This window comes from Theropithecus gelada, chromosome 14 (genome assembly GCF_003255815.1).
Source record: "Theropithecus gelada isolate Dixy chromosome 14, Tgel_1.0, whole genome shotgun sequence".
In the NCBI taxonomy this organism is placed as follows: domain Eukaryota; kingdom Metazoa; phylum Chordata; class Mammalia; order Primates; family Cercopithecidae; genus Theropithecus; species Theropithecus gelada.
Window position 1 is genome coordinate 11,008,750 of NC_037682.1, and position 142,076 is coordinate 11,150,825.

Genomic DNA, 142,076 nt, shown 5'->3' on the forward strand with positions numbered 1-142,076 from the left:
AAAGAATATTTGCAGTCAAATCACTTTTCTTATGTTGTAAGTCCTGTTGTAGCTGTGTTTTGGGTAGTGGTTCTCATCTACCTTGGAGTGCATAAGACTTACCTAGCAGGCTTGTTTAAAAAGTTCAGATTCCCAGCTTCGTACCCAGGGATTGCCTCAGGTGGTATGGGCTGTGGTCCTGGAGTCATCACTTTTATAAATAGTGGTTCAGAGCCCACAGAGAGAGACTGCTTCATCGAATGGGAAGTACCAAGGAGAAAGTACAATTCTGTATTGTCTGGAGGCAAGTGGACACTTTGTACCTGAGGTTTAGAATAGGTGGTCTCTTGCCAGTACAGTCCCAGGCGTTTTATGTGTTTAGAAGTAGTAAGGATGCCTTTAATTCAGAGGATTAAGCTCCTTAAAGCTGTTTTTCTCCATTGTCATAGTGCCTTCTCTGAAAAACGAATGTACAAGTATCCTATTTTCTAACAGATGTAACTAGGGTTTTTTTAAAAGCACTTTTTCATAGTTTTTCTTTTAAAAAGTAAAATTCAGCACTGTGACTTCAACCCCCAAATCTTTCACATACAGGTGAAACATTAAGCCACAAATAAAAATAATGAACAAGAAGGAAGACAAGATCCTAATTTCTGTCATTAGCGACCTAAGTACCCCATATCAGAAGCTTTGCAAAACAGATCTAGGGACAGAAGGGTTTTTTGAAAGACATTTTTCTTTGGAGAGGAATTTTGTGTGCCAGGACTAAAGTTTAAATATAGTGTTTTTATGAGCAAGGGAAGGTAGCATTGATTCCCAAAGCTTTCTAATTAGATACATGCTGTCATGGATGTAAGCCTTAAAGGAGTTAATACTAATCTTGTACATGCACAAATTTTCCTCAGGTTTCTTTTTTATTTAAAAAAATGATTTGTTAAAAGTACTTTCTGCTAGACCCTTGCCTTTGAGTGGCTTTGAAATTTAATATAGTTTTTAAAAAGTGCAATGAGATGAGATTATGCTATTAGTATATTGAAAGCATGTTTCTGTTTTACTCCAATTTGTAAGATCATTTAATGGAATAAAGATCACAACACCATGTTATCTGTGTTTTCTTTCTCTGTTTTTTTTTTTTTTTTTTTTTTTTTTTAATATGGGAGGTTATGTGAAATACAGTTTGGCTTGGCAAAGTGAGTAAGACTTCTGACGGGATAGTGGCAATGTGGTTTGAGTAAGCTTTCCCTGTCCTACAAAACGATACTGAACTAGTATCTTACTAGCGTAGTCCTGGAGAAGGCTCTGTTGGCGGGGTTGCTTAAAAGTGAGCACAAGGGCCGGGCGCGGTGGCTCAAGCCTGTAATCCCAGCACTTTGGGAGGCCGAGACGGGCGGATCACGAGGTCACAAGATCAAGACCATCCTGGCTAACACGGTGAAACCCCGTCTCTACTAAAAAACAAAAAACTAGCCGGGCGAGGTGGCGGGCGCCTGTAGTCCCAGCTACTCGGAAGGCTGAGGCAGGAGAATGGCGTGAACCCGGGAGGCGGAGCTTGCAGTGAGCTGAGATCCGGCCACTGCACTCCAGCCTGGGCGACAGAGCGAGACTCCCTCTCAAAAAAAAAAAAAAAAAAAAATGAGCACAAGGGCCAGGTGTGGTGGCTCACTCCTATAATCATAGCACTTTGGGAGGCTGAGGTGGGAGAAATGCTTGAGCCTAGGAAATTGAGACCAACTTGGGCAATATATGGAGACACTTTCCACCTCTGTCTCTACAAAATATATTAGCCAGGCATAGTGGCGCCCACCTGTAGTCCTAGCTTCTCTGGAGGCTGAGGCAGGATGATCACTTGAGCCTAAGAGTTTGAGACCAACTTGGGCAACATATGGAGACACCTCCCACCCCTGTCTCTGAAGGGGAAAAAAAAAAAAGCCAGGCATGATGGTGCGCACCTGTAGTCATAGCTACTCTGGAGGCTGAGGCAGGATAATCACATGAGCCCAGGAGTTCGAGGCTGAACGGCAGCCTGGGCAACAGCAAGACCCTGTCTCTCAAAAAATATGTGCAAATTTTATTTACAGTAACATGGACTTGTGAAGACCTCTGAATTTGTAGCACTTTCATTTAGTTGCCCCATCTGGAGCCAGCTGATTAAATAGTTTCTCTTTGGGGATGGGGCCAGGGAACGTAAATCTCTGCTGAAAGCTTTCTCTTTCACTGATGACCTTGGACACAGTGGGGAGATTGAATTGAATTTCTCAAATATGACAAATAGCTAGACATACCCCATTTAGCCCTACAGTAAAAAGATTTCTTCCCTAGTTGGAAACACTGGGTGGGATCAACAGCATTTCTCCATCCAACCACCCCGTCCATCCCTGGTTGTTACTGTATGTCAGGTGCTGCCCTTGAGTTCATCACAGTTTAGTAGGGAAGGGGCAAACTCAAGGCTGATGATGTGAAGAGTATGATGAAAACAAAGATTCAGGACTTGGGTGCCACCATCAGGGTAGACGCTCTCATCAGCATAAACTGGGGAGAAGGAAAGACCAGGGTGAGGAATGCAGTCCTGTATGGATGGGGAGCAGTTAAGCAAGCTGGCTTGTCTTTGGCGCATTGACATTCTTGCTTTTGATTATCGTATATCACTTTGCAAAAGACAAGTCCAACTCTAATTAGCTTAATCAAAGAAGAAAATATTTGTTAACTGGGAAAAAGTTTCTTGTAATTGGACATATGGGGTAAAACTGGTATCAGGCACTGGAGGAACTCAAATGTCAACAGGGCTCTTATTTCAGTGTTCAGTGACCTATTTTTTTTTATTATTATACTTTAAGTTCTAGGGTACATGTGCACAAAGTGCAGGTTTGTTACCTATGTATACATGTGCTATGTTGGTGTGCTGCACCCATTAACTCGTCATTTACATTAGGTATATCTCCTAATGCTATCCCCCCTCCCCACTCCCCACAATAGGCCCCGGTGTGTGATGTTCACCTTCCTGTGTCCAAGTGATCTCGTTCAATTCCCACCTATGAGTGAGAACATGCGGTGTTTGGTTTTCTGTTCTTGCGGTAGTTTGCTGAGAAGGATGGTTTCCAGCTGCATCCATGTCCCTACAAAAGACACGAACTCATCCTTTTTTATGGCTGCATAGTATTCCATGGTGTATATGTGCCACGTTTTCTTTTTCTTTTTCTTTTTTTTTTTGAGACAGAGTCTCGCTCTGTCGCCCAGGCTGGAGTGCAGTGGCGTGATTTCGGCTCACTGCAAGCTCCGCTTCCTGGGTTCACGCCATTCTCCTGCCTCAGCCTCCTGAGTAGCTGGGACTACAGGCACCCACCACTGCGCCCGGTTAATTTTTTTTTTGTATTTTTAGTAGAGACGGGGTTTCACCGTGGTCTCGATCTCCTGACCTTGTGATCCGCCCGTCTCGGCCTCCCAAAGTGCTGGGATTACAGGCGTGAGCCACCGCGCCCGGCAGTGCCACGTTTTCTTAATCCAGTCTGTCATCAGTGACCTATTTATCTGCTGTTGCAGATAGGTTTCCTCCATGCTCCAGGGGAGGACAGGCACCAATAGTTCCAGTCTTATATCATCCCACTTTAATGTTCCCTGAGGAAAGAGACTTTTTTTTTTTTTTTTTTTTTGAGCTACTTGTGAAAAAATAGGTGTGTATATCTGCATCCCAGAGAAGGCTTCTGATTTGTTTGGCTTGAGTCATGCTCCTTCCATGGTCAACACTGTAGCCTGGGGGCTGAGGCATCATAACCAGCCAGACCTAGGTTGTAGGTGCCTGTTGTCAGAGTGATGACCACGTACTATGACTGACAGCTCCACCAGAACCACACGGAGTCACCAAACGAGACTGCTGGGCAGACCAAAACAAATAATCCACTACAGATAACCAATTCCAGTTAACAATGGCCATTGAACAATGAGAGAAACAAAACCTGGACATTTCCCAGGTTAAAGGTTCTGGAATTTTTTTTTTTTTTTTTCCTGAGACGGAGTCTTGCTCTGTTGCCTAGGCTGGAGTGCGGTGGTGCAATCTCGGCTCATTGCAACCTCCGCCTCCTGGGTCAAGTGATTCTCCTGCCTCAGCCTCCCGAGTAGCTGGGATTGCAGGCGCCCGCTGCCACGCCCAGCTAGTTTATTTTACTTTTAGTAGAGACGGGGTTTCACCGTGTTGGCCAGTCTGGTCTCGAGCTCCTGACCTCATGTGATCCACCCGCTTCAGCCTCCCAACATGGTGAAACCCTGTCTCTACTAAAAATGCAAAAATTAGTCAGGTGTGGTAGCGCGGGCCTGTAATCCCAGCTACTTGGGAGACTGAGGCAGGAGAATCGCTTGAACCCAGGAGGCGGAGTTTGCAGTGAGCTGAGATCGTGCCACTGCACTCCAACACTTTAGCCTGGGAGACAGAGCAAGACTCTGTCTCAAAATAAATAAAAAAATACATACATACATACATACATACATAATAGATTCCCTCTTGTCACAAGAGGAATGGGGCTTCATAGCCGTGCTATGCAGAAAAGCCTGGAAGCTTTGGAGTTGGACGCTAGTTGGATCCTGGCATCACAGTCCACCTGTTCACCTGCTCTGTGCGGGGGATAAGGACCGCCTTGTTGGTGATAGCTTGGCATCATGGGGCAGTTTCTTAGTAAGTCCCGGGGCCTTTCTTAGAGAGCTCCTCTTTTGAGAATTGTGTGAGAAGTAAAAATACATAGCCGTTAGTACTGCTCCCCCTTCCCAGTATGATTTTTTGTTTTGCTTTGTTTTGCTTTTTTTCTGGCACAGTGACAGGAAAAGAAAAGATAAGGGAGGTGACATCTGGGAGCTTCTGGAAGCAGAGGGTGAGGAAAGGCAGAAGTCAGCCTGGCTGCCTCAAAACCGAACCTGTCCATCCTGGGTTTGGATGACCTTACAGTCAGTCCCTGGCTCAGCATGCTCCGTAATTTGTTTGATGAGTGATAAGGCACATAAAACTCTGGTATTTTTATTGCCTCTGACTCTCCTTGTCAGAAAGGTGGTGAAGATCATGTGATGCTGATGGGCACATACCTATTCTCATGTTAGTAACAGCCACCATGTGTTGTGTGAGGATTTACCACGTGCCAGACGTCGGGCTCAGCACTTTATTTTTATTTTATTTTATATATTTTTTGGGATGAAGTCTCCCTCTGTCGCCCAGGCTGGAGTGCAGTGGCACGATCTCGGCTCACTGCAAGCTCCACCTCCCGGGTTCACGCCATTCTCCTGCCTCAGCCTCCCAAGTAGCTGGGACTACAGGTGCCTGCCACCACGCCTGGCTAATTTTTTGTATTTTTAGTAGAGACGGGGTTTCACCATGTTAGCCAGGATGGTCTCAATCTCCTGACACCGTGATCCGAGGGCTCAGCACTTTATAAGCATCATTTCATTTGTTGCTCTCTCTTTGGGGAATGTATTTTTAAAAAAAATTTTTTTATTTTGAGACAGAGTCTCACTCTGTTGCCTAGGCTGGAGCAGTGGCATACCTCGGCTCACTGCAACCTCCATCTCCCAGGTTCAAGCGATTCTCCTGCCTCAGCCTCCCGAGTAGCTGGGACTACAGCTGTGTGCCACCACACCCGGCTAATTTCTTATTTTTAGTAGAGATGGGGTTTCACCATGTTGGCCAGGATGGTCTCAATCTCTTGACCTCATGATCCGCCCGCCTCAGCCTCCCAAAGTGCTGGGCTTACAGGCGTGAGCCACCGTGCCCAGCTGGGAAATGTATTCTTATACATTATACAATATCACCAAGGCCCCATTTTATAGACAAACAGGTTCAGAGAAGGAACCATGGCCTGGGCCCTACAACTATTATAATAAGTAAAAGGGTCAGGATTTGGTCCAGGCATCCTAACTGCAAGACTCAGTACTGGCACTGGAGTGGTAGGAATACAGAGATGAACAAGAGCTGGTTCTACTAGTGTGAAGTCGTAACCCAGTGCAGAGAAACAGCCTGTGTTGGTCATTCATTCTTCATTCATGCATTCATTCACGGAATGGCTATGGTGTGCTAGGTATTTTTTGTTTTTTGTTTTTTTGAGATGGAGTCTCGCTGTATGGCCCAGGCAGTGCAGTGGTGCAATCTCAGCTCACTGCAACCTCTGCCTCCCAAGTTCAAATGATTCTCCTGCCTCAGCTTCCTGAGTAGCGGGGATGAGATTACAGGCACCCAGCACCACGTGTGGCTAATTTTTGTTATTTTTAGTAGAGACATGGTTTCACTATGTTGGCCAGGCTGGTCTTGAACTCCTGAGCTCAAGTGATCTGCCTGCCTCGGCTTCCCAAAGTGCTGGGATTCCAGGTGTGAGCCACCATGCCCAGCCGATGTGCTAGGTTTTGTGCAAGGATTTGGGGATATGTGATGGCATTAAGACCCAATAGTTAAAAGCACTTTCTGCTAGATCCTTGCCTTTGAATGGCTTTAAATTTAATACAGTTTTGTGAGTCCCACCTCCATCCTCTTAGGGTCTCAGCTGGGCCTAAGGACTAAATTGACACAAGATAGATCAACAGGGCCAGGTGTGGTGGTTCACACCTGGAATCCCAGCACTTTGGGAGGCTAAGGTGGGATGATTACTTGACCCCAGAGTTGCAGACCAGGCTGGGTGACATAGTAAAACTCTGTTTCTTAAATTAAAAAAAATTAGCCAGGTGTGCAGTGGGCACCTGTCATCCCAGCTACTCAGGAGGAGGTCAAGGCCATAGTGGTGAGCTATGATCTCACCACTGACTTCCCCCTGGGTGACAGAGTGAGACACTGTTATTGCATTGCTATAAATAAATACCTGAGACTGGGTAGTTCAAAATGAAAAGAGGTTTAGTTGGTTGCAGTGGGTCACGCCTGTAATTCCAGCACTTTGGGAGGCCAAAGTGGGCAGATCACCTAACGTCCGGAGTTCGAGATCAGCCTGGCCAACATGGTGAAACCCTGTCTCTACTAAAGATAGAAAAATTAGCTGGGCGTGGTGGCACATGCCTGTAGTCCCAGCTACTTGGGAAGCTGAGGCAGGAGAATTGCTTGAACCCGGGAGGCAGATGTTGCAATTAGCTGAGATTGCGCTGCTGCACTCCAGCCTGGGTGACAGAGGGAAACTCCCTCTCAAAAAAGAAAAGGAAAAAAAAAAAAAAAGAGGTTTAATTGGCTCATGGTTCTGCAGGCTGTACAGGAAGCATGGGGGAGGCTTCAGGAAATTTCAATCATGGCAGAAGGAAAAGGGGGAATGAGCACCTCACATGGCTGGAGCAAGAGAAAGGGAGAAAGCGGAGAGATGCTACATGCTTTTAAACAACCAGATTTCCCGAGCATTCACTCACTATCAGAGAGCTGCACCAAGGGGGAAATTCACCGCTGTGATCCGGTCACCTCCTACTAGGCCCCACCTCCAACTTTGGGGATTACAATTCGATGACAGATTTGGATGGGGACACAGATCCAAACCATATCACCCTGTCTCAAAAAAATAAAAAAAGATTAACAGGAGAAAAACATACACATTTCTTTAATACTAGTTTTACTGGCACAGACAGGTGAGGCAGAAATTTAAAAATAATAATAATAATAGTAAGTACTGCATTCATTCACTCCAAGAAAAGTAAAAGCCAAAGCCCAGGTCGGGCGCGGTGGCTCAAGCCTGTAATCCCAGCACTTTGGGAGGCCGAGACGGGCGGATCACGAGGTCAGGAGATCGAGACCATCCTGGCTAACACGGTGAAACCCCGTCTCTACTTAAAAAAAGAATACAAAAAACTAGCCGGGCGAGGTGGCGGACGCCTGTAGTCCCAGCTACTCGGGAGGCTGAGGCAGGAGAATGGCGTGAACCTGGGGGGCGGAGCTTGCAGTGAGCCGAGATCAGGCTACTGCACTCCAGCCTGGGTGACAGAGCGAGACTCCATTTCAAAAAAAAAAAAAAAAAAAAAAAAAAAGCCAAAGCCCAGAATGTGGCAAGGCAATAGTTAAAAGGAAAAGAAGAGCAAATTTTCCTTTGCCTAGCAAGCTCAGTTCAAGGACAGTTATAAGATAATGCTGTTCGAGAAGTCAAAACCAAAGGAACAGGCTCCAGATGCCCACCTCCGGAGCAAAGGTGAAAGGGGAAAAAAACAGGACAAATGTCTGTATTTAGCCAGTTCTTGTTTTTTCTTTCAATGCAGCTACAAGGCCACCAGCGATGCAAGGCCACAAGTTATGCCAAGTCATCAGTTATGCTATAGATTTTGTGACCTGTCATTATATGATTAACTGCCTTTGTTTTGCTTCTGTAAGTTTGCTTATAAAAATCCTGCTTGGTCTTTGTTCAAGGCTCAGTTTTTTGGATGTGAATCCACTGAGCCGGTGCGCACCTTAAAATAAATATCCTCCTGTATTCACCCATACTGGTCTCTGCAGTCCTCTGCGTCCTGCAACACAGGAGCCCTCATAAGGAAATGAAGACCCAAAGAAGCAGCTGGTGTCAGTTACTTCTGTACCTAATTGGACAAAGAATAGTAAGTGCAATGAAGCAACTAAGAGCGAGGCAGGTAGCTCACTCCTGTAATCTCAGCACTTTGGGAGGCCAAGGAGGGAGGATCCCTTGAGCCCAGGAGTTTGAGACCTTGTCTCTATTTAAATAAATAAAAATTAAAATTAAAAAGAAGCAACTAAATTATGTGGGGGAGGCTTACCAGATAAGAGTTATTTTCCTGGAGAACATTATGTTCAGTGAAATAAGCCAGGCACAGAAAGACAAATACTTCGTGATCTCACTTATATATGGAATCTAAAAAAATGGAACCCACAAGTAGGGAGTAGAATGGTAGTTATGGCGGTTGGGGGGAATAGGGGGGTGTGGAGAAGATGTTGGCCAAAGGTTACAAAATTTCCATTAGGAGGAATAGAGGAATAAGTTCACCAGATCTATTGCACGACATGGTGATTATAGTAAATAACAATGTACTATGTTCTTCTTGAAAATTACGGAGAGGTTTGTGTTCTCACCACAAAAGAAGTATGTGAGGTACTGCATATGTTAATTAGCTCAATTTAGTTATTCCACAATGTATACATATTTCAAAACAACATGTTGTACATGACAAATACATGGCAATTTTTGTGAATTAAAAAGTAAAAAATGAGCTGAGTGGTGGCTCATGCCTGCAATCCCAGCCCTTTCAGAGGCTGAGGCAGGTGGGTCACTTGGGGCCAGGAGTTCGTGACCAGCCTGGTCAACATGGTGAAATACAAAAATAAAAAATACAAAAATTAGCTGGCCATGGTGGCATATGCCTGTAATCCCAGCTACACGGGAGGCTGAGGCAGGAGAATTGCTTGCTGGGGAGGCAGAGGTTGCAGTGAGCTGAGATCAAGCCACTGCACTCCAACCTGGGTGAGGGAGTAAGACTGTCTCAAAACAAACAAACAAACAAACAAAAATCAAAAAAAGTAAAAAATGAAAAAATTATTTCAACAAGGTCTACCGAATTCTTTCCGTCTCAACGTCTCCTCTTTGAGGATAAGGATATTGCTTTTTCTTCTAGTATAAGGAAGGTGTCCTTCAACATGGGAATTTCATCTGCTTTTAAGACACAGAAAAGGGGTCTTCTTGCACCTGCTGATTTTTAAATGCCTTTAATTCAAAACAGCCAATATGCCATGGTGGTATTTACTCTGTCACCCAGGCTGGAGTGCAGTGGCGCGATATCGGCTCACTGCAACCTCCGCCTCCGGGGCTCAAGTGATTCTCCTGCCTCAGCCTCCCGAGTAGCTGGGACTACAGAAGCACGCCTCCACGCCCGGCTACTTTTTTATATTTTTAGTAGAGACGGGGTTTCATCGTGTTAGCCAGCATGGTCTCCATCTCTTGACCTCGTGATCTGCCCGCCTCGGCCTCCCAAAGTGCTGAGATTACAGGCGTGAGCCTCCGCGCTGGGCCCATGGTGGTATATTTTTAACTACTTCAGTTTTTAAACTGTAAGCCCATTCTTGAGTGAAGGCGAAAGTAAACTGATCATGGCCCTGCAGTGTGATGCGTGTGCAGAGGTCGAGCGTGTGCCACTCCTGGATGCTGGGCGCGCAGGGTATAGGTGAGGCGGGAAGAGGCGGTGCCGGGGACGCGGGCGTCCTGCAGTCTCCCCGGGACTGGGGCCGGGCGCTCTGCGAGGCTCTCATTAGCCGGCGGCGCGGGGAGGGGCCGGGTGACCTCACGCTGGCCCGGCCACTGCGGCCATTAGACCTGGTCCAATTGCTGAGGCTGCAGCGCTGCCTCCGAGTCTGCAAGGTGGGTGGAGCGGGTCTTCCCCGAAGGGTGCTACAAGGCCGGGCGAGGTGCCTGGGATGCTTCTCCCCGTCCGCGAGAAAGAGATGAAATTGGATGGGGCGGGTGTAGACGAGCCTGCCGAGCCGCCCGTTGGCAGCTGCAGCCTCCTGGGCGCCCGCTGGGCCCGGGTGAGAAAGTTGTTAAAGGGAGCGAGGTGGTTGTTCCCGGGTTCCGAGGCGCGCCTCGAACGCCCTCCCCAACAGAGGCCGCCGTCCCCTGGGGTCAGGGGACGCAGTTTCCTGTTAATGACAATAAATCCCTGCTCCCCCCGCCTCAGACATCTACGCAGCGAAATCGAGCCTGGCCTTGAGGGTCCACACCGCGAGAGAAGATGCGCGCGCTCATTGTAAGTGCGGGGCGGGGCTGGGCGGGGGTGGGAGCCCCTGGTTAATGGGGACTCGTTGTCTCGGAGCCTGAATTACTGCTTCCGAGAGAGGAGCCTGGAGGATGTGGGGCCCACCCCTCTGTCAGCTGCGGGGCATCGGTGTCAGCTGCGGGTCGGCGCGCACCTGTCGGAGTTGTCTCGGTGCATCCTTCCGGGGGCCGGTGTGGGGGCGCCCTGCCTGAAACGCGCCCAGCGGACTGCGGGACCCTCAGGAGGGAGGTGGCCAGGGGGGCAGGTCTGTCCGCAGACGTCCGGCGCTGCCCTCCGGAGCCACACCCGGGCACCGGGACAGGCCTTGGGGGCTGTGTCAGCTGACTCATCCCATGACCAGCCCTGCCAGCGGACTCCCAGCGTAACTGTGCTGGGCGACTGCCCCCCTTCCCCTGGCCGGACCGCAGCAGAGGGATTCAGAGGACAGGATTTGGAGGTGGACCCACCTAGTGTTGAGCATCTGGCTGTGAGACTCCGATCAAGTTCAAATCCACTGTTTCCCAGAGTGAAGGTTTTGTTTTGTTTTGTTTTGTTTTGTTTTGTTTTGAGATGGAGTCTCACTTTGTCACCCAGGCTGGAGTGCAGTGGCGCGATCTCGGCTCACTGCGACCTCCGCCTCTCGGGTTCAAGCGGTTCTTCTGCCTCAGCCTCCCGAGTAGCTGGGAGTACATGCGCGTGCCACAACGCCTGGCTAATTTTTTTGTATTTTTAGTGGAGATGGGGTTTTACCGTGTTAGCCAGGATGGTCTCGACTTCCTGACCTCGTGATCCGCCCGCCTCGGTCTTGCAAAGTGCTGGGATTACAGGCGTGAGCCACCGAGCCTGCTGCAGAATGAAGATTATATGACTTAATACTCACGAAGTGCCCAGAACAATGCCTAGCACACATTTTGAGTGCTCAACCACAGTTCACTGTTGTTATTATCTCAGTCCATATGAAGAGTTTTGCCTGGTGTCAGGGTGTATCTGGCATGTTTGACACCTGGAGTGGTCACTTTTTAATATCCTTCTCTATCTGACAACATTATTTTTGGCAATGATCATGCAATGAATAGTAATAATGTCCAGAAAGAAACACAGTGAACATTTTCTTTTATTGAACCTCGTATATGTAATCATGACAGTATAAATCTCATATATGTAAGCATGAGAGTAAAAAACTGAAAAATGAAAAATAAAGTAAATGTGATAGTGCAAAAGCAGGAAAAAGTAATGGATTAGTAGGTTTGAATCACATTAATGTATTTTTGAAAAAAGGAAAAACTTATTCTTAGGTGTAGGCTGGTATCAGTGATGAATAATAATATTACAATTTCTGTTTTGGAAACTTCTGAAGAGTTGTTCATGACATTGCCAAAATCAATCTTCTTTGCATATTCATGGTCAGTATTCAGGGGAGCTATATCTACTAGTCCATCTTTGCTCACAGTTGATTGAATAACTTTTTTATTAATTTTAATTTCAAAAGCTGCTTTCATATAAAACTAGAGAGACAAAGGAAAAACCTTAACGATCAGGATTAGTTTGGCAGAGATTTATAAAAATCCCATTTCATGGCCGGGCGCGGTGGCTCAAGCCTGTAATCCCAGCACTTTGGGAGGCCGAGATGGGCGGATCACGAGGTCAGGAGATCGAGACCATCCTGGCTGACACGGTGAAACCCCGTCTCTACTAAAAAATACAAAAAAACTAGCCGGGCGAGGTGGCGGGCGCCTGTAGTCCCAGCTACTCGGGAGGCTGAGGCAGGAGAATGGCATGAACCCGGGAGGCGGAGCTTGCAGTGAGCCAAGATCATGCCACTGCACTCCAGCCTGGGCGGCAGAGGGAGACTCTGTCTCAAAAAAAAAAAAAAAAAAAATCCCATTTCATAATAAATTCCAGACATTGCAATACTGCCTAAGTCATTTTTCTTTAATCATTTCTAGCAGCCTAAATATCTCCTTTTTAGAGACATTTTCACTAAGACAGGCTGGGTGCAGTGGTTCATTACTGTAATTCCAGCACTTGGGGAGGCCAAGGTGGGAGGATCACTTGAGCTTAGGAGTTTGAAACTACCCTGGGTAATATAGCAAGACCCCGTCTCTAAAAACAAAAACAACAACAACAAAATCTTCACCAGACAGTTCCTCATACATTTTTTTTTTTTTTTTTTTTGAGATGGAGTTTCACTCTTGTCCAGGCTGGAGTGCAATGGCAAGATCTCGGCTCACTGCAACCTCCATCCCCTGGGTTCAAGCGATTCTCCTGCCTCAGCCTCCCAAGTAGCTAGGATTACAGGCATGCGCCACCACGCCTGGCTAATTTGTATTTTTAGTAGTGACAGAGTTTCTCCATGTTATTAGGCTGGTCTCGAACTCCCGACCTCAGGTGATCTGCCCGCTTCGGCATCCCAAAGTGCTGGGATTACAGGCGTGAGCCACCGCGTCCAGCGCATCATACATTTCAATTATATTTGGCAAAATTCCCCAAGTTTTTCTTCTGTAAAAATCAGAGAAAATAGCTGAGTGATAGTGAACCTTGACATTTATTTAATCCATTGCTTTAGAAATGATGAAAGTCACCCAGGCTTTCAAACATCATTCTTTTAGTTTCTTTTGGCACTGGGAGACAGGCTATTTTCTGTTTAAACACAGGAAAATGCAGGACCACAGAGATTGGCTACATAAACTGTATAAATGGAGTTCAAATTATTCTGAGCCTTTAGGAACTGATTGCTGAAACAGAAATTGTGGCTGAGTCTGTGTGTTTCAGGAACTGACTGTAACTGCATGTTCTCTGATTTAACTTGTAGAAGACAAAAGTTTTAGAAGGATAAGAAATAAAAATGTGCTAATTGGAGGCTCACATGTATATGATTAAATCTCAATGGTAACTGCAGCAATTAGAATTTAGGCAAATAAGACATTTTTGGGGGGAGTGGTATTTTATTACTGACATTGTTTAAAATGGCCAGCACATGGTAGTAATAAAAGGCAGACCGACTGTTTTTTTTTCAGACTGGAGTGCAGTGGTGGATCTCCGCTCACTGCAAGCTCCGCCTCCTGGGTTCACGCCATTCTTCTGCCTCAGCCTCCCAAGTAACTGGGACTACAGGCGCCCACCACCACGTCCGGCTAATTTTTTGTATTTTTAGTAGAGATGGGGTTTCACCATGTTAGCTGGGATGGTCTCGATCTCCTGACCTCGTGATCTGCCCCCCTCAGCCTCCCAAAGTGCTGGGATTACAGGCGTGAGCCACCACGCCCGGCCAGCAGACCGACTTTTGATAGGTTTTATTTTTGTTTTAAAATTCCCTTTGGGCCAGATGGGGTGGTTCATGCCTGTAATTGCAGCACTTTGAGAGGCCAAGGTGGGTAGATCACTTGAACCTGGGAGGTCGAGGCTGCAGTAAGCCATGATTGCAGCACTGCACTCCAGCCTGGGTGACAGAGCGCGACCCTGCAGAAAAAAACAAAACAAAACAAAAAACTCCAAACAAAACTATCCTCTACAGAAATCTTGCTCCTATTTGTCTACAGTGGGGAAGGACAGCTCCTGCCTCCCCACTGTGGGCCTTTACGGCTTTTATGTTAGTTGTTGTTGAAGCAGCTCCCAGGAGCCTCCTGGGGGATGGAAGAGGCTGTGTCCACAGTTTCCTGAGCCCTTTAGTTCAGCCTGTGATGCCTCCTGCTGTGATTATTTCTTTCCTCTCTGTGTTCCAAATTTGCTAGAATGAGTGGGCGGGAAGCCTTTCCCTTCCCTCCTCCACCTGCCCCATCCTTGAATCTGTGGCTTGTTGAGCAGCTGCTGCCAAGGAAATGAAACCCCAAAGTGAAAGTGAGGCTCCATAATATGAGGAAATTGATAGGCCTTCCCTGTTCTCTGAGTCAAGACTCCGTCATTGACTGCTCTGTAATCTAAGTTTGCTTGATGTTCTGATGGATCTCTGTGGAATTAGTTAAGGTGCAAAGGGGAGGGGAGAGAAGAAGAAAAGAGGACCCTTCTTAAATAGCAGTTGGGGCTTCAGGCCTTGCAGGGTTTCATCCTTATTCAGCCACAGGCTGAGAGGGGCTTGAGGAGGAAGCCGTGCATCCCTCTGCCATATACCTCTGCTGAGAACATTGTCAGTGTCAGGCTGGATAATGGTGAATTAGAGGGAATCCTGGCCCTTGGAATGCTGGCAGGCTGGCCAAGGAAACTGATCAGTTCTTCCCACAGGCTAGGCTTAACAATGAGTCATCCAATAATAGGGCTATGGCTTGGCTGTGGTGGCAGCAGCAACTCGCTTTGCTTAAGCATCAGGGGACGCATTGAGGAGTGGACATGTTGAGCCCATCTCGAGGGATGAGTAGGAATCTTCCAGGTGAACAGCAAAAGGGCATTTGAGGCCCAGAGTGCGGTGAGGCAGAGGCCAGTTTTGCCATGGGAGCACAGTTGTTGAATGTCAGTACCTTGGTGTGAATTACTTGGTGTGGTGGGAAGAACCTCACCTTGAAGCTCAGGCAGGTCTGCTGCGGAATCCTGGTGCTGCTTTTTGGGGAGCTCTGGGACCTTAGGGAAGTTAATTAATTCCCATCTCTGAGCTCAGTTCCCCGACTGGTAACATGGGGCTCTTATAAGGATTCCAGGTAACAGGTGAAAACCCCCAGCAGTGCTTGGTGGTAGTAGTGGGGGTGAGTAGAGGGGCAATTCTGGCTCAGCAGAAGGTGAGGTTTGCCCTGTAGGAGAATAGGCCTGGGCCTGGTGGTCAAAGCCTGGGAGGGTAGATGAGCTTTGCTTCCTTTTGCAGGATGTTTATGACCTTTGGGCAGCTGAGGCTGGGCCTGATGCCTGCCAGAGCTGCCACTCTCTTTCCCCCATTTGCTAAGAGGCCTGGGCACAGGGTGGCAATAAGGGAAAGTGTAATGTGTCAGGTCAGCTGCTGTTCATCCCTCCTCCTCCTTCTCGCTGTGCCCGAGGCTGGCAATCTGGGGAGCCAGGCCTCCTCCTTCTCCTGCCTGTCCTCAACCCAGCCTGTGGCATGGGGTCTCAACCCTCTCATAGGCATAAGTGCTTTTACAACTTTCACTTCCATTATTTCAATGATTCCTTACACAAACGCTGACAGATGGGTCTTAGCCCTGTTTACCAGAGAAACTCAGAGAGGTGAGGTGATCCCTGGAGATCACACAGCAATAGAGTACAGAGGGGCTCAGTTGAGGCCCCCGGGGGTGAGCTGGGCCCTGTTTCTGGGAATGCAGCCTCAGAAAATAGAGACCTAGCTCCTCATGGGTTTTTTCTTTTCCTAAAACCTTGCCACCAAAACTCCCAACTGGGAAATCTTTTCTCAGTACCCACCTTGGACTTTAGCCTTTCCTTTTATCACAAGCTTTTCCCCCAGGGCGTCAGAAGTGTCAGAAGTGAAGGGGGCGAGTTGAGGGGTTTCCACACTCACCACAGAATGTGGTTTTGCGAACATGGAGGATTGGTTTCATTCTGGGTTTCACAACCTCCACTGTGTCTCCAGCTGGTCCCAGAGCTGTCTGTGACCTTTCCAAATAAAAAATAATGACAGCATCCTGGGGAACGGTGGCAGTAAAAGCTGCCAGTTAGTGAATGGCTCCTATGTTATCAAGCCCTATTTACTGAGTGTCTTTTAGGTATTAACTCCATTGATCCTCAGGATAATCCCACAAATCAGGTGCTGTACCTATCCCCATTTTACAGCTGAGGAAACTGAGGCTAGGAGTAATTAGGTAACTTGGCCAAGACTATATAGTTAGTAAGTAGTAGAGCTCAGATTTGAACTCAGAGCCCCAAGTGTGTAATGCTGTTTCTGAAAATTAAATCCATCTTGATTTAAAAGCAGAGCACTCATGCTTTTTGTCCCACTTTCTGTATTTTTTGTAGTCCGGAAATATGTTATAAACAACCCCAAACCCTCAAACTCTGATGAGACAAATGACACGTAGGTGGATTGGCATGCTTCCTGCATAGCCTTGAGTGAAAGAAAAACATTCTTTTTGTTTTGTTTCAACCCTTGGGTTAAAAAGTATTCTGAAAGCATCCTCACTGTCCTCCCTGGTCCCGCACAGTGGCAGAGCCAGGGGTCTTGGACTGAGTCAGAGTTGCAGGGATACATCTGGAGGGACCTTGATTGGAGAGAGGTAAAGTCCGCTGTAGGGCAGGGCTGTCTTCTTTCTCTTTGCAGGGGCGAGGAAGAGGCTGGTTGCCACTTTCAGGCTGCCCTGGGCAGGTGACATCACCTCCCTTAAGCTACGGTTTCCCCATCTGTGAAATGAGGCATGACTGCCCATCTCAACCCAACTCTTCAGTCTTCCCCGCCTTTCCCCTTTAGACAACGCTTCTCCTGTGGTCTTGCTCCAGGCTACACAGTAGAATCACCTGGGAACTTTATTTTATTTATTTATTTATTTATTTATTTATTTATTTATTTATTTGAGATGGAGTCTTGCTCTGTCGCCCAGGCTGGAGTGCAGTGGCACGATCTCGGCTTACTGTGACCTCTGCCTCCCGGGTTCAAGCGATTCTCTTGCCTCAGCCTCCTGAATAGCTGGGACTACAGGCACATGCCACTACGCCTGACTAATTTTTTGTATTTTTAGTAGAGACGGGATTTCACCGTGTTAGCCAGGATGGCCTTGATCTCCTGACCTCTTGATACTCCCGCCTCAGCCTCCCAAAGTGCTGAGATTACAGGCATGAGCCACCGTGCCCAGCCCACCTGGGAACTTGAAAAAAATACCAGGCTTGGGCTTCACCCCAGGGACCCTGCTTCTGACCAAACCCCAAGAGCACCTTGAGATTCCCACTCACCACAGTGGAAGCCCCTGCCCTGCCTGCCTCTCCTCCCGTCTCCTTATCTCCTGCTTGCCTGTCTCCATACATCTCCTTAAAGGCCACTTCCTCCCCACCAGCTTCTATGATTGCAGTATGGTGTGTAGGATTTGGATGTCCTTAGATGGGGGTTTAAATTATGTCTCTACCACATACAAGTTTCCTTCATCTTTCAAGACCAAAACAAAAATTTCAAGTGCTCAGGTGCTCTCTTTGACATCACTTCCAGTTCATCTTCTCCCATTCTCTCTCTTTATTTTCTTTATTATTATTATTAAATTTTAGAGATGAGGGTCTCATATGTTTCCCAGGCTGGCCTTGAACTCCTGGCTCAAGTGATCCTTCAGCCTCAGCCTCCTGAGTAGCTGGGACTACAGGCACATGCCACTGTGTCCCCATTCTCTCAAACACATTTCAGCCAGGCATTTGCCTCCACCTCTCAGTAGGAGCTGCTCTCATAAGGATCACAGATGATCCTCATTCTAAACCACGATCCCGAGCTCCATCTGATGTGTGCGCTCTGTCCCTGCCTCTCGTTGGGATACCCGCTGCCCAGCGTGAGGGCCCGGTTCTCCCCCAGCCTACTCTGTCTCTAAACAGCCCCAACCCAGCCTCCCAGTTGCTCTGTACAGATACCTTGGGGTCATCTGACTCCTCTTTCCTTCACATCCCACCTCATTCCATCAGCACCATCGGTGGCCTGCAGCTTAAAAGGAGATCCAGCATCCGTTATTACTCATGCCCGGATCCCCCATCTCTGCAGTTTGCCTCCCAATAGGTTTCCGCTTCCTCCTTGCACCCTACATCTCATCTCTTCTCAACACAGCAGCCAGAGGGACCCTTTTAAAACCCAAGTTGGATCCTGAGTCTCCTGGGTTCTAAACTTGGCAGTGGCTCCTGCCAGTGACAGTCAGAGGCAAGGGCGTAGCGCTGTCAGGTGCTGCATTGCCTGCCGGCCTGGCTGCTCTTCTTCGACCGCTTCCCACCCTCTTCTACTCCAGCCTTGCTGGCCTCTTTGCTGTTGCTCAGACATGTGCCCTGCTGGGGCCTTTGCTCGGGCTTCTCCCGAGCCTTCTCCGGAGGTGTTAGCCACCTGCAGGGCTCATCCCCGGCCTTTCTGTTGGTTTGGAATCTTTTCTCATATTCTAGATTATTTATTTATTTACTAAATTATTTATTTATTTATTTATTTTATTTATTTGTTTTTTTTGGAGATGGAGTCTCGCTCTGTCGCCCAGGCTGGAGTGCAGTGGCCGGATCTCAGCTCACTGCAAGCTCCGCCTCCCGGGTTTACGCCATTCTCCTGCCTCAGCCTCCCGAGTAGCTGGGACTACAGGCGCCTGCCACCTCGCCCGGCTAGTTTTTTTGTATTTTTTTTTTAGTTGAGACGGGGTTTCACTGTGTTAGCCAGGATGGTCTCAATCTCCTGACCTTGTGATCCGCCCGTCTCGTCCTCCCAAAGTGCTGGGATTACAGGCTTGAGCCACCGCGCCCGGCAAATTATTTATTTTTTTAGTATTTTTTTTCCGTAGAGACGGGGTTTTGCCATGTTGGCCAGGCTAGTCTTGAACTCCTGACCTCAGGTTATCCACCCACCTCAGCCTCCCAAAGTGCTGGGATTACAGGCGTGAGCCACCACGCCAGCCTAAGGTATTTTAAAAAACTTTTTGTCTCCTGCTACTGAACAAAAGCTCCACACTCTGGTCACAGAGCCCAGGTGCCTAGATAGGTGCTGGGCGCACAGCTCAGCCAGTATATGGGTTTCTTGGCCCTCCAAAGCAGAGGTGGGCATCCTCCCAAGGTGAAGGGATTCTCCAGGGGTGTTGTTGACTGCTTACACCATGCCCTTGACGGGGGAGGAGGGGAACTGCCAAAAAGCTATGGTGACCCTATGTGTCAGCAACCCCCTCTCCTGTAATTCGTGCAGGCTCAGGTCTGAGAACCACAGCTGCGGATCAAGGCTGCAGGCGTGGAGTCAGGAATCCCGTGAACTAGAGCACAGAGTGCGGGTCGGCTGTGTTGTCATTGCCCTGACATCGCCTTGGACTCCCTCAGTGCCTTGGTTCTTAAATTAAAAAAAAAAAAAAGGGGGGGGGAGCTGGGCACGGTGGCTCATGCCTGTAATCCCAGCACTTTGGGAGACCGAGGCAGGCAGATCACAAGGTCAGGAGATCGAAACCATCCTGGCTAACATAGTGAAACCCCATCTCTACTAAAAATACAAAAATTAGCCGGGTATGGTACGGGCACTTGTAGTCCCAGCTACTCGGGAGGCTGAGGCAGGAGAATGGTGTGAACCCAGGAGGTGGAGCTTGCAGTGAGCCGAGATCGTGCCACTGCACTCCAGCCTGGGTGACAGAGCAACACTCTGTCTCAAAAAAAAGAGAAAAAGAAAAAAAAAAAGAGACACTGGACAGAGGGAATGAATAGATAAACATATTTGTGATGAAGCAAATACAGTCACATAATCGCACAATCTGTGTGGCAGGTATACAGAGGTTCATTAAAAAGCTTCCTTTAACTTTGTTTTGTTTTGTTTTGTTTTTTGAGACAGAGTCTCGCTCTTGTCCCCCAGGCTGGAGTGCAATGGCGCAATCTTGGCTCACCGCAACCTCTGCCTCCCGGGTTTAAGCGATTCTCCTGCCTCAGCCTCCCGAGTAGCTGGGATTACAGGCACCCGCCACCATGCCCAGCTAATTTTTTTTGTATTTTTAAGAGAGATGGGATTTCACCATGTTGGCCAGGCTGGTCTCGCACTCCTGACCTCGGATGATCCACCCGCCTTGGCTTCCCAAAGTGCTAGGATTACAAGGCGTGAGCCACTGTGCCTGGCCTCAATTTTGAACATTTGAAAATTTTTCACGATAAAATGTTGAGAAGCATGCTGTAAACTTAAAGATGCTCATCGCAGAAGACCTGGAATATACAGAAAAATAGAAGGAAGCAAAAATTATCACAAAAACCACGCTTAGCCCCCGCACCCAGCACCCAGAAGGAATGTCCATTAGGATATTGCTGTAGATCTTTCTAGTCTTTTTGCTTGTGTTGGTTTTGCTATTTCTACATGATAGTGATTGTACGGATTACCACTGATTTTGTCAAGTCTTAACTCAATTTCTGATTCTAAAATGAACACATGCTTATTTAAACATTTTGGAAAACTAGAAAATACTTTTTTTTTTTGAGACAGTCTCGCTCTGTCTCCCAGATAGGAGTGCAATGGCACCATCTGGGCTCACAGCAAGCTCCACCTCTTAGGTTCAAGTGATTCTCCAGCCTCAGCCTCCTGAGTAGCTGGGACCACAGGCATGTACCACCCTGCCTGGCTAATTTTTGTATTTTTTGTAGAGACAGGGTTTCACCATGTTGGCCAGGCTGGTCTCAAACCCCTGACTTCAAGTGATCCACCTTCCTTGGCCTCCCAAAGTGCTGGGATTACAGGTGTGAGCCACCGTGCCCGGCCTAGAAAATAATTAAAAAGAAAATTAATACCTTCAATTGAGAGGCAAGTTTCATGAGGTTTGGCAACAGACAATATCCACATTTCCCAACTTAAAAACTGCAAGTCCATCAACAATGAGTATAGTTTCCCCTTTAAATACTTTTTAACATTTTTATTGTCAAAGTAATTCATATTAATGAAAATTCAAATAATAAAATAACATGAAATATAAAAGTTCCTGAATCCCAACCACCCACTGTTGTGTATGTAATATACAACAGCCTTGTTATTTTCCTTAGCTCATATGTAGTATATAATACATTTTATACATACATGTATAAAAAAGTATACACATATATTTTATCGAGGCAGGCTAAGTGCAGTGGCATGATCTCAGCTCACTGCAACCTCCACCTCCCAGGATCAAGTAATTATCTTGCCTCAGCTTCTCAAGTAGCTGGGACTACGGGTATGTGCCACTATACCCAGCTAATTTTTGTATTTTCAGTAGAGACAGGGTTTTGCCATGTTTGCCAGGCTGGTCTCAAACTCCTAACCCCAAGTGATCCACCCACCTCAGCCTCCCAAAGTGATGGGATTACAGGCGTGAACCACTGCGCCTGGCCTAAAAATATATTTTAAGCAACAGTGGAATAATAATGTCTTTCAACTTGCTTTTCTCAATTAATATTTCCATGCCTGCTCATGTAAATTCACCTTGCTGTCTCTAATGTCTGCATGTGTATGTGTGGATGTAGGATAATTTACTTAACTAGTCCTTATTGATGGTTGTTAGGGTTGTTTTTTTCTTTTCTTTTTTTTCCTTCAACTTTCATTTTAAGTTCCAGCATACCTATGCAGGATGTACAAGTTTGTTACAAAAAAACTGTGCCGTGGTGGTTTGCTGCACAGATCAACCCCATTACCTGGGTATTAAGCCCGGCATCCACGTTGTTCTTTTCAATATGAATTTCAGAGACCAGAAATTGCTCCTCAGTTTGCTTGCTAAGGAAAATGGTTGCTATGCAGCTCTTGGTGACACTGCTTTTGTGCAGAGATAAAGGCTTTTTGTTCTGAAATCCCGTGGGTGCAGAGTCTCAGCTCTGCCAGTCGCTTCGTGAGCTGTATGGGAGAGCCTTGGTCATTGTGTGGGCTGGGGTTCCCCTGAACTTTGCCGTGGAGGAGGTAGTTCTCTTCCCAGGCACTCTGCTGGCCCTGAGCTTGATCCTGGAGCAGAGAACTACCTGACGACGCAGTGCAGTGGCATTCCTGGAATCACTGTAGGTTGTCTTACAATAGGGGTTGGCAAACTTTTCCTGTAAAGGGGCAGATAGTAAACATTGTATTACTTTATTTTATTTTATTTTATTTTATTTTATTTATTTTTTGAGATAGAGTCTTGTTCTGTCGCCCAGGCTGGAGTGCAATGACGCGATCTCAGCTCACTGCAACCTTCCGCCTCTGGGTTCAAGCGATTCTCCCTGCCTCAGCCTCCTGAGTAGTTGGGACTACAGGTACCCACCACCACTCGTGGCTAATTTTTATATTTTTCATAGGGTTTCACCAAGTTGGCCAGGCTGATCTCAAACTCCTGACCTCAAGTGATCTGCCTGCCTTGGCCTCCCAAAGTGCTGGGATTACAGGCATGAGCCACTGCTCCTGGCCATGATAGTAAACATTTTAGATCTTCGTATAATTTTCATGTGTCACTAAATACTATTCCTCCTTTGACTTTTCCCCCAAGCATTAAAAAAAAAATGTACAAACCATTCTTAGCTTGTAGGTGGGCCATATGAAAACAGGCAGAGGTCCAAATTTGGCCCATGAACTGCTGTTTTCATACTTCTAAATTTAGAACATGAGTTTTTAGATTCTTAGTTTTGATTCAGCTGAGATGGGTGATGTGTATAATGATAAGTACTTGCTTTTCTAGGTGGATCTTAGCGGTAGAGGTGAATTATTCATATCCTCAGTTCATAGCACCCTGTCCTTGCTGGTCCCTACAAGACCTCCCTCTCTTGTGTGGTTGTTTATTTATTTGTTCCCTTTAATCATCATTCTTTTTTTTTTTTTGAGACAGAGTCTCTGTCACCCAGGCTGGAGGGCAATGGCATGATCTCAGCTTACTGCAACCTCTGCCCCCTGGGTTCAAGTGATTCTCCTGCCTCAGCCTCCCACGTAGCTGGGATTACAGGTGTGCACCACCATGCCTGGCTAATTTTTGTATTTTTAGTAGAGATGGGGAGTTTCACCATATTGGCCAGGCTGGTCTCAAATTTCTGACTTCAAGTGATCTGCCTGCCTCGGCCTCCCAAAGGGCTGGGATTACAGGCATGAGCCACTGCGCCTGGTCACCTTTTGTTTGAGACAGAGTTTCACTCTGTTGGCCAGGCTGGAGTGCGATGGTGCGATCTCTGCTTGCTGTAACCCCCACCTGCTGGGTTCAAGAGGTTCTCCAGCCTCAGCCTCTCGAGTAGCTGGGATTACTGGTGCACGCACGCCACCACATCTGGCTAATTTTTGTATTTTTGGTGGAGGCAGGGCTTCATCATCTTGGCCAGGCTGATCTTGAACTCCTGACCTCAGGTGATCCACCTGCCTTGGCCTCCCAAAGTGCTGGGATTACAGGTGGAAGCCATTGTGCCTGGCTGTGTATCTTTAATTTATATAAGTGGCATTGTGTTACAGAGCTCATCCCCATTTTCCCACTCAGCCGTGTCTTTTAAAGATATCCAAGTTGCCAAGTGAACATTAACTAGTGTGTAGGGCTCCATAGGTGGGCCCACTGTCTTTTACTTCATTTTCAAAAAGAAGTTGTCTTGAGTGAAATTATGTGTTAAGCTTGAGCATAATTATGTGTTGAATGTGGGAATATGTCTCTCTTGCCCTTACAAAGAATAGGTAACTTGGCTGAATGTCAAAAAAAAAAAAAAAATTACAGCTTTTTTCCTTCCAAACTGTAAATACATATTTAAAAATTATTTAATTTTTTTGTTTTACTTTGGCCAGGCGCGTTGGTTCACGTCTGTAATCCCAGCACTTTGGGAGGCCGAGGCGGGCAGATCATGAGGTCAGGAGTTCGAGACCATCCTGGCTAACATGGTGAAACCCCCGTCTCTACTAAAAATACAGAAACAAAATTAGCCGGGCATGGTGGCGGGTGCCTGTAGTCCCAGCTACTCCGGGGGCTGAGGCAGAGGAATGGCATGAACCCGGGAGGCGGAGCTTGCAGTGAGCCAAGATCGCACCACTGCACTCCAGCCTGGGCAAAAGAGCCAGACTCTGTCTCAAAAAAAAAAAAAAGAAAAAAAAAATTTTTTTTTTTGTTTAATTTTTATTTATTTTTAAAATTTACTTTCTTAAAAAATTAAGTTATAATTTACCCTTTCAGTGTTTACTTCTGTGAGTCTTAATGAACACTTGTAATTGCAGAATGGTTGCCACAATCAGGATGTAGAAGAGTAGGCTGGGCGTGGTGGCTCATGCCTGTAATCCCAGAACTTTGGGAGGCTGAGGCGGGTGGATCACCTGAGGCTGGGAATTCAAGACCAGCCTGGCCAACATGGTAAAACCCCGTCTGTACTAAAAATACAAAAAATTAGCCAGGCGTGGTGGTGCATGCCTGTAGTCCCAGCTACTTGGAAGGCTGAGGCAGGAGAATCGCTTGAACCCGGGAGGCGGAGGTTGCAGTAAGGCGAGATTGCGCCACTGCACACCAGCCTGGGTGACAGAGCGAGACTGTCTCAAACAAAACAAAAAACAAACAAACAAACAAACAAAAACAAAGATGTAGAAGAGTATAGAAATTTTACCCCTGAAATTCCCTCATGCCTCTTGCTAGTCAGTCCCTCTCCTCAACCCCTGTGACAATCATGGATCACTTTTCTGTGCAATAGTTATGCCTGTTCTGGAATGACATGTAGATGGAATCATACAGCATGTGACTTTTTGGGTATGATTTTTTTGCTCTTCCTTTGTGGATAACGGAATACTTTTTTGCCTGAACCATTATAATATTTTAAATTATTTTTTGTCATTGTAATAACTTCTGTTTTAAAATATGCAGCATGAGGCCGGGTGATGGCACATGCCTGTAATCCCAGCACTTTGGGAGGCCGAGGTGGGAGGATCCCTTGAGCCCAGGAGTTTGAGACCAGCCTGGGCAACAAGGCAAAACCCTATCTCTACTAAAGATATGTAAAAATTAGCCAGGCATGGTGGTGTGCACCTGTGCTCCCAACTATTTGGGAGGCTGAGGCGGGAAGATGACCTGAGCCTGGGGAGGTTGAGGCTGCAGTGAGCCATGATCATGCCACTGCACCCCAGCCTGAGCAACAGAGTGAGATCCTATTTCAAAAAGGAAAAAAAAAAAAAAAAAGGCAGCATGTTCTATGTGAGGGCTCCTCTCATTAGTACTTACATGGAGCAGGTGAGCTCTTTGGTGCTGCACACCACCGGCTGCTCATTACTCAACATGGTCTTACTGATGTCTACACCATCTCCTTTTCCAACCTGCAGGCTCCCTCGGGGATGGGAACCCACCCAGTCTTCATGTCCTTTTCTGTTTGGGGAGATTCCTGTTTAAATTTCTTTTCGGGGATTATTGAATCCCCAAACTCTAACCAAACAATTAATACTCTTTTTTTTCCCCCTGGAAAACAATGGGATTCATAAATCGTGACCATTGTCCATTGTTCTGAAATAGGTTCTCAGTAAGAACTGGGTGCCTTCTATTTTGGAAAAGAAATTATATTTACTGCAACAAAAGAACATGATTTATCTGTAAAATTCTCTGCCACACATGCTACCCATTTGTAGTTTTAATGTTTCTGTGAAATAATAAGCAAACTGGCCCTTGACCCTCCTTCATAGGCATTGTAGAGTTGTGATTGGCTATTACCCACTGCTCAACATCTGTGCCCAGGGGAGGTCATCCAAGGATGAGTCCTCCCCATCCTTCATCCTTGATGGAATGGCTCTGGTAGGCCCACCGAGCTTGGTGGTAAGATATGGGCAGAGCCCTATGGATCTACCGCTGTGTGCAAGCAAGCCAGAGCCCCTACCCCATATGTTCACTGTGCTGAGGGCAGTTTAGCTCTGACGGTGGCTGAAGACTCCAGCAAAGGATGAGGGGCCAGAACCAGCCTCTGATGGGCTCTGTCTCTAGGTGTTCTAAAAGGTTGATTTCTTTGCTTATTAAAGGGTTTTATTTTTTATTTTTTATTTTGAGACGGAGTCTTGCTCTGTCACCCAGGCTGGAGTGCAGTGGCACTATCTCGGCTCACTGCAAGCTCTGCCTCCCGGGTTCACGCCATTCTCCTGTCTCAGCCTTCCGAGTAGCTGGGACTACAGTCACCCGCCCCACACCCGGCTAATTGTTTTTGTATTTTTAGTAGAGACGGGGTTTCACCATGTTAGCCAGGATGGTCTCGATCTCCTGACCTCGTGATCTGCCCTCCTCGGCTTCCCAAAGTGCTGGGATTACAGGCGTGAGCCACCGTGCCTGGCTCATTAGAAGAGTTTAAAGGTTGGCCTGTACCAGAGAAGGTCGTTACCCCGATTCTGGTGAGAATCGGAACTCCCCCTCCCCCAGCACTTAGTGCAGGGTCTGATGCTGGGACGTGGATAATGTTGAATGGATGCGATCTTGAACCTCTCTGAAGTTTTCTCAAACTCTGCTCCATGCTCCCCTAACAGGGTGAGAGCATTTACCGCACCCTCCCTACCTTCCCCTTCTCACATATGCACACTCACACTCACACGCAGTCTCACACTCACGCATCTATCCTCACACACATACTCGTTTAATGTGCACGCACACACCTTAGCATCAGGCTGAGCAGCCGGGGGACATTACTGCCGGAGACTGACACCAATTCTCCATTAGGCCCAGGCCAGGTGTTGGGGAGTGTCTGTGGGTTGCCCTCCAGATCCCTCAGCCTCTGGCATGGACCCCAGGTGGGCAGCTCTGGTCACATAACTGGTAGTGTTTCCCGAATGGTCAAACTGGGCTGGGAATCAGCCAGCTGGGCGTTCAGTCCTGGCCAAGTCACTCATGAGCCATGTGTCTTTGCACAAATTCTTTTGCATTTCTAGGCCTTGATTTTCCTCATCCATAAAATGGGGTTCATCATTGGATGGCTGTGTGGATTTATTGAGCCATCTTGTAAAACACGGAGTGGAGTGCTTGGCTTAGAGTAAGAGTTCAATAAATAATATTCCTAGAAATAATAAGGCAGAGACTCCAGCTCATGAAGAAACCTTTTAGGTTTGCACTTGGCAATTTGTATTGACAGAAGGGCAGGCCCATGGTGCCTGCAGGTCTGGGTCACAAGCTTGTGAAGTTGGACTGACATTGGACCTGGCAGAGCAGGGCTCAGGACATACGTTCTGCTGAGCTGATAGCTGGGGACTACTCAGCTGCACCTTCCTCACTGAGCCCTGCCCGGGTTCCATGATCTCATGCTGCCTCTAATAGCCCTGTTCTTGGTTTTGCAGCCGGAGCCTAAGCCTGGAGACCTGATTGAGATTTTTCGCCCTTTCTACAGACACTGGGCCATCTATGTTGGCGATGGATATGTGGTTCACCTGGCCCCTCCAAGTAAGAACACACAGGACCTCCACTGTGATGGGCCCCAGGGACTGGGAAGAGAGGGGATGGGGAACTGTGGGTAACAAGTGACCCCAGCATTCTTCTTGCTTCCCAACTGGCAGCTGTCTCTGAGTATTACAAGAAGTTTGATGTGGGGCAGTTTGGTGTGGGGCACTGGTTTTCAAGGTCTGCTCCTTGGAACCTCAGGGGGTTCTTTAGAGCAGGGGTCCCCAACCTCCAGGCCCCGGACTGGTACTGGTTAGGAACTGGGCTGCAGAGCAGGAGGTGAGTGGCGGGCAAGCGAGCGAAACTCATCTGTATTTACAGCTGCTCCCCATCGCTTGCATTACCGCCTGAGCTCCGCCTCCTGTCAGATCAGCAGCGGCATTAGATTCCCATAGGATCATGAACCCTACTATGAACTGCACATGCAAGGGATCTAGGTTGCACACTCCTTGTATTTATCTGTTTTCATACTGCTATAAAGAACTACCTGAGACTGGGTAATTTATAAAGAAAGGAGGTTTAATTGACTCACAATTCTGCATAGTTGGGGAGGCCCTGGGAAACTTACCATTATGGCAGAAAGTGAAGGGGAAGCAAGGCAGGTCTTACACGGTGTCGGGAGGCAGGGGAGTACCACACTTTTTTTTTTTTTTTAGATAGAGTTTCGCTCTTGTTGCCCAGGCTGGAGTGCAATGGCACAATCTCGGCTCACTGCAAACTCCACCTCCCGGGTTCAAGTGATTCTCCTGTCTCAGCCTCCCGAGTAGCTGGGATTACAGGCACCTGCCACCACACCCGACTAATTTTTCTATTTTTAGTAGAGATGGATTTTCATCATATTGGTCAGGCTGGTCTTGAACTCTGGACCTCAGGAGAGCCACCTGCCTCAGTCTCCCAAAGTGCTGGGATGACAGGCATGAGCCACCACATCCAGAGTGCCACACTTTTAAACCATCAGATCTTGTGAGAACTCACTCATCATCATGAGAACAACATGAGGGAAATCTCGCTCATGATTCAATCACCTCCCACATAGTCCCTCCCCTGACATGTGGGGATTACAGTTCAACATGAGATTTGGGTGAGGATACAGAGCCAAACCATATCACTCCTTATGAGAATCTAATGCCTGATGATCTGTCACTGTCACACATCACCCCAGAAGGGACTGTCTAGTTGCAGGAAAACAAGCTCAGGGCTCCTACTGATTCTGCATTATGGTGAGTTGTATGATTATTTCGTTATATATTACAATATAATAATAATAGAAATAAAGTGCACAATAAACATCATGTGCTTGAATCATCCCAAAACCATCCCTCCCCCCTGCCTAGTCCATGGAAAAATTGTCTTCCATGAAACCTGTCCCTGATGCTAAAACGTTTGGGGACCGCTGCTTTAGAGGGACCGAGGTGGCATCTGAGGGGGAAGCTCTGCTTTGATTTTTTTTATGCTGTGACTTTGTATGCAACACACTCAAAAAAAAATTTTTTTTTGACAGAGTCTTACTCTGTTGTCCAGGCTGGAGTGCAGTGGCGTGATCTCAGCTCACTGCAAGCTCTACCTCTCGGGTTCACACCATTCTCCTGCCTCAGCCTCCTGAGTAGCTGGGACTACAGGTGCCTGGCACCACACCGGACTAATTTTTTGTATTTTTAGTAGAGATGGGGTTTCACTGTGTTAGGCAGGATGGTCTCGATCTCCTGACCTTGTGATCTACCCACCTTGGCCTCCCAAAGTGCTGGGATTACAGGCGTCAGCCACCGCGCCTGGCCGCAACACACTCAACTCTTAAGCATAAAGCTCCTGGGAAGAGTGCAGGTGTTTGGGCAGAGAGACTGGTTATGAATCCAGTTTCCATTCTTCAGCCTTGGTTTCCTTTTTTGCAAACTGAGGATATGAATACTTAACTTGGAGAACTCTCGTGAGAATTCCTCACCCTTCTCTTAAGCCTTTAACTTAAACTGGGGTATAACATAAATATTGTAAAATGTACAAGTATAGTAAAGTATACAGTCAGTGAATTAAAAAAAAAATCCATCTATGTAACAATGTCCCAGATCAACAACTAGAACATTCCCACTGTGCCACTTACCCTGAAAGGTTCTCTCATGCTTCTACAATATCCCCTCTGCACCCCTCGCCCAGGCAACCATCATTCTAGCTTTTCCTGCCGTAGATGAGGTTTGCCTGTTCTAGAACTTCATGGAAGAGGTATCACACGGCCTACACTCTTTTGTGTCTGGCTTCTGTTAGCAAACATCATGCCCATGTGAGTCATCCATGCTGCTGTGAGTAGCAGGAGATCTTTTTCACTGCTGTGTATTTTCCGTTATATGAATATGCCACAATTTAGCATCCATTTTGCTGACATCAGACTCATTGCAGGTTTTGACTGCTATGAACAGAACTGTTATAGACCCTCTTTTTTTTTTTTTTTTTTCTGAGGCGGAGTCTTGCTCTGTGGCCCAGGCTGGAGTGCAGTGGCATGATCTTGGCTCACTGCAACCTCTGCCTCTTGGGTTTAAGCGAGTCTCCTGCCTCAGCCTCTGGAGTAGGTGGGATTACAGGCGTGCGCCACCATGCCCAGCTAAGTTTTGTATTTTTAGTAGAGATGGTATTTCACCATGTTGGCCAGGCTGATCTCAAACTCCTGACCTTAAGTGATCTGCCCGCCTTGGCCTCCCAAAGTGCTGGGATTACAGGTGTGAGCCACCACGCCTGGCCTTCTGGAATGTTTTATTTTTATCTTTTTTTTTTGAGACAGAGTCTCGCTCTGTTGCCTAGGCTGGAGTGCAGTGGTGCAATCTGGACTCACTGCAACCTACACCTCCCGGGTTCAAGCGATTCTCTTGCCTCAGCCTCCTGAGTAGCTGGGATTACGGGCACACACCTTCCCCCAAGGCCCACAGCCACGCGTCTGACCCTTCCACATGTTGCTTATCCTATGTGGATGGAGCCAAAGGCAGATACCCTGCTGGGGGCCAGCTCTGAGCCTCTGTGGCCCTTCCCAGAACCAATCCGTTTCCTCTTTGTGGATCTGCAGGTGAGGTTGCAGGAGCAGGTGCAGCCAGTGTCATGTCTGCCCTGACTGACAAGGCCATCGTGAAGAAGGAATTGCTGTATGATGTGGCCGGGAGTGACAAGTACCAGGTCAACAACAAACATGATGACAAGTACTCACCGCTGCCCTACAGCAAAATCATCCAGCGGGCGGAGGAGCTGGTGGGGCAGGAGGTGCTCTACAAGCTGACCAGCGAGAACTGTGAGCACTTTGTGAATGAGCTGCGCTATGGAGTCGCCCGCAGTGACCAGGTGCGTCCTCTGCCCATGTCGCCTTCCCCAGGAACAAGACCATTCCCTCAGCTGACGGAGGCTGGGCATGGCTATGGAAGCATGAACAAGACAAAGTAGCAGAGACAGAATTACTGCCCTTAAGGATGTCACAGTTGGAGTGGGGACAAGGGTGGGGAAAGAGGCAAGTTGGCAGATCAGTGTAGTCGGGGCCGGGGGTGGGTGGCCAAGGAAGGGAGTCACAGACATGATATTCATTCCTGTTGCCAAGCCCTCCCTAGCCACGTGTCCCTGAGATGGCCCTCCCAGCCCTAAAGGCAGGTTTTAGGACCCACTACCTTACAGATTGGGAAACTGAGCTTAAGTAACTTGTCTACAGCCATTCATTTCATCAAAAAAATCTTTGTTGAGTCTCCAGACCTGGTACCTGTCTTTTCCTATGCAGATAATTCGCAGAGTTGGGATTTGAAGCCCAGGTCTGTGTGGCATAGCCCAATCATGCTTATAAACAGCACTGTCTTCAGCTTGGCTGAACCCTAAGGGTGAATCTGGGAGACCCTAGGGGATGCAGTTTTGTTCATTTACTTGATTTTATTTTTGTCATTCCTCTCCTTTCAATCTCGTTTTCTCCTCCCATTTTCTTGCACTTCTTCCCCCTCCCTTGCAGCCACTTCCATCTTTTTTTTTTTTTTTTTTTTGCATAGGTGAAAAGAACATTGGGAAGGTTCTTACATGGCTGTTGATACAAAAGGACATATTTTTTTTCAGTGAATGATTAGGTTAAGATCCATCAGGCTGTTCACTTTTATTATTATTATTTTTGAGATCCAATTTCTTCTTCCCTGGTCAGTGTGGTGGTTAAGAGCATGGGCTCCTGGAGTCAGGCCAACGTGGGCTGGACCTGGTCTCTGCCTTTTGCCGGCTGTCTGACCTCAGGAGAGTTAGTCCAGCTCCCTACACTTTGGTAAAGTACGAATGATAATACTCATCTTGGAGGATTACCATGTGAATTAAATAAGAGCATGTTTATTCTTAGCACAGTGCTGACTCAAAAAATTCACTGAATACATTGTACTAGTAAAAATAGTCATAATTATCTTCTTTTTTTTTTTTTTTTTGCTTGTTTCATCCAGTGCCTGGTCCACTGGCCTCTGTGGTCCACAGCGACTTGAATGGGAAGACATTGACTAACACCACCTGTAGGAATCACTCTTACTCTTTTCACACTGCTGATAACCAGCTGCGCTTACTACACCAACCCTCAAGTTTGTTAGGCGGCTCCTACACCTGTCTACAGTGAGATATTAGTTACCTTTAAACGGGTATCCTCTTACCTTTTTTTCAATCAGCTGGGTTATTAATGTTCAACAACTAGTTATATATGAATGTTAAAGGTGATCAACTTAGAAATTGAGTAGGTGGTACATAGCTAACTAGGTAAAGAAAGGGCAGTATTGCCAATGTTTGTGAAGACTGCAGTCTGTCGGTCATGGTCTGGCTTCAACTTCCCCGAGGGTTGATAAGAGCTTTCTTCTGGGGAATCAGTGGGCAGGGCCATGAGAAGTTCGTTAGTGCCCGAATATTGGCAGGTTTCAAAAGGTGATGCAATGAAAGCAGGAGACCAGGGGATAGTGGCACTTACCACATCTATCTCTTGGGGATAACAGTCTTCAAAACATTTGTCTCTTGTTTTTCTTTTCTTAAAACAATTTTATTTTAGGCTGGTCACAGTGGCTCACGCCTGTAATCCCAGCACTTTGGGAGACTGAAGCAGGCAGACCACTTGAGGTCAGGAGTTTGAGACCAGCCTGGCCAACATGGTGAAACCCCGTCTCCACTAAAAATACAAAGGCTGGGCCTGTAATCCCAGCACTTTGGGAGGCCAAGGCGGGCGGATCATGAGGTCAGGAGATCGCGACCATCCTGGCTAACATGGTAAAACCCCGTCTCTACTAAAAATACAAAAACTTAGCCAGACATGGTGGTGGGTACCTGTGGTCCCAGCTACTCGGGAGGCTGAGGCAGGAGAATGGCGTGAACCCAAGAGGTGGAGCTTGTAGTGAGCCGAGATGGCACCACTGCACTCCTGTCTGGGCAATGGAGCGAGACTCCGTCTCAAAAAAAAAACAGAGACGAAGTCTCACTCTGTTGCCAAGGCTGGTCTTGAACTCCTGAGCTCAAATGATCCTAATGCCTCAGCCTCCCAAAGTACTAGGATTATAGACATAAGCCACTGTGCCCGGCCACATTTGTCTTTTGAGTCACACTTGATGAGGCATGACTGTCATCTTGGTATCTCTTTTTACTAGCATCCTAGAAATTCCTTTCGGTTCCCTGCTGTATTAATGCTTTTATCCTCTGTAGTTCACATCTTTCTCTTTTTTGGTTTATGCCCTTGTTTTGGTAGACTACTTCCCCTAATAGTTTACTGAGAAATGGTACATTTGAAAAAGATCCCTAGGCAGGCATGGTGGCATGTGCCTGTAATCCCAGCTACTCGAGAGGCTGAGGCACAAGAATTGCTTGAACCCAGGAGGCAGAGGTTGTTGCAATGAGCTGAGCTGAGATCACGCCACTGTACTCCAGCCTGGGTGACAGAGTGAGACTTGGTCTAAACAAAACAAAACAAAAAAACCAAGAAACAAAAAAACAAACAAACAAAACAAGATCTCGCATGCCTGAGAATATCTTCATTTTATCCTCACATTTGATTAAGGCTGGGTATAGAATTCTAGGTTAGAAACAGTATTTTTTTTTCAGAATTTTGAAGGCATTGGTTTATTGTCATCTAGTTTTTGCTACTGTGGTAGAGAAGTCTGAAGCTGTTCTGGTTTTTGATCCTTTGTGTGTGATCGATTATTTCTTTTCAGAACCCTATAGAATCTTCTCTTCATTCTCAGTGTTCTGAAATTTTATTACCTTGCACGGATCTATTTTCGGTATTGTGCCAGGTACTCAGTGACTCCTGTCAATTTGGAAACTCAGTTTCTTTAGTTCTGGGAAGTTTTCCATTTTGTGTTCTCTGGCACTCCTATTATTAGACTGTTGGACCCCCTAGACTACTCCGCTGATTTTCTTATCTTCTCTCTCTTGTTTCCCATTTATGTATCTTTTTATTTATTTATTAAGACAGAGTCTCGTTTTGCCGCCCAGGCTAGAGCACAGTGGTGCGATGTTGGCTCACTGTAGCCTCCACCTTCTGGGTTCACGTGGTTCTCCTGTCTCAGCCTCCAGAGTGGCTGGGACTACAGGCATGTGCCACCACACCTGGGTAATTTTTGTCTTTTTATTAGAGATGGGGTTTCCCCATATTGGCCAGGCTGGTCTGGAATTCCTGACCTCAAGTGATCTGCCTGTTTCCGCCTCCCAAAGTGCTGAGATTACAGGTGTGAGCCACTGTGCCTGGCCCATTTATGTATCTTTTAAATTTGAAAGTGAACATTTATTGACAAATTTAGGTATAATAGAAGTTTTTTTTGTTTTTGTTTTTGAAGTAGCAGTGACAATATTAGCATAAGAAAGGGAAACATGATAAAAAATTGAATTTCATCATTGGTGATCTTGCATTATGAGGTTTTTACTTACTCATGGTAAAACTCATGCTCCTATGCAGCAAGAAACTCCAAATACAGAGTACAAGACAACCCTGGGAATCAATAAGATGCTTTTTGAAATTCAGAGTGCTACATTAAGAATATTTGGTAGGTTTACAAAATATATCCTAATCATCTCATTTAGTTATTCTTTCAGCAGTTGTTAATAGAATAAACAATGGGTCTGACCAGGCGTAGTGGCTCACGCTTGTAATCCCAGCACTTCGGGAGGCCGAGGCGGGTAGATTACCTAAGGTCAGGAGTTCAAGACCACAGTGGCCAAGATGGTGAAACCTCATCTCTACTAAAAATACAAAAATTAGCTGGCCGTGATGGCGGGCACCTGTAATCCCAGCTACTACGGAGGCTAAGGCAGGAGAATCACTTGAACTCGGGAGGCAGAGGTTGCAGTGGACTGAGATTGCACCACTGCATAACAGAGCAAGATTCCATCTCAAAAGAAAAAAAAGAGGTCCACAAGTTTATATAAGTAGAGAATTTTTTGTCAACACAAAATTGTTACATAATTAGTAAACTACATTTTCATTAGGAACAAATGCTATTTTTAATTTTAATTTTTTTAGAGAAGGGTCTTCCTCTGTTACCCAGGCTGGAGTGCAGTGCCACAACCTCAGCTCACTACTGCCTCAACCTCCCAGGCTCAAGTGATCCTCCCACCTCAGCTTCCCAAGTAGCTAGGACTAGGCCAGGTGCAGTGACTCACGCCTGTAATTCCAGCACTTTGTGAGCCTGAGGTGGGCAGATCACTTGAGGCCAGGAGTTTGAGACCAGCCTGGCCAACATGGTGAAACCCTATCTCTACTAAAAATACAAAAATTAGCTGGGCGTGATTGCGGGCACCTGTAGTCCCAATTACTCAGGAGGTTGAGGCAGGAGAATTGCTTGAACTCTGGAGGTGGAGGTTGCGGTGAGCCAAGATTGCACCACTGCACTCTAGCCTGGGCAACAAAGCGAGACTCTGTCTCAAACACACACACACACACACACACATACACACACACACACACACCAAGTAGCTAGGACTACGGGTGCACATCACCATGCCCGGCTGATTTTTGTATTTTTTGTAGAGACAGAGTCTCACTTTGTTGTCTGGGCTGGTCTTAAACTCCTGAGCTCTAGCAACCCTCCTGCCTCAGCCTCCCAAAGTGCTAGAATTATAGGTGTGAGCCACTGTGCCTGGCCACAAATGCTATTTAGAGTAATTAAATAAAATTCCAAATCTTGAGATAGTAAAATAAGAAATGTTTTATATCATTATTCTTTTTGTTAACAATAATTTAACCCTTGCAAAATGAAACAATACAAATTGAACACATCACACTTTTCTTCCTGTGACTTTGGCCCTACCCATCTACCCATTCACTTGAAAGAGGCAAAACAATGATAACCAACAATGAAACACCATGAACAATTCTACGTGATCCCATCACAGAAAATGAACCCAGAATATTCTACAACACAAACAGAGGTGCCATCTCTACTGCTTCTAAAGATTTCCTCTTTCATTTCTTGGTCTAGAATGGGGGTTTCTCAGCCTCAGCACTAGTGACATTATGGGCCAGATAATTCTTCATTGTCGTGTCCTGTCCTGTGCACTGTAGGATGTTTAGCAGCATCCCTGGCCTCTACACACTAGATACCAGCAGCATCCCATAGCCAGATGTAAGAACCAAAAATGTCTGTAGATGTTGCCAAATTCCCCCCACAGGGAAAAACTGTCTCCAGTTGAGAACTAGTGACTTAGGTGAGTAATGATCACTGACACATGCTGCGAGTCAAATTAACATAGAACTTCTGGCCAGGCACAGTGGCTCACGCCTGTAATCCCAAGACTTTGAGAGGCCGAGGTGGGTGGATTATGAGGTCAAGAGATCGAGACCATCCTGGCCAACATGGTGAAACCCCGTTTCTACTAAAAATACAAAAATGAGCTGGGCGTGGTGGTGTGTACCCGTAGTACCAGCTACTCGGGAGGCTGAGGCAGGAGAATCACTTGAACCCAGGAGGTGGAGGTTGCAGCGAGCCGAGATCACGCCATTGCATTCCAGGTGGGCAACAAGAGCAAAACTCCATCCCCTCAAAAACAAAACAAAACAAAACAAAAAGAACTTTGATGCATGCCCCATCTTGCTAGAGATGATAGATTTAGTACAAACGGGAAACTGTCCACCAGTATTTTTCTTTGTAAGCATTGTCAGTGCAGTGACTTTCCTTTTCATTTAACTCGTGAGGATATATATATATATTTTTTGAGACGGAGTCTCACTCTGTCGCCCAGGCTGGAGTGCAGTGGCGCAATCTCCACTCACTGCAAGCTCTGCCGCCTCCCGGGTTCACGCCATTCTCCTGCCTCAGCCTCCCTAGAAGCTGGGACTACAGGTGCCTGCCACCACGCCCGGCTAATTTTTTTCTATTTTCAGTAGAGACGGGGTTTCACCGTGTTAGCCAGGATGGTCTCGATCTCCTGACCTCGTGATCCGCCCATCTCGGCCTCCCAAAGTGCTGGGATTACAGGCGTGAGCCACCGCGCCCGGCCAAGGATATTTTGTTTTAAAGAATCTGATCAGTCATTATGTTTATTTGTGCTGAGCTCTTTGAAGCAGACTAGATTTTCCTTCAAAAGAATATTTATGATCAATCAAATTTCCCGAGAAGAAAGGGAAACAATGAATTTAAACTAAAATGTAAGTTATGCTTTATATGCCTAAGAATATTCTAAAAAAAGATTCTCCTACTTTCCACCTACCTAAAAATATTTAGGTTTCAAAAAAGTTATATTTTAGTAGGATCTTGTAAAGAAGCTTTCATACTGAATAGTACTTAAAAAAAAAAAAGAGCAACCAGAAGCTATACTCACAATGAAGTCTAGTCTGAGTGAGAGAAAATATTAAGGTAAAAAGAAATTGAAGATGTGTCTGGTGGCCATATATACATATATATATATATTACATAAATCTGGATAAATTGTGGGGTATTATTTTGAAATTACTGTAAATGAAACTGAATTCCTATACAAATATTTTATTTCTTTTAAAATGATTTATTTATTATTTTTTGTATACTTGTTCACTGTTGGAAAATATACAACTATTTCGTAACCATTCTTATATCGTGACCTCTAACAGTCTAAATTCCATTGCTTTCAGAATAACACTACAGTCGCCACTTCTTCTTTAATCCACCCTATAACGTTGTTGAAAGTGAAAGCAGCACATTAGCACTTTCTTTTTTCTAGAAATGATTCAGATTTCCCTAAATCAGGGCTTAACTCAGAAGAGCTTTGTAGTATAAATGTATAAATGTCTATAGTCTGGTAGAATTTGTTTGCCCACTTAAAAAACAAAACAAAACAGTCTTCTTACTATTTCTAATGAGAGACAGCTTTTCTCTTTCACAATATCCTGATTTAAGACCTGTGACACACACCAGGTAGCCCATTTTCATGATCACAAGTCCTGTAATAGTAACACAGCAGTTGGACTTTCAGTCTGCAGCACGAAAATGATCAATGGCATCTGAAGGTAGCACTGACTCTTGGAGAGAGAGGTTTTCCCAGAAAGTTTGCGCTATTAGGACTAACTAGCTTCCAACAGTCTTGTGTTTAATCATACTCTTTGACTATGTACCAAGCATGACTACAAACAATGAGGTTATTGTTGTTTTCCTTGACAAAGTATCTTTTGTATGAACCAGTTGCATCAGCATTTGTTTTCACACCATGAGGTTCTATAAAGAACTAGGGACATATTATTCCTCCTCCGTTATCTGCAAACTATTTCTCCTACCCTGACACAGAGCTTAGCCAGGAAAATGCTGGATACAAGTGATTTTATGCAGGCTCCCTAGCAAGTTAACCCAACAGAACCATGGCTGCCACAAAACCATGCCTAATTATCTTTTAGAGGAACATTTAAAGACTTATCAGCAGTCAAACCTTAGGTTGGTAGCTCCATCCAAACTTTGGTCATCTGGTCATCATGAATTCTGTCTGTTAAAACTACTTTTTTTTTTTTTTTGAGATAGAGTCTCACTCTGTCGCCCAGGCTAGAGTGCAGTGGCGTAATCTCGGCTCACTGCAACCACTGTCTCCCAGGTTCAAGCGATTCTCCTGCCTCAGCCTCCTGAGTAGCTGGGATTACAGGTGCCTGCCACCACGCCCAGCTGATTTTTGTATGTTTAGTAGAGACGAGGTTTCACCATGTTGATCAGGCTGGTCTCGAACTCCTGACCTCATCATCCGCATGCCTCGGCCTCCCAAAGTGCTGGGATTAGAAGCATGGCTGTGCCTGGCCATCTGTTAAAACTTACATGTGACCAATGTTGAGAAGAGTTTGGAGATCTTCAGGGTTAAAAATATATATGTATCTTGATGCTACCGAGGCTTATCTGGGCCATAAATGTGTTTAATGTCAGGAAACACATAGCTGTCGTTAACCTCAGGAAACACAGCAGTGTAATTAACCCAAGGTGCCCAGAACTGATCTCTCAGCAGCCAGGACTCATGATGGCAAAACTCACAGCCGAGTGTTGTGGTATATTGTGATAGTTTCCTTTCTGTTTGGGGAGGGAGGTGGAGGGAGTTCTTTTTTCTTGATGATAATTACTACTTCCTTTCATTGCTGAGTTTTCTTTGTATCTATTGTCAATTCTTCCCACACGATCCAATTAGCTCTCGGTACAGTTCTCCACAAGGGAAATCACATCAAGTAATCTACCAGTTCTTGTTTATTTTGCTTGGACACATCTATCCCAGGGATGGCCCTTCTTCCCTCTGTGCTGATTGCTCCTTGGTCAATTGCATGGCTGTCATCCTGGACTCCCCTTTGCTGTCATCCTTGGGATTTCCTTTCCTTCTCTTGGATTGCATTCTCTGATTCTGTGATCTCTTAGTTTTCTGTTTCTTTGCTCTTTCTCTTATTTAGGTAGACCATATCCTCCGGAAGTTGCTTTAGGTTAGAAACACAGTACAATGGGAGAGGATGATGGTTATGGCAGTCCTCAACATGCTGGGCTCTGAAGTCACAATGCTTCAATCTGGATTGATAAGTGCATTATTTTCCTATTGCTGCTGTAACAAATTACTACCAAGTTAGTGGCTTAAGACTCCACAATTTATTAGCAACAGTTCTGTGGGCCAGAAGTCTAAAATGAGTTTCACTGGGCTAAAATCAAAGCATTGACATTCTTTTCTGGTGTCTGTAGGAGAGAATCAATTTTCTTGCCTTTTCCAACTTCTAGAGGTTACTGGCATTCCTTGGAGTATAGTCCCCATCTATCTGCAAAGCTAGAGCAATGGCTGGTTGAGTCTTATATTGTATCACTGTGACACTGACTCTTCGGTCTGTCTTCTACATTTTAAGGAACTTTGTAATTACATTGGGCTCACCTGAATAATCTAGGATAATTTCCTCTTTTCTTTTGTTTTTATTTTTTTGAGACAGAGTCTTACTCTGTTGCCCAGGCTGGAGTGCAGTGGCATGATCTCGGCTCACCGCAACCTCTGCCTCCTGGGTTCAAGCGATTCTCCTGCCTCAGCCTCCCGAGTAGCTGGGATTACACACACCCGCCACCATGCCTGGCTAATTTTTGTATTTTTAGTAGAGATGGGGTTTCACCATATTGGCCAGGCTGGTCTTGAACTCCTAACCTCGTGATCCACCTTCCTCGGCCTCCCAAAGTGCTGGGATTACAGGCATGAGCCACTGCGCCAGGCCGATAATTTCCCTATTTTAAGGTAAATTGATTAGCAGCCTTAATTCCATCTGTAACCTTAATTCTCACTTGCCATGTAGCATGATATATTTATAGATTCCTGAAATTAGGACATGGACACCTTTTGGGGCTTATCATTCTGCCTACCAGTTATTCTTTATACCTGGTACTAAGCTGTTATCCTGGGATCTCCCTTCACTGTCATTCTGGGGAGATTCCCATGCAGTCTCTCTAGCACTAGAAGGCCCATTTTCTCTATCTCACATCTTCTACTTTTTCCATTTACTCCCCTGTTTTGGGGGAACCATTTTCAGCAGCTTTCTGTAAAAGGATGCATGGGAGGTCAATTCTTTGAGACCGTGTATGTCTGAATTACTTGTCATTTTACCCTCTCACTCGATTTGATACTTTGTCTGGGTATAGAATTCCAGGTTGGGAATGGTTTTACTTCAGAGTTTTGGAGGCATTGCTCCATTGTCTTCTTGCTTCCAGAATTGCTTTTGAGAAGTCTGAAGCCATCCTGATTCCTGACCTTTTCTCCATTTCCTGTTTTTCTCCCTGCTCTAAATGCTGTAATATCTTTACACAATCTTCTAAAATTTCATAGTAATATGCCTTTGTGTAGGTCTACTTTTATCCATTAAGATGGGACTCAGAGCACTATTTCTTTTTTTTTTTTTCTTTTTTCTTTTGAGACTGAGTCTTGCTCTGTTGTCTGGGCTGGAGTGCAGCAGCACCATCTCAACTCACTGCAACCTCTGCCGTCTGGGTTCAAGTGATTCTCCTGCCTCAGTCTCCCGAGTACCTGGGATTACAGGGGCCCACCACCATGCCTGGCTAATTTCTTGTATTTTTTGTAGAGATGGGGTTTCACCATGTTGACCAGGCTGGTCTCGAACTCCTGAGCTCAAGCAATCCGCCTGCCTTGGCCTCCCAAAGTGATGGGATTACAGGCGTGAGCCACTGCACCCAGCCAGATTGTTTTGTTGTTGTTGTTTTTTACTTTGGTTTCTATTTCTTTATTTTTTTGCTATTCCTTTTGAGAGATTTCCTTAACTCAACCTTTCTATTGAGTTTGTTATTTCTGTCATATTTTTATTTTCTATGAACCATTTTTATTCTCTCAATATTCCATTATTTTTTATAGTACCATGTTCTTATTTATTGGATGCAATATGCTGTCTTATTCTCCAATGATAAGTTTTACACTCGATCTTAGCCAAAAGGCTGAGAAGCGATCTAATGATAGTTTTTTTGTTTGTTTGTTTGTTTGTTTTTTTGAGACGGAGTCTCGCTCTGTGGCCCAGGCTGGAGTGCAGTGGCCGGATCTCAGCTCACTGCAAGCTCCGCCTCCTGGGTTTACGCCATTCTCCTGCCTCAGCCTCCCGAGTAGCTGGGACTACAGGTGCCCGCCACCTCGCCCGGCTAGTTTTTTGTATTTTTTTTAGTAGAGACGGGGTTTCACCGTGTTAGCCAGGATGGTCTCGATCTCCTGACCTCGTGATCCGCCCGTCTCGGCCTCCCAAAGTGCTGGGATTACAGGCTTGAGCCACCGCGCCCGGCCTAATGATAGTTTTTAAAAGGATGGTTTCTTTTCTAGGTATGGTTTCCGTTTCTCCAGATTGCTATTTGTTTTTGTCTTCAATTTTAGAGGCCTTCTTCAGATGTTTGGTATGTTGGTTGTATGCTCATGATTAAAGGTGCGCTTGCCGGGCAGGGCGCGGTGGCTCACGCCTGTAATCCCAGCACTTTGGGAGGCCGAGGTGGGTGAATCACAAGGTCAGGAGTTCGAGAGCTGTTTGGCCAACATGGTAAAACCCCGTCTGTACTAAAAATACAAAAATTAGCCAGGTGTGGTGGCGGGCACCTGTAATCCCAGCTACTTGGGAGGCCGAGGCAGGAGAATCACTGGAAACTGGAAGGTGGAGATTGCTGTGAGCCGAGATTGTGCCACTGCACTCCAGCCTGGGAAACAAGAGCAAAACTCAGTCTCAAAAAAAAAAAAAAAAAAAAGTGCACTTACAACCATCATGTTCAGTTGAATTCAAAGAAAACCAATTCATATTACTTAGTGTAAACTAAAATAGTTAACAATTTATATCCTAAAAACAAGGTCTGTTGGTTAAATGTTGTGTGCCCTAGGTTTTAAAATTATAACATCTAAATACAATTTCTCCTCTTAAATTTGTTAAGCTAAATATGTATTGGTTCTTTTTATTTTAGAATCCTTAAAGCATCTTAAACAGTTCTTTTTTTCCAAGAGAAATTACAAATAACATTTCTGTCAAATGGTACTTGTGTAAAGCCACCTTTCTTATATTTATAGTTTTGGTTTTTCAGTTTTATACACAATAATACTCACTGTCTTACTATCAGAAAATTATTTTGACCAAGATTTATTATTCAACTTCATAGATTAGAAAGAGATGCTAATCCTTTCTCCTTATGTTTTCTTTGTTATTATTCTCTTACCCTCTATATATACTGGCCTCTAATGTATTACCCTCTATATATACTGGCCTCTAATGTATACTATAAAATCATTATGTTGTTGAGATAACTTCATTATGATTTATATAAACAGAGTATCTCACCTCTTTCTTGCTGTGTTGCCCAGGATGAAGTCCAATGGTGCAATCTTCGCTCACTGCAAATTCCACTTCCCGGGTTCAAGTGATTTTCCTGCCTCAGCCTCCTGAGTACCTGGGACTATAGGCACATGCCCACCAGGCCTGGCTAATTTTTGTATTTTTTGTAGAGACAGGGTTTTACCACGTTGGCTGGGTTTGTCTGGAACTCCTGGCCTCAAGTGATCCACCTGTCTCAGCCTCCCAAAGTGCTGGGATTACAGGCGTGAGCCACTGTACCCAGCTGAGCATCTCACCTCTTTCATACTGTTTGCTGAACAGTTTTCAGTTTGTCAAAAAAAAAAAAAAAAAAAAGTGGGGGTTTGCTACTGGATGGAGCTCTGAGTGAGTGGAGGTGGGCATGGGGCAGTGGCTTGCTGACTTTGAGTTTCACTGCAGGATGATCTGGGTGGGCTGTTTGGGAATTCCCAGTTATTTGCATTTGGGCCAGATTCCCCAGAAAAGTCTTCTGGACTCTTGTGTGGAGGGTAAAGTTCTGGGAACAGAGAGGGGTAGAAGGTCTGGGAGTCTCACATTTAGCATCTTTACAGTCTCAATCTCTTGTTTGTGGTATGATACCCACATTCTCACATGTGCTTCTAGGTTTCTAGGCCCCGAAGCCTTCTGTTGTACCCTCTGCAGAGAATAAACTTTCAGACTTCTGTTGGGGGTCAGGGAGGAGGTTCAGGGACCAGCTAAAGCTCTCTTTCATTCTTTCCCACTTCCAGAGGCACCTGGGTTTAATATGTGATCCTTTTGGAGTATTCTTTTGTATAATTAGGGTTTATCCTCAGTTTTTTCCACTGCTGCCTTAGGATTTAGTGTTTTCTGAATTCTTGTGGAATTATGCCTTAAACAAATGCCTTAGTTTACTTTTAGTTGAGTTTCAGGAGGCAGTAAAATTGGACATATATTCAATTTTTACCCGGGAATTTACTTTTACTTTTGAAACCCTTTTTTTCCTCCTACAAACAAGTCAGATATCCTAATAATTCTAAGTATAACATCACTACTATGTATAATTGAGTCATTTATTTAAGAACATGTGGAGAGTACCTCCATCCTCCATGCCTGGCAGGACCAAGCACTGAGGATACAGCGATGAACAAGACAGCCGAGTTCCTTGCTCTTATGGAGGTCATAGGCTACTGACTACTCAATAACAATTCCTCCCTGACTCCACCTTTGCTTCTAGAGCTCCCCATTGGCCAGCCAAGATCTTGACCATCCTTGCATCAGCTCCCTGTCCTTTCCACAGCCACGCTCTGAGGATTTATATGCTTTAAATACCCACATGGTGAATCCAGTTTTCCATCTTTGGTTCCATGTAAATTTCAGGCCAGCTGGCTCTAGTCACGAATTCTTTCCCCATCCAGCTCTCTCCTCCCCTCTTCCCTACCAATGTTTGTTGACTCCTTAGTTTGGCCAGGGAGGCCAAGGGGCATGTGAGGTACCCCGAGCTGAATGTTCCTGCTGAATATGCAGCCTGTACTCTGAATCCTGACGCAGAGTCTGACCCACCCTCCTCTTTGTTGCAGGTCAGAGATGTCGTCATCGCTGCAAGCGTTGCAGGAATGGGCTTGGCAGCCATGGGCCTTATTGGAGTCATGTTCTCAAGAAACAAGCGACAAAAGCAATAACTGAAAAAGACTGTCCTGTCAGCGATGACTTTATACATCAAGGGGATCTTGTTTTGCTAGGGTTTGGGGTTTGGTTTGTGGATTTCATTGTGATTTATAATAAGGCTTATTTTCACAGAATAAAATAAAGTACAACGAGGGAGGATTTCATTGGGGGCAATGCAGCAAGAACTGCCTGGTGTGAATTCTGTTCAGGGAACAACCGGGGTCTCTTCCTGGTCAGGGTTTTCTTTCACTTTCTTTTTGTGTGCTGTGTTCTTTGCATTGCAGCAAGCAGGGTCCAGCTCCAGTTATCTCAACTAGAGGGCGTTTCTGGTCGTCAGAATACATGTGAGGCGGAAGGGAGACAGACAGACGTAATACACAAGAATAGAAACCAGCAGACAGCTGGGACTCTTGGCCTGGAACTAGATCTGGGATGGCCTCTGAGAATCAGCAGCTGGAGTCTGTAGATGCTCAGCCGAGTTGGAAAAAAAAAGTCCTTGGCTATCAGGAAATTTAGTATAGGTGCTTGCCAATCTTACTAAAATTTCCATTATTTTCCTCTGCTCTACACGTCTTCCCTCCGCCTTGTTGCTTCCATCTCCTTGGCACTCCTGCTTCCTCACCGCGTCTGCTTGCCATGATCCCCACATTCCTGCCTGCTCTTCTCCTCCCACATCTGCTCAGATTCTTTCCCTGCGGTCTGTCTGCGGGTCCACGCTCCCAGCGCCACCCCCAGGAGATAATCTGATAGGCTCAGTTCGCCAGCTAACTCAACTTTCCCATTGGCTACCTTTGGGTCAGGTGATCTCCACTAGACGTACCACCTATGCCTGATGGTGGGTCACATGGTGCAAATGTTGCTTGACAGCTTAGTGGGTTAGGGATTTGGCTGGGCTCATGGCTGACATCCCTGCTGCTGAGCCCTTACGGGTCAGGCTGGGAGAGGGTGCTATGTTGTGTGGATGGTCATTTGAGGTCTTGCAGCTGTTGCTCGCTGGGCTTGGCAGGTGTTCAAAGTGACCATTTTTCTGAAGTGCTTTTTTTCGAGTATTCCTCAGACGTACTCCCCTGGGGCCGACGGTCCGTCCTTCCACAGGGTGGTATTTCCCTACTTGCTTGTGAATGTTTCCTTCATCTCCAGGTTGTCTGGGGACAGTTCTGTCTGTTGGAGGCCTGGGCAGGATTTACAAAGGGGCTCCATGCCAGCTCCTTCCACATCTGGTGTAGGGTAAACACCTGCCCATTTATGTCCTAGTGTTGGTAGAAGAATCATTTTCTTTCAGTACAGTCTCCTTTTTTTTTTTTTTTTTTGTCCCAGCTCTTTAGATGTAGCACTTAATGCCAGTTCTCAGGCTCCCCAAACTTAAGGGACACAGGTCAATAAGCAGTAGGTCTTTGGAAGCTCCCTGCCTCACATGGTATAAGGCGAGGAGGACACATAGAATGTAAACCTTCAAATTAAGTATGGGGGAAAAAGGAATGAGAAAAACAAACACAAAAAGGCGAAACAAAAACACCTGGTTCAATTAAAAACAACAACCAAACCAAACCAAACCAAAAAACCCAAAACCAAACCAAACCAAACCAAACCAAACCAAAAAACCCAAAACCAAACCAAACCAAACCAAAAAACCCAAAATCAAACCACACAATAAACGAGAAAAAAATTACATAAAACAGATGACATGTATAGAAATAAAAAAATAGAATGAGGAACTAATTCCAAATATATAGGTAATCCTAAGTGGACTAAATTTGCAAAGTAAAAGGCAAACATTACACTGGATTAAAAACAAATCTAGGGAATACAATTTACAGTTGATACGTTCAAAATATAAAAACACAGATAAAATATAAATAAAATCAGTACGGTGGTGTCTGCCTGTAATCCCAGCTAGTTGGGAGGCTGAGGCAGGAAGATCCCTTGAGTCTAGGAGTTAGAGAACAGCTTGTGCAACGTAGCGAGACTGCCTAAAACATATATATACATATATGTATACACACACACATACACACACACACACACACACACACACACAAAGACTGAAATGGAAATGATAGACATTTTGCGTGACAACTGGTCTGATGTGTTAAAAAGTTATCCAGGAGAAAAATCGGGGGTATGTGAAAGCTGCCCTAGATAGAAATGTTACATGCAAAACAAGTAAATGTGAAAACTATAAGAGCTATCTGGGATAATTGGAAAATTTTAAATAGAGACTGGATATTAAAGAATATTAAGGAATTATTTACTTTATTAAGTGTGATAATGGCATTAGGCTTATGCAAACACATGCCCTAATTTAAAAAAAAATGCAGATAAAGCAAATGTGGCAAAGTAATAAGTTTTTAATTGCGGCAGTGGGTACATGGTAGGTGGGTAGTTATTGGACTATACTAGATTTTCCGGTACTTTCTGTGTGCCAAAAAACTTACCAAACATCTTTAATAATATCTGAAATTGCCGGGCACTGTGGCTCACGCTTGTAGTCCCAGCACTTTGGGAGGCCGAGGCAGGCAGATCACCTGAGGTCGGGAGTTTGAGACCAGCCTGACCAACATGGAGAAATCCTATCTCTACTAAAAATGCAAAATTAGCCAGGCATGATGGCGCACACCTGTAATCCCAGCTACTCGGGAGGCTCAGGCAGGAGAATCGCTTGAACCCAGGAGGCGGAGGTTGCAGTGAGCTGAGATGGTGCCTCTGCACTCCAGCCTGGGCAACAAGAGCAAGATTCCATCTAAAAAAAAAAAAAAATCTGAAATTTGAACTTGAGATTTGAAATAGGACTTCTAAATCAACTTTAATAAATCATATAATTTAAAAATTAGAAGATAAAAATGGTATGCTACATAAATACAAAGAACTGGTGTACTAACTAAAAGCTGGTGTAGTTGTGTTGATATCAGAAAATATAGGCTTTAAAGCAAGTTATTAGTAGACAGAGGACAAAAAGGTTCTGATAAAAGTTTTAATTCACTAGAAATATGTAACTTGCTTGCATTTAATAAACCTCAAAATAATGAAATTTTTGACTGATTGCAAAGAGGAATTCATCATCTGTTGTTTAAAACAGAATACCCGAAAGTGGGTAATTAATAAGAAATGATTTGACTTCTTACAATTCTGGAGGCTGAGAAGTCCAAGGTTAAGGGGGTGCATCTGGTGAGGGCCTTCTTGTTGGTGGAGACTCTCTAGAGTCTGGAGGCAGCACAGGGCATCACATAGTGAGGAGGCTGAGTCTGCTAGCTCAGGTCTCTCTTCCTCTTTTTATAAAACCACCAGTTCTATTCCTGTGATAAACCACTAATTCGTTAACTCATTAATCCACGAATGGGTTAATCCATTCATGAGGGCAGAGCCTTTATGATCCCACCACCAATTAAAGGCTCTCCTCTTCTGTCCTCCCCTCCCCTCCCCTCCCCTCCCCTCTCTTCTCCCTCTCTCTCTCCCTTCCTTCCTCTCTCCCTTCCTTCCTTCCTCCCTCCCTCCCTCCCTCCTTCTTTCTTTCCTTCCTTCCTTCCTTTCTTTTTTTTCTTTCTCTTTTTTCTTTCTTTCTCTCTCTTTTTTCTTTCTTCCTTTTTCTTCTTTTCTTTGTCTTTCTCTCTCTTCCTTCCTTCCTTTTCTTCCCTCCCTCCCTTCTTCCCTTCCTCCCTCCCTTCCTTCCTTTTCTTCTTCTTCTTCTTTCTCTCTCTCTTTCTTTTCTTCCTTCCTCTCTTTTTCTTTCTCCCTTCTTTCCTTCCTTCCCCTCCCTCCCTCCCTCTCTTTCTTTCTTTCTCTCTTTCTTTCTTCTTTCTCTTTCTTCCTTTCTTTCTCTTCCTTTTTTCTTTCTTTCTTCCTTCCTTCTCCTTCTCCTCCTCCTCTTCTTCTTCCTTTCTCTTTCTCTCTCTTTCTTGTTCTTTCTTTTCTTCCTTTCTTTCCCTCTTTTATTCCTTCCTTCCTCTCTTTCCCTTTCTTTCTTTTCTCTTTCTTTCTCTTTCTTTTTTGCTTCCTTCCTTCTTTTCTTCCTTCCTCTCCCTCCCTCCATTCCTTCCTTCCCCTTCCTTCCTTCTTTCCTTCCTTCCTTCTTCCTTCCTTCCTTTCTTTTTCTTTCTCTCTCTCTCTTTCTTTCTTCCTTTTTCTTCCTTTCTTTCTCTTTCTTTCTCTTCCTTCCGTTTCTTTTCCTTCTTCTTTCTTTCTCTTTCTTTTCTTCCTTTGTTTCTCTCTTTTCTTCCTTCTTTCCTCTTTTTCTCTTTCTTTCTCTCTCCCTTCCTTCCTTCCTTCTTTCCTTCCTTCCCCTCCCTTCCTTCCTTTTTCTTTCTTTCTTTCTCTTTCCTTCTCTCTCTCTTTCTTTCTTCCTCTTTCTTTTTATTTCTTTCTTTCTCTCTTTCTTTTCCTTTCTTCCTTCTCCTTCCTTCCTTCCTTCTTTCCTTTTCTTCTTCCTCTTCTTCTTCCTTTCTTTCTCTCTTTCTTTCTTTTCTTCCTTTCTTTCTCTCTCTCTTTTCTTCCTTCCTTCCTTCCTCTCTTTCTTTCTTTGCTTTATTTCTTTTTCTTTCTTTCTTTCCTTTTCTTTCTTCTCTTTCTTTCTTTCTTTCTCTCTTTCTTTCTCCCTTCCTTCCTTCCTTCCTCCCTCCCTCCCTCTCTCTCTCTCTTTGTTTCCTTTTTTCCCCTCCCCTCCTCTCCCCTCCCCTCCCCTCTCCTCTCCTTTCCTTCCTTTCCTTTCTTCCTTTTTTTTTTGAGATAGAGTCTCACTCTGTCACCCAGGCTGGAGTATAGTGCTGGGATCTCAGCTTACTGCAACCTCCGCCTCCTGGGTCCAAGCAATTCTCCTGTCTCAGCCTCCTGAAAAGGTGGGATTACGGGCATATGCCACCACGCTCTGCTAATTTTTCTATTTTTAGTAGAGATGGGGTTTTATCATGTTGGCAAGGCTGATCTTGAACTCCTGACCTCAGGTGATCTGCCCACCTCGGCCTCACAAAGTGCTGGGATTACAGGCATAAGCCGCCACACCCTGCCAAAAGCCCCATCTTTCAATACTGCCACATTTGGGATTAAGTTTCAACATGAATTTTGGAGAGGACAAACAACGTCATAGTGGGAGATCTAAATACACCTTTCTAAGGAACTGATGAATGAAGGAAACAAAAGTCTAGAAAGACATAGAAAATTTACCAACAAACTTACTTAATGACCATATATAATATAATTGTGGAATACAGATTCTTTTCAACTGCACACAATGGAATATTTATGAGAGCTGAGCATAGCTTGGGTCTTAAAGTAAGACAACAAATTTTAGATTAGTAACATAGAAATAATCTTCTTTAACCGTAAAGCAATTAATTCAGGAATCAATAGCAAGAGATAACAAGAAAACTCTATACTTTCCGGAATGCTAGATACATTATGAGTCAAAAAAAGAAAACGAATGGGAGTTAGATAATATTTAGAGCTGAATGATAACAAAAATACTAGATATCAATATTTGGACCATGCAGCTAAAGGGGTGCTTAGAAAAACTTTGTAGCATAAATCCTTACCTTAAGAAAGAAAAAGGTGACTGGGCATGGTGGCTTATGCCTGTAATCCCAGCACTTTGCGAGGCTGAGGTAGGAGGATCGCTTGAGGCTAGGAGTTCAACCTAGCCTGGAGAAAAGAAAAGAAAAAGAGAAAGAAAGCAAAAGAAAGAAGAGAAAGAAAGAAAGGAGAGGTGCAAGTTAAGGAGTTAATTATCCAATTTAAGAAGACAGAAAAAGGGGAAGACAGTACAAAGATATGAGCAAAAATAAATGAAGAAAAACAAGCATATAAAAGAGAGAAGGCACAGCAAATGATTTAGGAGTGAAAAAGAGAACATAACTCTAGATGCTACAGAGATTAAACCAGCAAAAACAAATATTGATAAATAATTACAAAAATTGGAAAATTTTCATGGAATTGATACATTCCAAGAAAAGTGTCATCAAAATTGGACCAAGAATAAATTTAAAAATCTAAGCAGTACTTTACTCATTAAAGGATAAATAAGTAGTTAACACTTTTTCTACAAAGAAATGGTGTGCCTGGATGGTTGTATAGGTGAGTTTTACCAGGGATTATGGTAACAAATGAGTGAGACCTCTATGAAGAAAATATTGAAATATTGAAGGACATTAAAGAAGACCTTATAAATGGAGAGAGATGTATCATTCATGGATAGGAAGCCTCAATAGCATAAGTTTGTCAATTTCTTTCAAAATTCACCTATAGATTCAATGTGATTCCAAACCAAATCCCAACAAGGTCCTTCCTGGAATTGGAAGCCAGATTCTGAAACGTATTTGGAAAAGTAAAGAGGCAGGGTTAGCTATTTCGTTAACAACAAAGGAATATCAGGCAGGGAGACTTGTGTTATTATTAGGGGTTATTATAAATTATTATTGTGATCAAGATAGTGTATTTTTGGTGTAGAGATAGTTCAATTGGCCAATGGATTGAGCCAAATTTCCAAAACAGACCCACAAATAAATGAAACCGTAATTTACAACAGAGACTGTATTGCAGATCATGGGGGGAAAGGATGAACTATTCAGGGACTGGCAAACTTTTTTGGTAAGGGCTAGACAGTAAGTGTTTTAGGCTTTATGTGGTCTTCACAGTGTCTGTTGTAATTGGTCATCTCTGCTATGGTAGTGTAAGAGCAGCTATATAGAAAATACTGTATGTGAACAAATGATCATGGATATGTTCTAATAAAACTTTATGTGCTTTGAGATTTAAATTTCATATACTTTTCATGGGTCATGAGTTATTAGCTTTCTTTTAATTTTTCTCATCCATTTAAAATGCAGAAACCATTATTAGCTACTGGGCTGTACAAAAACGGGTGAAGGAGACCAGGCATGGTGGTTCACACCTGTAATCCCAGCACTTTGGGAAGCTGAGGCAGGAGGATCATTTGAGCTGGGCAACATAGCGAGACCCAGTGTCTATTATAAACAAAACAAAAACAGGTGAAGGGCTGCATTTGCCTGTGGGCTATAGTTTGTTGATCCCTAACTAGTAAATGGTATTCACATATAACCACGTGGACTTTGCACTGCACAGAAAAAGTCAGTTTGGGGAGAATTTCAGACTTATGTGTGAAAGACAAATGTCAATTTTTATTTTTATTTTTATTTTATTTTTGAGACAGAGTCTTGCTCTGTTGCCCAGGCTGGAGTGCAGTGGCACGATCTCGGCTCACTGCAACCTCTGCCCCTCGGGTTCAAGCGATTCTCATGTCTCAGCCTCCTGAGTAGCTGGGATTACAGGTGTGAACCACCATGCCCAGCTAATTTTTGTACTTTTAGTAGAGATGGGTTTCACCATGTTGGCCAGGCTGGTCTCGAACTCTTGACCTCAGGTAATCCACCCACCTCGGCCTCCCAAAGTTCTGGGATTATAGGTGTGAGCCACTGTGCCTGGCCAAAAGTCAATTTTTAGAAGCAAATACAGGAGAACATCTTTATGACCTTACTATAGTTCATAAGCACAAAAAATAAAGACAAAAAGTAAGGTACAAAGAGATAAATTTGATTACATTAGATAAGAACATCTGTGTATCAAAACACACCATTAAGCCAATGAAAAGGCAAGCCAACTCTGGGACAAGATATAATATTTGTAATCCAACTGACAAAGGATTAATATCTGGTATGCATAAAGAACTTGGCTGGGCTCGGTGGCTCATGACTGTAATCCCAGCACTTTGGGAGGCCGAGCAGGGAGGATCACCTGAGTTCAGGAGTTTGAGACCAGCCTGGCCAACATGGTGAAACCCCTGTCTCTACTAAAAATGCAAAAATTAGCCAAGCTTGGTGGCATGTACCTGTCATCCCAGCTACTTGGGAGGCTGAGGCAGGAGAATTGCTTGAACCTGGGAGGCGGAGGTTGCAGTGAACCAAGATTGTGCCACTGCACTCCAGCCTAGGTGACAGACAGAGATTCTGTCTCAAAGAAAAACACAAAACAAAACAAAATGAAACAAAAAACTCATACAAATCAATAAAAAAAACCCAACAGAAAAATGGACAAATATATGAATGGGCCCCTCACAGGAAGAGTAAATACAGATGTCCAATACACCTGTGACAAAGCGGAGCCCTTCAGAAGCGTTAAAATCCGGTAAGAGCCTATGTGATAGCTGCAGTGTTGACAAATATTCAAAAAGTTGTTGAGCAATCGCAACTCTTGTATACTGCTAGTGGGAAGCTTCATTTTGCCTTCTTTTTCTTTTCTTTCTTTCTTTTTTTTTTTTTTTATTATACTTTAAGTTCTAGGGTACATGTACACAAAGTGCAGGTTTGTTACATATGTATACATGTGCCATGTTGGTGTGCTGCACCCATTAACTCGTCATTTACATTAGGTATATCTCCTAATCCTATCCCTCCCCACTTCCCCCTCCCCACAATAGGCCCCGGTGTGTGATGTTCCCCTTCCTGTGTCCAAGTGATCTCATTGTTCAGTTCCCACCTATGAGTGAGAACATGGGGTATTTGGTTTTCTGTTCTTCAATAGTTCGCTGAGAATAATGGTTTCCAGCTTCATCCATGTCCCTACAAAGGACACGAACTCATCCTTTTTTATGGCTGCATAGTATTCCATGGTGTATATGTGCCACATTTTCTTAATCCAGTCTGTCACTGATGGACTTTTGGGTTGATTCCAAGTCTTTGCGATTGTGAATAGTGCTGCAGTAAACATACGTGTGCATGTGTCTTTATAGCAGCATGATTTATAATTCCTTTGGGTATATCCCCAGTTATGGGATGGCTGGATCAAATGGTATTTCTAGTTCTAGATCCTTGAGGAATCGCCACACTGTCTTCCACAATGGTTGAACTGGTTTACAGTCCCACCAACAGCGTAAAAGTGTTCCTATTTCTCCGCATCCTCTCCAGCACCTGTTGTTTCCTGACTTTTTAATGATTGCCATTCTAACTGGTGTGAGATGGCATTTCACTGTGGTTTCGATTTGCATTTCTCTGATGGCGAGTGATGATGAGTATTTTTTCATGTGTCTGTTGGCTGTATGCATGTCTTCTTTTGAGAAGTGTCTGTTTATATCCTTTGCCCACTTTTCGATGGGGTTGTTTGTTTTTTTTCTTTTTCTAATAAAGCTGAAGAAAGTCATACCCTACAATCTGTCAGCTCTGGCTTGTGACCCTCTAGTGAGTGTTAACTTTAATTTAGTGAGTCACAATTAAAATATAAAAAACATGAAGGGCCAGGGGAGCTGACTCATGCCTGTCATTCAAGTGCTTTGGGAGGCTGAGGCAGGAGGGTGGTTTGAGCCCAGGAGTTAGGAGTTCGAGGATATAATGAGCTATGATCAGGCCAGTGCACTCCAGCCTGGGTGACAGAGTGAGAATCCATCTTGAAAAAAGAAAAAAAAAAGAAAAAAAATTGAAAAGAACGAATGAAATAGAATGAAAGAGAACAGAATTTATCAGAGTGTATCTCATGTAGTAAGGATAAGCTTTTTTTTTGGTAAAACTTTTGTTCTATTTATATACATATAAACATCCAGAGTACATTGTAAGATGTATTTCTTACTGTTGGTCTTGGTCAAAAAAGTTCGAAGGCCTCTGCTTAGAGAAAAGCTGGCGCGTGTATGCCAGGAGGCTTGTGGAGAGTATTAACAGTAGCGTGTTCAGTAATGGTGACACACTGGGAACACCCCTGATATGGTTTGGCGGTGTCCCCACCCAAAATCTTATCTTGAATTGTAATCCCTACATGTCAAGAGTGGGACTAGGTGGAGGTAATGGGATCATGGGGGTGGTTTCCCCCATGCTGTTCTAATGATGGTATGTGAATCTCATGAGATCTGTTTTTTTTTTTTTTTGAGATGGATGGAGTCTTGCCCTGTCACCAGGCTAGAGTGCAGTGGCGCAATCTTGGCTCACTGCAACCTCCACCTCCCAGGTTCAAGCGATTCTCATGACTCAGCCTCCTGAGTAGCTGGGACTACAGGCATGCGCCACCAAACCCAGTCAATTTTTGTATTTTTAGTAGAGATGGGCTTTCACTATGTTGGTCAGGATGGTCTTGGTCTCTTGACCTCGTGATCTACCTGCCTCAGCCTCCCAAAGTGCTGAAATTACAGGCATGAGCCACCGCGCCTGGCCAATCTGGTGGTTTTATAAGAATCCGGCATTTCCCCTGTTTGCACTCACTCCATCCTGCTGCCCTGTGAAGAAGGTGCCTGCTTCTCCTTTGCCTTCTGCCATGATTGTAAGTTTCCTGAGGCCTCCCCCAGCAATGCAGAACTGTGGGTCGATTACACCTCTTTCCTTTATAAATTACCCAGTCTTGGGTATTCCTTCATAGCAGTGTGAGAATGGACTATATACAACCCCCAGTGATTGTTGACAGGAGTCAGGATAAGTAGACTGTAGCACATTCCCATTAGCCACGTGGGAATACCATGCAAATGAGTGAATAGCTATGGCCAATCAACATGGGTATGAAACTTAATACTGAACAAAAAAATTGTTTTGGCATGCTTGATGTTTGATTCTACTTTTACAAACTTTAAAAAATATAAACTAAATGTATATTGTTAAGGATTACATTTATATATTATTAAGGGATGTGTTTTTAAAAAAATTTAAAAATCAATAGGACAGTAGAGACAAAATTCAGGAGAGTGGCTACAACTGCATCAGGAGGAAGAGGAACACAGGGTTAACTTTTTTGGTAACAGCTTCATTGAGATATAATTTACATACTGTTGACGGTGACTGTGAGACCTCTGTTCTTGTCTTCTTGGTTAAAATAATTTTAACAAGAGACACAGCCATCGACGAACAACAGAAAGCAATTTATTGCAAAAGAGAAAGAACACTCTGAAAGCTAAGTGTAAAAAGAAACAGCTGAAAGTAATTTAGTGTAAAGGTAAAACTCTGAAAGGTACACTCTGAAAGGTACGCTCTGAAAGATAAGTCAGAGTGGGCTGATCGAGAGTGAGTCAGCAAAGACTGGCTCTGAGGGGACTCCCTTTGTGAGAATCTTACATGATTATTCACAGGGGGTGGGAAGAGGTGTGTTCCTAGTAAGCATGTTCTGGGTGGTCCTCTGGGTGCACGTGAGCAGTTGTTGTACATGCTTGTTCCTGCACCGCATGTCTCATTACCATCTTAAATCTCTACCCAGGGGTGTGTTTTTTACTATTATAATGAGCAAAGGGTCATTCTGAGGACAAGCAAAGTTCAAATGCACATGCTCTTTACAGGGGAAAGTCCCCACTGGAGGTAGTTCTGCTTGGATGAGCTTGATTACAACGTGAGTGCTGAGGTTTGTTGTGCTGTTGGTGCGGTTGCTGTGTCCCAGTGAACGCGGTTACAGGGCTCATTGTGCTGTTGACAGGGTGGTTGCCATGTCCCAAGTATGTGGTCGTCTCCTTGATTATCTGTCCTGCCTCAATACCATATAGTTTACTTACTAAATTGTATAATTCAATACCCTTTAGCATATTCACAGAGTTATGAAACTAATACCACAATCAACTTTAAAACCTTCTCATCACCTAAAAGGAAACACTGAACCTGAGTCTCCTGGCCCTTCCATCCCTAAATAATCGTTACAATCATGAATTTACTTTATGTCTCTGTGTGTTTTCCCATTCCTGACAGTTCATAGAAATGGAATCATATCCTATATGGCTTTTGTGACCAGCTTCCTTCACTTATCATGTTTCCAAGCTTCCTCCATATTTTAGCATGTATCAGTACTTCCTTTTTATGGCTGAATCATATTACATCATACGACTATACCACGTTTCGTTATCCATTCGTCAGTTGATGGACATTTGGGTGTGTCACCTTTTGGCAATTATGAATAATGCTGAGTATTAGTCAGGGTTATTAGTCAGGGTTCTTCAGAGAACCAGAACCAATAGGAGGTTATCTGTCCATCAAGATTTCTTACAAAAAATTAGCTCATGCAGCAGTCACAGAGGCTGAGAAGTCCCACCATTTGCTGTTTGCAGGCTAGGGACCCCGGAGACTCAGGAAAGCCAGTGGTATCATTCCGTCTGCATCAAAAGACCCGGGAACCCGGGGAGCCGATAGTGCAAACCCCAGTCTGAGGGCAGGAGAAGATGAGGTGAGCTGTCTCAACACAAGCAGTGAGGCAGACAAAAACGGGATGAATTCCTTATTCCTCTGCCTTTGTTCTATTCAAGCCCTCAACAGATCGATGCTCCCCACCCATGTAAGGGAGGGTCATCTGCTTTACCCATTCCACCAATTCAAATGCTGGTCTCATCTGGAAGCACCTCACAGACATGCCCAGAAATCACGCAGCATCTGGGCACCCCATGGCCCTGTCAGATTGACACATCAAATTACCCACCACTGTTATGAACTGTGTGGACATCTGTGGACAGGTTTTTGTGGGACAGGGCTTATTTAAGAAACTGGTTATTTCCTATTTCTTCAACTAGGTTTACTGATACCTGAGTGTTTTGTTATTATTTCTAGTGTTTTACACTTATGTTGCAAGTATTCTTCTATACGGATATAAGATTCAATAAAACCCTTTATTTATTTATTTATTTATTTATTCTGAGACATAGTCTCACTCTGTCACCCAGGCTGGAGGGCAGTGGCATGATCTCGGGTCACTGCAACCTCCGCCTTCCAGGTTCAAGCGATTCTCGTGCCTCAGCCTCCCAAGCAGCTGGGACTACAGGCACACGCCACCAGGCCCGGCTAATTTTTTTTTTTTTTTTTTTGAGACGGAGTCTCGCTCTGTCGCCCAGGCTGGAGTGCAGTGGCGCGATCTCAGCTCACTGCAAGCTCCGCCTCCCGGGTTCCCGCCATTCTCCTGCCTCAGCCTCCCGAGTAGCTGGGACTACAGGCGCCCACAACCGCGCCCGGCTAATTTTTTTGTATTTTTAGTAGAGACGGGGTTTCACCGTGGTCTCGATCTCCTGACCTTGTGATCCGCCCGCCTCGGCCTCCCAAAGTGCTGGGATTACAGGCGTGAGCCACCGCGCCCGGCCGGCCCGGCTAATTTTTGTATTTTTAGTAGAGACGGGGTTTCACCATGTTGGCCAGGCTGGTCTCCAACTTCTGATCTCAAGTGATTCACCCACCTTGGCCTCCCAAAGTGCTGGGATTACAGGCATCAGCCACTGCGCCCGGCCAAAACCCATTAAAATTATATGTAGCCCAAGATACTCCTGGCATATACACAGAAAGATAACATTGCCTCTAGAAAGGGGAGCTGGGTTGCTGGAGGCTGGAGGTGGGAAGAATGGAGGCTTATCTTTCCTTTTATAGCCTTTTATACAATTAAACAAATATAGAGAGTGTATATGTGAGCAAAAATGTAAGTATTCCAAGCTTCTGTAGGCCTAGAGCTCACCATCTGGCCGGGTGTGACCTGCCCTACCCCGTTCTCTGTCGGTACAACTTTGACACCTTTCCTGCTCATCATAAACCGTAGGGAGACAGCGAATTCTCAGTCCACCGGCCCTTGATTTGCAGACTCTCCTTTCCTATGGCTCCTGGACATAATTTCCTGACACTGTGAACAGCTTGGATTCGGTGAAAAGCCACAAGCGCAAGCATGAGTACAGTGATGTTGCTTCCCAACTCCACCCTGCACGGTCTGGTTGGTCACTGTGCCCACCCTCCTGAGATCCCTTCAGCGGACCGCATGTGGAAGTCCTCCTGCCCAGGGAAACAGGGGTGTGATGTGGTTGCAAGGGGAGGGCAGGCATAGGATGAACTGAGAGTGCCGGACTGGAGGTCCGCCCCAAAAAAGATGATGAGCAAGCCCCAGTGGGACCGGCCCACAGGGCTCTGGACAATGGGGCAGGAGATAGTTAGCCAAGCCAACCCCACTGTCTCCCTCTAGAAGGAATACTTTGAAGATTGTCCCACTGCAACCCAGAGGAGAATGGAGTGGAGGTGCTGAGAGAGGCCGTCTCCACGGGACAAGACCGCGTGGGCTGAGGGAGTAGCTGGTCATGCAGAGCTGCTGTGGCTCTCAAAGAATTTTCCAGTTCTGGCTCCAGTCCATCTGCATCCCCACAGTAAAGCTCTTTGTTTGTTTGTTTATAGCCTGAAGAAAGTAATTTAGTGGTCCTTGCCCCCATGCCCCACAGTGAGGATGCTCAGCTCCCCCCAGCCCCACCCACCCCTTCCTGTCCAGTTTGCTCAGGACCGGACAACTATCTGCAGAAGTCAGAAGAGATACTTATTTGGAGCTTGGGTAGCATAAGCATGCAGGTGCCTCAAAGAAGCAACCTCTACACACCCAGTAATGGGTTTTGTTTCCATTTGGTGCGGAATGAGTGTTTCTGAACTGTGGGTGAGAGGCAGAAAGGGGAGTGGTTTTCAAACTGCGGTCCTAGCAGCCTCACTCTGTTTCCAGGGTAGAGGAATGTGCCTCCAATGACATGATTTGTCTAGGGCCATGGGGTTTGAGGTTGGTGGAAATGTCCGCCTCTCCTAGCAACCATCATTCCCAATTTGGAGGCATGAGTCTCAGTCTCTCTGGGGCTCCTCTCTCCTTTTTGAAAATTTCCCCCATGGTCTCTGTCTCTACATCCTGCCTTGCCCCCACAACCACTGGCTCTTGCTTGTTCCACCTGAAACCTGGTGATTGTCAGCTGTGCCCCTGACCACACTGCCACTAAGTCCTTCTCAATCTAGATCCTGAGCTCTGATTCCTCTTCTCTCTGATTTTCATGCTCCCTTGCCTACTTGATATGTGCTCTGCCCCTGTTTGAAGACGGAAAATTTCACATGAACCTTGATCTATGTTCTAAAATAGTTGTATATGGGCTGGGTCACGGGGAAAACGAAACTCAGAGCTAATTTAAGGCTGGACACAGAGTCAGCAACACACAAGACATCATCTTGAAGGAAGGATGGCTTTGGTAAGTCCCCAGAAAGGGTTTTAAAGCTTTGATCTGAGGAACCACCACCCTGTTAGTGGTGACTATGTGTGTTCTCCTTGTTGGTCTACAGCTCTGGCATGGAGGGCACATGGGCACACGCTGAGGTCTGGGGGTCTGGCTGTCTCAGACACCGTGGGAAGGAACCATGGCACTGGGTTATGAGCCCAGAGGGTCCCCAGCCTCAGCTGCTGCATGGGGTCTGGTTCTACTGAGGCCAAAGTTTGGGTTTATGCTTTTCCAAGCCCTCCTCTGGCCACACTCCCAGTGGCTCCGCTAAGCCTCCTGAAGGCAGGAATGGTGGGTTCAGGGAGAGCAGCCCTTGGTTCACCACACGGGCCACCTCCTCCGTCACACCATCCTCAGTGGGTGGGATGAGCTGGGGAGGGAGGGTCCAGGGAAAGGCTCCATCTGTGTGGGTGGTGATGGGGGCTGTCAGAAAGGGCTCTGTCTCCCTTGCCTCCAGGCAGGGCCAGTTCCTCTACGTTCCCTCCTTCCCTCCAATCCCTTCTCAGTTTCCTTCTTCCTTCAGGCCCAATAGCAGCCACATTTTCTGAGTGCTCAGGGTCCAGATACCATGCTAAACACGTATTTAATCCACACCAGGTAGTTAATAAGCAATCCTATGAAGTAGGCATAATACTGCCAACTTCACAGATGGGGGGGAATGATATTCTGGTAAGTATTAGAGAGGGGGCTGCCCAAAAGGCAGAGAGGGAATTTGAACTTATGAGGGTCTGACTCTAAAGCTTCAACTTAAAAAAGAAAGAACGTATTTAATTTCAGGAGGAATATGTGAACACATTCACCTTATTTGAAAAACCAAAACTCTAGCCTGGGCAGCATAGTGAGATCCCATCTCTACAGAAAATATTAAAATTAGCCAGGGATAATGGTACATGCTTATAGTCCTAGCTACTTGGGAGGCTGAGGTGGGAGGATCGCTTGAGCTGGGAAGGTTGAGGCTTCCTGCAGTGAGCTGTGATAGTATCGCTGCATTCTAGCCTGGGTGACAAAGTGAGATCACGTGTCAAAAAAAGCCAAAAGCCAAAACCAAAAATGATTAGTATAAAAGCTATTGTCCCCTTTGACCATCTTTCCCATCTGTACAGCCTTTCCCCTCGGTACAGCCTGGTGTGTATTCTTTCAAATATTTTTCTATGTTTTTGCATACATATATGGCTACCTTACAAATATTGGTTTGTAGCTTTGGGGTTTGTTGTAGTTTTGAATTGCATTCCCTGAGGACATTTCAGTTAGGAAATGCTTGAATCTTTTCCTTTATTTACCAGCTATTGGAATAATATGGTGATTCTTTTCTGTCCTCCAAAGATGCCTACTGTTTTTAAAAAATGTCCTTATGAACACATGGGTTTTAACGTATTTGATGTGTTTCAGTCTGTGTACAGTTATTATTATTATTTTTTTTTTTGATGCTCAAATTGTCCCTTATTTGGTCAAGTTGACTCTTGACCCCTCTAGTCAAAGGCTTTACTTTTGTTTTTTAATTTCAAGATTTTTTGGGGGGAATATGTGGTATTTGGTTACAGAAATGAGTACTTTAGTGGTGATTTCTGAGATTTTGGTGTACCCATTATCTGACCAGTGTACTCTGTATCCAATGTGTAGTCTTTGTTTGTTTGTTTGTTTGTTTTGAGATGGAGTCTCACTCTGTCGCCCAGGCTGGAGTGCAGTGGCACGATCTCTGGGTTCAAGCAATTCTCGTGCCTCAGCCTCCCAAGTAGGTGGGACTACAGATGCCTGCCACTATACCCAGCTAATTTTAGTATTTTTAGTAGAGATGGGGTTTCACCATGTTGGCCAGGCTGGTCTCGAACTTCTGACCTCAGGCAATCCGCCCACTTTGGCCTCTCAAAGTGCTGGGATTACAGGCGTGAGCCACCACACCCAGCCCCAGTGTGTAGTCTTTTATTCCTCACCCACTCCCACCCTTTTCCCTGAGTCCCCAAAGTCTCTTGTATAATTATTATGCCTTTGCATCCTCATAGCTTAGCTCCCACTCATGAGTGAGAGCATACGATGTTTGGTTTTCCATTCCTGAGTTCCAATTCCATCCAAGTTGCTTCAAATGAAAGGCTTTACTTTTAACTATAGCTCCCCACCAGATTCTGAGTTGACTGGCACTCTCGCTGCCCTCAGCAGCAGTTCAATTCCTTTGTGGCCTGGCTCAACTGAGTTACGGGGAGGAGGGGTGCTGGCTGGCACCATAGCATACCGGAAACAGAACTCTCGTGGCAAGGGCTGTCTGCCATCTGCCATTCTGGGTGTGGCCAGGGCAACATTCCTCCCACCCATGCACCCTCCAGAGGGGCACTGCCCTACCACCAACTCCAACCACACCCTGCCATCCCTTGCTTTAATTTTAGCCTGAGCTCAGACTTCAGCTGCCCTGGGCTTGCCTAGGACATTCTGGGATGGTTAAAGGCATTAATGTTGGAAACTTTCAGCCCTACCCTTCATTCCTGCTCTTCTACTTACTAGGCAAGTTAACTAACCTTCCTGAGACTCCATGTGCTCATTGTCAAGTGGGGGTAATGATAGTTTTCACCTAAAGGAGCGGTGTGTAACGTGGGTCAAGTGTCCGCCTGCCTCTGACATGTTGGGCGTCGCAAGTCAGAGCTCTAGAACTCGTAGGAATCACTTGGGCTCAGGCTCATGGCAGGTGGCCCTTAAAGAGGCATTTTAGGCTTCCTTGGGAATCATGCAGTCACTTGCTGACAAAAACATACTCTGTGCATAAAATGCACTCACATTCAGCCTGGGCACATCACTCTATCACACTCCTGTGCTGCACATTCATGAAAATCTCCCTTAAAGATACTCTCTTCATCTCCTCCTTGTCCCCTGAAGAGCATCTTTTCAGTCCTGCAGCCCCAGTAAATGAAGGTGCTTCCTACACATGTGAGCAGTGCTCCTGCCCTCCTGTTTCCCGCAGGTGATGAGCAGAGGGAATCTGCAGGCTGGGCTGGGGCTTCTTGCAGGTCAGGCCCTAGAATGTTTCCTGCAGATGACTTGCCTCTGCCTGTTTCTGGTTTTTCTGTTGCAGGCTAGACGAAGACGAACACTGAGACCTGGAGACCTGATTGAGATTTCTCGCTTTGGCTATGAGCACTGGGCCATCTACGTGGGACATGGCTATGTGGTCCATCTGGCTCCCCCCAGTAAGGATGGGTTCTCTTTTTAAGCACAAGGGTTGAGATCAAGAATGTGAAGAGATGCACAATTATGTGCTTGTCCTCACTTCAGGGTCTAGCAGAGTAGGCACTCAATACGTAATGCTGAATGAATTGTGCTTTTCCTGCTAGATGTAACAACTGCTATTCTTCTTTTGCAGTAAGTTGGTGGAGAGACTATTGACCTTTATTCCATTATAGAGTGGGGTTCAGTCTGACCAACTCATTGTGCTTGGTGAGCATCCCTCCATGGGATCTCTTATGCATTTGTTGTTCTGGAGGTACAAGCCAGGGTAAGAAGCAGTTACTTCCTTCACATAGCTTACAACTGAGCGCATCGTACAATGGAAGGAGCGCGTAGGCCTCCCAGCTCAACAGAACCAGTTTGGAATTGTGACTCCTCTGCTTACAGACTGTGTGCCTTGAGCATGCGGCTTCACATCACTAAGTTCAGCTGCACCTTCTACAGAGCAGGGATGAGAATCCCTATGTCCCACCTCATGGAGGGATGAAATGAAGGAAGGTACAGGAAAGCACTGGTGCAGGGCCTGGCCAGGGGCTAAAGCAACCTCCCTTTCCATCTGAAGCATTGTGGCATCAAAGAAAATTCCAAAATACTGGAAACTACTCAAGTGCAAGACATCAGGGGATTGGTCAAGTAAAATAGATATACCTGCGTATAATGGAATGCTATGCAGCCATTAAAATAGTTGTACAGCAGGTGTATATATACACTTTATACACATCTATATATACACACATAGATGTATATATATCTACATATACAGATGCTCTGAGTTTCACTTTCCCTGTGACCCAGCCCAACTTTCTATGTGTATATGTACACATACAGATTTAACTCTTTTTTTTTTTTTGAGACGGAGTCTCGCTCTGTCACCAGGCTAGAGTGCAGTGGCGCAATCTCAGCTCACTGCAACCTCTGCCTCCCGGGTTCAAGTGATTCTCCTGCCTCAGCCTCTCGAGTAGCTGTGACTACAGGTGCCCGCCACAATGCCTAGCTAATTTTTTGTATTTTTAGTAGAGACGGGGTTTCACCATTTTGGCTAGGATAGTCTCAATCTCTTGACTTCGTGATCCACCCACCTCAACCTCCCAAAGTGTTGGGATTACAGGCGTGAACCACCACGCCCAGCCCAGACTTAATTCTTATAGAGATTGTCATGATGAGTCAGTGACTGCTGACAAATATTTAAGACTCTTGAGAGAATACAGTGCATAACACGTATTATCAATATGACTAATAGGAAGATATGTATACGTACACATACAGACTTGGACTGGGTCACCAGGGAAGTGAAACTCAGAACATCTATATATGTAGATATATATGCAACTCTTTTCAAGAGTTGTAGAAATATTGATACTTATATATGTATATATGCACATCTATATCTATATATAGATGTGTATATAAATGAAATCAAATCAAGCTAGAGAAGTTTAAAAGGCTTGTTGCACATACAAAAGAACAGTTCTTGAATCCAGAGACTTTGAGCTAAAATGACAAGAAGCTTGGCTCACAGCAATTATAGCTCGGTTTACAAAGTTATGTAAATGAAGAAGTACATTGTTTTCTGTTGTAATTGACTAGAGACTTACATCCTTTTAAGGTAGCAGTGCTGCATAAACTTACTTATTTGTATCTGAGTGGTGAAACTGTGAGGTCACATTGACATGTGACTTTAAACAATTTGGATATGCCCTGGTTACTAGGTCCAATTACAGGCTATAATAGGCTATAGGTCTACTTTTTCCTCCACGTTTTTGGGTGAGAAAAGCCTGATTGCTGCATTCACAGACAAACATGTAGAGGGCTTAGAATAGTTGGGTAGTCCTAGTGTGAAAGGATTCTGTAAAGCCTGTTTAAGTTCAGTAAAGGTTTTCTCATGTTTTATTTACCATGGAAGAAGTTCCTCAGCGCTATTTTTGGTTAGTTAATAGAGTGGAAATGGCTGGGCACAGTGGTTCACGCCTATAATCTCAGCACTTTGGGAGACCGAGGTGGGTGAATCACTTGAGGTCAGGAGTTCAGGACCAGCCTGGCCAACATGGCAAAACCCCATCGCTACTAAAAAAAAATTCAAAATTTAGCTGGGTGTGGTGGTACATGCCTGTAGTCCCAGCTACTTGGGAGGCTGAGTCATGAGAATCACTTGAACCCGGGAGGCAGAGGTTTCAGTAGCCAAGATTGCACCATTGCGCTCCAGTCTGGGTGACAGAACGAGACTCTTGTCTCAAACAAAACAAAACAAAACAAACCATCAGATCTCATGAGATTCACTTACTATCATTAGAACAGCATGAGGGAAACCGCCCCTATGATCCCATTACCTCTACCTGGTCCCGCCCTTGACATGTGGGGATTACAATTCAAGATGAGATTTTGGGTAGGGACACAGCCAAACTATATCAGGCATGTTCCCAGTGTGTCACTATTCTGAACAGTCTACTGTTAATACTCTCCACAAGCCTTCTGGCATACACAAAAAAAAAGAGTGGAGAGGCCAATAAAGAATAATTTGGGTTTCAGGACTTGCAATATCCTGCAAGCCTGAGGAATCCTCTGAGTTGTCTTTCAGTTACAGGTCAAGGAAAATTTGGATATTATTTATTCTTTCTGGGCACAGAAATATTCCTTTTTTAGATAAATTATGACCTAGATAATGAACCATCTCTTATGAAAGTTGAAGCTAATCTTGAGAGGTCTTATACCCCTTATAAGCTAGTTGTTATAAGAGATATGTTGAGTAAATTTCTGAGTCCTCTTTAGATGAGGAACACAGAAACAAATCTGCATTTCTGGGAAACATACTGCATTTCTGGGAAACATACTGCATTTCTGGGAAATTTCAGGGGTTTTAAATTTTTATGTAAAACTTGTGAAAAGTATAATGGAGCCTCAATAATACTATCCAAGTGTACTGTTGACTTCTCCAAGTAAAATTTAAAAAATATTGACTTTTTCTGTCTATTGGGCTGCTAAAGAAAGCAGAGCATAAGTCCACAATGTTGACATGAGGATAGCTTAAGTTTTATTTATGGTTACAGCTAGCATTTTGGGGAAATCAGAAGAATTTTAAGTTTTTCGTTACATGGTAATGAGTGGTCTAGGACTATTCAAACTATGGCCTCCATTTTAGTTTCTCTTTAAGTGTGTGCATGTGTTTAGTTTTTAAAAAATCAGACTTATTTAAGAATTATTTACAAATAGTAAAATTTATCCTTTTTAGTATGCAATTCTATGAGTTTTGACAAATGCATATGACTATGTAACCATCACCATAATCTAGTTATAAAATAATTCCCTAATTTTCTCTGTTCAGCTGAACCCATGGTTGGAGTGGCCCCAAAAGTGGTGTCAGGGGAGTTTCTTCAGGGGACTGACCCCAAAAATCCTGAGATGGGGCCAGTTTGGATTCCAAAGAAAGAAGCACTAAATGCCAGGCTGATCAGTCCAAAGCATTTATTAGGCGAACTTATATGCAGAGGCCTGAAGGGTCCTCTAATTGGACAGCAAGACAGATGTTCTTCCCAGGAATGTCCAGAACAAGGGGGTTGGGTTATGAGGTTCACATGAGGGTTTAAAGAATTTGGTTCAAAGCTGGGGCTAGTTTCTACGTGCTTAGCAACACATTTGCTCTTTCAGTGTTTCATGCAACAACCTAAACAACTTTATCCGTGCCAGGGAATGAATGTTAAAGGCTCCAGCTTGGGTTCAAGCCTGCAGAGGGCAACATGCAGCTAGTCGGGTCACAGAGTGTCAAGGCATTCTGTGTTAGTCAGGACAAAGAAAGAAAGTGGGGGAAAACTGGGTAACACTACACCTCATCCCGTGAAAATTCTCCCATGCCCCTTTGTTGTCAACCCCATATATACGCTCACATCTCCAGTTCCTGGCAAGCTATGATCTTTTCTCTGTCCCTGTGGTTTTGCTTTTTCCAGAATGTCATATAACTGAAACCATACAGAATGTAGCCTTTTGTGTCCAGTTACTTTAACTTAATGCATTTAAGATTGATGTATGTTGTAGCATGTGTTAGTACTTTGTTCCTTTTTATTGCTGAATAGTATTCCATTGTATGGATATACCACCATTTATTTATTCACTCACCAGCTGAAAGACATTTGGGTGATTTTCAGTTTTTGACAATAATCATTAGAACCACTATAAATGTTCCCATGCATGTTTTTTTTTGTAAGTGTGAACACAGATTTTTATTTCTTCTGGATATATACCTAGGAGTGGGATTGTAGGGTCATATGGTAAGTGAATATTTAGTTTAATAAGAAACTGGCAAACTATTGTCCAAAGTACCTCACCAGCAATACAGGAAAGGGTGCTATCTATTGGGGAGAAGGAAGAACCGCATCCCAGAACTGAGAGACTGAGGGGCAGGAATAGGAGAGTGAGAGGAAGAGGGGGAAGAGAGGGGCATGGGGGAGACTGACAGGTGGAAATAGGGGGTGAGATGTTGGAAGACTAGGGGCAGAGATAGGAAAACTATGGAGCAGAAAACAGAATCTTAGAAGCCAAGAAGGCAAGACATCGGGTTAGGGGATATAAAGGGATAGAGATGGAGGAGACAGTGTATTTTTCTCATGAAAATGAATAAATTATTGTTGACATATTTTTATACCTGTATTAATCTTGTTTCCTCCAGCTCCCCTTCTTTTTAGGATCTGCAGTCCATCCAGGCAAGACTGGGTCTGACTCGTCTGTTTCTCTCCTTGGCAGAGGGTCTTTCTGGCCCCCATTCCTGCTCCTGTAGCTGGAGTGAGCTGGGACCAAGACATTTGTTTAAATGTCATTTTGAAAAGAAAAGAAAAATCAGTAAAGGAAAGTGTGAATACACACCTAAGTTTAGAAGCTAGTCGTTAGATAAACTGGCTGTTCAGAAACTGACATTACAACAGGCTTTCTTTAAGCTGGGCTGCTTCTAGCAGGGTCCATTGTAGACCCCTGGGTCCATCGGGCCCTCCCTGAGGGTTCTGGGTGCTGTCACTTTGCCTCTGTTTCATTTCAGCTTCCCAGGAGGCTGGGGTTCCCTTTAGAGGCCAATTGGAGAATTTAAAGCTGGAGGGCATGGACATCCCCTGGCCTAGTTCCTCAATTAATTTGAAAATGATGACACCAGGGTCCCAAGATGAGAAGGGCTTTTTCTGAAGACACACAGTAAGAGAGCCAGGGCCAGAACCTGGGGGCCCTGGATTCCCGGGACAGGCTTCTGTCTTGTTCAGCTGTTTCCTTTCCTATTGTTTCAAAATGCCACCCTCACCTACTGGAGCTCCCACAGCACCGCCTCAGGGCAATGGAGTGACATTTTCTTTTCTCTGCCTTTTTGGAGATAAGATGTCACTCTGCTGCCCAGGCTGCAGCGTAATGGCACAATCACAGCTCACTGCAGCCTGTAATTTCTGCGCTAAAGCAATCCTCCAGCCTCGCCTCTGGAGTAGCTAGAATTACAGGTATGTGCTGCCATGACCAGCTAATTTTTGAATTTTTATTTTTAGAGACAGGAGTTTTAGTACATGGTGCAGGCTGGTCTCCAACTCCTGGCCTCAAGTGTTCCTCTGGCTTTGGCCTTCCAAAGTACTGAGATTAAAGGCACCCGGCCTGGAGTGACTTTTTCTAAGCCACAAGCTAGTGAGAGGCAGTTGGGACTATGGCCTGGGGCTCTTTTGCCTCCTCTGTTTGCCCTGTACCACTCTGCTTTGACTGTTGACTCTTTCAGGTATATCTAAACTCACATGGTCCTTTAGAGCTCAGGTTATTTACTTTAGAAATGAGGAAACCAGAGCCTAGGGACCCATGGTGACTTCTCCCAAGTCACCCAGGCTTGGGTCTTCCCTGTTTTCAAGTTTAAGGCCAGGCAGGATGGACAGGTCCTTCCACAGCTCCTCCTTCTCGATGGTGCTCGGGGCACCGAGCTGGCTCGGAGCACTGCTGGCTCCACTGAAGTTGGAGCCAGCCCTGAGCCCCCCAGGCCCTGCCCAGGACTGAACTCACTGTTTGCACAGGTGAAATTGCTGGAGCTGGTGCGGCCAGTGTCCTGTCTGCCCTGACCAACAAAGCCATAGTGAAGAAGGAACTGCTGTCTGCCGTGGCTGGGAGCGACAACTACAGGGTCAATAACAAACACGATGACAAATACAGGCCACTGCCTTGCAACAAAATTGTCAAGCGGGCAGAGGAGTTGGTGGGGCAGGAGTTGCCTTATTCGCTGACCAGTGACAACTGCGAGCACTTCGTGAACCATCTGCGCTATGGGGTCTCCCGCAGTGACCAGGTGCATCTTCAGACTGTGTCCCCTTCCCAGGAGCCAGGCCACTCCCTCAGCTGCCAGAGGCTGGGTCCCTGCTGGGGCCAGGGCGGGATAGAAATAGACATGAGCAAGACAAAATAGCAGATATGAAACCCCTGCCCTTGAGGGTGTCACATTTGGGGTGGGGACAAGGGTGGGGGGATATGCAAGTTGGCAATGTAGACCAGTGCAGTGGGTTGGGGGGGGTGGCCACAGAAGGGAGTCACAGCCTGAAACAGCCCTCCACAGCCCTAGAGGCAGGCTTTATGATTCCCACTTTACAGATGGGGAAACCGAGGCTCACCATGCTTAAGTAACTTGTCCAAATTCATTGAACTCCTAGTTATTGAGTCTCTAGTCCATGTCAGCCACGGTGAAGAGGGGGAGTTAAACCTACATGTGTTCTCTCCAAGGGCCCAGATCAAGGAAGGCTTTGTAGAAGAGGTAACAGCCGAGCCCAGCCTGATTTAATTATGTTGATTAATCTGAAAGAAAATGAGCTGGAGATTACCAGGGAAGGGGAGCAATAAGGGCTATAGGCAGAGGGAACAGCGTGAGCCAGGAAGGGGAAAAGCCCAGGTCATATTGGGCAATTTTTTTCTGTAAAGGGCCAGATAGTAAATATCTTAGATTTTGTGGGCCAGGTGGTGTCTGTCTTATTACCCTGGTGCCGTAGCTTTGCAGCACAAAAGCAGCCACAGACAACATATAAACGAACAGGCAAGGGTGTCTTCCAATAAGTGTATTATTTATTTTTTACAAAAATAGTTCACAGGTTGGATTTGATCCACGGGCCATAGTTGGCCAACTTTTGGATACAGGGTCTCACAAACTTTTTTTTTTTTTTAAATACAGGGTCTCACTCTGTCACCCAAGCTGCAGTACATCACGTGGAGTTCGATCATGGCTCACTGCAGCCTCGACCTCCCGGGCTCAAGCAATCCTCCCACCTCAGTCTCCTGAGTGGCTGGGACGACAGGAATGTGCCACCATGCCTGGCTAATTTTTGTATTTTTCTGTAGAGATGAGGTTTTGCCATGTCGTCCAGGCTGGTCTCGAACTCCTGGGCTCAAGCAATCTGCTTGACTCGGCCTCCCTTGGGATTACATGAGTGAGCCACCACACCCAGTCCAAGACAACTTAAAAAAGCACATATTCTTTCATACATTCTTAGATGACATCAAACACTTAAAAAAATCATAAATGTAAAACATTTGTAAAGGAAAGGATGGATTTTGGTATATTGCATATTACATATTTGTGTACGTATTTTCTTCACAATCTTGGAGTTGCACATTTAGCTCATTCAGTTAGGAAAAAACGTCTTCCGTGTAAACAGTCAAGCCAGGTGTTATTTTCAAACCAATCAGCCTAATCAGGCTTATTTTGACATTCAGAAAAAAACTGACAATTTTTCAATTCAAATAAATGTATTAATGCACAGTTCCATGACAACCATCTCACTTTAGAATTCTCATTCTAAAGCAGCAGACAGATGAGGCAGGAGCCTCGACGTGGTTGCACATTCCTTTCTGAAGCCCTCCCTGTTTAGGAGCAATGCATTCTTGAATCCTCCCTTACTGGTGTCTAGGAGTGTCTACACCTTAGCCTGTGCACCATAGATTCAGGGCGCGGAAGGATTTAGCTCTTAGGAGAAGGAGAGGTGATAAAAAGGGGAGATGGGCAAGGAAAATCCACACCTTCTGGAAACAAGTGCCCCAGGAGAGAGGCCAGGCTATTAACTGAGAGCGTGCCAGGCCATGCTGGGCACTGGGGCATGGTGGGACATGCTCTGGAACTCAGTGGGAACCCTGCTGACGGGGTCTCCCCTCGGTTGAGCTGAGGAGGGTGGACCTATCTTTGGATGGGAGGGATGTCGGAAAGGGATTGGGGATGGGCTGCCTTATCATGCATCTAAAAGCTCTTCTATAGGCCGTGCGGAAGCCACGAAATCAATCTGGAAGACCCCAGTTTTAGGAAGTGGTTGGCCCTCTGCTGTGCTTCTGAGGGGTCAGAACTCAAGCCGACGGGGAAGACTCAGAGGAGGCAGTTTTCTCTGATTTAGTTTGTCCCTTGTCCTTGAGCCTCTCTTGTTGAACTTCATCTGCTACAGGTCACCCATTAACTTACCTTTCTTTCTTCTTCTCCCTCCTTCCTTCTCATCTGACTCTGCGTGTCTGGAAGGACCCTCCTCTGTCTGTCTCTAGCTCTCGCTCTGTAAGAAAGTGGACTTGTGAGAACTGCAGGACTCTTGGCACACAACGCCATCCAGCCCCTGCTCTAATAGATGACCAAGCTCTAGCACTGCTTCTAGCAAAATAAGGCTGTGTCCGTAGGATGACCCCAGGCCCACGATAAATGCCTGCCTAAGAAAGCCGTCTGCTGCCAGGAGAATTTACCGTTTGTTCTAACCAACACCGGACAGAGACGCTGGCCCTTTCTTAGAGTGTTTATTTTTATTTTTTTTTTTTTTATTTTTTATTTTTTTGAGACGGAGTCTTACTCTGTCGCCCAGGCTGGAGTGTAGTGGCCGGATCTCAGCTCACTGCAAGCTCCGCCTCCCGGGTTCACGCCATTCTCCTGCCTCAGCCTCCCGAGTAGCTGGGACTACAGGCGCCCACCACCTCGCCCGGCTAGTTTTTTGTATTTTTTAGTAGAGACGGGGTTTCACTGTGTTAGCCAGGATGGTCTCGATCTCCTGACCTCGTGATCCGCCCGTCTCGGCCTCCCAAAGTGCTGGGATTACAGGCTTGAGCCACCGCGCCCGGCCTCTTAGAGTGTTTATTAAAAAGGACTTGTAATTATGAATCCTTCCTCTGTCCCTTTGAAACATAGATACAGTCATCTCTTGGTATCCATGGGTGGGGGAGGGATTGATTCCAGGATCCCCTGAGGACACCAAAATCCATGCATGCTCAAGTCCCTTGTATAAAATGGTGTGATATTTGCATATAACCTGTGCACATCTTCTCATGTACTTATTTTATTTTAGAGACAGCATCTCACTCTGTCACCCAGGCTGGAGTGCAGAGGTGCTCCACTGAAATGTGACCTCAGCTCATTGCAGCCTCGACCTTCCTGGGCTCAGGGGATCCTCCCACCTCAGCCTCCTGAGTAGATGGGACTGCAGGCACACGCCACCACACCCGGCTAATTTTTGTATTTCTTTTTCGTAGCAATGGGGTTTCACCACATTGCCCAGACTGGTCTCAAACTCCTGGGCTCAAGTGATCCACCTGCCTTGGCCTCTCAAACTGCTTAGGATTACAGGCATGAGCCACTCATAATTACTCATAATACTCAGTGCTAAATGCTATGTAAATAGTTATACTGTATTTTTAAAATGTGTATTATTTTTTATTGTTCTTTAAAAAAATTTCTTTCTAGATGTTTTCAATCCACAATTGATTGGATCCATGAATGTGGAATCCATGGATATGGAGGGCTGACTGTATATCTCTTACAACTCTGAAGCGTCTTTCTCAAGGACCTGAGAGCCAGTCCTTTGAAATATAATCATCAGGAAGGACAGAGCCTTTGCCCCATCTCTGTGGGAGGGTAGAATCCTAACTTTGATAATTGCCAGCTAGCAGACACAGCTGGCCTCATGGTGTATTCAGGGACTAATCCTTTGTAATATTTCATCTCCCTGACTCTACTGAGCCCTCGCTTACCCGTCTCCCTACTCCTCCATCTCCTTTTAAAATGTCAGTCACCTCTGCACAAACTGGAATGGAGCTCAGCTCTTTCCCTGCTGTCAGTAGAGACTGAATCAAATCTGTTTTTGCTGTTTTAAGTTATGTCTGGCTTTGTTTATCTTTGACACTTGGAAATGATTCTAAGTGTATTTGAATAAAATGGTTCTTTTTTCCCCTTTCTTTTCCCCAGTCACTCACATGTTTTAAATTCATTGATACTCCACAGAAATCTGCTGTTTGGTTGCTGGTTTAAATATTTACTTCCCTGTCTGTGAAGGGCTTAAGTGCCTCTGTTGGGAAGTCAGGCAGATCTAAGCCTTATCACTCACTTGTCAGCTGTGTGGCTTTGCGTGAGTTCTTTTTTTTTTTTTTTTTTTTTTTTTTTGAGATGTAGTCTCACTCTGTCACCAAGGCTGGAGTGCAGTGGCGTGATCTTGGCTCACTGTAACCTCTGCCTCCTGGGTTCAAGCAATTCTCCTGCCTCAGCCTCCCAGGTAGCTGGGATTATAGGCACCATGCCTGGCTAATTTTTGTTTTTTTTTTTAGAAGAGATGGGGGGGGGTCTCACCATGTTGACCAGGCTGGTCTCGAACTCTTGACCTCAGATGATCTGCTCACCTCAGCTTCCCAAAGTGCTGGGATTGCAGGCGTGAGCCACTGCGCCCGGCCTTTGCGTGAGTTCTTTACTCTGTCCATCCTCAGTCTCCTCTGGAAAGTGGGAATTAGAATCACTACCTCCTAGGGTTGTCAGGCAGATTAAAAAAATACTGGACCTGGAGAGTTCCCAGCACAGTGCTGATATCTAGAAAGCAGCCATTCTCACAGTCTTCACCCCTACCCCCCACCCTGTGTTGTTTCCCCCAGTCGCTCCAGTGCTGGTCTCTCAGAGACAGTGGTGCAGGCAGGGGCGGACCCACAGGATCGCAGCAGGCTGTCTTGGCTAGCTCCCAAAAGCTGTGCCAAGCACACCGACCCTCAGGGGTCAGCCTCACATCTCTTCGGTTTTTTCAGCGTATCCTCTTCCTTCTGCAGAACCATTTCCTGTCAGCACATAAGTGAGGCAATCTTATTTATTAAAGCACACCCTCCGTGCTCCTCACAGTCCAGCATTCATTCAGCAGATGAATTATGAGTGTCGACTCTGTGCCTGGCAGTGGGATCAGCACCTGGGACAATGAGACCAATCCAGGCGAGGTCCCTGCCCTCAAGCCTTGGGTAGTGAGAGTTCCCAGGGGTGATTTCCCAATTTTACATCTGCCTCAAGGGCCCCAGTCGGCCAGCCCTGACCTAGAACATCTGGGCACTGCCCCTCTGTCCTTGCCACAGCCACACTCTGGGGCTTTATTATGCTTTTTGCATAATAAATTATTATTATTTAAATTAAATTAAATAATTAAATATTATTATTTAAATTATTAAATCATTTAAAATTAAAATTATTTCAAAATTTTAAAATAAAAATTAAATTTAAAAATTATTTAAATTATTTAAATTATTATTTAAATTATTATTATTATTATTTTTTAAGACAGGGACTCACTCTGTCACCCAAGCTGGAATGCAGTGGTGTAATCTTGGTTCACTGCAACCTCCGTCTCCCGGGTTCAAGTGATCTTCCTGCCTCAGCCTCCTGAGTAACTGGGACTACAGGTGTGCACCACCACTCTCAGCTTTTTTATTTTTTTTTTGTATTTTTTGTAGAGATGGGGTCTCACCATGTTGCCTAGGCTGGTCTGGAACTCCTGGGCTCAAGCGATCGGCCCATCTCGGCCTCCCAAGAGGTTTGGATTGCAGGTGTGAGCCACGGCGCCCGGCCTGTTATGCTTTTAATACCCACAGGGTGTATCTGGTTTTCCTTCTTTGACTCTGTGTATATCACACCTATGGCTTTGTTCTTCCATTCATTCTGTGCCCACCAGACATCTCCACTCCTCTTTCCTGGGTGGCCTGACCTCTTGGCATCCCCTCTCCCAGCCAATATTTGTTCCCTCTGTGATTCAGATGAAGAGGACTGGGCCAGATGAGTCTTTCTGGAGCCGTAGTTTCCTGGTGTATGTATCGTGGTCCTGCCCTGATGCTGAGTGTGCTCTGCCTTCTCTTCCGCTGCAGGTCACTGATGCAGTCACGACAGCAAGTGTGGCAGCAGGCGTGCTGGCTGCTGCAGGCCTTGTGGGGTTGCTGCTGGCCAGAAGCAGGCGGGAAAGGCAATAAATCCAAGAAATTGTCCCAACAACAACAAATTCTTATGGAGGAATATTATTTAGCCAGCAGGAGTGGAGTTTGGCTTACTGATTTTACTGTTGTGTGTTCATGAATCTTTATTTTAATGGAGTTAAAAGCATAGGAAAATTTATTTGGAAATGCAGCTTAGTATGAATTCTATTAAAGACATAATTGGGCTCTGCTATGGACTGAATGCTTGTGTTCCTCTCACACCCCAAATTCATATGTTGAACTCTAACCCACCTGTGGGAGGGTATTGGAGGTGGGGTCACTGGGAGGTAATTAGGTTGTGAGGGTAGAGCCTCTAGGATGGAATTAGTGTTCTTATGTGAAAAGGAAGAGTCCAGACCGGGCACAGTGGCTCATGCCTGTAATCCCAGAACTTTGGGAGGCCAAGGCGGGAGGATCACCTGAGGTCAGGAGTTCAAGACCAGCCTGGGCAACATAGTGAAACCCCATCTCTACTAAAAATACAAAAATTAGCCAGGTGTGGAGGCAGGTGCCAGTAATCCCAGCTACTCGGGAGGCTACGGTATGAGAATTGCTTTAACCCGGGAGGCAGAGGTTGCAGTGAGCCAGGATCATGCCATTGTACTCCAGCCTGGGTGACAGAATGAGACTCTATCTCAGGAAAAAAAAAAAAAAAAAAGAAAAGGAAGAGACCAGAGCTCGCGCTCTCTCCACCACATGAGGACCTAGTGAGAAGGTAACTGCAAGCCAGGAAGATTCTCCAGGTGCTCTCAGCATAACTGTCACCCTGACAAGTGGCTGCCCTGAACACTTCCTCCCTCCCTCCACCGCCCCAGGGAAGCACAGGTCTCCCCCTGGAGGATGCTTCTGGGGTGCATCCGCCATCTTTGGTTGCACCAATTTCTTCACAGGAAGTGAGAGAATGGGGGGCTGAGCAGCTCCTGACCTTTCTGCCCACAGCTTCAAGCTTGCACTGAGTGATGCTGCTCCAAGGCCTGAGCCTGCGAAATCTGCAGTGGGCAGACAGGAGCTATCCTGGGACATCAAGCAAGGCAGTGGGTGAGACTGCCCATGCAAGTCTCATCAGAGAACATTCCAGTGGCCTAGCCCAAAGAACTGACTTTTGGGTCAAATTGACTTGAAGGGAATCCAGAACCTTCGCTTAGTGACTGTGTGACCTTGGGTCACTGGCTTAGACTCTGAGTCTAGTTTCGCTTTCTGTCCACACAGTATTAAAACTGCTCACCTCCCGGGAACTATGGAGAGCACGTAGCCTGAGGACGTGGCTAGTGATTTTGACTTCAGAGTGTGTAAACACAGAACAGCTGTTGTGGTCAATTTGGGCACGTTGGCCAAAACAGAGATGGCAGGAGAAGCTGTGTTTAATATCCCTTTCTTTGATGAGCTGGAGCCAGAGCCCTGGTCCTTGTCCTTCCACATTGCACTTTCATGACGGCTTCCTTCTTCTCCTATGTCTTGAGTGCCAAGGGTCAGGGCTCTTCAGGAGGGGCCAGGTCCAACCATGGGACTTCCTGATGGTTTGAGGAGATCATTGCAGGAACTAAGACCCTCCCTACTCATGTCTTAAATTAGTTTCTCTTACCCCAAAATGAGACTTTAAGCCACCCAGGAAAGAGAATAATAGGGCAGGCAGCACTGGGAGCTCCCCTGCTCCTCCTGCTCCTCCTATGTCCTGGTTGTCTCAGATCCCAACCACCTTCAGAGCACTTTCTGGTGGATGCACATAAGCAAAACATTTCATTGTCCATGAGGCAGGAGGGCAGCACTAGGGCCTCTCTGTGTCCTGCCAGCTGTCCCGTCACTCCTGGGTGGGGAGAGGGATGCTGTCTTCGAGAGTGACACAAACAACAAAGGACAAGCCAGTCCTACCACACACAGCCCAGGATTCCTGTTTCTCCAGCACCAATCAGTTTCTTAAAAATTTCTTGAGCTGAGAAACAGCTTGTGGAAGGAATACATGCATGCTCTCTTCAGCCACTTTTATTTATTTATTTATTGTTTGAGACAGGGTCTCTCTCTGTTGTCCAGGCTGGAGTGCCGTGGTGCGATCTTGGCTCACTGCAACCTCCGTCACTGGGTACAAGTAATTCTTGTATCTCAACCTCCTGAGTAGCTGGGACTACAGGCACCTGCCACCATGCCTGGCTAATTTTTGTGTTTTTAGTAGAGATGGGGTTTTGCCACGTTGGTCAGGGTGGTCTCGAACTCCTGACCTCAGGTGATCCACCTGCCTTGGCCTCCCAAAGTGCTGATATTACAAGTGTGAGCCACTGCACCTGGTCTTCAGCTACTTTTAATCTTAGCAAAAAGATTTGCTGAGACCAAGGACTGTCCAGAGGTGGTACAACCATTTAATGAACTTATGAAAAAATGAAGTATGCTTTTGTTACATATATATGTATAATATATATAAAATATGTATTATATATGAGTGTGTGTGTGTGTGTGTGTGTATATATATATATATATTCCACATTTAGTGAAATCTAGTTCATGGAAGTCAGTCCAGAGAGGTCTGGAACTGGTTCAGTGTATTTCTCAACTTCACAGCAACACAATCCTGGTGTGCATTAACCTTTGGTGGCCACAACATTTTTTTGAGAAGAGTGGTCATGTTTTTTATTTTTATTTTTTTGAGAAGAGTGGTCATGTTTTATATTTTTATTTTTTACTTGTACTTTTTTTGATCATAGCTCACTGCAGACTTGAACTCCTAGGCTCAAATGATCCTCCCGCCTCAGCCTCCTGAGTAGCTGGGACTATAGGCACACACTCTAAGTGTTAAAGAAAGAGGAAAGAAACACAAAAAGGGGCTCAACCGTCAAAGACAGGTTTATTTAGAGAATAAACCTGAGAGGAGCTTCCGGTTGATTTTGGTCATGAGTGTTCTAACGGACTAAGGATATTTAAGAGTTTAGGAAGTGGGAAGATCATTGTAGGTTTGGAATGTTTCTATGTGAGGGAAAGTTCACTGTAGGGTTAGAATGTCTCTGGTCAGAGGGGAGCCTATCTTGGGGTTGGCATGTTTCTGGTTGGAAAGGGTTTTATCTTAGGGTTGGAATGTTCCTGGTTATCCTGGGAGTTGGTTTCCCAGCATAGGGAAATGTCCTGATGTCCTGGAGATGATGTTCTGGGGCTGGATTTAGGCAGTTTTTTAATTAACGGGAACATAGAATGTTGATGTTTGTCCAAGACGGCGATGGTCCTGCTCTGTCATGCACCACCACACCTGGCTAATCTTTTTTTATTTTTAATTTTTATTTTTTTGTAGAGACAGGGTCTTACTATGTTGCCTAGGCTGGTCTTGAACTCCTGGGCTCAAGAGATCCTCCTTTGGTCTCCCAAAGTACTGGGATTACAGGTGTGTGCCCCTGTGCCCGGCCCTGTTTTCCTACATATTAGTTAATAAATTTGTTAATTAAATAAACCACTATCTTTTTTTCCTTTTTGAGAGATGGGGTTTCACTATGTTGCCCAAGCTGATCTCGAACTCCTGGGCTCAAGTAATCCTGCCACAGCCTCCCAAGTAGCTGGGATTACAGGTGCATACTACTGTGCTTGGCTTGTAATCCATGGTCTATCAAGTGGTTATAGAAAGTTAAGCATTGTACTTGATGCTGGGGTCCCAGTGGTACCAAACTTGGACTGTTCCAAAAATACTGGCAGGGAAAGGCACATTAGTAAAATAACCACATGGATCAGTGTTCACTGCAACTGTGAGAATCACATGAAGTGCAGACACGTGGACATCTGAGACTCCTAACGGGGATCTGACCTAGTCATGGAGGTCAAGCACACCTTGGAAGGGCCTGGATGTTCCCCTTGTCCAGCACACTGGAACAATTGATCCTGGACAGGCAATGAAATCTGGGGAGGTGAGCCTTAGATCACAAGAAGTGAGAAAGCCTTCTTCTCTTGCTGTGCCTTCTGGTTTTTAGACCTGGACTCTGGGTAGAGCAGCTGGGCCCTCTGATGTGGAGGTAGCCCTGGAGCAAGGCAGGCATGGATGCTTCTGCAATCCCCAAATGGAGCCTGGTATTTCAGCCAGAAATCTAAGCAGAGCCTCCTCTAATTGTAGCAATGATAAGTTATTCTCTTTGTTCTTCAACCTTCCAATAGCCCTGAGCTTCCAGGGGAGTCTCGTTAATCATTACAGCCTGGTCTCCACTGTGTTGGTGAATTAAGGGACCAACCAGCTCGCTCACGCATGAAAAAGTACAACCCAGGGGAGGGTGATGTCCTCAGTCCTGAAGGCAGAGTGGTGGTGGCTGCAGTGACCACCATGGAAGCGGCCACTGAGTAGGGTCACTGGTGGTAGAGGCTGGAGTGAGGAAGCACAGAAACATGGGGAGCTGGGCACTTCCGGAGCCACACCCAGGGCATGCTGGAAGTAGTGGAGGGAGATTTAGAGGTAGCTAATTTTCAGCATTCCACCCAGGACCAGCTTGAGCCATGGCAATTTGGGCCTGGAAAGAATATTACTCCATCTAGTAGTCACAGGTGAGTGAGAACTCAGACCTTTGAGCTAAAAACAAAAAACAAAAAACAAAAGCTTTCTAAAAAGAAGGCCAGTTGAGGAAGGGAACGGGGAAGATGCTGGTAGATGCGTAGGTGTTGTGAGTGGATTTAAGCACCACAGGAGACAATACCGGAAGGTAATTAAGTTTTTTTTTTTTTTTACCTCCCTGAGAGTAAAATTAACAACATGCAATTACGTCAATGTTATGTCTGTGTAGAATGATGAAGACAATTCACTGAACATCTGTTACGTACCAGACATGGGGCTGGGTGCCGTGTATGCTTTATCTTAGGTGATCCTCCTGACATCACCTGACATGGAAAAACTGAGTTTCAGAGAATCAACAGCCTTCTCCAAAGTCACCCAGCTGGAAATTGCTGGAACTATCCAGTGGGTGTTCACTCAATGTTACTTTCCTCCTTTGTGATTCAGAAGTCTATAAAAACATGGTAGAATTCCTTTCTGAAGGGGCAGATGGCTGTTTATTGATCCTTCAATCTTATTTCAATTAGATCATACTTTCACCAGCGAGAGAAGGAAACAGAGGAAAGGATCTAGAGAGAGCCTGAGACAGAGCATGAGGGTCAGGCTGCTGGAGGTGTGGGGGAGGCCTGGGACCCCCACATCTCCACTGGGACCCCCACATCTGCTTCTAATACAGGATTTTGTGGCTGCTTCAGGCTGTCAGTTTTGGTATCTCATAATCGCAAAAGAGCATCCAGCAACAGCCGCTCCAATCATCGCAAACGCACCGACATCAGCCGCGGCATTTTCCACCTGCAAAGCAAGCAGCTTTTGTTGAGCGTTCGCAGCAAGCCAGGCTGGCACTTTCTCCCTCCCAAGGGCCTGGAACTCCTCCCCGTCTCCCCTCTCTCCTGCCTCCCCTATGGCCTGGCATCTCCTCTCTTCTCTCCCAGCTGACTGGCTCAGAATCCTCTCCCAGAGAAGCCTTTGGCTGTATCCCCAGGGACTCCATTTTCTGGGCTGTGACCACTTCTTGGTGTTGGGTTTATCTGGGCTTGTCCTTAGAATGTGCCCGTGAGATCCTTTAGAGAGAGCTTCCAAGTGAGGACATTTGTTCGGATTTGCGGCGAGGAAGAAGGTTTGTGCCTCACTTCCTAGGGCCAGAGCTCCAGGGGCCAGACTGGGGACTGTTTTGCAGTCTGAGTCCTCCCTGAGCTACACCGTTGCACAGGGAGGGCTGTGGCAGAAGCTGAGGGGAGACTTAGGGAGGCCATGGCCATATGCGTGCCCTGGGGTCACTGTGTACTATTCCCAACTGCAGCCTGGAAACTTCCATCTCCAGCTCTACTTCAGCCTAAACTCCAACTCCATGCCTTATCTCCACCTGGGCCTCTAATGGGCACCTCAGACATCACATGCCATGCCAAACTCTCGATTTCCCTCCCCAAAGCCTCTCCTCCTGCCATCATCCCCATCTCATCAAGGACGCGCATCCATTCAGTCCCACAGGCCAGGGGCCCTGAGCTGCTGCACGGTAGGCATCACAGGCACAGACTCTAGAAAGGACAGCCGGGGTTTCAATCCTGGTTCTGCCACTTATTAGTTGTGTGTTTTGGGGCAACAAATGTGAAAGACTATGAAGAGGCAAGGGATGGAGGCTGCAGATCTTACACACAAATGTCCTTGCGCTCTTACACAGGTCCATGGACCCTGAGCGCCCCTTGCCTAAGTGCTATTTGGGGGGTTGTGGGACCTGTCACGGTCCTGGGTTGGCCCAGATTCTCCTGATGATCCCTAGAACTTCAGGAGTCATTTTCAGGATAGGGTTTAGAGAGGAAGGATCCTCAGAGGTCCTCCATCCACCCACTCTGCACATGGAGAGGCCTGGAGGGGAAGGGACCTGTCCAAAGACCCTCTGTGGATTAGAAGCAGATCTGGCATTGGAGCTCAGAGGTCCTGACTCTCAGTCAGTGGGTCTCCAAGAGGCTGCGTTTGCATCATTCACGGTGATCGCCTGGTTGCATAGCCCAGTGAGTCCAGCCCCAAGCAGACCTCCCCAGGGGAGATGGATTATCCAGAGAGGTCCTTACCTGTTGACAGTGGGACCTGCCATATCTCAGCTTGGTGACAAAGTGCTCACAGTTCCTGCTCACAATACTGTACTTCATCTTCTGACCAACCAACTCCTTGGCAGAACTGATGATCACCCCCACGGGCAGTGGTTCGAACCTACGGTCCAAGCTGTTGTTGACCCGATAGTTACAGCCTTCCAGCACATCTTTCAGGAGCTCCTGTTTCACCACTGCAATGCCGCCCACGACTGAGAAGGCACTGGAGGAGCTAGCCGCGGGGTACCCATCTGCAATCAGAGGCATTCTCACTGGCAGGGGAAGGTGAAGTAGGGAGAGAAGGGCTTGAAATCTCCACTAGGGAACTACTGCTGTTTATCCTTTCACAAATGTGACTGGAGGATTCACAGATTTGGCTTTTTTTTTTTTTTGGACGGAGTCTCGCTCTGTCGCCCAGGCTGGAGTGCAGTGGCGCGGTCTCAGCTCACTGCAAGCTCCGCCTCCCGGGTTCACGCCATTCTCCTGCCTCAGCCTCCCGAGTAGTGGGACTACAGGCGCCGGCCACCACGCCCAGCTAATAGATTTTGCTCTCTCTTTTTTAATCAAATAAGGTGTGAATGTTTGTTCAAGTCAGTGAATGTCATGATTGCCAGTGGCTGCTACCATATTCCATGCTATGCATGTGCATCACTTCTGTGGCCAATCCCCTGTTATCAGTCATTTAGGTATTGGAAAAATTTTCATCATTATAAGCAATGATGGTAAAGCATATTTATTACGTGTTCAGCTTTGTACACTCATGTTTTGGAAAAAGATCCACTTCGTTTAGTACCCACTGTTTCAGTTACCATGCTGTGCTGTTACACATACTTCCTAATTTAATTTCCTGTTTAACTTTCAAGGAAAATACTATCATCTCAATTTAAAAACCAGTATCGGGCTGAGAGAGATATCATGAGACTTTTCCGTGCTATGAGAAGTCCTAGAATCAGGATGTGAAACTGCTTCTCTTAAGCCCCAAAGGGCAGGTTCCTTCCACTGCACTGAGCTGGTGTTGAGGGAATCCTTTGTAAAGTGTCTTCTGTCCTAGAATCTCGCACAGTTCTAGGCACATAGAGAGGTAGACAGAAGAGCTGTCAACCAATGGAACCCCAATTGCATTATATAGTGACTCCAGGTGTTATTTTTATTAAAATGGATAGTACCTAATGCGCACAATAATTAGGTGTGTTACCTCTCTTGCCCCGTTTCTAATCTCAAGGCTGATGTTTGCACTTAGAACCCACTTAAGAAAATCCTGTTGGCTGGGCACAGTGGTTCATGCCTGTAATCCCAGCACTTTGGGAGGCCTACACAGGTGGACCACTTGAGCTCAGGAGTTCGAGACCAGCCTGGACAACATGGTGAGACCTGTTGTGTTTTCCCTACAAAAAACACAAAAATTAGCTGCGCATGGTGGTGCATGCCTGTCGTCTCAGCTATTCAGAAGGCTGATGTGGGAGGATCACCTGGCCTGAGCTCGGGGAGGTCAAGGCTGCAGTGAGCCATAATCACATCACTGCACACCAGCCTGGGAGACAGAGTAAGACCCTGTCTCAGAGGAAAAAAAAAGAAAGAAAGAAAGAAAGAAAGAAAGAAAAATTGTCTTAAAAAAGCCTGTTTACAGCTGAGTGTATTAGCTCATGCTTGTAATCCCAGCACTGTGGAAGGCCGAGGCGGCGGATCACGAGGTCAGGAGATCGAGACTATCTTGGCCAACGTGGTGAAACCCATCTCTACTAAAATACAAAAAATTAACTGGGTGTGGTGGCGTGTGCCTGTAGTCCCAGCTATTCGGGAGGCTGAGGCAGGGGAATCGCTTGAACCTGGGAGGTGGAGGTTGCAGTGAGCTGAGATTGTGCCACTGCACTCCATCCTGGTGACAGAGCAAGACTGTGCCTCAAAAAAAAAAAAAAAAAAAAAAGCCTCTTTACATCCTGCAGGTTAGGCACAAAAAGGACCATGTGTCTTCATTGCCATGCTTTGTCTTACAAGGTCCCTGAAGGTCATCTGGATTAAGTGGGCTTGATTTACTATTTTCCTCAATTCAGACATTTTTACAACCCTGCCTGGGAGATGATGGGTTGGAGAAAACTGATAAGATGCAAATGTCTTGCTCTGATAGTGATGGGAATGGTTTTTGTCCAGTGACAGTGTAAATGCTTAGTGAAAAGAGAACATCAAGAGTTATGTAGTGGCATTGCCTTAGAGAATATGAACTTGCCTGCACCTACCTAATTTGGCAGTCTCATTGTCTCATTTCTGCATTTTTGTTGTTATTGTTTTTTGAGACAATGTCTTGCTCTGTCACCTAGGCTGGAGTGCAGTGGCACCGTCTCAGGATCTCGGCTCACTGCAACCTCCATCTCCTGGGTTCAAGCAATTCTCCTGCCTCAGCCTCCTGAGTAGCTGGGATTACAGATGCCCGCCACCACCCCCAGCTAATTTTTGTATTTTTAGTAGAGATGGGATTTCACCATGTTGGCCAGGCTGGTCTTGAACTCCTGACCTCAAGTGATCCGCCCACCTTGGCCTCCCAAAGTGCTGGGATTATAGGAGTGAGCCACTGTGCCTGTCCTCTGCATTCGTTTTTTTCCTCTTTCGTTGACTATCCATACATATGTTTCCTTCATTCTGCTTTTAACTGGCTATGTCATCTTGCTGCTTCTGTTATTAATGAGTTAAATAAATCACTGGTATTGCTTACTGTGCATTTGTATGAGAATTTTAAAAAAATGTATAAACCTGTGAGAATTGCGCCCATTAAGGAGCAATTAAGTACGTAATATCAAGACACCTGGTTCTGTGAAAACATATGAGGCAAAGGATCTAGCACGGAGAAACATTGTTCCTTTTGAGAAACTTTCTTCTTTAAGACCTAAGAAACCTGGCTGGTTTAAGTCGTATGAGATTCTGCATGCTAAGTTAACTGACTTTGAGCTAGAGAGATCCCAATGCTGAAGCAGCCCAGCTTTGCTGCGGGAGGCAATTGTCTCTTCTATTCTGCCAGAACCTACGGAATGCACTGTGTCTGCTCCCTGGGACATATGTGTGTACAATCTCATCAGGCATCCTTGAAGAAGAATGTGTCTCCTAACCCAAGTTTCCCTTTTTTTTTTTTTTTTTTTTTTTGAGATGGAGTCTCGCTCTGTCGCCCAGGCTGGAGTGCAGTGGTGCGATCTCGGCTCACTGCAAGCTCCACCTCCCGGGCCGACGCCATTCTTCTGCCTCAGCCTCCTGAGTAGCTGGGACCACAGGCGCCTGCCTCCGCGCCCGGCTAATTTTTTGTATTTTTAGTAGAGACAGGGTTTCACCGTGTTAGCCAGGATGGTCTCGATCTCCTGACCTTGTGATCCACCCGCCTCAGCCTCCCAAAGTGCTGGGATTACAGGCATGAGCCACCGTGCCCGGCAAGTTTCCCTTTCTTAACTGTCTTTCAGTGGCTCTCATTATCTTGTTGTTATTATTATTTTAATTTTTTGAGATGGAGTTTTGCTCTTGTTGCCCAGGCTAGAGTGCAATGGCACAATCTCAGCTCACTGCAACCTCCGCCTCCCAGGATCAAGTGATTCTCCTGCCTCAGCCTTCTGAGTAGCTGGCATTAGAGGCATGTGCCACCACACCTGGCTAATTTTGTATTTTTAGTAGAGATGGGGTTTCTCCATGTTGGTCAGGCTGGTCTCGAACTCCTGACCTCAGGCGATCAACCCGCTTCAACCTCCCAAAGTGCTGGGATTACAGGCATGAGCCACCGCACCCGGCCCTCTCATCATCCTTTTAACAAATAGTTTGAAAATTATATATTCATCAGTCCTTACCTGGAGGAGCCAGATGGATCACGTAGCCATCTCCTATATACAGGGCCCAGTGCTCATAGCCAAGGCGGAAAATCTCAATCAGGTCTCCCGGTTTGGGCTCCTGCTGTGGCTGCAACAGAAAAGCCAGAGATGGAGTATACGGCCTTCTAGGCAAGAACAGAGACCCTGGCTTGGGGAGCTGCAGCTCATCCTGGAGACGCCTTGCTGATGTTCATCAGCTTCTAGCCCCCATGAGATCCCCAGCCCTGCTGTCACTTTTAGAGGCTCTCCTCAGTGGGGGCACCGGGGGCTGGAAGTCTGGAGAATTATCTTGTGGGATGGGAGAGAGAAGGACCGTCTGGGCGTGTGTGTGGCGCGTGTGTGCTGTGTGTGTGCATGCTGAGGATGCAGATGTATGTGCATGGGTGCATTGTACATGCGCCCCTCAGCAGCCTGACCCAAGAGCCTGCATGGACCAGCACCTTCACTGAGGCCAGGAGCAAGGCTGGGAAGGTGAGTCTTGAGCTCTCCACCCTCTGCAGACTGACCCTCAGTTCCTCATCACTCCTCCTTCCCTGTGCCTCTCCATGGCCCCAAGAGCCACCTCCTCCTCAGACCCTACCCCATCCAGCCTCAGGACACCTATCTCTTGGAGATGATGCTCTGGGAAACAGGAGCTCACAGCATCCTGCTGGGGCCTGAGTGGGGTCTTATGGGCCCCCTAGCTCCCAGCAGTGAGGGGGCTCTGCACTCACAGAACAGGCCTCTGTGGGAACTTGTCCTACAATAACTGCACCCTCTCCACAGCCCCAGGGGAAGGCATGATCATCCCATGACACAGGTGGGGAAACTGAGGATCAGAGAGGTGGAGAGGCTTGCCTGAGAACATTCAGCTGGAAGGAGGCCAAGCTGGGTCTTCCCTGCACACCCCTCATGCTCGTTCCTGTCTCGCCCACCTTCTTCCCCTTCCTCACCTCTTTCCCACTTCTCCATGTCCTGCCCCAGGGCATAGCAGCCTCATCATTGAAGGTTTTTTCCATTTTTGCCCTCTCTATGCCTGTCCTCAGTGGGTGACAGCCTCCATCTCCCTCATCCCAGGATGTCCCATCCTAGACCTGGGGTCTGCTCTCCTTTGCCCTCTTCCTCACGCCAATATCCAGTCACTAAAACCAATCAGTGTGGACTCCAGAAGCTTCTCCTGGTTGCTGTCCTTGTCAATATCCCATCCACAGACTTGGTTCAGGCAGCCCCATGTCTGCCTCTGTGACCCCCACAGCCCCCTGACCAGCCCCCGCCGCCTGTCCCTGCCACTCCGTATCCAACCCCTCAGAACCCATGACGGCCTTCCCAAGGGCACATCTGGCCATGACCTTCCTCTGACCTCAGGGCCCAGGACACACCCTGTGGGCAGCTCCCAGGCCCTTCCTGACTGGCCCTTCCTCACCCTCCTCTCCCTCCCTGGGCTCTGCACCCGTAGGCCCACTGAGTGACATTCCAGCCCTTCACTACAGCCCTGGCTCTAGCCTCTGCTACTCTGCACATCTGGGTCTCCCTGCCTCCGTCACTTCCCTGCAGCCACTCTTCCTCTTCCCCTCCCTCACCTGAGAGGCTGCCCTGATGGTCCCAGCCTGGCTCAGCTGACCTGCCACCCCACTCCCAGGCCCTGGGTCCCTGGGGGCCTCTGCTGCTCTCTGCAGTGGTCAGGTCGAGCTGCAACTCCCTGTGCCTCCCTGTGCCCCTCTGGGCTGTGAGCTCCAGGCAGGCAGGATCCTGTGTGCTCCTCCCTCTCTCCCTCCCTCCCTCCCTGCACCTCCAGGATCCAGTGAAGGGCCTGGCATAGAATGGGACAAAGGAAATAGACAAGGAAGAGGCGGGGGAAAGGAGCAGGGCCAGGACTCCTGCCCAGTTCCTCCTCTGTGCCTCAGGGCACCGCAGGACCCAGAGATGGTCTCCATGTGGGGAGAGAGAGGGGCTTTTAATGGTACTGCTGAATGTCTAAAACCACAGTCTCAGCTGGTGGCCGTGAAACATGAGCTTTGGCCTAAATAAGGAGATGGCTCCCTGTGAAAAGCCGGTTTGTGTTGTGGCGCAATAAAGGCCTTCCCCAGAATCACGTGGTGCTGGTGGGTTGGCGGCCTTCTAGAATTTGCAGGACTCTTTCCTGGAATGGTTTTGTTTCTAGTAATAGCCTGAGCCCTGCTGTTCCTTTCCAGTTACACACCACTGAGCTCAGCCTGCTCTCCTTAGAGCTTCTGCCAGTCGGTACATCTGGGTTGATAGGAGAAGAAATTTCAGTATTCAGAATGCTGCTGAGATTAGAATGCACCTTATAAGACCAGATGATGCCACAGAGGAACGAGGAGAGAGAAAGCATCGTTTGGGGTTGAGAAGGGACTAAGCCCCCGTCGCGGCAGAAGCAGATGATGTTGGGATTTGCTTGCTTCCCACAACCCAGAGTCCCCCACCTGCCCACACTCTGGCTTCTTCTCAGGCTGAGGTAGACTTGACATCTGGCACCCCACAACCCTCTAATACATGGGAGTCCTGGGCTCCCCGCACTGTGCCAGGCACACAGAGGAGGTGGATTCTGCCCAGAGGACTCCCTGTCCAGCCAGGCAGATGCACTTTTAAAAGACAAATACAGTTTTCCATGACAGCCTTCTAAAGATGAGCTCTGTAGCTGTGTGCCCAAGGCCAGGAGCCCGGACTGAGGCCTTTCCTGGGCGGAGCTGCCTAACTGCTGTAGAGTCAGTAATGCAAAGTCCCGAGAAACTTACCGAAGCCATCTCCAAGCCAAGTTGAGGTCTGGTCCTCCGCTGTTTGTGGATCAGCTTTTATGCTGAAAGACAGAATTTCACTTTTACTTTCCTTTTGACACTGTTTCAACCTCATTCAAATACTAAATACCGTTGAAGAGAGACAACTGTTGAAAAGGGAGCTATTTCTCTAGATGAAAGGACTAATCATTTCTTACACAAGTCATGGACTCATTGGTGCTTTAAAGCCACCTTGGGAGCAGCCAGAGTCGAAGGGGAGCCCTGAATTTCTGCCCCTCCTTGAGAAATAAAGGTCTCTTCTTTTTTTTTTTTTTTTCTTTTTGAGACAGAGTTTCGCTCTTGTAGCCCAGGCTGGAGTGCAATGGTGCGATCTCGGCTCATTGCAACCTCTGCCTCCTGGTTTCAAGTGATTCTCCTGCCTCAGCCTCCTGGGTAGCTGGGATTACAGGCACCCGCCACCATCCCCAGCTAATTTTTCCATTTTTAGTAGGGACGGGGTTTCGCCATGTTGGCCAGGATGGTCTCAATCTCTTGACCTTGTGATCTGGCCCCCATCGGTCTCCCAAAGTGCTGAGATTACAGGTGTGAGCCAAAATAAAGGTCTCTTCTAACAAGAATCCTGGGCAGCTCTTCCTACTCCAGGAAGGGGAGGCATTTGGAGGCAGGGAGATGTCAATCCCCAGTGCACCATATAGGACATTGTCTTGTAACGACACCCAGAAAATATTGGACCAGAAGTCTTGGGAGAAGTCTTGGGGAAAGGCCAGAGGGGGTGCTTCATGCCATGGGGATGCCCTGGAGGTGAGGGCTACCTTAGACCATGTGGAGCCCAGGAGCTCATAGCCCCATTAAAATGCATTTGGGTGCAAGAAGCAGAACTAAACTCAAAGGGGCTTCAACAGCCTGGACACCCATTGTCTCGGTAACAGAAAGGCAGGAAGAGGGTGACTCAGGTTGGATCTAGTGACTCACCAAGGTCACCAAGGACTCCGCAGGCTGTCTCCATTGCACTGGTCCTGGGTCTGCACTGTTGCCCTGCAGGGACTCCCATGGCTGTAGCAGCCTTGAGTGACCCATTTTCACCTGGCTATGCCCAAAAGATGGAGGGAAAGGTGATTCTCATCATTAGTCTTTTTTTCAGGGAGTAGTCCCCCAGATGACCCGTTCCCTTCTCCACTGGCCAGAACTGGGCCATATTTTCACGCCCAACCAGAGGACTAGATAGGTGGATCACTTGAACCCGGGAGTTCAAGACCAGCCTGGCCAACATGGCGAGACCCGTCTCTACTAAAAATATAGAAAAAAAAAATCAGTAGGGCATGGTGGCACGTGCCTGTACTCTCAGCTACTTGGGAGGCTGAGATGAGAGGATCGCCTGAGCCCGGGAAGTCGGGCTGCAGTGAGCTGAGATTGCTCTAATGCAGTCTAGCCTGGGCAACTGGAGTGCGACCCTGTCTCAAAGCAAAGCAGAACAGAAAAACCCCATTTCTGTCGTTTAGGTTAGCACGCCTCTGGATTTCCCTCAAAACACTGCTGAGCGAAGTTGCTGCTCTTGAGCAGAGCCTCCAGGGACCACTGTGGATATCATGAGGAGGCCTCAGAGCTTTCTTGGGCAGAGCTTCTGCAGGTGCCTTGCCATGGTCAGTTTCTTTGCTGTTTTATGGCCCTCTGCAGGAGTGTCCATGGTCATTTGTCAGCCACCTTTTGGTTTCAGTTTCTTGTCAGGTCTTGGGGGTGTCTGGCCACACAGATATTATCTTATTACCTCAGTCCATCATACCTGTGTTTATCATTTTGAGGGTTCAGCAGTTTCACTGTAGGCTGAGTCACTTGTCATAAGTGACTCCATTTTGAAATATTTAGGATCACAAAACTCTTTAAGGCGGGGGGGCCCAACAAGAGTCTGGATTCAACAATCCCAGAGTCTGGGCTTTTGCCTTGTGGCATAATAAAAAATTTTATTTTTAAATAAATTTATGCCTTGTAGCATAAGAAAAGTTTATTTATGACTTATGTGGCATAATAAAAATATGTATTTTTGGTCTTTTACTCCAGTTCCAGACACAGAGGTCCTAAGACCCTTGGAATTTCCTGAGTGATAGGATGTCTTGTGATTCAAAAGGAGTCTCTGTCAAATAAACCTGAGTTTATGCTAAAGAGGGGGCTCTTTGTTAAGGAGGGGGAGCTGGATAACTTCAGGATGGGGACTGATCACCATTATTTAATCAATAATGTCTACATCATGAAGCCTCCATAGAAACCCCTACATGATGGGGTTGGGAGAGCCTTGGGGCAGGTGAACACAGATGTGGTGGGAGACTGGCCTGGCTGGAGAGGTCATGGGGACAAAGATTCTCTGCGTGACCACATTTTAGTCAGGTTCCCAAACCTCTTCCTAGGCACATCTGTACTTCCTTGTAAAATCTAATTTTAGCAAAGGACCCTGTCAAGTCAGTTTAGCAGGAACTTCCCACCCTCGGTATCTGACCGGGTTCATCCTCACTGTTCTCCGGGTGATGTCTGCTCACCCTAGCCTGTCTTCAGCAAGAATCCTGTTAGTGTGGTTTAACCAGAATCCCTCTTGGCCCCGAGGTTTCCTCTTCATAATTTTCCATCCACTGACCTGTATGCTTCTCCTTGCCTATAAATTCCCACTTGCCCATGCTGTGTTCAAGTTTAAGCCTCATCTCTCTCTCTCCTGCTGCAAAATCCCAGTGCAGTGGGTATCAAGCTTGTATCATTAGATAATTTTTTCTTTAACAATGGAAGCCCTGCACAATCATTGCCCCCCCATATTAGTTTCTTATTAGTTTCTTCCATGTTGCCATTCCTGTGTTGTATCTTTTATAATAAACTGACAATCATAAGTAAAGCAGTTTTCTAAATTTTGGAAGTTGTTCTAGGGAATTATCAAATTTAAAGTTGCTTCAGGGGGTCTCCACCGTTTGTAGTCAGCCACGTAGAAATGTGAGTAGCCAAGGAACTCCATTTGTTGCTGAGCCTGGAGCCCGTACCTGTGGAGGCTGAGCCTAACTCTGGATAGTTAGCATCGGAATTGAGTTGGATTGTTGAACACGCAGTCAATGTTGGAGAATTGCAGGATTGATTGATGTGGACAAATGACATGTATTTGGTTGCTATCAGAAGAAACTATACATGCCTGCTTCTGTTACTTGAAAAAAACTGGGGATCATTCATCCGGTAACAAACAACTTTTCATGAGAACACAGGTATTGATCAATAGGAGTTTTATTACTTGGCACAAGTAAGGAGGACACTGGGAGGATTCTCCAAAGCATTCTTCCCTAGGAAAAGTGATAAGAGGTGTCGCAGGACGAGTCACAGACAAAACTCCTCAGACACCGAAATAAAGAAGGAAAGGGTTTATTCGGCCAGGAGCATCGGCAAGACTTCTGTCTCAAGAGCCGAGCTCCCCGAGTGAGCAATTCCTGTCCCTTTCAAGGGCTCACAACTCTAAGGGGGTGCATGTGAGAGGATCGTGATTGATTGAGCAAGCAGGGGGTATGTGACTGGGGGCTGCACGCACCGATAATTAGACCGGAACAAAACAAGATAGGGATTTTCACAGTGCATTTCTATACAATGTCTGTAATCTATAGATAACGGAACCGATTAGATCAGGGGTCGATCTTTAACTACCAGGCCCAGGGTGCAGTGCTGGGCTGTCTGCCTGTGGATTTCATTTCTGCCTTTTAGTTTTTATTTCTTCTTTCTTTGGAGGCAGAAATTGAGCATAAGACAATATGAGGGGTGGTCTCCTCCCTTAGAGGGTTTTATGGGTGATGGAGAAGGGAGAGGGTTCATCAGCACATACAGAGGAGGGGGTCGCATTGCATAGATGCAGTGAGTCATCATGCCAACACATAGGTTGCATGTTATGGTAATGAAGCTGTAGCTCCTCGGGGTGGAGACTTTAGCATGGTAATGAGGAAAGTTCACTCAGGTTCATCTGTAAGTTGCTGGGATCCGTTAGGAGCTGGTTTTAACCAACCACATGACTGCATTCCATGCAAAGTTTAGGAAGAAACAGGCTGCAGGACGGTAGGCTGTAAAAGGCTGATTGCTCCGTTGATTAAATTCCTATAATCCCTGGAAACCCTTCCTGTCTGCTTACACTTCCAGTTCATCACAGCTTGTGCTGAGGTTGAAACAGCTTGTGGTAGATAGTGTCAGGTTATAGCTTAGAGTCAGTTCCAGGCAGTTGGGGTCTGTGAATTTAGGATTCCAAAACAGCCAGTGGCCTTTCTTCAGCAGCGCCAAAGCTTAGATGCGGCAGGAGTGACGGCTGTATTCCGAGTGACAAGCAAGGCTTTCTGAAGCCTGTTCTGCTGTGTCAGACTTGGAGTCCAAACTGACCCATATCAGGTTGGATGATCTGCTCCTAAGGATCAGACATCTAATCCCACCAGAGCTCATTAGCCACCTAAAACCTTCTTTGAAAAATTCCGGAAGCATATCTCTATCTGGAGACTGCCTCTCTTTCTCTATTGCCTCTTTTTTTCCTAGAGGCTCCAATAGGTAACAATAATAGCAGAAATAATCAGTTAGGAAGACTGATTTGTTTTTAATACTCAAAGAATTTAAATTCCAACCAGCCCACTGACAGCAAAAATCTAGGAAGTTGTGCCTCACCATCAACACTGTCTTCTTGTAGCTTTCCCCGATTGGGATGATCCCTCTAGCATTTATGATTGTTATGCCCAGACCGTTTATTCCCCGAAGAAGACCACCAGAGTCCAGAGTCAAAGCTAAGCAGCAAGGATCTTTATTACAGGTTCGAACCTGGAACTCTCCCTCGCTCGTGAAACGAGACGGGCAGGAGAGCTCCCCCACTGAGCTCCGAACAATGTTATATAGTCTAAGAAAAGTGGGCATAGAGTTATTATACAAATCAGATATATGATTGGCTAGTGTTTGAACAAGGCGATTTGGCTAACTATGATTGGTTCCCGCCATTTCTGATATTTTGGTTCAAACTTTGAGGCGGGAGAGCAGGTTTATGGCAGCAAGAGTTTATCTTACTTAAACACGTCTTGTGACCTTGCCTCAGAACTTACAAAATCTCTGGTATGTGCAAAACAAAATCTCTGGTACGTGCAGAAAACCAGGTACTCACAGAACTTACGAAATCTCTGGTATGTGCAAAGATTAGAGAGCAGAACAAGGGTGTAGCGGGTGGGGGGCGGGTACACATCTATCTTTGTGTCCTTTCATGATATTACAAGAATATGATATTTTACATTAATTTATATTGTATATCTAGATGCAATAGCTGCTGTAACCAAGAAAATATTTCAAACAGCGCTCAATAAAAAATTTAGAGATTTATTTAGCTAAGGTTAAGGACACATCCAGGAAAAAAGGAACAGAAAACCATAGGAAACATCTGTGGTTCGTGCTTTTTCCAAAGTGCGTCTGGGGACATCATTATTTAAAGGGAAAAGTGTGGGCATTAGGGGAAAGAGAAAAGGGAGAAAACGGGAGGGTAGATAAACGAGGCAAGTGGTTGCATTCCTTTGAGTCTTTGATCAGCATTCACTGAATCCGCATTTTACATGTGAAAGGAGGGGGTAGAGGAATAGTTAATTATGCATTCATTTCGTGCTTAGTGAATCTGCATTTTTATATAAGCAGTCAAATATGCCTTTGTCTCAGGTGAACGGAGGGATGACTTATAGTTCTGTCCTTTGTCCCATACCTGTGATGACAAGCTGTCAATTTACAACATCGGAGTGTCATTCAGCAGAACCGTTTTAGGGTAAAGATCTTGGGGCTCACAAAGAATTCTCTTGTGAGCAAATTGTGAGGGAGTTATATAGCTTTTAATTTTTGTAGCGATCTATTTAGGAACAAAATGGGAGGCAGGTTTAGGTGACCCAGTTCCTAGCTTGAATTTTCCCTTTGGCTTAGTGAGTTTGCGTTCCGAGATTTTGTTTTCCTTCCCTGCAGCAAAATACAAAGCCATTTAGAAATATATTTTTTTGGCCGGGCGCGGTGGCTCACGCCTGTAATCCCAGCACTTTGGGAGGCCGAGGCGGGCGGATCACAAGGTCAGGAGATCGAGACCATCCTGGCTAACACGGTGAAACCCCGTCTCTACTAAAAATACAAAAAATTAGCCAGGCGCGGTGGCGGGCGCCTGTAGTCCAGCTACTCAGGAGGCTGAGGCAGGAGAATGGCGTGAACCTGGGAGGCGGAGCTTGCAGTGAGCCGAAATTGCGCCGCTGCACTCCAGCCTGGGGCACAGAGCGAGACTCCGTCTCAAAAAAAAAAAAAAAAAAAGAAAGAAATATATTTTTTCCGTTGCAAATTTATTTGAAGCCATGGCATCATTCAGTATTTAGATGTTGGGAAAGACTCTGGCTGGAATTTGAGACAAGAAAATTTTCCTCCTCCACTAACTTACTATAGTAGTGAGGTAGGAGGCTGGCAAGGCTTGCTTTCTGTTTGCAGCCCTGTTGATCCTGTTGATAGGAGCAGGATGTGGTCAGAACAGTATGCAGTGAAGAAGCCAGCCAAAACTAGCATATGGTGATAGAAGTGACCTCTATTTGCCCTCACTGCTCATTAGCATAAGACACTCCCACCAGTGCCATGACAGTTTACAAATGCCATTGCAACAAGCCATGGTAATGGCCTGGAAGTTACCTTAGATGGTTCTGGAAACTCTCCACTCTTTTCCACAAAGTTCTGAATAACCCGTCTCTTAATTAGCATGTAATTAAAAGTGGGTATAAATACAGCTGCCAACAGCCCATATGCTGCCAACTCAGCCCACTGCCTATAGGTAAGTCCTGCTCTGCAAGGAGCAGTACTGATTCAAAAAAGTTGCCTTCTCTCACCACATGCTCACCCTTGAATTCTTTTGTGGGCTAAACCCCAATTTGGGACCCAAACATGGGACACAGATTTGGCGTGGGACACGGATCCAAATCAGTCCAAATTGGGCCCACTGCTTGTCTTACAAGACCCATGAATACAGCTATTCTCATTTATTTTTGTATTGTCTATGGCTGCTTTTGTGCCACAGTGGCAGATTGTGTGGTGTCCTGGCAGGTGAGGCCTAACATATTTATTACTTGGGTCTCTGCTGACCCCCTGGGCTACAGGTTTATCAATTTTATTGATCTTCTCAAAGAACCAGCTTTAGATAGATTGATTTTTTTCTTTTTCTACTTTATTTATTAGTTCTTTTATCTTTATTACATTTTCTTTCTTTGCTTGTTTTGGTTTTCATATGCTTTTTCCCCCTTCTGAGTTTCTTGACCATGATTAGGGACCATGATTAGGGAACAAATAGTGTATTTGAAAAACAGAAACCAAAAAAGAGAAGCAAGTGGAAAATTTAAAACTTAAAAATATAAATCTTAAATGAAAAGTTTACTGGATAATATTAAAAGTAGATTAAACACTCCAGAGGAAAAGTTAAGTGATCTTAAAGAGAAGACAATACAAATCTAAAAACTGAAGCATAGACAGATTAAATGAAGAAAAAGGAGAGCACAGTCTCAGTGATTTGTGAGACAATGTCAAGTGGTCCAATGTATGTGTGACTGGATCTCCAGAAGGAGAGGAGAAAGAAACTGGTACAGAAAAAGCATAAAAAAGTAGTAAGGCTGGCATGGTGCTTACACCTGTAATCCCAGTATTTTCTGGAGGTTGTTATTAGATTTTTTTTTTTTTTTTTTGACATGGTGTCTTGCTCTGTCCCCAGGCTAGAGTACAGTAGTGTGATCTCGGCTCGCTGCAGTCTCTGCCTCCCAGGTTCAAGCTATTCTCCTGCCTCAGCCTCACGAGTAGCTGGGACTACAGGCGTGCGCCACCATGTTCAGCTAATTTTTGCATGTTTAGTAGAGACGGGGTTTCACCACGTTGGCCAGGATGGTCTTGATCTCTTGACCTCGTGATCTGCCCACCTTGGCCTCCCAAAGTGTTGGGATTACTGGAGTGAGCCACCGAGCCTGGCCCAGATAATATAGGGCTGTATTGAAGGTTGACACCTCCCTGCCTGTAATGCTTCTTCTTCTTGGGACAGAAAGAGTTGCCCAGGATTCTCACTGGGAGAGACCTTGCCTTTTCAAGCAGGGACAGAAATTCAGGGCTGCCTTCCTACCCTGGGCGTTTCCAAAGTGGCTTTCTGCGCTAATGATTCTGGCTATTGAGGAGAGTAATTATTATTCTGTCCTTTTACAGGAAATCATTACACTTTCTGCTTAGAGAGATGTTTCCTTTTTTGAACAGTGGTCATTCTGAGCAGTGTCAGCATTTCCTTCTGTTTTTGAAAGTAAAATTATCCACGTCTGTGGGAAAGCTGATCCACAAGCAGCAGACCACCAGGCTCCGCCTTGGCTTCCAGATGGCTTCAGTAAATCCCCCGGAACTTTGCATTACTGACTCTACAGCAGGCGGGTAGCTCCCTCTGTAACGGCTTCAGCCTGGATTCCTGGCCTTGGGCGCACAGCTGCAGAGCTTGTCTTTAGAAATGTTAACCCAAAATACCTGAGATAGGTCTCAGTCAATTTAGAAAGTTTATTTTGCCAAAGGTTAAGGATGCACCGGTGACACAGCCTCAGGAGGTCCTGACAACACGTGCCCACAGCTGGCTCTTATACATTTTAGGGAGACGTGAGACATCAATCAGTATATGTAAGATTGTTCCCAAACAGAACGAGGTCTGGCTGTTTGTTCTCGTGGTCCAGTAGTGAGATGCAGACAGGCTGGGAAAGAAGGGAATTTATCTCTGCAACCAGTTACAGGGAGAAGGTCAGAGTAACTCACCAGACCAACTCCAAGTTACAAGTTTTTTCCAAGTGCTTATATACATTCAGTGTACCTACGAGCCAAAAGCCAGTGTTTCACTCTATCTCATCTTTAACTACAATCCGGGGTCTAGACAGTTACTTTAATCTAAAATGGGTCCTAGTACAAGGTATGCAAGAACGTCTCCATTTTTTTTTTTTACTTTTATTTTTTGACATGGGTCACTTACTTTAATAACTATATATATATACACCATAGTATCACCATGGAATGTAAGTTCAGATTAGACAAGAGAATTTCACAAGTGTAACAGCATTCGGTAGTATATAAAAGTTTGGGTATACTGTGTGGCCAAACCAGCTTGCTCATAAGTTATTAATTGATTCCATTATAGGTAATTTGTTTAGTGTTTACAATTCTTATGGAAAAAATAAGCAATGCACACATTTAAAAAGTGTTCATTGGCCAGGCACGATGGCTCACACCTGTAATCCCAGAACTTTGGGAGGCTGAGGTGGGCAGATCACGAGGTCAGAAGATTGAGACCATCCTGGTTAACATGGTAAAACCCCATCTCTACTGAAAATACAAAAAAAAAAGAAATTAGCCAGGTGTAGTGGCACGCATCTGTAGTCCCAGCTACTCGGGAGGCGGAGGCAGGAGAATCGCTTGAACCCAGGAGGCGGAGGTTGCAGTGAGCTGAGATTGCGCCACTGCACTCCAGCCTGGTGACAGAGCGAAACTCTGTCTAAAAAAAAAAAAAAAAGTGTTCATTTACCTTTGCATGAGTGCCTAAAATACATATTTCTATTTCAAGATGACATTTAAAATTTATTCTAATATAACAGCAGCAAAAATATAATTCACAATTACAAAAGAATTAGAATCCACAAGTTATTCTCATGTTTACAATTGTGATTCTTTAATAAATACCACTACTATGCAGCTCTATTGTAAGCTTTCTAGATTTGGTTTAAACACACACATAGATACATCAGTTGTGGGAAGCTTTAGAATTTATATGTCATGCACTTTTTGGACAGAGTTCTAAAAGAGCCAGCCAGTCCACAAGACAGGCAGAAAAAAAGTTAAATTAACTGGGGCAAATAGAACTGTTATATAACATCCAAAACATGTGAGATCCTGCAGCAAACTGGGAGTACTTCAGGGTTGGCCTGCTATCTCCTTTAGAACTAAGTTCATCTTCACAATTGAAGAAGATGGACATTTCAACACAATCTAGTGCATTTAGGTGACATGTTTCTTTTTTTTTTTTTTTTTTTTTGAGACGGAGTCTCGCTGTGTCACCCAGGCTGGAGTGCAGTGGCGCGATCTCGGCTCACTGCAAGCTCCGCCTCCCGGGTTTACGCCATTCTCCTGCCTCAGCCTCCGAGTAGCTGGGACTACAGGCGCCCGCCACCACGCCCGGCTAGTTTTTTGTATTTTTAGTAGAGACGGGGTTTCACCATGTTAGCCAGGATGGTCTCGATCTCCTGACCTCGTGATCCACCCGCCTCGGCCTCCCAAAGTGCTGGGATTACAGGGTTGAGCCACCGCGCCCGGCCGACATGTTTCTTTTATGCTAACTTGATTTCCTTGAATGACCTAGTTAGTAAACTAGTCACTAGTAATTTGGTCACCAGGCAAATCAAGCCTGCAAGAAAGGAAGCCAATATTCAAAATGCTGTGTTACCATCTAAACCCACTCAAATAGTTTATTTTCCACAATAACACATAACTTCAATAATGAGACGTCTAACTAAAGCAAGCTCCTCCAGCGAGACCAAGACAGCATCTCTTCTTCTAAGGCTTAGGTTTTGTCTGGAATTCCCGGTACATGGAACAGCCCTTACCAACAGTCGTTGCTCCTGCAGCAAAGCCAGATGAAGGGACATTTGAGTATTTCCCCTGCTCTTCAATGTGTGTATAATCCATATGTAACAAGTGCTGCAAAACTTGCTATTTCAACGGGTACGAATAGTGCCTCTTTAGCTTTTCGAATAAGTTTGGATCCCTGATCTTCATCATATGAAGAAAGGGAAACCTCTGTGTCTGTTGACATAGCGACCGCTTGAGGAATCTCCCTAGAGCGAGAAAACCTCTCACGTGTCAACCAGCTTCTGATCCCTGCCTGAGGACTTTCATTATTTTAATTAAACTCTAAGATCTGAGAAAGCCCAGGTGGGATCTTGATAAACTTGTTTTGCTTTCTAGCTTTTGTATTAAGGCACTAGCTTCTCTGGTTCCTTAATATTTAACTTATACACTCATCAGAGTTATAGCAAGGTGTTGGTGAAGGCTGAGTGTGCTGGTTGTCAATGGAGACCCGGCCTGCCACAGTCCCCACTGTCAATTTGTACATGATTTCTATCATGTTAGTTACTTTTCCAAGCACTGATTTGTTAAGGGATTAGTACAAGAGTACAAACAATGACATGGTGACCTAAGACAAAGTGGACGATGTATTCTTTCTGGCTACTTCCTGCTGGAGAGGGTCTTCGTCGGGCACACTGGAGTGGAAGATATCTATTTGGCGTTGGTAATGTACCCGACTTAGGGGACTCAAAGGCAGTGCCTGTTGCAACATAATCTTATGAGATTGAGGAATGTTTTGGAACAACATATGACAACAATATAGGCCATAACATAGTGTTATGCCTATGCCCAGGAGGGTGGTTAGGACAACAAGAATTTCTGCCATCAGGAAGGTCCTCCACAAACCAAGAGGCTATCACTTCATTGAGGGACAGTGCAGGGTTAGAGATGGCCTCAGTCTGTTGGTGCATATCCTTCAAAGCTAAAGAAATGTTTCCCGAGTTATTGGGAACATACATACAATATTCAGTTTTAACTGTAGCTCAAGGAAGAACCTGACATTGCATCATTTAAAGTTTTTTTAATAGGCCATACTGATTTTTTTTTTTAAGTTATTCTGGTCATTTGCAATCCTGTCCATTGTTTAAGATTTTCTATAAAGAAACCCAAATTTTCCTTGTTTAGGGGAGGCTTACCAAAGCAGTCACATAGGGCTAGAGAGGAGTAATAGACCACAGATCCAGCAAGGGTCTTGCTGTAAGATATCTGCATAATCTTGTGTCCATGAAATAAAAAGTTTAGAAACGTATTGTAAAAAAATAGCTTGTCATCTTTTGAGTGGAAATCAGGCCTTCTAGGGGTTCTGTCTCCCATCTTGTGGCCTTGGTGGCCTTTGTCATGGATGTTTCATCTGGTAGGGACGCCTTCATCTGTGTGTGGTGGCTCCATGGCGTGATGCCCACCAGTTTCAGTGCCGAATTGGTGGTCAGGAGCACACCTTAGGCCCTTTTCCATTTCTCCTGTGGCTGCTGAGTTGAGCCTGTTTCCCTCCATTCTTTAGCAATATATGATCACTGGGCTGGAAGGAGTGGCATGGTTCTGCCAAGTTCACAATGCTCCTGTCGGAAGTTAAGAATTTGTCCTGTTTGGGTGCAGTGGCTCACGCCTGTAATGCCAGCACTTTGAGAGGCCGACGCAGGCGGATCATCTGAGGTTGGGAGTCCAAGACCAGCCTGACTAACATGGAGAAACCCTGTCTCTACTAAAAATACAAAATTATCTGGGTGTGGTGGTGCACGCCTGTAATCCCAGCTCCTCAGGAAGGCTGAGGCAGGAGAATCGCTTGAACCCAGGAGGTGGAGATTATGGTGAGCCGAGATCACGCCCCTGCTCTCTAGCCTGGGCAACAAGAGCGAAACTCTGTCTCAAAAAAAAAAAAAAAAAAAAAAGTGTTCCAAGTATTTACCATAGTGTTTAATAGTTGACTTTCTATTAAGGGGTGCCCTAGTAATCTGAGGTGAATTAGCAGCAAAGGGTCTCTGTATTAGTTAGGGTTCTCCAGAGGGACAGAAATAATAGGATATATGTGTAGAGGAAAGGGAGTGTATTAAGGAGAATTGACCACACAGTCACAAGGTGGAGCCCACGATAGTCCATCTGCAAACCGAGGAGCAAGGAAGGCGGTAGTGGCTCAGTCCAAGTCCCAAAGTCTCAAAAGTAGGGAAGCCGATAGTGTAGCCTTCAGTTTGTGGCTGAAGGCCTGAGAGCCCCTAGCAAACCACTTTGGTATAATTTCATACCACCGTATTTTTTTCTCTATTTTTTTAAATATACCACTGTATTTTTACATAAACAATAGGGCAGAGGAAGAAATCAACTATGCATTTGTCTCATGTGAGCCTCAGAGGGATGACTGAGTTCTGTCTGTCCTTTGTCCACAAGGAATTTCCTTGGTGGATAGCTCTTCTGTGCATCTGTGTATGTGCCTAGAACTTTGCCAGGTCATAGGACAGAAGACATTTAACGAAGGGTTCCCTCTGGGTCAGCTCAGTGCAATGGAAGGAGCCTGCCCTTTGAGGCTTGAGAGAAGCAGTTTCACATCTTGGTTCTAGGACTTTTCACAGCATAGAAAAGTCAGATATGGTCCCTCTGGGCCCAATATTGGTTCTTGAAAATGAAGATGATAATATTTTCCTTGAAGGGTAGGATAAAAAACAGCCTTGTAGTGCATCCAAGCACCATAGATAGTAATAAAAATTGATTCCCTTCTGAATTTCACAAGTATATTAAAATCAACAAGTATATTAAAATCAACAAGTATATTCAGGCGTATTTCTAACATCATTGTGTATAATGGCTAAATATTTTGAACAACCTAAATGCCTAATAGTAGTGGATTGGTTAGATAAATTATGTACACACTTATAATGCAACATGATGACATTGTCATAAGGTATAGCCATTGACAATCACATTTATGACATGTAAAATATTCATGACACATCTTGGTAAACACAAAAAGCAAAGTCTATGATTCTGTCAAACTTCTTGGTGAAAGGGTAACACCAAAAGCTCAGTAATTGGTACTTTTCAACCTTCTGTTTTCTTCTCCTGCCTCTGTGCCCTTACCTTACCTGCCTTTTGTCCACTGTGATTCCCAGGTAAGTATTTCAAGATTGGTTCCTCCAATACCTTCATGTTTCTGACTGGCGAGGCCGTGGTGACAAAGGAGCCCCTGGAGCATGTGGCATGGGGCTGCCTCTGCTGGATCCACAACCGTTTGGACCCCAAGTACAGACCTCGGCCTGTGGGTGAAATCATCAGTTCTGCAGAGGAGATGGTTGGTGACCAGAAGATGCATAAAGTTATTTTTAATAACAGTGAATGCTTTGTCACTGATCTGAAATATGGCCAACCCTTTTGCAAGTTGGTAAGGCCCCCTTTGGGGTGAACTCTTCCTTCTGGAGTTCTTGGGGTGAGATTATGTGTGAAATTTTTGAAAGATGACCAGTGGAGATTGCACTGTATTTCTCACATTGATATTATAGTATCCATACCATAACATTAATAGCGTTCTTTAAAAAAGATATTTTTGGGGGGAGGCCGAGGAGGGTAGATTACCTAAGGTCAGGAGTTCAAGACCAGCCTGGCCAACATGGTGAAACCCTGTCTCTACTAAAAATACAAAAATTAGCCGGGCGTGGTGGCGTGTGCTTGTAATCTCACCTACTCAGGAGGCTGAGGCAGGAGAATAGCTGGAACCCGGGAGGCAGAGGCTGCAGTGAGCCAAGATTGTGCCACTGTAGTCCAGTTTGGGTGACAGAGTGAGACTATTTCTCAAAAAAAATAAAAAAATAAAAAAAAATTTTTTTTAATACAAAAATTAGCCGGGCATGGTGGTGGCCACCTGTAATCTCATCTACTTGGGAGGCTGAGGCATGACAATTGCTTGAACCTGGGAGGCGGAGGTTGCAGTGGGCCGAGAGCATGCCACTGCATTCCAGCCTGGGTGACACAGTGAGACTTTGTCTCAAAAAGAAAAATTAAAAAAAAAAATTTCCATAAGTTATTAGGGAACAGGTGGTGTTTGGTTACAAGAGTAAGTTCTTTACTGGTGATTTGTGAGATTTTGGTGCACCCATCACCTGAGCAGTCTACACTGCACTCTATTTGTAGTCTTTTATCCCTCACCCACTTCCCACCCTTTCCCCCTGAGTCCCCAAAACCCATTGTTTCATTCTTATGATTTTGCATCCTCATAGCTTAGTTCCCACTTATGAGTAAGAACATATGATGATTGGTTTTCCATTCACTTAGAATAATAGTCTCCAATCTCATCTGCATTACTGTGAATGCCATTAATTCATTCCTTTCTATGGCTGAGTAGTATTCCATCATATGTATATGCCAGTTTCTTTATCCATTTGTTGATTGATGGGCATTTGGGTGGTTCCACGTTTTTGCAATTGCGAATTGTGATGCTATAAACATGCGCATGCAAGTATCTTTTTCATAAAATGACATTTTTTCCTCTGAGTAGATACCCAGTAGAGGGATTGTTGGATCAAATGTTAGTTCTACTTTTAGTTTTTTAAGCAATCTTCACTCTGTTTTCCATAGTGGTTGCACTAGTTTACATTCCCACCAACAGTGTACAAGTGTTCCCTGTTCACTGCATCCATGCCAACACCTACTGTTTTTTTTTTTTAATTATGGCCATTCTTGCAGGAGTAAGATGGTATTACATTGTGGTTTTGATTTGCAGTTCCCTGATCATTAGTGATATTGAGCATTTCTTTTCATAGGTTTATTGGCTGTTTATATATCTTCTTTTGGGAATTGTCTATTCATAGCCTTAACCTACTTTTTGGTGGGATTGATTTTTTCCTTGTTGATTTGAGTTTGTTGTAGATTCTGTATATTAATGTTTTGTCAGATATATAGATTGTGAAGATTTTCTCCACTCTGTGTGTTGTCTGTTTGCTTTTCTGACTGTTCCTTTTGTCATGCAAAAGCTCTTGAGTTTAATTAAGTCCCAGCTATTTATCTTTGTTTTTATTGCATTTGCTTTTGGGTTCTTGGTCATGAAATCCTTGCTTAAGCCAATGTCCAGAAGGGCTTTTCCAATGTTATCTTCTAGAATTTTTATAGTTTCAGGTCTTAGCTTTAAGTCCTTAATCCATGTTGAGTTGATTTTTGTATAAGGTGAGAGATGAGGATCCAGTTTCATTCTCCTACATGTGGCTAGCCAAGTATCCCAGCACCATTTGTTGAAAAGGGTGTGCTTTCCCCACTTTACATTTTTGTTTGCCTTGTCAAAGATCAGCTGGCTGAAAGTATTTGACTTTATTTCTGGATTCTCTATTCTGTTTCGTTGGTAGTCTATATGTTTATTTTTATACCAGTACCATGCTGTTTTGGTGACTATGGCCTTATAGTATAGTTTGAAACCAGGTAATATGATGCCCCCAGATTCGTTCTTTTTGCATAGTCTTGCTTTGGCTATGCAGGCTCTTTTTTGGTTCCATATAAATTTTAGGATTGTTTTTTCTAATTCTGTGAAGTATGATGATGGTATTTTGATGGGAATTGCATTGAATTTGTAGATTGCTTTTGGCAGTATGGTCATTTTGACAATATTGATTCTACCCATCCATGAGCACAGGATGTGTTTCCATTTGTTTGTGTCATCTGTGATTTCTTCCAGCAGTGTTTTGTAGTTATCCTTGTAGAGGTCTTTCACCTCCTTGGTTAAGTATATCCCTAGTACTTTATTTTATTTTTTTAATAACTATTGTAAAATGGATTGAGTTCTTGATTTGCTTCTCAGCTTGGTCACTGTTAGTGTGTAGAAGAGTTACTGATTTGTGTCCATTAGTTTTGGATCCAGAAACTTTGCTGAATGCTTTTATCAGCTCTAGGAGCTTTCTAGAGGAGTCTTTAGGATGTACTAGGTAAACAGTCATATCATCAGCAAACAGTGACAGTTTGACTTCCTCTTTACCGATTTGGATGCCCTTTATTTCTTTCTCTTGTCTGATTGCTGTGGCTAGGACTCTCAGCACTGTGTTGAAGAAGAGAGGTGCGAGTGGGCATCCTTGTCTTGCTCCAGTTCTCAGAGGGAATGCTGTCAACTTTTCAGCATTATGTTGGCTGTGGGTTTGTCGTAGATGACTTTTATGACATTGAGATATGTCCCTTGCATGCCGATTTTGCTGAGAGTTTTAATCATATAGGAATGCTGGATTTTGTCGACTGCTTTTTCTGCATCTATTAAAATGATAATATGATTTTTGCTTTTAATTCTGTTTACGTGGTATATCACATTTATTAACGTGTGTATATTAAACCATCCCCACATCCCTGGTGTCAAACCCACTTGATCACGGTAGATTCTCTTTATGATATGTTTTTGGATTCAGTTAGCTAGTATTTTGTTAAGGATTTTAACATCTATGTTCATGAGGGATATAGGTCTGTAGTTCTCTTTTCTAGTTACATCCTTTCCTGGTTTTGGTATTAGGGTGATACTGGCTTCATAGAATGATTTAGGGAGGGTTCCCTCTTTCTCTATCTTGTGGAATAGTGTCAATAGGATTGGTACCAATTCTTCTTTGAACGTCTGGTAGAATTCTGCTGTGAATCCATTGGTCCTGGACTTTTTTGTTGTTTGTAATTTTTAAATTTTTAAATTACCATTTCAGTCTCACTGTTGTTATTGGTCTATTTAGGGTATCCAGTTCTTCCTGATTTAAGGTAAGAAGGTTGTATCTTTCCAGGAATTTATCCATCTCCTCTAGGTTGTCTAGTTTATGTGCATAAAGGTGTTCATAGTAGCCCTGAATGATCTTTGTATTTCTGTGGTACCAGTTTTAATATCTCCCATTTCTTTTCTAATTGAGCTTATTTGGATTTTTTCTCTTCTTTTCTTGATTAATCTTCCTAATGGTCTATCAATTTTATTTATCTTTTGAAAGAACCAGCTTTTTATTTCATTTATATTTTGTATTTGTTTTGTTTCAATTTCATTTAGTTCTGCTCTGATCTTAGTTATTTCCTGTCTTCTGCTGGGTTTGGGTGTGGTTTGTTCTTGTTTCTCTAGTTTGTTGAGGTGTGACCTTAGATTGCCTGTTTGTGCTCTTTCAGACTTTTTGATGTCAGTGTTTAGGGTTATAAACTTTCCTCTTAATCATCACCTTTGCTGTATCCCAGAGGTTTTAAGAGGTTGTGTCACTACTGTTGTTCAGTTCAAAGAATTTTAAAATTTTCATTTTGATTTCATTGTTGACCCAGTGATCATTCAGGGTCAGGTTATTTAATTTCCATGTATTTGCATGGTTTTGAAGGTTCCTCTTGGAGTTGATTTCCAGTTTTATTCCACTGTGGTCTGAGAGAGTGCTTTATATAATTTCAATTTTCTTAAATTTATTGAGGCTTGTTTTGTGGCCTCTCGTATGGTCTATCTTGGAGAAAGTTTCATGCACTGTTGAATAGAATGTATATTCTGTGGTTGTTGGGTGGAATGTTCTCTTATATATCTGTTAAGTCCATTTGTTCCAGGGTATAGTTTAAATCCATTGTTTCTTGACTTTCTGTCTTGATGACCTGTCTAGTGCTGCAGGTGGAGTATTGAAGTCCCCCACTATTATTGTGTTGCTGTCTATCTCATTTCTTAGGTCTATTAGTAATTGTTTTACAAATTTGGGGGCTCCAGTGTTAGGTGCATACATGTTTAGGATTGTGATATTTTCCTGTTGGATAAGGCCTTTTATCATTATATAATGTCCCTCTTTGTCTTTTTTAACTGCTGTTGCTTTAAAGTTTGCTTTATCTGATATAAGAATAGCTACTTCTGTATCAGAGGAACCAGCCCCCAATATTTCAACATAGGTTATTTCTCTTTTCCCTAAGTGTCGGCTGGTCTGAGAAATAAAGAGAAAGAGTACAAAGAGAGAAACTTTACAGCTAGGCCTCTGGGGGTGACATCACATATTGGCAGGTTCCATGACGCCCCTTGAGCTGCAAAACCAGCGAGTTTTTATTAGGGATTTCAAAAGGGGATGGGGGTATGAACAGGGAGGAAGTCACAAAGATCACATGCTTGAAAGGGCAAGAAAAGATCACAAGGGCAGAGAGGCAGAGCAAGATCACAAAGCCAGGGCGAAATTAGAATTACTGATGAGGTTCCACATCCTGCTGGGCACGCATTGTCATTGATAAACATCTTAACAGGAAACAGGGTTCAAGAGCAGACAATGGGTCTGACTAGAATTCACCAGGCTGGAATTTCCTAATCCTAGCAAGCCTTAGGGCACTGTAGGAGACCAGGGCATATTTCATCCCTTATCTTCAACCCCATAAGACAGACACTCCCAGAGTGGCCATTTAGAGACCTCCCTGTGGGAATGCATTCCTTTCCCAGGGTTATTCCTTGCTGGGAAAAGAATTCAGCGATATTTCTCCTATTCGCCTTCCGCAAGAAGAGAAATATGACTCTGTTCTGCCCAGCCCAGCAGGCAGTCAAACCTTATGGTTATCTCCCTTGTTCTCTGAAAATCTCTGTTATCCTGTTCCTTTTTAGGATGCCCAGATTTCATATTGTTCAAACACACATGTTTTACAAACAATTTGTGTAGTTAACGGGGTCCTGAGGTGACATACATCCTCAGTTTATGAAGATGACGGGATTAAGAGATGAAAGTAAAGATGCATAGGAAATTATAAGAATAGTGATTGGGGAAGTGATAAATGTCCGTGAAATCTTCACAATTTATGTTCAGAGATTGCAGTAAAGACAGGTGCAAGAAATTATAAAAGTATTAACTTGGGGAACTAATAAATGTCCATGAAATCTTCAAAAATTATGTTCTTTTGCTGTGGCTTCAGCCAGTCCCTCCATTCGGGGTCCCTGACTTCCTGTAACACTTCTGGCCAGGTGCTGTGGCTCACATCTGTAATCCCAGAACTCTGGGAGGCCGAGGTGGGTGGATCATGAGGTCAAGAGATTGAGACCATCCTGGCCAACATGGTAAAACCCTGTCTCCACTAAAAATACAAAAATTAGCTGGGTGTGGTGTGACGTGCTTGTAGTCCCAGCTACTTGGGAGGCTGAGGCAGAAGAATCGCCTGAACCTGGGAGGCAGGGTTGCAGTGAGCCAAGATTGTGCCAATGCACTCCAGCCTGGTGACAGAGCAAGACTCCGTCTCAAAACAAAACAAAACAAAAAAACAAAAAAAAACAGCTACTCCTGCTCACTTTTGGTGTCCATTTGGATGAAATGGCTTTTTACCCCCTTTACCTTAAGTTTATGTGAGCCCTTATGTTTTAGGTGAGTCCCTTGAAGGCAGCAGGTTGGTGAATTCTTATCCACTCTGCAATTCTGTATCTTTTAAGTGGAGCATTTAGGCCATTTACATTCAGTGTTAGTATTGAGATGTGAGGTATCATTCCAGTTACCATGCTACTTGTCACCTGTATACCTTGGTTTTTTGTTTTTTCTTTTTCTTTTAAATTGTATTTTTTTTGTTTTATGCATCCTGTGAGATTTAGGCTTTAAAGAGGTTCCATTTCGATGTGTTTTCAGGATTTGTTTCAAGATTTAGAGCTCCTTTTAGCTATTCTTGTAGTGGTTGCTTGGTAGTGGTGAATTTTCTCAGCCTTTGTCTGAAAAAGACTGTATTTTCCCTTCCTATAAGAAGTTAGTTCTGCTGGATACAAAATTCTTGGCTGATAATTGTTTTGTTTGAGGAGGCTGAAGATAGAGCCCTAATTCCTTCTAGCTTGTACAGTTTCTGCTGAGAAATCTGCTTTTAATCTGATAGGTTTCCCTTATAGGTTACCTGGTGCTTTTGCCTCAGAGCTCTTAAGATTCTTTCCTTTGTCTTAACTTTAGATAGCCTGTTGACAATGTTCCTAGGTGATGATGTTTTTGTGATGAATTTCTCTTCTTTGAGCTTCTTGGATTTGGATGTCTAGGTCTCCAGCAAGGCTGGAAAAGTTTTCCTTGATTATTTCTCCAAATATGTTCTCCAAATTTTAGATTTCTCTTCTTCCTCAGGAATGCTGATTATTCTTAGGTTTGGTTGTTTAACATAATCCTAGACTTCTTGGAGGCTTTGTTCATATTTTCTTATTCTCTTTTCTTTGTCTTTGTTGGACTGGGTTAATTGAAAACCTTGTCTTCTAGCTCTGAATTTCCTTCTTCTGTTTGTTTGATTCTATTGCTGAGACTTTTCAGAGCAGTTTGCATTTCTATAAGTGTGTCCATTGTTTCCTGAAGTTTTGATTGTCTTTTACTTATGCTATCTATTTCACTGAATATTTCTCCCTTCACTTCTTGTATCTTTTTTTTTTTTTTTTTTTTCCTTAAATTGGGCTTCACCTTTCTCTGGTGCTTCCCTGATTAGCTTAACAACTAACCTTTTGAATTATTTTTCAGGAATAAATCAGGAATTTCTTCTTGGTTTGGATCCATTGTTGGTGAGCTAGTGTGATATTTTGGGGGTGCTAAAGAACCTTGTTTTGTCATATTACCAGTGTTGGTTTTCTGGTCCCTTCTCATTTGGGTAGGCTGTGTCAGAGGGAAGGTCTAGGGCTGAAGGCTGTTGTTCAGATTCTTTTGTCCCACAGGATGTTCCCTTGATGTACTACTCTCCCCCTTTTCCTAGGGATGTGGTTTCCTGCAAGCTGAACTGTAGTGATTGTTATCTCTCTTCTGGATCTAGCCACCTAGCAAGTCTACCAGGGTCTGGGCTAGTACTGGAGGTTGTCTGCACAGAGTCCTGTGATGTGAACAGTCTGTAGGTCTCTCAGCCCTGGATTACCAGCGCCCGTTCTGGTAGAGGCAGCAGGGTGAAATGTACTCCGTGAGGATTCTTAGCTTTGGTGGTTTAATGCACTATTTTTGTGCTGGTTGGCCTCCTGTCAGGAGGTTGCACTTTCCAGAGAGCATCAGCTGTGGTAGTGTGGAGAGGAACCGGTGGTGGGTGGGGCCCTAGAACTCCCAAGAGTATATGCCCTTTGTCTTCAGTTACCAGGGTGGGTAGGGAAGGTGGCTGGGGGTGTGAGCTTTGTTTTGGTTAGTTTTCACTTGAAGAGTGTGTTTATGGGTGAGTTGCATGCCATCTCTAGGAACTGGCTAGCTTTGGGAGGGGCTGACTCTCCAGGATCAGCAATGCCCCAGATATCAAAAGTATCAGAGTAGAAAATAAAATACATGGTAATACACACCATGGGGCAGCACAAATGTTTCAGGGCCCTGAGGCCCAGTCTAACAAGAAAGTTCAGCAGCCACCATTCTAGTTTTGCCCAGGTTGGGCCAGGTTCTCCAACATAGGTGATACCATGTGCTTATTCAAGTGTGCTGATCTTGCATGCAGGGATATATGCACATTATATGTATGTGTATAAATGCAATCATGTGGGTACACCTGAATATACACATAGGCTTTGGAACAGAAACACCAAGAAGAAACTCTGTTCCTACTGTTCCTCACAAGGGACCTCTGAGAGTGACAGCAAAGCTGGTGATCCCATCAGTCATCAGAGTCTCTCTCATTCCTGGGTAAATATCTGATGCTGCTGGGCAGTGAGCAGTCTGCAGCTGAGCTGGGGGCTCACCAAGCTAGGTCTCTGATGTTTCCTAGAAGTTTTCCCACACCCTCTCTGGTTTTTCTGTTGGAGTCATGCCAAAACCCACAACCTGGAGACTTGATTGAGATTTGTCACACTCTGTATGAGCACTGGGCCATCTATGTGGGAGATGGTTTTGTGGTCCATCTGATCAATTCAGGTAAGAACGAATGATCAGTTTAAACACTAGCTTTGAGTTGAGAAAAGTGAATGAAAGCACAATTCGTTACTGTGCTTATTAGCTCTGTCTCCTTTTGAATTTTAATACCCCAAATTTTCATTCATGAAGGAGTGGAATGTGGACTTCATCTTTTGACAAGCCTATTGTGACCCTTTCCTAAGTTTCCAGAAAGTTCTGTCTTGCCATTGAGTCACCTGCTTGCTACACAGTAGGGTAGAAATTGCCAGGCTTTTGGAGTTGTTTGAAAACTTTACTCCACAACTTTCAGCTCTTGGGTATGTTACTTAACCTTTCTGACACAAGATTGGTTCTATAAAATGGAGATAGGTGTTTTTACCTGGAGAAATTGTAAGAAAACTGAATGAGACCTACTTCTTTCTGGTAGATACTCAAAAAACTTTAAAACCTGCTGAGTCAGACACATACCCAAAGATACATAAGAGGTGTTTATAATAATGCCACTGTCTATAGTAGAGAACCAGTTTAAACAATCTAAATACTTAACAGTCAGAGAGTTGTCAAATAAATTGAAGTGCCTCCATGTAGTGGAATACCCTGGTCGCCATGAAGTAGTTTCACATTTGTTGCAATGGGAGCATAATCTCAACACACTATTAAGTATTTAGATTACAAATACTTATCAAATATTTGCACTCATGTTAAATCTAACAAGAACAAAAGAGAAGAGTAGGAAGAGATAGTCACACTCAAAGGTCAATAGTGGAACTTTTTGTTCTTCCTTCTCCCCATCCTTTTCCAACATTGCATCCTCAAGCACTGTAGTACCTTAGAGTGTCTGCCTGTATTTTAGCTGGGTCTTCAAAGGGTGTGGTGAAATATGAGCCTCTGGGGGATGAGGTCCAGAATAGCACATACCGAGTCAACAGCTACTTGGACAACAAGTACAGACCATGGCCTGTCCATGAGATCATTCACTTGGCAAGGGAGAGAATTGACAAAAAGTTTCACTACAACATTCTTTGTTCAAACTGTGAGCACTTTGCCACTCAGATATGATGAGCGCCACAGCAAGCAGGTAAGCCTCCTTCTGGAGTTGTGTTGGCAGAGGGATAGATGAAGCTGTTGGCAAACATCAGGGGAGCCCTCCTGACACCTCTTACATAGATACTCAACGACCAGATATTTAAATGGCATATCTAATTAATACAGGAGTTATTATTACAGGGGTTATTATTCATTGCTCCACAGCTGGGGACACTAGACCCAGGGATTCCTGGTAACTTGTCCATGGTGATCAAAGCAAAGAGGACACTTCAGAAATTGAACCCATTTACTTTTTTTTTTTGAGATGGAGTCTCGCTCTGTCGCCCAGGCTGGAGTGCAGTGGTGTGATCTCGGCTCACTGCAAGCTCCGCCTCCCGGGTTCACACCATTCTCCTGTCTCAGCCTCCCGAGTAGCTGGGACTACAAGTGCCCGCCACCACGCCCAACTAATTTTTTGTGCTTTCAGTAGAGATGGGGTTTCACTGCATCAGCCAAGATGGTCTCGATCTCTTGACCTCATGATCAGCCCACCTCCGCCTCCCAAAGTGCTGGGATTACAGGCATGAGCCACCGCGCCCGGCCGAACCCATCTACTTTGACTCCAGGATCGGTGCTGCGTCCACTGAATCCCATGTTTGCTTCGCTTTGAAGAGTATTTTGCAGTGGGGAAATTCTCAAGGCTCCTCAGTGCAGTCCAAGTGAGGGATCGTGACCCCATACACCAGGAATAGCTGGCTTAGGTTCTGGTTCCAGCACTGACCATCTAGGAGATGTTCCCAAAACCACCTTACTGAGACTTGGTTTCCTCATCCAGAAAATGGGGCAAATGCCTCACGTCTTTTCAGTTCAGAGAAGTCACATGATTTAGCTAAGGCTAAATGTGTTATTCTGGACTACATCCCCCAAAGGCTATTGCTTTGAGGCTGGTTCTTCCACACACTCCTGCCAGCCACAGATGTGCACCAGCATCCTCATTCCCAAATTTGGCAGCATCTCCTCATTCAGCCTTCTGTGCTCTGAGCTGTCTGGATCCCTCCCAAGTTCTGAGCTTCCTATGGCTTGAGAACACCTGAGCTCAAATCACAAATTAGCTTCTATCAGTGAGTGTCTTTGGACAGATTGTTTCCCTATGTGGGCCTCAGTTTCCATGGGTGCAGAATGAGGAGTTGTGTGGGGGACCTGTGTAGGCCTGGCTGGCCCTGACCATATGGGATCCTTTGTTTCTGAGCCCAGCTCTGAAGGCAGCTCATAAAAGGTCCCATGGGCTGTCAGGGTGTGGACTGATCTCAGATCTAGATCAGATTCCTTATCCTCTAGGGGACCTCCAGGGTCAGGGCTGCTGAAGGGACACAGTCAACTTCCTCCTGGGGGAAAGTTCTCTGGGGTGGACAGAAGAATTACTGTGTCTTTGTGTGACTTGAGAAAAATACAGTCTTGACTTTCTTTTGACGCTGAACAATGCCCTGTTCTACTTTGCAGGGTAAATGTGCGGTGTCTATCATTGTGGCTTGCATGGGAGTGACTTGTATGATTTGAGTCATTCTTGCCCAAAGTTATCACTGCTTGAAGAAGCCATTAAAAATTCCCTAGTTAGAGGCTGCTTCACAGACCAGCTGTTCCTCTGGGTGCCTCATTCTCTCTCTCACTGGCTTTTGGAAGGACCAATTGTAACAAGCCTGAACCTCCTGAAGAATCAAATGAAGGAACCTAGTGACCCCTTCATCAGATATTTCCACTACTTGATTATAGATTCATGAATCATTGGAAAGGAAGCAACTATGATTGAGCACTTGTTGAGTACTTCTGGCTGCACACCTTTGAAAGAGTCTCCTAAAATCTGAGCTTCCACTGCATTTATATTATAGGGGTAACAAGGACGGTTTCACCATGTTTTGTTGAGATTCAATGAGATGGTGTAAAATGGCTTGGTACAATCCCCGACGATAGCAGATGCTCAATAAATTTGCTCCTTGCATTTACTTCTGACTTGCTCAATTTTATTCTTGGGGTGGGCTAGGCACTAACATTCTTGGGTAACCTCAGCATCTTGTGCATGAGTCCAATAACCCTGAGAGGGCAACAACTTCCACCATCCCTCCAGTACCCTCTTTTGGTCAGCCTTCTTTGTTATAAAAGATGTTCATTGTAACAAAGAGTGTAGGCTTTATCCATCTGTGTCTACTACATGAAATAATAATCACTTCTGTGGGTCAAGCTGCCCTTGGATTTCAGGAAGTCCTCAATATGGCTCCTAGCTAGTTCCTGCATGCTTCAGGCATGACTTCAGAAATGGCATGGACCCTATGGTCTTTCACGCCAGCATCTTCATCCTGCAGGCTGCCATGCTGCTGCCACTGCCCCCAGTAACCTTCCCCAGAGAGTGGCCTCTCCAGGACAGTCATCCTCTCGTGAGGTCACTATGGCACCATTGTTCTGGCCTTGAGAGGAGAGGTGACACCTCTTACTTTACTCATTATCTCAAAGAGATGAAATGCTGGTTCCTTAATCCCCACAGCACAACAAATCCAAGCCTTTATCTAACAATAGAAATTTACTGGAAGCCCAGAGATACCAGAAAAGATGACCAAGTAAGGGAATAACTTAGTCCTACTACTATAATACTGAATGTGCCTATGCTCAGAATCCCAGGCCCAAGTCAGCTCATATATTTAGAGAGTCCTGCCTGGGCCTGCCTGCCTAGCTCCTGTTCTCCCTGCATGTACAAGGGCCCAGCTCGCCTTACATGATGGCAGTGTTCTCCACCATGGCTGCTTCACTAGGGTCCAGCCCAGTGTTGCTTGGGCACATGGAGAGGAGAAGGACCTTCCCTTTTTCAGGACGACTTATTCTCTAGCCTGGTTCCCAGGGCATGTGAATATCTATTTACTTCATTGGAAAGTCTGGATCCTTCCTGTGAAAATTCTGTCCACTCTCCATGACTAGGTCAGAGCTCTCAGCTCTGCAAGTCCCTTTTTGTGACACTCATCATATTTACAACTAAATTTTGATTATGTGTTTCTCTGATTCACCTCTATTTTCCCTACAAGAATTGTTATTCCCAGGCTGGGTGCAGTGGCTCATGCCTGTAATCCCTGTACTTTGGGAGGCTGAGGTGGGCAGATTACCTGAGGTCAAGAGTTTGAGACTAGCCTGGCCAACATGGTGAAACCCCATCTCTACTAAAAAAAAAAAAAAAAAAAAAAATTAGCTGAGCATGGTGGTGCACACCTGTAATCTGAGCTACTTGGGAGGTTGAGGCAGGAGAATTGCTTGAATCTGGGAGGTGGAGGTTGCAGTGAGCTGAGATTGCGCCACTGCACTCCATCCTGGGCAATAAGAGCAAAACTCTGTCTCAAAAAGAAAAAAAGAAGAAAAAAAGAAAAAAAAAAAAAAAAGACTTGTTATTCCCTGCAACCAGGCACCGTGACTTCCAGAATCTACTATAATGTCTTATATATAAAGGTATTCCAAAAACATCTAGAAAGGCTGAACAAATATATATATATATATGTAACTGAATTTAAAAGAAAAAAAAAAGAGAGAAATCCCAAGTGCCAGGAATGAAGAAGTAACTTAAAGTTGAAGTCGTAAACTTATGAGCTGATACCTGGGTATCAGGGACAGGTGGAGGTGTGCATACATTAGTCTAGATCTAGATTCTAAGTGTTTGGAACTAGGATTTTAATGCCTGTGTGGGAAAAAGGGAGCCAGGTGTAGTCCATGAGAGATATGAACTGAGAACTGAGATTTCTATATAAAGCTGAAGTCTGCTTAGAGTTCTGAGTGGAAAAATTTAAAAGCTTCCTATAAGAAATTTAAACCCAAGGCTTTTATTATTTATTTGTTTAGAACAAAAGCTTATTTTATTTTTGAGACAGAGTCTCACTCTGTCACCTAGGCTGGAGTGCAGTGGAGTGATCTCGGCTCACTGCACCCTCCGCTTCCTGGGTTCAAGTAATCCTCCCACCTTAGCCTTCTGAGTAGCTGGGACTACAGGTGTATTTTGTATTTTTAGTAGAGACAGGGTTTCACCATGTTGGCCAGGTTGGTCTCGAACTCCTGACCTCAAGTGATCCCCCCAACTTATCCTCCCAAAGTGCTGGGATTACAGGTGTTAGCCACCATGCCCAGCCAAATGTGCAACAGGCTCCAAGACAACACTCCATTCTAGCTACGGGTGGCAAAAGATGTTACAGCAGGGATACCTACTGATGTTTAAACAGAAATGGAATCAAGGGTCACCATCACCTCAGGAACAAGGAACATCTTACTTTTTGCCGGACTTCTTAATTCTACCTGTAGCCAGGGGACTCTTCCATGAGAACTTTGCTTTTAGCTCCTACAGTTTCTTCTGTTCCTCTTATTTCTTCTTGAAAGCCTTATCTCATTCATCTCCTTGCCTTGCTTCTTGGGCTGTTTCAGGGGCTTCTTGCCACTTTTGCAGCTGGACCAAAACCGGACATTTTTTATGTGCAGATAGGAAGTCTGTATTTTTGCTACCCACTGGAGGAATTCCTAAGTTCGACTAGTGAAGCCCCTCAAGATTTAGGGCATACTGGACTCTCATACAGAAATAATTATGAATGAAAATTACACTAAGACATTACAAACCACACAAGCTTACAAGCTGTCAGAAAGGGAGACAGTAGACACAATCAGTGGGATAATTGGTTGCTAAAGAATTTGAGAAAGCAGAACTTTCTAGTACATGCATTTGGTGGTATAGACACTCATTTCTCTTGAGTGCATGTCTAGCAGTAGAATTTCTGGGTCATGGATTGGGGGAGTGTATACTTAGCTCCAGTACCTAGAGCCAAGCCATCTTCCAAAGTGGTTAAATCAATTTATATTCCCACCTGGAAACTCTGTAAGTTCTAGTTGATTCACTTTCTTAAAAACAACTATCATGGCCATTCTTTTTCATTTAAATCCCTCTGGAGGAAGCCTAGATGTATAAATTTGTGGTTTTCATTTGTATTCACCTGATCAGTAATGATGTTGAATAACTTTTTCATATCACTTTATAAGAAATCATAAAATTCATTTCATACGACACTTGGACATTTGAATATCATTCTTTGTAAAATACCTGCTCAAGTCTTTGTACTTTAAAAAGTTGAGTTGGGTATTTCTTGACTTTTTTCCTTTAATATTTTTAAACTTATAAATCACAGAATTTGAAAGTCTTTGTTTGCTGCTCTATGGTTATAGATTGTAGCAGTGTTACAGAAATCTACATATATGCCAAAACTCACTGAGTTTTTATTGAATGCTGTAAAATGGAACAGTATTCAATAAAAAATTTGTTTTTGCAGTAGATTTCATCATTTTTACAGAAACTACAGTGGGGAAATGAACAAGTATGTAAATGTTAGTTCTTGCACCATAAGCATACTTAAATAGAACACCAGCAGGTTGTCTTAAAAAAGAGAAAGAGGCCGGCTGCAGTGGCTCACACCTGTAATTCCAGCACTTTGGGAGGCTGAGGTGGTTGGATCACAAGGTCAAGAGTTCGAGACCAGCCTAGCCAATATGGTGAAACCCCGCCTCCACTAAAAATACAAAAATTAGGTATGGTGGCGCGTGCTTGTAGTCCCAGCTACTTGGGAGGCTGAGGTAGAAGAATCACTTGAACCCAGGAGGCAGAGGTTGCAGTGAGCTGAGATCATGCCACTGCACTCCAGCCTGGGCGACAGAGCAAGACTGTCTTAAAAAAAAAAAAAAAAAGGAAAAAGAAATCCCTTCTTCCACCTGAGCATGAAAAAAAAAAATGACATAACCCTGTTAAGAAAACGCAGTGTGGATGTTTCCTTTCATGTGAGCCCAGTCTCATGGTCTTTTCTGTGTCTGTAAGATGGTTGTCTGTGTCCACAGGTGGGTATCTCAGTCTTTCTGTTGGAGCCATTAGGATGAGGCAAACACCAGACTCACTCAGTAAGCAGAACAACCAGTCCTTGGGGCTTGAAGGAGACAGCTGGGTCTCCAAGTTAAATTCTGGGCTAAAACTGAGCTTCCCTGTGATGTACATGGAACAAAGTAATGCGTAGGCTTTAAAAATTGTCATAGAAGAAAGCATCACTTAATGTGGGGACATCTCCACAAAACAGTGCCTGAGAGCAACCCCTGGTGACTGCTGTCGGCGTGGAAGGAAATGCCTTGGTCGGTCCGTCATTTCTGCATTCCTTTCTCACCATCTTCTCTCCTCAACATTTATAAGAATAGCTGTACACTAACATTTTGGGGAGGAAGAACGCAGAACACTTTTTAAACATTTGGTAACTAAAATAAGTTATGGGCTCTTCATTGTCAACTACTTGAGGGATATATTTAATTCTTAAAGTCCCTTTAAAGAAACAATTTTATAGTTATTTTAGGCTGCAAACATTTGCAGCAAGTTCTCAGTTTTGCCATTTCCTTTACTGTTATGCAATCAACAAACTTTGTATATGGATTTTGATGTAAAGTATGGATATTACTTTTATGTGTATTTAATCATGCAGTTTAATTTTACACACTTATTTTTAATGTTTCTTTTATTTTATTTATTTTATTTTTTTTTGAGACGGAGTCTCACTCTGTCGCCCAGGCTGGAGTGCAGTGGCCAGATCTCAGCTCACTGCAAGCTCCGCCTCCTGGGTTCACACCATTCTCCTGCCTCAGCCTCCCGAGTAACTGGGACTACAGGTGCCCGCCACCTCGCCTGGCTAGTTTTTTGTATTTTTTAGTAGAGACGGGGTTTCACCGTGTTAGCCAGGATGGTCTCAATCTCCTGACCTCGTGATCCACCCGTCTTGGCCTCCCAAAGTGCTGGGATTACAGGCTTGAGCCACCGCGCCCAGCCTAATGTTTCTTTTAAATAAAAGTGACTAATTTTATTGGGGGAAAAAAGCCATTTATTTTCCCAGTCACCCTGTTGAGGGAGAATAAAAGGAAAAATCAGTTAGGCAGACAGCTAAGGCTGGTCCTCAGAGAAGCAGCCTGCCTGAAAAATTACAGCTACAGGCAAAAATAGAGCAGCCTGGGGAGCTCAGACTGCAGCTGCACAGATAAGCAGGCTCCCAGCACAGAGGCCTTTTGTACTTTGTGTGATTAGTGGGCTCCCAGGAAAAAGTTTCCTCCGTTTTTCAGACATGTACAAGGGGATGCTGTAGGAGCTTTCGTGGGGAAGGGAGGGAGACTTACTTAAAACAGACTCACAGTTATACAAACAAGAGATGCTGCGCTTTGGGCTGGCCTAGAGACATACCCACAGCTGCATAGATAAGGGGAATTACAGAGACACCTAAACAGATAAGAGAAGTTACTCAAACAGTTACAGAAATGAGAGGAGTTTCTTATAAGAGCTTTTGCATTCAACTGTAAAATGACATCCCACTCAGGCTCCCCCCCCTCTTTGCTATGGAGAGCTTTCTTCTTTTGCTTATTAAAGTTTCACTCCAACCTCACCCTTTGGAGCCATGCTCCTTAATTTTCTTGGTCATGAGACAATGAACTTGGATAACACTTCAGACAATGAGACCATTGACTATTGACCTATTTGTGCTCCCAAATCCTTTATTTCCTTGTTTCTCCTTTCGTGGAGAAGGGTGTGACTTGCAGGGAATAAGCAATAATTGAGCAATATAGTCTCCTGGTTAAAAAACCCAAAGATCTTGTGACATTAAAACTACTTGAATTTCGCCTTCATAATCGGAGTCAATTACTCCTGGGACTACAGTGATGCCTTGCAAGTTAAGATGGCTTTTGCCTAAAATTAGTCCCATATATCCTGTTGGTAAAGGTCCCCAAATGCCACTGGGAATCTTGGTGGGTTGGTCTCCCCCAGGTAACGTTACCCATTCTCTGACAGGTAGATCTAATCCTGCACTTTCTGGTGTCCCTGGGGTGAGGGAATCAATGTGCCTCTGGGAACCCATCCCTGAAACGGGGTTGAGGGCTGGACTGGGAACACCCTCATTGTTTGTGGGGCCTGGGTCCAGGCTCCCTTCTCATTTCCCAGCATGGGGGTGCCATTCTGACGACATTTTGAGCAGCACTGATTAGCCCAGTTATTTCCTTTGTTACAGCAAGGACAAAGTCCTGGCATTTTTTTTCAGCTGGGTGGGGCACTGCATTGTAAGGTCCTTTCTGTCCTGAGATCTGGCGGCATTCCTTTTTCAAAATGTCCAGTTTTTCCACAATTACAACATTTTCCCATTTTAGGGTCTGACTTTTGGCTCCTTTTAGATTTGTCACCTGCTAAATTAGCCATTACTTGTGCTAACATTGCAGAGCAATGAAGCTCAGTTCCTACACCCTGACAAGCTCAGAGAAAACTTCCCAAGTTTTTTGCATACCTCACTGGTGCCAGTGCATGTTTACAATCTGCGTTTGCATTCTCAAAAGCTAGAGGTAAGGTTAGCATTTCTGCAGCTGTGGTGTGAGGAATCTGACGCTTCACTGCCTCTTATAATCTTGCAAGAATTTGCACATAGGGCTCCTGTGACCCTTGCATTATATGTAAAAAGGATTGTACTGGGATTTTCTCTTCAGGAATTGTGGCCCAGGCACATTTAGGGTCCTGTGCACACTGCTGATAAGCAGCGTCTGGGACTCGAACTACTGACTTCAGGTGATCTGCCTGCCTTGGCCTCCCAAAGTGCTGTGATTACAGGCATGAGCCACCACACCCAGCCTGGAGTCTCTTTTATAAGGGCACTAATCCCATTCATGAGGGCTCCACCTTCATGACCTAACCACTTCCCAAAGGCCCCACCTCCAAATACCATCTCCTTGGGTGCTAGGATTTCAACATATAAATTTTACCTGGGGGGGACACAAACATTCAGACCATGGCACATATATTACTGTATAATGTATACTATGCTATATATATTTTTATGTGGTACATATTATATACAGTTCTATATAATTCTTTTTTTTTTTTTTTTTTTTTTTTTTTTTTTGAGACGGAGTCTCACTCTGCCGCCCAGGTTGGAGTGCAATGGCCGGATCTCGGCTCACTGCAAGCTCCGCCTCCCGGGTTCAAGCCATTCTCCTGCCTCAGCCTCCCGAGTAGCTGGGACTACAGGCCCCCGCCACCACACCCGGCTAGTTTTTTGTATTTTTTAGTAGAGACAGGGTTTCACCGTGTTAGCCAGGATGGTTTCGATCTCCTGACCTCGTGATCCGCCCGTCTCGGCCTCCCAAAGTGCTGGGATTACAGGCTTGAGCCACCGCGCCTGGCCATAATTCTTAAATTATTTCTCATTTAATCTTGCTCTTTCCTCGGTGGTGGTCCTTCTTTTCTCTTGTCTGTACTTTTCAATTTGCAAGGTTCTTTGATTCCTCTCAAGCCTCCAGCTCCAATGCCCATCTTTATCTGGAAGCTCTAGTGTGCCTGTGCACACTAGATAATAGTTTATGGTTAAGAGCCACAAACTCTGCAGACAGAATCCCTGGGTTCTAATCCCATGACTTACTCACTGTGTGATCTTGGCCAATTACTTAGCCTTTCTGTGCCTCAGTTTCCTGTGTTATGAAATGAGGATATTCACAGCATCTACTTGTCTCAGAGACTGTGGCTATCCACCAAAATCCATTCTCCCTGTTTTTTATAGCAATAGAATAAAACTATTCTGTTATTTTGTGACTATTCTGTTTTATGTGGCCGGTCTCATGGATGTCCCACTGGAGAACATGTTCAGCCTCCCTTCCAGGTAGTGAGACTGAGAGTGAGTGCCTGCAGATAAAATGTGACTGTCCCGGGTGTGTGTCAGACCCAGGCCTGGGGCATATGAGATCAGGTGGGTCTGGTCCACAGCCACTGTTAGCCTTCTCAGTGGCTGAGACCAAGATAGGGTGGCAGCTGAGCTTCGGCCAAGAGGACAATGATGATGCCCTGGGGGTGGTGGAACAATGGCTAGGACAGACCCTGAATGTCTGGGGAGCAGAGCTGCCCCACTAACCTGGACCATTGTCTCTAGAATTGCTAGATGAGAATGCAACAAATAAATAATAAAGAACAAATGACCGCATCCTTTAAGCCATTGTATTTTGGAGTATCTTTGTTAGTCTACAAAACCTGCCTCTGTGAGTACACTTCAGGCCCTGAAGGCAGATGGAGCCAAATCCCAGGCTCCTGGTGGAGGAAGGTGCAGAGTCCGAGGACCCTTTGCACCCTTGTGCCTTCCCTCAGGCCCAGAGCTCCTGCAGACTCAGGCCCGTGAGCCCAGAAGTGAACCGGGCCTGATGTGGGGGTGTCAGGTGGACGGTTTAATGAGGGGAGGAGAGCTGGGCCCTGGGTGTGGGCTGACCTTCCTGTTTTCTGTCAGGGTTTCCCTGGAACCCTCCTCAGGAGTGGACACAGTAGAGCTGGACACTTCCACTGATCCGGAGCTCCCGCAGCTGCTCCAGGGCCTGCTGGTTCACGCTGGTGGCCCCCAGTCCCTGCCCATTGAGCGCCAGCTTCAGCCCTCCCTCCTGGCACAGGAGCAGCACCTGGGAAAGCAGGAATGAGGAGGTTGCAGCTTCCAGCCAGACTTTCCCTTGTCTGCCTGATGCTCTCCCCAGGGAGACCCTCCTCCTCTCAGAGGACACAAAGATTGGACCCAGGGGGCAGCCAGTACAGTGCTGGAAAAGAACAGGACGGGGGCCTGGCTTGTCACCAGTCCACTGTGGCCTTTGACAAGGATCTTCCCAGCCCTGGGCCTCAGTTTCACCACCTGTAACTGGGACTGCTTCCTTAGAGGAGTGGTTCTGCGTGTCGGCATCATTAGGGGAGCTTTTTACTAAAGCTGATGTTGGGTCCCCACCTGCACCAATTGAGTTTCTGGCCATGGGATCCCTGGCATCAGAGTGGAGCATTGAGGACCGCTGTACAGACATTCGCTGTGCTCTGCTGGCTCGGGCCTCCCACCCCATAACATCTGCCCTGTACACCCGCCCCAGAGTCTCCCAGGTCATTATGGGACTTCAACTCTGTGCTCCAGCCTGAAGGGATGTAACCACTTGGCTCTGACCCACCTCAAAGAATCTCTGGGGGTAAAAGAGGAAGGGGGCTGAGATCAGCTTCTTCTGCCCCCAGGGGGATATCCAGGCCAGAGTTCTGTCTGTGAAGGAAGCCCTGAGTGACACAGGAGCACGGGAAGCCTGGTCCCTCAGGCTCAGAGTGAAACTGCAGGAAGCAGGAGGAGGGAGAAGGGATCAGCGCCCGTTGCCCGCAGGCTGCCGCTCAGCCCGCAGGGGAAGGGTGGAGGTGGGGGAGTGGATGGAAGATTGAGCTGCTTCAGCCTCCAGAAACAAGCACTGAGGGCCTATGACAGCCTCACGGCTGGATGCTCAGAACAGTGGAAAGAACATGAGTTCTAGATGAACTTGAGATTGACTTCAGGGTTGCCATCTACTGACTACAGGAGGATGGGGGTGGGAGGGAAATGTGTGAAAATTGCCTAGCCAGAGCCTCAGTTTCTCCTTCTCAAAATGGGGGTGATTATGATGATGATAGCCGCAGCTAACATTTATTGAATGCTTAGTGCCAGGTATTGTCTTAAATATTGTCTTAAATGTTTTCCAAATAGCATAGTGGTTAGAGTCAGGCAGCCCAGGTTCAACCCTGGCTCTGCTACTTTCTAGTCCTGTGACCTTGGGCAAGACCCTTAATCTCTCTGCCTCAGCTTCCTCATCCGTAATGTGGAGATAACTGCACTGTACCTGCCTGTGGCATTGTCATAAGAATTAAACAAATTAATACATAAAAAAATGCTTATGGAGAACAGCACCTGGTATGTAATAAGCATTCAGATGATACCTGTTTAAAAATATTACTATATAGTACAATCTCTACCTCACAGAGCCACAAAAAGGAACAAAGGAGATAATGTATGTGAAAACTAGTGATTCCTAGCACACAGTAGGTGTTTTACAGAAGCTAGTTTGCCTTTCCTTAATCCTCACAAATTCTGTGCTGTGAGTTTGTCAGCCCGTTTAAGTGATGAGAACAAGAAGTTAAATGACTTCTGTTATGAGTAATAGTCGTACAGCCTCAGGTTAGGATGTGAACTAGGATTCATGACCCCAGATTTGGGGGTGGGGAGATCCGGTACCTGCCTCTCAAATAGGGCAACCAGATTATTATTATTTTTCTTTATTTTAGTTTTTTGAGATGGAGTCTTGCTCTGTCACCCAGGCTGGAGTGCAGCGGCACGATCTCGGCTCACTGCAACCTCCCCCTCTCGGGTTCAAGTGATTCTCCTGCCTCAGCCTCCCGAGTAGCGGGGATTATAGGTGTGCGCACCACCACGCCCAGCTAATTTTTGTATTTTTAATAGAGACGGGGTTTCATTATGTTGGCCAGGATGGTCTTGATCTCTTGACCTCGTGATCCACCCACCTCAGCCTCCCAAAGTGCTGGGATTACAGGTGTGAGCCACTGCGCCTGGCCCAGATTATTTTTATCTCTTGGGAACTTCCAAAGTCTCCTTCTTTGAAGCACTATGCCGGAGAAGGCTGCATCCCGACAAGATGCAGAGAGCAGGTAAGGTAGGGGAAAAGGCCGCCCTGGACAGACCTTTCAGGGACTACTGGTAGATCCTCACAGGAGGAGGTCCCGTAAGTTTCCAGCTTTGGGAAGGAGGTGGCCAGGGCTCAATTTTGGAAAGAAGCTTGGAAGGCAGGAACCCTGGAGAGTGGACTGCGTGGAGCCTCCAGCCCCACTATGGCTCCCCCTACCCTGTCCTGCCAGACAACGCTTTATCTTCCCCTGGCCTGCGAATTCCTGGTGAGGAGGCCTCAGTGTCTCCCTACTTCACCTCCATGCAGCTCAGCTCACCAGATCACCGGATAATCATGAATCACTAGATGCCCACGAGATCACTGAATAATCACAAATCACCAGATGCCCAGTGAAGCTCTGCTGAAGCTCTTTGAGGCTGCAGTCATACACTCTCACTCAGTGAGGAGGAGGGAAGGGATGAGGTGGAGAAAGAGGGATAGATTTTCACTGCAGATGAATCCTGTGCTCTCCATCTCTTACTCCCTCTGCCCCATTCAAGCCATCACAAAATAGCAGCAGCTGCATTCTTTGCAGCCTCGCTAAGTACCAGGTGCTGTGCTAAATCTTCATGTTGGTGGATCTCAGCTGAACTGGTATATAGGAATGTTTTGTCTGGTCCATAGTATTCTTCAACTGTAATACAATATTCAAAAATTGAGAGAGTTTGTAGAAAAGACGGCTTCTATTTTCGCTTTAAAAATAGTCAGAAGATCTGGCATGACTGGGTGTATGGAAATACTCCTTCCCCTTCACCACCTTCCCAACTGGGTTCCTCACTATTTGTGAGACTTGTCTGGCTTCTGAGGACACATGCATTCATGGCCCTTGGGAAAGGGCAGTTACTTGCTGACTATGTCACTAGTAACCTTGTGACTTTGAGCTACGATATGAACCGGGTCTCATGCCTCCAAGTTTTGTGGGAAGAAGTGTTGGTTCCATCACTGAGTACTTTTCATTTTCCCTAGCAGGCTGGAATTATCGTTCGCCTTTTTCTGGAAGGGAAGCTCAGACTCAGAGAGGTTTAGTGACTGGCCCACGACTGCCCCGTTTATAAGAGACAAAACCAGGAATACAACTCAGCCGTGCCTGTCTTTGGAGGCTCAGGCCGCTGAGTGCTGAGCTTCATGCCTGCCCGGGAATTCACAGGCATGATTGACAGTGTGCAGGGTAAGGGTTTAGTGAGGTCAGTGGCTTAAATATAAAAACAAAATTGAGTAAGAAGGCCAGGCACGGTGGCTCACACCTGTAATCCACATCATTTCACTCCAGCCTTGGGGACAAGAGCGAGACTTTGTCTCAAAAAAAAAAAAAAAAAAAAAAAAAAATTGAGCAAGGAGAACACAGGGTGCTTCCCTTCCTCCGCCCTCCCCTGCCTGTGCTGAGATGATTGCAATAGCACCCACATTTCCGGAGCACTTACCACGCGCCAGGTACTATTCTAAGCACCACCCCTAAAGGTGGCATTGTTATCAACCCCACTGTATTTATTTATTTATTTTTTTTTTTGAGAAGGAGTCTCGCTTTCTCACCCAGGCTGGAGTGCAGTGGTGTGATCTCGGCTCACTGCAACCTCTGCCTCCTGGGTTCAAGCGATTCTCTTGCCTCAGCCTCCCAAGTAGCTGGGATTACAGGCGTGCACCACCACGCCTGGCTAATTTTTGTATTTTTAGTAGAGATGGGGTTTCACCATGTTGGTCAGGCTGGTCTCAAACTCCTGGCCTCATGATCCGCCCACCTCGGCCTCCCAAAGTACTGGGATTATAGGCATGAGCCACCACGCCCGGTCTATCATCTCCTTGTTACAGACAGGGAAACAGAGGCACGGAGAGGAAAAGTATCTGCCCTAAGGTTGCACAGGTAGTAGGTGTCCTGAGCACATGCCAACCCCGGGATTTGGGCCCAGAGAAGTCATAAACTCTAATGCATTTCCTCGAGGCAGGCTGGCCAGTGGCTCTTGTCTAACTGGATTGCAGCCACAGGTCTGGGTTTGAACGCACCATGTAGGAGAAGTTTGGTAGTGTCCACTTAGTCACTGTGTCCCTCCAAGTCCTGGCTTCCAAATACCAGTCCTCTTCTCTGGGGCAGTCTGGCTGTATCTTTTGAAGCACACATTGTGTTACCATGGGAAGCTACATGTTTGCTCTGGGCCTCAGCCTGCATCTACAAAGGGCCTCTCCTGGGGCCCCTTTCCTAGGACCTGGGACAAGAGGCTAGGCCTGACTACATGTACCAGCAGGAATGATGCTCCCCGCACTGGGGCTGTTGGTCCCAGTCCCAGCCTGACCTTCATAAGCTCTGCCAAATTGGGCCACTTCTCCTTTCTGCTCCTCTGTTACCTCATCTGTAAAATGGGGATTAAATGGTGGGGCTAGGAGATTAAAAGAGATGATGTTTTATAGAGCACATGACTGTCACAGAGAGGCTGCTCCCTCCCCTCCACTTACATGCTGGATACTTACTGCTTCGGCTCTTGCAAGACCAGTGCCCGCACTATGATGACCTGCCCGGGCCAGAGACCCTGGGGAAGAGCATGTGAGCAGGGCACCTCCTGAAGGAACGAGGGAGGTATTGAGAAGTTGACTCCCAGGGGGTGTTGGGGAGAACCACCCACCCCTGGGGGCCAGGGGAGCACCCGGGCAGGCATGTTCTGCCCAGACCTGCAGCCAGGAGGCGCTGCTTATTTGTTTAGCACCTGGCCTCCTGTACTCTGTTCCTGCCGAACACTTTCCCTGGCCCCTCCAGGCAGAGCTTGGCCTCTCTGTGTCCCGACCACCATGTCCTTCTCCCTTCACTGCATCCTGAACTGTAATGACCATCTAGTGGTCTGTCCCCCACCAGCTTGTGAGCAACTGGATGGCTGGGACCAGCTTGTTCCTCTATCCTAGAGCCTGGCACTGGGCCTGGCACAGCGAAGTATCAAGTAACGATGTTCAGAATAAGTGGAGAAAAGGTAAAATGAAGCTGGAGCTTCAGCCTGAAGCTGCCCAGCCCTCCCACAGCCCGCAGCTTGCTATAAAGGAAGGGGAAATCCTGGGGCTGAGGGCGTAAACTTCCTGGCCTACCCACAGCTTGCAGTTTTCTGTAAAGGAAGGGGAAATCCTGGGGCTGGGGATTTCCCACCAGGAGGAGCTCATTAGCTGCTTACCCAGACTGCGCCCCCAGCCCTGATGGAGCAGGAGGGAGGTTCACTCACCAGCCTGGGGCTCATCAGCAGGAAAGGCTGTCAGGGAAAGAAAGAGAGGACACAAGGCCATGCGGTGTTTGCTCAGGAAAAGGGAACCTCTTGTTATTCTGACAAATTGGGAATCTTTGGGGTTTGTCTCTCTCACAGTAGCAGGTGAGTTATTGGAGCCCCAGTGGGATCCTCTGGACTTCAGAGGTTCACCAACTCTGGAATAATAGGGAAGAATGGGGTAGAGGATCTGTCATCCACACCCTGTGTGGCCTTGAGCAGTACACGGGCCTCATCTCCTCTTCTGTCCTGCTAGGCCAACCCCAGCCACCTCGCAGGGGTGGTTTGAGAAATGAGCGTTTCAACTAAGGCCTCTCCTGCTAGGAATATAGGGTCTTGCCCCCTCTGCATGCAGCGCATCCCCATTCATCTTCCCAAGCTGGGCCTGGAGAGGGGCTGGGAGAGGCAAATCCAGGCCCTCCAGAGACTGAAGCAGAGCCAGCTGTGTCCATGGCAACCATAGCAGTGAGGGAAGGGGCAGCTGGGTCTTGTGTAATGGGAGCAGCCGTACAGAAGGGCGGATCAGCTGGTGTGGCTGCTCAGACCTTGCTCACAAGAGACTCACGTGTCCAGCTGGGTACTCTCTGCTGCCCTCCACGAATGGCTGTTCAGAAAGAGAGAAAAGAATCAGCAGCATTTAGGACCACTGCAGTCCCCTACCTATGCCTGGGAGATGGGCAGAGCCCTGGCTTTGGCCTTTAGAGCTCCTCATGTTCCCATTCAGCTGGTCAGTGGTGGCTTCTTGCTGGCATTTTGAACATCCCAATTCCTAGGCCCCACCTTGTACTTACCAAATCAGAATCTCTGGTGACAAGCCCCAGAAATCTGGGCTTTCATAAGCCCATCAGGTGGGAATGATAAAGCCAGCTGCCGCCTGTTTCAGCCCCAGTGTGCCAAATCATTCCTGGCCATTGCTTCTCAGTGTTAACCAGACCCACACTGGGTGCAGGCTCCTGCCTGTGGCTCCTGGGCCCTCTTTCTGCCATCACCTTCTCTTCCCCCTCAGCCCGCTCACACCTGAAACCTCAGTGGACTCCCTCCCCCTTGGCTATTACTGGTGCACAGGGCCTCCTCCCTCTCTCAGTCTAGGGTGGAGGAAGGGGTCCCAGGCCTGTCCAGGAGTCAGGGGAAATTAGACACTGCCACTGCCCAGGCCTTGGTCCCAAGGAAACTTACATTGATGTTCAGGAATCCAACAGCCTCTACCAGAATGTCACCAAATATGCCCAGCGTGTCCACATGAGACAGTGGGAGCCGGTAGCGGAAGTGGAGAAAGTGCTGTCCATTCACACTCACCTGGAGAGACAGACAGAGGCTGGCTCATCAGCAGCTAATGTTCATTGAGTTCATAACAACGTCCCAGGCATTGCCAAGCACTTTTCCCTCAATTTTCCTCACTTAACTTCATACCAACTCTATGAGGTAGGTACATTTTACAGAGCCTTGGGTGGCTTAAGTAATCTTCCAAAGGTTGCAGAGGTGGTCTGGAGATAAAGGCACCTTCAACGCTCCCTCTACCCCGATAGAGGCCCCTCATTGCGCTTTCTCAGCAGCCCAAAGAATCATCTTCACTCCATTTACGTGAGGAAACTGAGGCCCAAGAGGCTCCCCTCCCACCAGCTGCCTTGTTTCCTGGAGAAATCTGAAGATCCCATCATGTTTCTGGCAGGAGCTCACATTAGAGGTCAAAACCTTGAGGTCGAGTTCTCTCTCCCTCTTCCCTGCCACTGTGGCTGTAAGATGGGGATAATGAAGGTACCTACCTAATGGGGTTATTGTGAGGATTCAATGAGCAGATACCTTTAAAGGGCTTAGAACAGTTCCTGGTATACAGCAGGTGCTCTCTAAGTGCTTGTCATGACTATGACAGCAGTGCCCTCTTTGGAGCCAGGCACTGTAGAGCTTTCTTGCTGCCATGTAGGCCCAGGGCAGCCTGGAACTGAGCATGGCAGCTTCTTGGTCCTCTTGGTACTTGACCACTACCAATGACACTCAACACCGCATCGTGGGGAGTCTGGGAAGGGAAGGAAGGGTGCAAGGACACAAATTCTAGACCACCCAATGCCCATCCCTTCCTTCACCTTCACTTCCTCATTCCCAAAGAGAAAGAGGATGAGGAAGCTGGAGCCTTTCTGCAGGGCCAGGTGGGGCCACCGGGCCTCCCTTTGCCAGCGTCCACCATGCAGAGTGTTGCAGATGACGTGGGGCTTGGTGGTATGGAAACGAGGGTTGAAGTGGAAGGCGATATCTGGCCGGGGACACAGGCTGCAGCCACACTGGAAGTCCACCTGAAACCTACTGGGAGGTGAGCCCCTCGAAGTGCAGTTCTGATCAGAGACCCACAGAGATCCCGGAGGCAGCGAGGAGCCCTCCAGCTCGATGCCTCTAGGACTGAGCTCCAGCACCCCCTGGGTCACCTCCCCCACCTTACCTGTGTGCATCTAGAGGGACCACTCCTTGCAGCATCACCCTCTTGCCTGCATGCAGGCCTCCAAAAATTGTCGTGACATAAGGAACCACCTGAACAAGAAGAGAAACCCATCCATGCAGGGTTGGAGAAAGGGCTTAGGAACCTCTATGTCAGGGGAGTGGGAGGAAAGGAGCAGAATAAAACTCAACTTTTCCTCCCCAAACAGAAAATTCCTTAGAGGTAAAAATCAGTATTCACTGAAATATTTTCTTCCACCTAATCCCCTTTCCTGGACCTTCATACAGCAAAGCCACATTACACCAGAGAAGTCAAATTCAGCTCCCTTGCCAAATTCAGCACCAGCCAGCTGCCTTTCTCCAGCTCCTAGGGCACAACAGGCTGCAGTGACCCCAGGGACGCTTGCCATCCACTAGATGCCACCCTGGTCCCCAGAAGCCTGGTACTGGGACTTTCTGAGGACTGTTTAGTGGCTGGAGACTAGGAACTGGGAAGCAAGAAGAATGGACAAGTTAGGAACTGACAGCTAACTCTGAAATGGACCCCTGGAGAGACGCTTAACAATGGCCTTCCCAGGCTCACCTTTCCCCAAGTAGAAGTTTCCTGGGCTGGGCTCTGTGGCTTATGCCTGTAATCTCAGCACTCTAGGAGGCTGAGGCAGGCAGATCAACTTGAGATCAGGAGTTCGAGACCAGCCTGGCCAACATGGTGAAACCATCTCTACTAAAAATGCAAAAATTAGCTGGGAGTGGTGGCGGACCCCTGTAATCCCAGCTACTCAGGAGGCTGAGGCAGGAGAATTTCTTGAGCCTGGGAGGCAGAGGTTGCAGTGAGCTGAGATCATGCATGCCACTGTACTCCAGGCTGGGCGAAAAAGCAAGACTCAGTCTCAAAAAAAAAAAAAAAAAAAAAAAAAAAGAAGAAGAAGTTACCCGGCCTTCCTAAAATACATTACACACTTTTACAACCTCCTGCCTTTTCTGGGCTGTTCCTCCTGTCTCTTTTCACCCTGACTCTTTTTCTAAGCATCATTCACTTGGGTTCCTGGATTATTCCTTTCTTCCCCGGAGCTCCCGGGGCATTTTGCTCATGTGGCTGGCTTGGCCCTTGGCTTAGAGGGTCTGGTTGGCTGTTTCCCCTAGGAGTTTATAAGCCCTTCAAAACTGAAGCCTTATCTTTCCCTCCTGTAGGCTCAGTGCCTCGCCTGGCGCCGTGAGGGCTCTGCATCGATGTGTTCGGAATGAGTGTGAGCAGGACGGCAGGTACACACCAGTGGTATCACAAGATAGGCCTTCCTATGTTGCTCTCTAACTCCCAGCAACCTTTAGGAACCCAAACCACCTAGAAAAACCTGAAACCCACCAGGACGGCCCTCCAGGTGGGAGCTCGCAGCCTCTAAAGCGAGGAGCTGCCGTAACCTGGGCAGCTGCTTCTGCCCATTCCTCAGGCACCTGAGAAGCATGAGGGGGAGGCTTGGGATGCCAGCCTGGCAAGCTCAGCTGGTTCAGCAGTTGATCACTTCCCATTCCCAGGCTTCCTCCAGGCTTGTAATTAACTGAGAGGATGCAGCTCTCATGGGAGGGGAGGGCCAAGTAAGGGAAAGTGATAATTAATGCTCATTAGTAGAGAGTGTCTGCTGGGAATTCAGCCTCCTGTAAATCATTGCCTGGCTTCAGAAAACCTCCTGGGCACTGACTGAGCAAGAGAAGGAAGAGAGAAACCCCCCGCAACCCCCATCCCTGAGTGGAAATTCCCACCCGACCGTTCCTTCCAAGCTGGGGATGAGACTCTCCTTACTAAGTAATCAGCATCTCCCCAACAATCCTACCCACACCCTCATCCTCCTAGCATCCTTTACAGTAGGGGCAGAGCACTGCGGCTCCAGGCTTCACCACTTTCAAAATGCAGCGACCCTGGAAGCCTAGCAGTCATTTACACCCAAGTGGAAATTAGCAGTCAGCCACTTCGCTTAGCTCAGGAGGGCCTTCCAGAACCCAGGGCAGGTGCTTGGGAGAAGCAGAGCCAAAGACTGAGGTCCTCTCCACCCCACCACCCAGGAGTCTGGGCCCAGTTGGAAGGGAAGAGCCCAGAGACCGAGGAGGTTCCACATTAGAGTGACAACTCACCGGGTGGAAGACAGGCGGTTGCAGAATGAAGCTGTCGGGAATTGGGTCCAGTTTTTCTCCAGGTGACATGAGGGTGGGGCAACTCCAGCTGTAGATCCTTGTTCCAGGAGCCCTGCCCCCACTGGGCTGACTCACCTGTCCCAGGTCCTAAATGCCTGGAGCAGCTCTCCCAGCTATTAGTCTCACCTGTGCCCTGCAGGGTCTTAATGCTGTCCGGAGCAGCCCTGGGAGGGCAGCGGGTGACCTCCAGGCTCCACACCAGCCCCACTCCCAGCGGTATAAGGTAGAGCTCTGACGGGGGCGGGGGCGGGGGCTGTGGGCAGAACTCCGTGTCCGGGGGAGGAAGACTGGCATTAACCAACTAACCACCCACTCCGGGTCTGCAGCACGCGGCCAGAGGGAAGCCAGACGCTGGCTCCTGTGGGGTCAGTGAGGGTTTGTGGTTTCCAGCTCGAGACCTCATTGGGTCAGAGGAAGGGGAGGTGGTATGTGTGTTTAGGTTCCAGAAACAGCCCCACCCCCAGCTCCCTGGACAGCCTTGGGTGACTTCCCATTCCTTCCTCCCTTCACCACAAAGGGTTTTATCTCTTTCCCTCAATTTCTTTCTTTTCTTTTTCTTTTTTGAGATGGAGTCTTGCTCTGTTGCCAGGCTGCAGTGCAGTGGCGCAATCTCGGCTCACTGCAACCTCTGCCTCCTGGGTTCAAGCGATTCTCCTACCTCATCCTCCCTGTGACTACAGGTGTGCACCACCACGCCCAGCTAATTTTTGTATTTTTAGTAAAGACTGAGTTTCACCATGTTGGCCAGGATGGTCACAATCTCCCGACCTCGTGGTCTGCCTGCCTTGGCCTCCCAAAGTGCTGGGATTACAGGTGTGAGCCACCGCGCCCGGCCCTCTTCCCCCCATTTTCTTGTCCCTTCCCCCACTCTTCTTCCTTTTCCAAGTTTTACAGCCCCCTGAGGCTCCATGTCAGCGTCAGCCTGAAATGCTGGGGCCCAGCTGGGCTCACAAGAAAGTAGAATGAGGGAAGGGGAAAAAAACAGAATCCCTTAAGCTCGGAAAGGGCAGCACAAGAAGCACAGAACTGCACAGGAAGGAGACTTGAGACTTGAATAATTCTTCAGCCTCTCGTCTAATGTGCTGTGTGCCCTTGGAAAAGTCACTTCCCATCTCTGGGCCATCCTTTGTTCATCCGTACATGGAGAAAGCGACCATAGCAGCATGTCCCACAGGGAGGCCTGTGTCTGGGGGTGGGCCCAAATATCTGCATTTTACTAGAGTCCTTCCAGTTCTGGTTCAAATCCCAATAAGGCTTTCCCTTTAAAAAGAAGCACAACCTCTCAACTTTATCCTGAGTGAGGAGGTCCGGGATCTGACCCATAGCGTCAGACTTGGCAGCAGGGAATTCCTGCACTGGGCCCAGGCTGGGCAAAGGCTCAAGCACATGGGGTGCTGAGGGCAGAGGATGGGGGGAGAGTGCATGAAGGGTCCTGGGATAAGGTGTCTTAGCCAGTGCTACCTAAGCTGTGGCCACCAGCATCAGCCTCACCTGGAGACTTGTTAAAAATGCAAGTTTCGGGTCCCCACCCCAGGCCAACTGAGGAGCACTCTCTGGAAGCTGGGCCCAGGAATCTGCATTTTACCAGGCCCTCCAGGTGATTCTGATGCACTTTAAAGTTTGAGAAGCATTGACTCAGGACGGAACTGGAAGGGCTTCGGGTGCGGAGCTGAGTTTGTTCAGATGTTGCTGAGTAGGTGGAGCTGGGTTACTTAAGGGGCTTATTTGGGGAAATTCAGTCAGATGTGCTCAGGAAGGGTGCTCTGCATACACAGTGAGAGGAAGCCGGGGCTGGAGGGGCCAGTTTGTGGAAGAAAAGAGTCAAATTCCGAAATAGTTGAAGAGATTTATTCTGAGGCAAATATGAGAGACCAATGGCCTGTAACACAGCCCCAGGAGATCCTGCAAACGTGTGCTGAGGGTTATTGGGCTACATCTTGGTTTTATACATTTTAGGGAGACATGAGACATCGATCAATACATGTAATATGTACATTGGTTTGGTCCAGAAAGATGGGACAGCTCGAAGAGGTGGGCTTCCAGGTCATAGGCGGATTCAAAGACTTCCTGATTGGTTATTGGTTGAAAGAGTTAAGTAAGTACCTACAGACCTGGACTCAATAGAAGAGAGTGTCTGGGTTAAGTTAAGGGGTATGGAGGTTTTGTCATGCAGATGAAGCCTTCAGGAAGCAGGCTTTAGAGTTCTGATCAGACCTAAAAGGGTGCCTGGATCAGGGAAAAGACTTGGAAAGGGACGGGGATTCTCTGCAGAGTAGATTTTCCCCACAAGAGCAAGGTTTGCAGGGCCATTTCAAAATATGTCAAATAAATATATTAATATTTTGGGGTAAAATACTTTAATTTCTTTCAGGGCCCACTGTCACGTGATGCTATACTAGAGCCAGGTTAGAACTTGGTGTCTTATTGCTGCAATGAGTCTGTTTGGTCAGTCTTCAGATCTTTGTTTTAATATTAATGCTGGTTGGTTGTGCCTGAATTCCAAAGGAAGGAGACGGCATAATAAGGCATATCCAACCCCCACTTCCCATCACAGTCTGAACTGTTTTTCAGATTAACTTTGGAATGCCTTTGGCTGAGAGGAGGGGTCCATTCGGTTGGTTGTGGGGCCTAGAATTTTACTTTTGGTTTACAAGTTGAATTGGTCTGGACATGGGACACTGCACTGGAATCAGATCTGGGTCCTAGTCCCAGCCCCTAGAACCAGTGCAGATCTTGCAGCTTGAGGCCAATGGTGCACGGTCCCCAACCAGCCCCACTTCCTTCCTGGATGAAATGAGGAAGGAGGATACGTTCGTTTGCTTGGGCTGCTGTGGATGAAAAAAGTCAAACTCTGTAAAATATTTAAAGAGGTTTATTCAGAGCCAAATATGAGTGACCAAGGCCCAAGGCACAGTCCCAAGAGGTCCTGAGAATATGTGCCTAAGGTGATTGGGCTGCAGCCAGGTTTTATGCATTGGTTCAGTTTCCAAAGGTGGCGCAATTCAAAGATGCAGTCAGGGTGGGGGTTACAGGTCATAGGGGGACTCCAAGACTTTCTGATTGGCTATTGGTGAAAAGAGTTAAGTTATTATCTAAAGGTCTGGAATCAATAGAAAGGAGTGTCTGGGTCAAGATAAGCGGTGGTGGAGATCAGGGTTCTCATTATGTAGATTAAGCCTTAGAGACAATAGATGGCAAATGTTTTCTATTCAGACCCCAAAAAGGTGCTAGACTCAATTAATTTCTTCAGGCTTGGGAGGGCCTGGAACGGGGAAAGGTCTAGTTATGTTAGCAGAGATTTTTTATAAATGTAATTTCCCCCTACAAGAATGGCTCTGCAGGCCATTTTAAAATATGGCAAAGAAACATATTTGGCGGTAAAATATTTGATTTCTTTCTTATCTGTCATGTGATGTTATGCCAGAGTCAGTATGGAAAGTGAGCCACATTATATAAGGTTAAACAAAACCACTCTGTTGAGATTTTATGGTTTGTAGGTTGTGACTCCCCAGGCCCCTTAAATAGGAATTTAGCAAGAGAAAAAAAACGTCAGAGTTTAGTCCTCACTGCCATAACAAAACCCACAGACCAGGTGGCTTGAACAACAGAAACTTATTTTCTTACTGTTCTGGAGGCCAGGAGTCCAAGATCAATGTGTCAGAGGACTTGGTTTCTTCTGAGGCCTCTCTGTTTGGCTTGCAGATAGCCACCTTCCCCAGGTCTCTGCGTTTGTCTTAATCTTCTCGTCTTATGAGGACACCAGACATACTGGATTAGGGCCAAACCACATAACCTCCTTTTACCTTAATCACCTCTTTAAATGCCTTGCCTACAGATACAGTCACGTTCTAAGGGTCTGGGGCTTCAACACAGGGTTTTTGGAAGGACCCAACTCAGCCCCTAAGAGAGGAGTAGCTGTAACTGTTATCTTCCTGAAACCCCAAGGCTATTGCCACAGTCGAAGGTGAGGCTGATAAGGCCTGTTCTGGGGAGGGAGCAGCAGGAAGAGGATGGCGCATTTCCTTTCTCTTTTTACGTAACTGCTTTTTGATAGCTGGGAGTGACTTTACTGGGCTTGTCAAGAGCTTGTGCTTGCTCCAGAATAAGAAAGGGCCTCAGTGTCTGTGAGTGTCTGGGGGTGAGGCAGGGCAAATCTCTCTTCCAGAGCCAGAATGGGGGAGAACTTGTGAGAGAAATCCAGGAAACTGCTGGTGACCTCAGGGGGCCAATGGCCTAGGGTGACCCTGACACTGGCAGGGGAGCATCTATTCCCACCTGTTGACAAAAAGAGTCGAACTCTAAAATATTTGAAGAAATTTATTCTGAGCCAAATATGAGTGACCATGGCCCATGACAGCCCTCAGGAGGTCCTGAGAACATGTGTGCAAGGTGACTGGGGTGCAGCTTGGTTTTATACATTTTAGAGAGGTATGAGACACCAATCAAATACATTGAAGAAATACATAGGTTTGGGGCTGGGCTCACGCCTGTAATCCCAGCAGTTTGGGAGGCTGAGGTGGGTGGATCACTTGAGGTCAGGAGTTTGAGACCAGACTGGCCAATATGGTGAAACCCCCATCTCTATTAAAAACACAAAAAAATTAGCTGGGCATAGTAGTGCACACCTGTGGTCCCAGCTACTCAGAAGGCTGAGGCACAAGAATCACTTGAACCCAGGAGGCAGAAGTTGCAGTAAGCTGAGATCACACCACTGCACTTCAGCCTAGGTGACAGAGCAAGACTCCATCCATCTCAAAAAACAACAACAACAACAAAAACAATACATAGGTTGTTTGGTCCAGAAAGGTTCGACAACTCAAAGTAGGAAGGAGGGGGGCAGGGGGCTTCCAGGCTATAGGTGAATTTAAACATTTTCTGGTTAACAATTGGTTGAGTTTGTCTAAAGACCTGGAATTCATAGAAAGGGAAAGTTCAGATTAAGATAAAGATTGTGGAGACCAAAGTTCTTTTGAAGTCTGATGGTGGCTGCCCTTAGAGACAATAGATGACTAATATTTCCTATTCAGATCTTAGTTAATCTCTTCAGGAGACTGGGAGAGTCTGGAAGAAAAAGACCTAGCTATGTTAATAGAGATTCTTTACAGATGCAAATTTTCCCCCACAAAGAACAACTTTGCAGGACCATTTCAAAATATGGCAAAGAAACATGTTTTGGGGTAAAATATTTTGATTTTCCTCCTTGTCTTCTAATGTTATGCCAGAGCTAGGTTGGAAAGTAAGTCACAATATATAGGGTTAAATAAAACCCATCTGATGAGAATTTATGATTTATAGGGCATGACTCCCCACACCCCTTAGATAGGAATTTGGGCAAGATTTAAAAAATCAGAGTTTAGTCCTCACACCTTTCTCCCCAAACCTGGTATCCCCTATGCCCCGCTCAGCTCCCTACTCCCTCTATTTTTCCCTTACGGCACCTACCATCACTCATCATTATATATTTGAAGAACTGTTTAATGTTTTCTCCCCATTCGCTCTACTCCCTATGTTTCATGAGGGCAGACTTATTCCTATACCCTCAGTACTGAGCAAACTGCCTGACCCAGAGTGAGTGTTCAAATATATTTACGGAATGAATGAATGTAATTGTAACTGCCCCATGGGTTCTTCCTGCCCATTGCACAGACAAAACCAATTCACTGAGACCACAGCATTGCAATAGAGTTCAATTAACATGAGGCCAGCCATGCCATGTGGGAAATGGAGTTGTTACTCAAATCAATCTCCCTGAAAAGTTGGAGGCCAGGGTTTTGTAAGAATAGTTTGGCAGACCAGGGAGTCTGATTCTGGGTCCATGGCTGGTTGGCGGGGTTGGCAGGTCCAGGTGGAGCCATTGGTTGATTGTCAGAAATGCAAAAACCTGAAAATACATCTCAAATTGTCAATCTTAGGTTCTACAACCATGATATTATCTGCAGGAGTAATTGGGGGAGTGGCAAATCTTATGACCTCCAGAATAATGGCTGGTAATTGTTTACCTCTACACCTTAGCAGAATTTAGGCTCCTCTCATCCTCCTAACCTGGTGGCCTTTCATTAGCTTTACAAAGGTGGGTTAGTTTTAGGGAAGGGCTATTATCATTTAAACTATAAACTAAATGTTTGAAATGCTTGTTCTCCAGTACCATAATGAAATAGCACTTGAAGATAAATTTAATTTTCTCAGCAAGGCCATTTTTATACTTTCTGCAGAAAGGGTACACTCACCAGCAGTTTTGCCATGAGAGTACACTGAACAAAGGAGACAGGGTCATATTAACCTGATGCATTCACCCTACTGCTGTGTCCAGTTTCCATTGGCTGGCATGGGACCTCACATTCTGTATTTGTCTTGATTGGCTAGCAACTTAGAACTTTTTAAAAGAGGCAAAGGCAGAGGAGAACAAAGGAAGGAGGAAGTAACTTGTGGAATGCTGAGAAAGGTAAAAACACCTTTAAATAAGGAAGAGGAACAGGCTATAACCTAATGCTTGCTTGAACCAGTATAAGCCTGCCAGGGCAAATATTTAGGCTAAACTGTGGGAGCCAAGAACATAAAGTACTTTGATTTCTTTATTTTGGCTAGCAGATATTTAAGAATGTTAGCACAGGTCTTTGAATACATTTTGCTTCTAAGAGAAGTTACAATTGATTCCTAATTAGATGGGGAGGAAAGTCTTTGAAGAGGAACCTCTACTTTTCTTTTTACATACATGTCTCCCAAAGTTAGCTTGGCCTAAGCTCAGGAATGATCAAGGGCAGTTTGGAGGTCAAGAGCAAGATGGATGTTGGTTGAATCAGATCTCTTTCACTGTCATAATTTTCTCACTGTCATAAATTTGCAAAGGTGGTTTCATAACCCTTGGTGATTTATGGCTCTTGTGCAGCCACGCCTCTTCAATTTCTCCCTGTAGGCCTGGAATTGTGGCCCAAGCACAAACTAGTCCCATACTCTTCTTCCAAGTGGCCACAGATTATAATTGGGGCATTATAATTGGTAAATTATATATATATATAATTATATATAAATTTAAAATTATAATATAAAATTATAATTTACTAATTATAATGCCCCAGTGATAATTATTATTAATCAATTATCAATTGTGGTCAGGGATCTTGAGATACCCCCCTCTGTCCCCTTCTTTGTTCCAATAGCCTCTTTCACAATCCCTGCTTCTGAATGGGTGTAACTCTCAGGGCCTAGAGGAGGGACTAATGCTTACATTCACCTACTTTGGTCTATATCTCTGCCTTCCTCTTCTATCTGACAGCCTTCTAGAGAAGGGAACTGCTGTACAATGTTGGTGGGGATGTAAATTAATACAATCACTATAGAGAATAGTTTGGCGGTTCCTAAAAACTAAAAATAGAGCCACCGTATGATCCAGCAATCTCACTGCTGGGTATATGCCCAAAAGAAAGGAAGTCAGTATATCAGAGAGATATCTGCATGCCCGTGTTTACTGCAGCACTGTTCACAATAGCCAAGATTCAGAAGCAAAGTAAGTGTCTATCAACAGATGAATGGATAAAGAAAATGTGGTACATATACACAAGGGAATAATATTCAGCCACAAGAAAGAATGAGATCCTCTCACTGGCAACAACATGGATGGAACTGGAGGTCATTATGCTAAGGGAAATAAGCTGGGCACAGAGAGACGAACATCCCATGTTCTCATTTATTTGTGGGATGTAAAAATCAAAACAATTCAACTCATGGAGATAGAGAGTAGAAGGACGGTTACCAGATGCTGGGAAGGGTAGTGGGAAGGTGGGAGGGAGGGGGGATTGTTAATGTGCACAAAAAAATAGAATGAATAAGACCTAGTATTGATATCACAATAGGGAGACTATAGTCAATAATTTAATTGTCCATTTAAAAATAACTAAAAGAATATAATTGGATTGTTTGTAACACAAAGGATAAATCCTTGAAGGGATGAATATCTCCCCCAACCAAAAAACAAAACAAAACAAAAAAACAATAGAGACGCCGTGGGTATAATCCAGAGGGTGGCAAGCTATGTGGGTTCTCAGTCTGGATCCTGCATAGCAAGCAGCTTTGAAATCCTTACTAAGCTTAAGGGGGCAGTGGGACATGACTGCTTCTCATTCCAATGTCTCTCTGGGTCTAATAATTTAAAGGAGGCTTGTATTTCTCAAACAAAATACTTCTTTTCTTTCTCACTTTCATATGTATGTGAACATGTCCACAGTAAAAAGTAGAAATTCAAAACAAAAGTCATATTTAATTAATGTTAAGCTTTTGATTCCATATCCTATTAGTGGCAGGTGAGATGCACGGCTAAGGGCCTGGAGGTGGGGAGCATGGTTTGCTCCTTTGGGCACCCTCCCTCCCACTGCAGTACCCTGGAATAGAAGGATGGCAGGAGCTACTATGTCCACCTCAAAGACACCACCTCTTCCTCCCTCTGCAGTTGGCAGCAGGGAGAAGGGACAGAGGTGACAGATTCTAGTGTGCCGTGGGACAGTCCATGGACTCCCTCCAGCTCTGTGTAGTTCTAGCTCTTGTGCTGGGGGCCTTTGCAAATATGGTCTCCATAGAGACAGTGTGCAGGCAAGATCTTTCATTCCAACACTCTGCCACTAAGGACTCTCACCCCCCACCGCCAGAGAGGCCCCCGGGTCTCCCTTTGGGCCTGTTAAAAGAAAGATATATTAAATGTAACAGAGTTTAAATGAGCAAAGAACAATTTATGAATCAGGCAACCTGTCGAATCATAGAAGATTCAGAAACACTCCAGTGATACTGCATGGTTGAAGATGATTTATGGACAGAAAAAGGAAAGTGATATACAGAAACAAGTGAGGTACAGCAACAGCTGAATGGGTTACAGCTTGGCTTGTGCCTTATTTGAACATGATTTGAACAGTTGGCTAAAACTTGGTAGTTGGCACAAGAGTAGATTTTAGTCTGTTTACACATCCAGTTAAGTTACATTTCACTCTGTACAGAGAAACCTTTAGGCTGAATTTAAAATACGTAAGGAGGAGGTTTAGGCTAAGCTTAATTTAACAGGCCCTTCCAGAATTAGAAGTCCTTCTGCTTCTCCATCTCAGCTCCTCCACATGTTGTCCCAGGAAGCCCTGAGGTCCTCATCTCAGCACCATGAGAACCAGGAGTTAATGACCAATAGACCTTCACTATAGGACCTTCAAGGCCCATCTGTATTTTGGGAAGAAAGGTGACCTCAGACAGAAGGTTTGTGATGCAAGAAGGAATGATGAGCAAAGGTGGTGGCAAACATATAGGCAAATCTAAATGAATGTCTGCATAATATAACAATGGTAATAATAATGTGAATTGGGGACAAAAAAGGGGCAGACTAAAACAGCATGGGCAGGAAAGATTAGAGTGAAAGTGTTCCTTACATTGTTTCAGAGGATGGTTTAGGATATTAATTTTAGACTTAAGCATACATTTTAAAATTTCAAGGGCAATAAGTAAAAGAAAACAGTGTAAACTTCCAAATGAGTAGAGAGAAAAATGCAATATACTAAGATTAGATATTTATGAAGAATATTAGAAGAATTCATTGAAATATTTAAAAACCTAACAAATAGACAGAATACATAATTAACTGAAGGAAACAATTTTTGTAAAGATGCCACAATTGCCAAGCTGATTTATTGATTTACTGTAATTCCAGGCAAAATGCCAATAGGGTATTTTGAGCAACTTGACAAACTAGTTTTGCAACTTACAATGAAAGGCAAAAGCTCAAGCATGGTTGAGAGTGGGATCTTGAGATATCTGTACATCAAAATTGATCATAAAGATGCAGCAATTAAAATTACATGATAGAAGCATAAAGACAGATACATTTATCAGTGAAACTGAATAGAATCAACAGTATCCCTGCTCATTCAAGCATTATGCAGGACAGAGGTGACCTTGTTCATCCATGAGGAAGTGGAAACTATGAACAACTGATGCTGAGATAATTATTCACATGAAGAAAAATGAAGTTGGATCCCTGCCTTCCACATATACAAAAATCAATTCCAAATGGATTAGCGAAAAGGCAAAATTTAAAAACATTTTCAAGAAAACATAGGAGAATATCTGGCCAAGCATGGTGGCTCATGCCTGTAATCCCAGTACTTGGGAGGCCGAGGCAGGCAGATCACAAGGTCAGGAGATCGAGAGTATCCTGGCTAACATGGTGAAACACCATCTCAACTAAAAATACAAAAATACACACACACACACAAATTAGCTGGGCATGGTGGTGGGTGCCTGTAATCCTAGCTACTTGGGAGGCTGAGGCAGGATAATGGCGTGAACCTGGGAGGCGGAGCTTGCAGTGAGCTGAGATAGCGCCACTGCAC

The 142,076-nt window shown here is 45.5% G+C and overlaps 4 protein-coding genes and 1 pseudogene across 10 annotated transcripts; 2 read left to right on the plus strand and 3 right to left on the minus strand.

The window, feature by feature from the left end:
* Positions 1–10,177: 10,177 nt before the first annotated feature.
* On the plus strand, positions 10,178–44,594 carry PLA2G16 (phospholipase A2 group XVI). Of its 2 annotated transcripts, XM_025357835.1 has the most exons (5): positions 10,179–10,265; positions 10,582–10,650; positions 27,437–27,539; positions 30,583–30,851; positions 44,325–44,594. In XM_025357835.1, the coding sequence occupies exons 2-5, from the start codon at positions 10,636–10,638 to the stop codon at positions 44,424–44,426; spliced, it is 489 nt and encodes a 162-aa protein (XP_025213620.1). In that variant the 5' UTR covers positions 10,179–10,265; positions 10,582–10,635; the 3' UTR covers positions 44,427–44,594. The 2 variants fall into 2 exon arrangements, with proteins under 2 accessions (XP_025213619.1, XP_025213620.1); XM_025357834.1 differs by having other exon boundaries at positions 10,178–10,650; positions 27,487–27,539.
* A 14,652-nt stretch (positions 44,595–59,246) lies between these two features.
* On the plus strand, positions 59,247–74,954 carry HRASLS2 (HRAS like suppressor 2). Of its 2 annotated transcripts, XM_025357721.1 has the most exons (4): positions 59,247–59,314; positions 62,400–62,514; positions 68,566–68,834; positions 74,657–74,954. In XM_025357721.1, exons 1-4 carry the CDS (start codon positions 59,306–59,308, stop codon positions 74,756–74,758), a joined length of 495 nt encoding a protein of 164 aa, XP_025213506.1. In that variant the 5' UTR covers positions 59,247–59,305; the 3' UTR covers positions 74,759–74,954. The 2 variants fall into 2 exon arrangements, with proteins under 2 accessions (XP_025213506.1, XP_025213505.1); XM_025357720.1 differs by lacking the exon at positions 59,247–59,314 and having other exon boundaries at positions 62,351–62,514.
* Positions 74,955–79,743: 4,789 nt separating this feature from the next.
* RARRES3 (retinoic acid receptor responder 3) lies at positions 79,744–88,002 on the minus strand. Its single transcript, XM_025356724.1, has 4 exons — positions 87,927–88,002; positions 85,171–85,279; positions 81,335–81,603; positions 79,744–80,057 (listed from the first exon to the last, which is right to left on the minus strand). Exons 1-4 carry the CDS (start codon positions 87,933–87,935, stop codon positions 79,965–79,967), a joined length of 480 nt encoding a protein of 159 aa, XP_025212509.1. The 5' UTR covers positions 87,936–88,002; the 3' UTR covers positions 79,744–79,964.
* Positions 88,003–98,510: 10,508 nt separating this feature from the next.
* On the minus strand, positions 98,511–98,832 carry LOC112607097 (annotated as a pseudogene). Its single transcript, XR_003115737.1, has one exon. The product of XR_003115737.1 is annotated as an HIG1 domain family member 1A, mitochondrial pseudogene (transcript).
* Positions 98,833–121,358: 22,526 nt separating this feature from the next.
* LGALS12 (galectin 12) lies at positions 121,359–132,131 on the minus strand. 4 transcript variants are annotated; one of them, XM_025357196.1, is made up of 9 exons: positions 131,659–132,131; positions 129,536–129,624; positions 129,186–129,399; positions 128,281–128,400; positions 127,670–127,708; positions 127,066–127,092; positions 126,332–126,420; positions 122,345–122,495; positions 121,359–121,819 (listed from the first exon to the last, which is right to left on the minus strand). In XM_025357196.1, exons 1-9 carry the CDS (start codon positions 131,725–131,727, stop codon positions 121,673–121,675), a joined length of 945 nt encoding a protein of 314 aa, XP_025212981.1. In that variant the 5' UTR covers positions 131,728–132,131; the 3' UTR covers positions 121,359–121,672. The 4 variants fall into 4 exon arrangements, with proteins under 4 accessions (XP_025212981.1, XP_025212980.1, XP_025212982.1 ...); XM_025357195.1 differs by having other exon boundaries at positions 129,186–129,402; XM_025357197.1 differs by lacking the exon at positions 127,066–127,092.
* Positions 132,132–142,076: the final 9,945 nt, after the last annotated feature.

Bases quoted from the DNA above. Each gene is read 5' to 3' on its own strand.
- LGALS12 (XM_025357195.1), bottom strand. From the start codon at position 131,727: ATGTCACCTGGAGAAAAACTGGACCCAATTCCCGACAGCTTCATTCTG. The intron at 129,403-129,535 runs GTAAGGTGGGGG...CTCACCTCCCAG, and splicing joins GTCCCTCTAGATGCACACAG to TAGGTTTCAGGTGGACTTCC. The intron at 126,421-127,065 runs GTGAGTGAACCT...TCGTTCCTTCAG, and splicing joins TGCTGATGAGCCCCAGGCTG to GAGGTGCCCTGCTCACATGC.
- PLA2G16 (XM_025357834.1), top strand. From the start codon at position 10,322: ATGCTTCTCCCCGTCCGCGAGAAAGAGATGAAATTGGATGGGGCGGGT. The intron at 10,651-27,486 runs GTAAGTGCGGGG...CCCTTTCTACAG, and splicing joins AGAAGATGCGCGCGCTCATT to ACACTGGGCCATCTATGTTG. The intron at 30,852-44,324 runs GTGCGTCCTCTG...TCTTTGTTGCAG, and splicing joins GAGTCGCCCGCAGTGACCAG to GTCAGAGATGTCGTCATCGC.
- RARRES3 (XM_025356724.1), bottom strand. The intron at 81,604-85,170 runs GTAAGGACTGAT...CTCTGATTGCAG, and splicing joins GATCCATCTGGCTCCTCCAG to ATGGGTACCCCGCGGCTAGC. The intron at 80,058-81,334 runs GTAAGGACCTCT...CTTGCTTTGCAG, and splicing joins GCAGGTCCCACTGTCAACAG to GTGGAAAATGCCGCGGCTGA.
- HRASLS2 (XM_025357720.1), top strand. From the start codon at position 62,361: ATGACTTGCCTCTGCCTGTTTCTGGTTTTTCTGTTGCAGGCTAGACGA. The intron at 62,515-68,565 runs GTAAGGATGGGT...CTGTTTGCACAG, and splicing joins GGTCCATCTGGCTCCCCCCA to GTGAAATTGCTGGAGCTGGT. The intron at 68,835-74,656 runs GTGCATCTTCAG...CTTCCGCTGCAG, and splicing joins GGGTCTCCCGCAGTGACCAG to GTCACTGATGCAGTCACGAC.